The sequence below is a fragment of the Pezoporus occidentalis genome, unplaced genomic scaffold, assembly GCF_034315485.1.
Source record: "Pezoporus occidentalis ecotype Australia unplaced genomic scaffold, CSIRO_AGI_Poc_V1 ctg24, whole genome shotgun sequence".
In the NCBI taxonomy this organism is placed as follows: domain Eukaryota; kingdom Metazoa; phylum Chordata; class Aves; order Psittaciformes; family Psittacidae; genus Pezoporus; species Pezoporus occidentalis.
Genome location: NW_026914285.1, coordinates 6,124,839 through 6,268,260, shown reverse-complemented (window position 1 = coordinate 6,268,260; position 143,422 = coordinate 6,124,839). Strand labels below are relative to the sequence as shown.

Below are 143,422 nucleotides of genomic sequence, written 5' to 3'. Positions count from 1 at the left end.
ATGGAATATGTCGATGCTTTCCTGGAAGCAACGGCCATAGTGTTGTAAGCAGTACATTACATTCATGCATGTGCAGCAATTCCATTATTTCCCTGGAGCTGCAGATTTTCCTTGTGTATATAGAACAGCTGTGTTGTACATCTGCAAGACATGTGTAAAGGTCCCAGCTGGGACTAGACTGGTCTCTCTGGAACAATCAATTTTGCTCATGGTCTGCTTTTGGTGTACTTCTGTACACCACGAGCTGCATCAGGAGTCACCTGGTGGAACCTGCCACCCTGGCTTCAGGGGGGGCAGAGGCTGAAGACCCTGTTGTATGCACATCCATGTCCAATATTACTTCTGTAGGCATCATACAGAAGGCTTGTCCATTTATACTCCTGTAAATGAAAACCTAACCACTCCCTCCTGTGAACTTGCAAACACTAAAGCTGTTTTTTTAATCTACACTTAGATAACATTTTCTGACTGTAAATTGAGCTATCAAGGAGCTACTACGGTATGTATCTAAGTGACTGAAACCTTAGGGCTATGTCAATATTTACAAGCTGAAAAACCGACTCTTATTTCAAAATGGCTTTTGAAGTCTTTAGATACATTCTTTTAGAATTTATTTCCATATTGTCTTTTGCTGTATGTGTGTAGTACAGTTGTAAGTCTTAGGAACATATGTGCTTATTTTTAATGGTTTCTTCCTTACAGAAGTCTTTTGTTCATTCTGAGAAAGCATACTGCTAATCACAGGAAAAGATTTTTAAATTCCATGTTTATAAGAAAAGAGGGAAAATCTGCATTTCATCTAGAAGAACATCCTATTCTAGTAAAATGTCTTTTAAAATACAATTGTGAAAGTATCTTAAATCTAAAGCTAATTTGGTCCAAATTCTCATCAGAGCTTCCTAAACTGAAAATCAGCCTCTCAGTTAAAACTTTTTTTTTTTAAAAGCATTAACTTTAAATTGTATTATTTAAATGGGGAAAAAAATAGAATCTTTTTCCTGTAAAAGAATGAGGTTTTTTAGCAAGACAGCTAGAAGAGCCCCATCTGGGTACTTAGCTTGAAAGAGGAAAACGATTTATTCATGAATATTGGATTTGCTTTCCTGGAAACCTGGTGTAAAGCTGGCAAGGGCTGAAATCTTGTCAGATGTCAATGGCTGATCTGAGGGGTCTTGTTAAAAACAAGGAATGTTGAGGAGGCAAGGTGAAAATCCTGCAGCCAGACTGTCCGTACCTGGCATTATCACACAGTGACTCTTCTGAAGCCTGGGAAGACACCTTGGTGTATGTGGGAAAGCTAGTGTATGTCGTCTGGGGCTCAATGAGTATTTGCAGTCTCAAGTAATGCTGTGGGATTGCAGCTGTGCAGGTTTTAGATGAATTAGCTCCCTGCAGCAGAAAAGCACTAAGCCTGAAAACAGCAGAAGCTGAGTTTTCAGCCAGATGCATATCTTCACATAGATTCATGGAAGCACTGAGGTTTGGGGAAGATGTAGGGAGACCTGTTGAAACACCTCATGCTTGGGGGACTGAAGATGAAGCTAAATGCATGGCAGGCCCAACCATTTCCATGTGCCCTTACCCTGTGAAAGGGTCAGGCTGGGGAAGAGAGTCATCTCTTCAGAAAATAGCCTGTGTGGTACTAGGGAAAAAAGAGTCCATTTGCTTAATTTATAATAGAGCCTATTGACAGTCTCCTGAATTAGCAACTTAGAATGCCTCCCCCCCCCCTCACTCCTGCACACCCTTAGTTTAGGAGAAGTAAGGGCTGATAATGCATTATTCTCATGTGTGGCTGGTTTGGGACTCTTGTCTTGGTTTCACTCTAAACTGCTCTGAGGAGCCTGCTTGTTAGTTCTGCATGATCAGGGCTATCTGGAGAACTGGCTTGTTGCTCTTAGAGTAAAACGCAAACCCTCCCCACCCCAGATGAAAACTCAGGGAATGTTCATTTTATCATGGAAGAAGGTACCCTGAGTTTTCTTACATAACAAAAGTATTTGTGGGTGAGACCCTTGAAAGTAGTTAAGAAGTGGCTTCTCTCTCACATATGTGCTACTCCGTAAATCTCTGTAATACTTGAAACATTGAAACTTTGGACTGGTTCCCTGAGAACTGTAGTCATACCCTTGAGAGAAGAAGGATGTTGAGTCATAGCAAAGAAAGGAAAGAAAAGCTGAATGTTTTTTCTATTACAATTGTCCCAGAGGTCAGACGCAACCAAGACAGACAGATGAACAACAAAAACACTGGTTAAATGATTCAAAAGGCTAGGCTTTCTGGCATTAGACAAAAACATTTCAAGTGCTCTGAAAGAAATATGGAAATGAATTGTCATCCCAGTGTATCTCAGTATATTTGCCTTTTAAGTCTAATGCTTGAAGAAGGATTAATTTTAAAATGTTTTGATAGAAAGCTTTTGAAGGTCTTACACTTCAACTGCCTGAAGGCAATTGTAAATATACCAAGACCAGAATGGTGAACAATGAAATTGCTTTTTCCTTTGGAGATGTCTGGTAGTGGCATAAAGAAGAGATAAGTTATTCGGTTTAGGGATTTTTTTTGCAACATGGCATAACATAATTTTTTAAAGTACATGATTAACTAATCTTACGCTTAAGTAAGTTCTTCTTTATGATCACCCAACTTGCTCTTGCTACACAGGATGATTGCAAAAGTGTATTTGAAGACCTGGCTAAGACTGGAAAGCATACCAAAATTAAGAAAAAATGCCATACATTCAAACACTTGGCTAGGTTCTAATTTTACAGCATATCCTTACTGCAACCTACTACTTCTGTATTGATCACACAATGACTTGCCAGCAAGACAGTTTGACTGTTTGATGCATTAGCTCTACTGTTGAAGCTTTCTGGAAAAAGTGTTTATTTTCCTGAGGTTGTACATTTTCCCATTTGTCATAAGAGGAAAAATCGATTCAGTGCCTGCTTCTGTTTAGAGCTGCATGTTAAATACGCCACAACAGAAGCTGTTCAGTTTCTGGGACTCATTATCGAGTTGGAGTGTCTATTGAGAAACTGGAGTGATTACTAGTTTGTCACTGCGGTGATCCAGTAAGAGGAGGGAGCCAATCTTCACCCATCTGCCGCGTCTATCTGGATTTTCTCCTGTTCTCAAGCAGCTGGCCAGTCAGCTCATCGTGCACTTGGGTGTGACTGCAAGCCATGGTGAGTCACGCTTTAAGTGCACAACTCATACCGAAAGGAAAATGAGGCCAGTTTTAACCCTACTTTTGATTTCATATCTAGCTTTGTTCTGTGAAGGTCACAAAAAGCCCAAATTGCTACACACAGCGAAAGGTAGCCTAGTGCAAATAAGACGCAGGAGGAGGTGTCACCATTAAAAAAGAAAAAAGAGCAGTTCTCTGTACTGGGTCTTACTGTGGTACAGTGCCCTCTCAATAACACAGCATTAGACGATGCACAAACTAGTGCTCATCTCTTGTCAGAGGATGAAAGTTGCTGAAAACAGCAAGTTGACAATTGGAAAGTTTACTTGAAAATCTGGAACTTGTTATAGAAAAGTTGGAACTGATTACATAGTGTCATTTCCTGATAACTTGCTTCTTTGTAAATTTTTTGTCTTATGAGGTATTGCCTCGGACGCAACAGTCAGGCAGTTTCTGACTGTTGCTTCTTTTCCTCTCCCTTCTTTTCAGATGATGATCCACACCTGTGGAGACTGCTTCTGCCAGCACTGGAGGAGACTCACAAGATTTTTTAGAAGCCTTTCGGAGTTTGTTTTGTCACAGTGCAAGGTGGGAGCTTCTTGAAAGCCTTTCACAGATGTCTCAGGAACACAGTTTCTTTTCCCCTTTCACAGAATCACAGACTGGTTGAGGTTGGAAGGCAGCTCTGAAAGGCATCTGGTCCAACCCCCCTGTTCAAGCAGGCCCACCTAAAGCTGGTTGCCCACAGCCATGTTGAGACGGCTCTCGAGTACCTCCAGGGATGGAGACTCCACAACCTCTGTGGGCAACCTGTGCCAGTGCTCAGTCACCCTCACAGAGAAAAGGCATTTCCAGGTGTCCAGATGGACCCTCCTGTGTTTCAGTCTGTGTTTGTTGCCTGTCACTGGATACCACTGAAAAGAGGCTATCTCCCTCAGCTTTATACACTCCCTTCAGATATTTGTACCCATGGATGAGATTCGCCCCTCAGCCTTCCTTTGACAGGGATGAAGTATTAAAGGGGGCTGAAACAGGCCAATATGCCTCATCAGGGACTAAGCTAGTGTATCAATTCAGCAAAAACCTCTGGTGCTGTTCTTGCTACAGTGAAATTATTGTCAAAACACATTTTGAGACTTGCTTTTTCTCAGTCAAAGGTGTAAGTGTTGTACTTAGTGCAGGTCTTGGAACCTGGATGCTGTTCCACCCAGAGCTTACCTGGCCTGGAAACTTTTCAAAACACTCTGCAGAAAACACGTGAAAAAGTCAGTTAAGACATATTTAAACATCTGGACCACGCAGCAGCCTGCTGTTACCTTATGCATTGTGACAGATGTAATATCCAAATTGGACAGAAGTATCTTAGACTTGAGCATAGGTGTGAAAAGCAGCCTGTGAGTAGTTGATTCTAGCTGCTGTTAGATATTTTGTATCTGTACTGAAATGAGACCCTTTCTCTTGTTTACAGACCTCACACAGGGTCTTCAGTCCCCAGAAGAGATCAGATGGGTTACATGTTGGCTGCTTTATATCTCAACAAGCATTTGGAGGGGTAATGAAGAGAAGGGAAGGCAGAGGGAGTGAAGGGCTGCTGTTCTGCCAGAAGAGAGGGAGAGAATCAGATTCTTGTGGGTACTTCTTTTCACACAGACTTATTTCCTGATAAGGAGAATCACAAACATGACCTTGAATTCCCTGTAAGATGTTTTACAACAGTTGTTTAGGTCAGGAGATTAATTTTCTCATATTATTTCATGTGTCACTATGATCCCTTTTTTTTTTTCCTGTATAAAACATTCCACTTTTTACCTACCTAGCAAATTCTGGCTGTATTGACTCAGAGATTATCCCAGTACATAGATGACTGTGCTGGGACTTTATGCAAGACTATTGCCTGTGGTTGCATGTAGTCCATAGGAGTTCAAGACCCTTACAGAAGTTCTAAGGGATGTGACCATTTTTAGGATCTCCAGAGCAGTGTCTTCTCTACCTGCTGTTGCCAAGCACACTGCTACTATTGGTGCTTCAAGAGGAAGCACTCAGCAGAGTGATCTCCTGTTGACAAACCTCTCAAAACACGCACAGTCAGTTTAGTGTTTGTGAGTAGCTCATGGGAGCAATGTTCTCCGGAATGTGTTGTACCTGTATATATGACCTACTTCTCTTCATGTCCCTCCACCTCAGAATGACTTGTAAAATTTGAGATTCTGGGGTTGAGGTGGAGTTTTGCAAGTCACGGTCAACCAGTTTACTTATCTATGTGCAGCCACGGCTGAGCACAGGCGCGTCTAGTCCTGATAAGATACAGGCCTTCAGCTCTGAGTGCTTGTTTGCATGCCTTCTCACCACGTGAAAGCGAGTTGCTGCCTAAGAAAATGCAAATGCTTTGTACTTTCTAACAAATGCTGTAAATCAGAAATTGTGGTAATTATCTCACATGAAGTCTCTGTAATAAAGAATTAAATACCGGTGTTCTAGTTAAATACTCATGAATCACTTCCGAGTAAAAAGTGACACCACCTGTCATGTTTCCCATACAGAAAATGGGGTGAATGAGCTGAACTGAGGCAGCTAGTGACTGTGCTGTACAGTGGTTACGGCATGACGCAAGGAGGTGTATTATACTGCACATTCCTTTCAGGCAGAGAAACTTAGCAGAAGCTGCACAGCTGACAGTGCTAGGAGCAGAAATCTTAGAATGACAGTTTAATTAACAAAGGTATGCAATATTTTTGCATGCAGAGAGCAAAACAAGAATTAGGTACTTTTCTCTATGAACTTACTAAATACATGCAGATATTGCATGTAGATGCACAATTGTGACTGTTGCCTTATTAATAGAGTGTAAGGTGTAGGAAAGGAGGAGCAATTCAAGGGCATGTTTTAACAATGTTTCTAGAACAAAGCACTAGATGAAACAGAAACATTCAGGAACGCAGATGAGCTGCCACTGCAGCTGGGAACATAGGCTTTGGGATTGGCATTTATAGCCTATATAAGTAATGCTTGTACAAAGTCACACAACTCTAGTGTTGTAAGCTAAATGCTTCAGAGAGAATAAAGTAAAATATCATATATTTTGAGTCCCTTGTCTGCTAGGACATTTAGCAGAGTACATGTCAATAAGCAGAGGAGTAGTTCCACTAAGATCTGAATGAGCAACTCTTTAAACATATATTCAAAACATATCCTGTTCTGTTCCACTTTGGGATATATTAGAGACCTTTTTTTCTCCGTCATTTTGATTTGTGTTATTTTACTAGCACTTGGCAGTTTCGTAGTGGCACAATGTGATTTAGAAGACTGAAATAATGTAGCAGAATGGGAAGGAAACACCCAAACATCATTCTTAAAAAACAAGGAATAACAGGTAGTTTGTATACAAACAGTTTTGAGAAAATGCTCCTGTATAATAATCAATTACTGTCTTTGGAAAACTACCTTTTTTCCCAAGTGGTCCCTACTGAGGCTTCTAAACCTCCATGTCAAAGTTCATTCAAATCAGCTAAAACTGTAAACTGATATATAAACAAAACACAGTTTGAGGTTATACCAGTTCTGTCTCTCATTGTGCAAAGAGAGGTCATGTGTCAGTTCAGTTATGTTTATTTGGATTAGTGGCTGTTCTTCTACCAACAAGAAAGTTGTAACTGCTTTCATGTTGTTTGCAGTTGTATTTGTAAAGGCATGATGACTAAGTTATATACGTTTCTATTAATACAAAGATGTTTTTCGCTGATATCAATACTTGCTGTTGCATAAAGCACGAAATACCTTACATACCTCTTAGAAAATAGTAGAAACTTCTCAAATGCACATTGCAATATAAATTTGGTTTTAAGAGTTCTCGGTTGTACAGTGCCAAGGAAGCCTTGTTTCTGTCAGGACATGAACAGTTTGTTTTTTTGTTATGTGCCAACTGCAGTGGAAATGATGCAGCACAAAAAACTGCTGGCTGAAGAGTCAGTTGTATTTTTTAGGTATTTTCTGGTTTTGAAAGAACACTGTTGATTAGCTCAAGTCCTGCAGTTGTTTAAATTCAACTTCTGCCAAGTTATTACACTGCTAATGCTGGTAAGAATAGAGAAACCTACCGTAGAAGCTACTTCTTAAGTCATATCTTATTATTTTCAATATTAAATATAAAATGGTATTAAATGTCTCATCTTATTTGTCATGACATTCCTTAAATGACATTGTACCCTAACAATTATGTAAAGAATAATATTGCATATTGTAGAGCAGCCATCTGCTGCTGCAGATAGGTGTGATTTACTAGAACAGGGGAACAGCCAGAAGGATGTGAAGTATCGTGCACTGGTGCAAGGAGACACAACGCCATGGGTACTATAAATCAGTATACCCCAATGAACGATAATAAAGATGCCCCAATGAACGATAATGAAGATGCATCAATCAAGAAAGACAGCATTTTCACCAGATGAGGCATGTGATGGGGCCTTCTGACAGGTAAAGCATGATCTTACAGGCCTTCAGCCCTAATCTGAAAGCAAGTGCCCCTGTGGAGAGCTGAGCAGACTCACAGACAGAAACTTTCCAGTGGTTTGCACAGCCCAGATTTGAGGCGATCTGCTGGGTTCAGTGTCTGTTCTTGGAAGGCTCACTGCAATATCTGAGGTCTATGCACCCATCTGCACTTCTGCCCCAAGTTTAAGTGGGACATCTAGATTATACGTAAATTATTAGCAAAAACGTTAACAAAAACTTGCGCTGAAAATTTAAAGAACAACATTTTATTTGCAATCACTGCTGTTCAGTCGTTCTTCTGGGGAGCTAGAAGATGTGAAATATTAACTAGGGCAGGGAGGCAGCTTCACAAATCACACTAGTGTGTTTTAAACAACTGCACGGGATCCAGCAGTTAAAACAGCAGTTGTGAGCTCGTGATAGAGTAGCACAACTGCAAACACTGGACTGTGGGAGGAGTTTGGAAATATACCTAGGTATATCTAGGGATACAAATATACCAATATCTAAACCTGAGGTCCAGCTGTGGCTTGAGAGAGCTGGTGCCTCATCCCTGCTTAAATGCTCTGCTTGAGTTTTGGGGTGCAGGAGTGCTGAGTGGCATTTCCAGTGTCCCCAGTCTGTGATCACAGTGCATCTGACATCTGATGGGCACAGGCAAAGCCCAGCTTCCCACAAAATGGAAGAAAATGCAGCAGTTTTCTTTTTGGTGGGGCCACCTACCTAGAAACAGAAAGTACTCAGCCCCTCACCTCAGGGTTATGAATTGTATCAGTAAATATAAGCATAAAATTTGGGTGGGGAGCCCCAGTACCCAAAAGTTAGGGCCCTGTTTCTTTTTTGCTCTCCCCCCATTCACAAATGTTACAAAATTTGCTGCACAAGGACTCATCTGCAATGTGAGAGGATAAGCATTCATCCTCCACATGTGCACTTCGACCTGTTTCACCTGTTTTCTAGCGATGGGGACACTGTCCTCAAAGCTGACAAGGCTTTCCATTTCTTTTCTCTGAGCATTTTTGAACTATTTTGGTAGAAATTACTAGAAAGTCACGGATAACAAAAAAGTCATCACCAGTTTTCATTCGTGCTTCTCATCTCCTTCTGTTCATTAGCTCTTCAGACATAAGCCTTTTTCTGTTGATCAGATGAAACAGCTACTCTCCTGAATACATCACAAGGATTTTATTTTAATCCATGTGTATTATTTTAAGCATGTAATTGATGGGTTATAAATATAGGCAGCAGGCCATTAAACGTGTGAAAAGTAGCTTGACATAAACTGAGTTTGTTCAGATGCTGTCAAGGTTTCCCACAGCAAAATACAACATATTGCCAGACAGATTCAAGATGTGCTTGATTCATTGGTTAGATGGCCACCATAGTTTAAGCAAGAATTATGTGATACATATATTAAAAATTAAGCTGCATCCAAAGGGAACAAAAAAAAAGAAGTGGTATTTAGGCTGATAATATCCCAGAAAATCCTTACTGTGAAATCATGAAATTTAACCACTGATGGAATGGAGTAGAATTAGTGAACCGAAGTGCTGAGAAAAGCTGTACTGTTGTCTGTTTGATATAAACTCACCCTTCTGATAGAAACTGTTGAAGTAAAAACTATGTTTGCATTAGCAGATAAAGGCAGGAAACAAACTTCTAGGAAAATGGGTTCCAGGCAGGAAAGGTGCCTCTAGACTATCAGTACCAAAACAGACATAGTGAAGTCCTCTCCCCGCCTACAGGTGGTGAAAGAGCAATAATCATAGAATCATAGAATCATAGAAGCGTTAGGGTTGGAAAGGACCTTAAGATCATCTAGTTCCAACCCCCCTGCCATGGGCAGGGACACCTCACACTAAACCATGTCACCCAAGGCCTCATCCAACCTGACCTTGAACACTGCCAGGGATGGAGCATTCACAACTTCCCTGGGCAACCCATTCCAGTGCCTCACCACCCTCACAGGAAAGAATTTCCTCCTTATATCCAATCTAAACTTCCCCTGTTTAAGTTTCAACCCGTTACCCCTTGTCCTGTCACTACAGTCCCTAACGAATAGTCCCTCCCCAGCATCCCTATAGGCCCCCTTCAGATACTGGAAGGCTGCTATGAGGTCTCCACGCAGCCTTCTCTTCTCCAGGCTGAACAGCCCCAACAACTTCCTCAGCCTGTCTTCATACGGGAGGTGCTCCAGTCCCCTGATCATCCTCGTGGCCCTCCTCTGGACTTGTTCCAACAGTTCCATGTCCTTTTTATGTTGAGGACACCAGAACTGCACACAGTAATCCAAGTGAGGTCTCACAAGAGCAGAGTAGAGGGGCAGGATCACCTCCTTTGACCTGCTGGTCATGCTCCTTTTGATGCAGCCCAGGATACGGTTGGCTTTCTGGGCTGCAAGCGCACACTGAAGCCGGCTCATGTTCATTTTCTCATCGACCAACACCCCAAAGTCCTTCTCTGCAGGGCTGCTCTGAATCTCTTCTCTGCCCAACCTGTAGCTGTGCCTGGGATTGCTCCCACCCAGGTATAGGACCTTGCACTTGGCATGGTTAAACTTCATGAGGTTGGCATCAGCCCACCTCACAAGCATGTCAAGGTCCCTCTGGATGGCATTCCTTCCCTCCAGCGTGTCAACTGAACCACACAGCTTGGTGTCATCAGCAAACTTGCTGAGGGCGCACTCAATCCCACTGTCCATGTCAGCGACAAAGATGTTGAACAAGAGCGGTCCCAACACCGATCCCTGAGGGACACCACTTGTTACTGGTCTCCAACCAGACACTGAGCCATTGACGACAACTCTTTGTGTGTGGCCATCCAGCCAGTTCTTTATCCACCGAGTGGTCCATCCATCAAACTGATGTTGCTCCAATTTAGAGACAAGGATGTCGTGTGGGACAGTGTCGAATGCTTTGCACAAGTCCAGGTAGATGACATCAACTGCTCTACCCCTGTCCATCAGTTCTGTAGCCCCATCATAGAAGGCCACCAAATTGGTCAGGCAGGATTTCCCCTTAGTGAAGCCATGCTGGCTGTCACCAAGCACCTTGTTGATTTTCATGTGCCTTAGCATGCCTTCCAGGAGAATCTGCTCCAAGATTTTGTCAGGCACAGAGGTGAGACAGACTGGTCTGTAATTCCCCGGGTCATCCATTTTCCCCTTCTTGAAAATGGGGGTTATATTTCCCTTTTTCCAGTCATCAGCAGCTTCACCTGACTGCCATGATTTCTCAAATATGATGGCCAGCGGCTTCGCAACTTCATTTGCCAGCTCCTTCAGGACCCGAGGATGGATCTCATCAGGACCCATAAGCTTAAACTGGGGAGAAAAGTTCTTGCTGTTGGTTAAAAACAAGCCCAAAAAAGAAGGATCTCAAAAGAGCACTGAGGAAAAATAAATCAACTGATCAGTACAAGACTGGAAAGCAGAATAATTATAAACCAAGTAGTTTATTGCCAGAGACTCTTGAAATCAGGGGAAAACCCATGCAGAAAGTTAATTGACTGTTAGTAAATTAAGACAGTTATTATGTTGATACCAATAAATTCCATTTTTTTTAAATAAAATTTTGGTGTGTGTATTATATTAATTTTTCTATAGAAGCAGCCATCTGACAGCAGGTTGGAGCAGTTGTAGTGAAAAACGAAATGAAATGGTTCAACTCCCAAAAGGAAATGTTATAGCAGAACAAGAAAGTTCAGTCCTAAAACTACTCATAAACAGGATTAAAAAGCAAACATTTCTACTTTATGAGAATGGACTGTTGGTCCATACCAATGATGCATGGATAAACTGCACCTAGATTTTCCAGAAATAATTAGGCAGAAGGAAGGATGAAATTGGAGCTGACTTCACAGAGTGCATAGCCCAGCTTTAAAGAAAATTAGTAACAAGATCCAGGAAGGAATCACCTGGAATAGTAACTGAAAAAAATAGCAATCCAGATCAGCTTGTCAGCTGTTCAGAGTGAATGTGCAAAGTGGGCTGCAGATACGGCAAAGGCTGCTGGGGAGCCAAGGCTCTGGCCTCCTTTCCTCTCCAGTGTGCTTGGAGTCCCCAGGAGCTCCTGCAGCAGTGGGGTTGAGTCAGCAGATTTGTCCTGGGTTTTTAGGTCCCACAGACTGACTCTGGGGAGGAGGGTGGTAAGAAATCACCACATGCTTTTCTCCCCGTCCTCTGCACATGAAGGGAACGGTCCAAAACAGTTTTCCAAGGAAGCCTCAAAAGACCCACGTACACTGTCATAAGGCTTACAGTGCCTATCTATCTTCTGTCCAGATCTTTATTACTCTGCTAAGATAGAATGAAAAGTCTATTCTTAAGCTGAGACATCATCAAAACCCTCTGAAGGTCAGAGTGCAGATGAGCAAATATGTTTATTTCCCCTATTTCTTAGCTCAAATCGCCAAGTAATTTCTTCTTTTAATATATGAAAACACAGTGTCCTACCACTAATCAGCTGTTGGATGCCAGGATTTTCATTTATCAGCCTTCAGAAAAGAAGCAGTACAAAGATGACAGTTCTTTGGTTTGGGTTTCTTTAATGTTTTTCTTTCACAGACTACGTAAGTACCAAATGATTTTGTGCCATTTTGAAGAAGCTTCAGGCTAAACCCTGAAAAAGACCAAGTTCTTCTTGAATGTCGATGTCTATATAGAACAGACAACTATTTGTATCTCATACATCTTCATTGCAGCACCACAGTAATATTTGATAACTTCTAAAACTGTATTTGAACACGGCTGTTTCCATTGTATTTTCACCTCATTTTGTTTTGTATCTATCTCCTCTTGCTGTCAGGTGCTCTAGAGCCTCTATGGAGTTGCGGGAGCATTTGCTCTGCAGGTTTGAAGTCTTCTTGGCTTCTTCTTTGCCACCTGATGGTGCCTCTGGGGCCCTGGTGACAAATGGCAACATTTCTGTCCTCTGAAGACCTCTCTGCCTTTTGCCAGTCACATGGAGAGAAAGAGGCAGAATCAGCAGGGCAAGGTGTGGAGCAGTCACTTTTGCTCCACTTCACCTGGAAAAGTTGGAGGTGGCTCCACCAGGAGGGAAGTCACATGCATATGCTGCACTGTGCGTGGCACACAGGTAGGCTTTTTGCCAGACCCTTAAATTCAAGAGAGCAATGACTGTAGCTGAACAGACATACCATAAGAATTTCGAGTTCCCTTTCATGTGTGCTCAGTTTGTACTCGTGCCATACCCACCTTTGTGCGGTTGGCAGAATAGTTTGTTAATGTGCATTTGGCTTCTGAGAGGGGCTTTTCAAGTGAAGACAGAACAGCTTGTTGCTGATACTACTCAGAATCGGAATTTTAGGTGCTTTTTGTGTCCACATAGCATGAGTCAAAGTACCAGGAGTCTCAGTCTTAACAGCATTCCCAGAAGGCTAATACTTAAGTGCAAAGAACCAAGTTTTAAGTGAATGAATGGCTCCTTTATACAGATGCAAGATTCAGTAAGGAAGAGGCCCATGGTGACTGGACTTCAAGTTCCATATACAGTCAGGGAAAAGTAAAAGACTTCTACAGGAGGCATGCGCAGTCTGAATAAATGCTTACTCCCTGCTATGGACTCTGTTCCCAGAATAGAATCAGCCCCAGATAACACACAATCTGAATTGCTTACATCTTTTTTGCACTGGGGGACTGTCTGTGTTGTCCAAGTCCCCGTGAGGTGTCTGAGGAGATCTTCATGTAGTCCAAATTTTCAAAGGTAAAATCTGGCTTGCTGTGATGTGTCAGGTTTGATTTCAAAACCAAGATACTCAGAAAGCCTTATCACCAGTCCCTGAGAATGAAGCCCTGAAAGACATGCTGCTTCCCCAAACACTGCTTTGCTTTGAAAACTTGATTTAAATTATACGGTGGGCAGTGTAAGCCCACTGTGGACTACTCCTCTTCTTCTAACCTTATCCTTTAACTGGCATTGACTTTTACAACTAAAACAGTATTTAGAAATGTATTTAATAAATATTTATTTATTTAACAAATACTTATTTGACAAATGAAGCTGGAAGTTCTTGTTTATTTATTTATTTTGAAATAAAAGTCCTCAATAATGCTTCAGTAAGGCTGAGACTAGCTGAAGATGATGTGTTTCATAAATCCTCTGCTTGCTTCAGACAGATATTAAGTAACTCCTACTCTTGAAATAGGAAAGTGTGTAATCAGACAAAAAGCTCCAAATGCTTAAGTTCATACTGAAATAGTCATCTTGTTTGTTCAGCTGTACATATCATGATAGGTCTGAGCTCACTGACTATCTATCTTATAAAAACACTCTAAGTTCCTTATCTTTTTTAAGTCTGTTTTAATACTCCTGATTAGTTAAAAAAAAAAAAAAAGACAAAAGAAAGGGAAAAGGGAAAGAAAAGAAAAGGAGATGGAAAGGCAGAGAAAAAGAAAGACAAAGAAGGGAAAGCTTTGGCTTTGATTAATAGTGATTAGTGATAATAAAGCAAATCAGAAAAGTAGCAATGGATCCTAGCCAAATTTAAAGGCACAATATTCTTCCTTCCTGGGGCCAGGTGTTTGATCATTTTGTATTTGAACATGAAATCTTCCTCCTCACAGTTTACAATGACCAAAGGAAGGGTATTGACTACATGGGAGAATCAAATTGCAAGATGACATCACAAGCAAAATTGTCTGTGGTCATGTATGCCTGTCTGAAGAATGCATTTGAAAGGGTGAGCAATCTGTGTGCTGAACTGTCTCCAATGTATTGAAGCTCTTGGGTTACGGAGTAGGTTCAGCTAGGAAATACTTTAGCTGTAAGTCTCTTCTTACCACATACAAACTGAAAATTTCAAATGCTTACCACACGTCTAAATTTGAGCAGGCATTTACATGGATGGTAGAGAACACACTTTTAACCCAAGCACTCCTCTGCTGCCAGTTCCTACCTCAAAAGCAGAGGGAAGTTTACCCAGGAAAATGGTGCCGCAACTACAACTCTGAGAAATATTTTATTTCTCTATCTCATCTTTGAAGCAGCTGAGATCTCCTCTTACTAGAAGAACAGGGAGGGGTATATGAAGGGAGAGGAAAGGAGGAATGGGACCTATCTGACAGACGCACTCACTGCAGTTTTATTCTAGTCCAGTATTTCTGTTGAATTTTTCCAAATAAAAGGAGTATTTCTAAAATTCTTTAACAGCATTATGCTGTTACTTTTCTAGTTAAGAGCCATTTCTAGATGTATTTTACAGTGCTTTGTAAATATTTGACATTTCTTCCATGTTTGCCTGCTTTTTTTTTTGACTCGTATAGCTCCATATAATGACCTTACAGAGCCACTTCATGAGGGTTGACATCGCTGCAGTTGGGTGGGTGGGAATAAATGTGCTTACCATCAATGACAAAAGAGAATGTTTTCTTCATTACTTCTGACATCTTATGCCGGCATCTGGCTTATTTGGCAGCTGCAACTGGACTTAGACTTAGCCCAAGGCACTGGAGCAAGATGCCCGAGTTCTGTGTGTACCTCATGGCACGAAGGTCCTCCCTGCTACTAGATGCTGTGAGGCCCTGTTTAGCTCATTGACAGACAGCTCAATGGAAAGGTCCCAATGTAGCGCAGTGTTTAAACACTCCAAGCACATAATTAAATTCCAACGAACTTTTAACAGTCAAGTTTCAAGCTGAGGTGCTTGTCTCTCTGGCCTTAATCCAGCAAAACACTCCAGTGCATGAATAAAACTTTACTGCTGTGAACAGTCCTATTGGCAGTCAGTGGGAACTACTCATCGCTTACACTTAGGTATGTGTTCAAGAGATTTGTTTGATGTGGCCACAGTGCCCCGCGGTAAGTGCTGTTTTGAACCAGGGCCTAAATCCAGTTTACTGTGTGGTGCCTTTTTGGTGTTGCTGATTACCTGTGAGAGAGCCTTGTTTGCTTACATGTGGACACCCTAATTTCAGAATCAAAGTTAAGCAATTTTAAATGCCACTTTCTCAAGACAAAAATTCAGTGATGATTCCCTTTTGGACAGTAATACGGTGGCAGATTTACATCAGAGCACTCTGGCAGCCAAACTGTGAATTAGAAGTGTCTCGAATAGAAATTACAGGATTAGGAGAGTACAATAAACATCTGAAAACCCTGCACATACAGTCATACTCAGGACATACACAGCTATCAAAAACTGCAAGTAAAAATGTTGTCTACTGCATTTGGTAAAATCCTCCTGTTTATTTTCATCCTCACCTCTAAGTGCAGTGCAACTAGAATTTCATCTCTTGCCAGGTTTTAGCCAAGTGACAAAACATAAACCTCTCAAAGGGGAATTCTGAACCAGCTAAAATAGAAAAGCAAACTTATCAGCATGCTTTTCTTCTGCTCTTTTTCCTCCCCAAACATTCTAGGAACCCAAATTTTCTGAAAGCATGGTTGTTCAAATAAACTGCGGGGTGTGCAAGAGCTACCGTTTTCATTGCTGGTTAAACAATCCTAATATTCCAGCACAACCGCTTTGGGTTGTTGAAACTTGAACTATGGCTGGAACATTGCCCATCCATTAGGACACTCTTCTGAAGACTAACACTTCCTGTGTTCAGATAACTTAAATGCAGGGAGAAAAATAGGCAGATAGCACTTGTATTTTCTTTTAGAAAAGTATAACTCATGAACGCCAGGCTATATGAGATTTAAGGCATATTAAAATTTGCCAGCAAAAAAATAGGTGCATTATTCAGTTGTTCTATACTGTGTTATTTAAAGAATATTTGATTCTTATTTTTTTGTATCATTAAATAAGTGCTTTATACATAAAATGCCTGCAATCAGTTAGTACTGTCTAATACTTTGAAAAACTAAAGCCCCATAGGCCAGACTGCCAGACACATAAATTCATCTGACCTCAACAGAAGCACTTTAGACAAATAAAGGTATTACTATATAATTTCTAAGTATTATGGACTATTTCAACTTCTCTAGGGTGCCAGAACTCATTTGACTTGGGTGCTCATGTTAGCTGTTTTCCAATGTGTTGCTGAAAACTACACCTCTGTGAAAACTGCACCTTTTGTACAGTGCATCTGTACTTTCTTAAAATTATTGGGTATCACTCTTTTGGTAGTTTCAGATGTGGTCAGATGCTGAGCAATTAGTATACTGTCCTATATCTAGGTATATAAACAAGCTATATAGTGTAGTAGCTATAAACACTGAAATAAACATAAACCACTTAGACAAACATCATTGTTTACCCAAAACTTTTTCTGAGAGATCTCTATTTGCTTAGTAATGATAGTGGTAGGTGTCACATTGCCCACCAGAGGGAGCTCATACAGTCAAATGTAAGGGTATCTTTTATAGGCGTAAGCTAACGGGAACTATTGAAAGGGTTGTAAATAGGTTTAAGCACATTTTTAGCTGTTAGTGCATAGCTGGAAGTAATTTATATTAGCTTGTAACGGTCATGTTTTTGTTTTGATTTGGTTTCCCTTGAAAGAACACTCATTTTTTGAAATCATGCAAAAAATAAGTGTTCACATTCTCATCAGCGCATGTAACTTCAGAAGGAGGTAGTATTTCATATGTCAGTAGTGGGCTTTTTTCTGATTAGACACAAAACCAGGGAGTGAGGTCCATGAATAAGCCTAATATTTAGAACAGTATTTATAGCAGTATGCTTGAATGTGCCTCTGTCTTCCATAAATATTAACACTTGCCTTGTATTTTTTTTATGTGCAGACATCTAATCAGCAAGCGTATATACTGACATACTTGCAGAACATGAATACAAAAGGGTCTGACTGCAAGACAGTTAAGATTTTTGGCAGGCAATGTTTTTAAATGATGCATTTACTTCTAACTACTCTTAAAAATACAGAACGGTTGGTTTATTTCAGCTATCCAAGCACAGCAGAGGGATCTGACAGGCGAGAGTCAAAGGAACAAGCTTGGGGAGAGTACTGCAATGAAATGGCTGTGGAGAAAGTCTGTAGATGTGGATGTTTTTTTCATCACAGAATATCACATTACCATCCTCTCATGTGGGTAACTGGGGATCTAGTTAATAAAAGCACCAAAGTCTAATTGTGCAGTGAAAGCAGCAAAAGCCCATTAGTGGGGATGCATTTATTTCAGTACTAACATGTCCAACCTTCAGTATAGTTTTTACTATACATAGGCTATTTATCAAGGCTGTAATTTGTTTATCTCTAATTCAAATACAGCACTTGTCATAGTATTGGGCTCAATGACCCTTATGGGTCCCTTCCAACTAGGGATATTCTATGTTTCTATGATTAGCAAAATAGAGTCGTATACTGATACTGGTTATTCCTCTTTCTATAGAAGAACCATTTGCAATTCTGTGAGCACCTTTATCACAGTAAAGCTCTGTTTATACGAGACATTAGACAAAAACATAAACTTAATGAAGTAAATATTCCAGTATAAAATATTTGTGGAGGCTAGGCTTGGAAAAGCCTTGGGAAACATTCAAACAAAAGCTGCTTAATGTTAAGGACAACATCCTATACATCCCACTGGTGCAAGCCATAAAATGCAAGAAAGCAAGGAGTTAAGGTACACAGTTCACTCACCAGTTCCTCTTCCCAGCTGTAACTACTTCCTTTCCATCATTTACATTTCTCATATCACTTTACTCATTCTGAGCACCCAAGGCACAGTCTGGCATCTGGCTGCACATTTGTTACATCAGCATGCAGATCCTCATTTCATTTCCCTAATTTCTGTATTAGGATTTAATACAGAATTCAGACAACTACATCCACAGACTACCCGCTCTCATGTTTTCCTAACAAGTTCAAAGAAAGCAAGCATATCTGATAGACATCACCTGCAGGCTGACAGAGTACCTTGCTGCTATATACAGAGAACCAGAACGCATTGTGCGACTGTAACATTTGGAAACCATCTCAAGCACATGGTGGTCATCAGACCACATCATGAGATCACAAGTCAACAGGGTCTGATCACTAGACTGATGCTGGTAACTCAATAGGGGGTACAGATCCATGGCTTGTGGTTGGGGTTGATTAAAGGAACTGAGGTTTTGAAGGGGGAACTGATGATTGGTGTGTGGAAAAGCTGAGTGACTCGTACTCTAAATCTTGTGCTTTCTACAGTGTAAACCACCAAACTGCAGTCTAGAAAGCCTGGGTCTAGGTTAACAGTAATTTGTGGATGATGGTCATCTTTCATTCAGACAGGTATGAGTAACACATTACATTCCTTGTCAAGAAGAACTGAAGAACATAGAAATGACTGGCACTGTCCCAAGCAAGGTAGATTTTTTTTTCATTCTTATTATAAACCCCCAACTTCTTTGAATTTAAAGTGTCAGCTGCATAGTTCTGGTGCACATCTGAAGGACCATCTCAGTAACTCCCAGTTTAACACTGCAAAACCAAGGGATGCAGAGGAGGAAAAGGTAAGATCGAGGCTGCCCGTCCAAGTCTGCCTTGCTACATTTGCTCCCTCCTTACTGTGCACTGTAGTACAGTAATGCAGTCACAATATCTGGTCTTGTCCCAGCAAAGCCCAGATGGATGGACAAGAGGGGACAGCTTTTTGGTACTTGTTCCATAATAGCCCTAGGCCTTCACTGCTGTACACCTTCCAGGCCTGTCATGAAGAAAGTTAGTAGTTTCATCCCCAGCTTTCCAAGGATGTTCATCACCATGTTATCCATGCCTATACATGCCAGGACACTCCTACAGGAGGGAAAAGACCCTCAGTGCTGTGGCTGTGCATATATGTCTGTGGAATTACGTGCATAGGAGAGAAAGGTCACGCCAGACCTCTGGTTTTGTCAACTCTCCTTGTAATCCTGCTGGCCAGAGCCAGCACCATTTCTGCTACATCCCTGCCTGGACCAAACTTATTAAATTCCTTTCCCTGCAACTGTCTACTTTGATTCTTGCACATCGTGCGCCCTCCACAAGAAGAGAGGCAAGACTCCTCCAGACACCAGTCTCCTTTAGACACTTCCATCTTGTGCGTTGAACAAGGAAAGGATTTTACGTAGGAAAAAACAGTGACCCCATGACTAAGGCTGCAACTTGCTCATTTCTGCAAGGTGGTTTATGACTGGAGTTGGAGCAGCATGTGCCAGAGCTCCCAAGCACATAGCCCAGAGGAAGGCGGAGAACACCTTTGTCTTACCCTTGCATATTCATACCCGCTATGAACAATGTGTAATGCTCACTAAGCCTAGATGGCAATAAAACCCCTGGGGGGAGGTGGCACACTTTGAAAGATCATTAACTCACAAAACCAGCCAGTGTAAAGTTAATCCTGGAAAGGAAAACATTAAAAAAAAGCTGCCGAACCCAAACCTCCTGGTCCTTATCTTCCAGGCTTTTCAAGTGTAAAATTGCACTGGCCTCTGGCTGTTTCAAGACTGCATGAGTCATATCCGTCCTAACTGGAATACTTAAATTGAGCTTGTTCAGCATTTGTTACGATGGAAGGAAGTTAGTAATAATAGGAAATGGAAAGCACAGGTCTTGTTTTTTCAAACCCGTGTACTTCACTGTTTTCTTAAGGGGTCCGAAGCAAACACATTTGTCATCATAGTGGTATGCTTACTTTTGCTAGCCTGAATAACCTGGATAATAGCAAGAAATACACTTTATCTGTGTATCAGACGGTATCTGTGTAGCTGTATGGATTTCGCAACTTCTTTTGTCATCTGAGCCTTTCACATGTCTTTCCTTCCCTTCTGACCACTGGTGAATTGCCAGCAAGAGCCTCAGACTGCACTGCTGTTTTCCTGAATACAGCCGCAGTTGTCACAGGCTGGAGTCATAAGTTATAAAATTGAACCTTTCATTGGCTGAACTCAAAAGCTGAAACTACCTTCTAAGCCCATGGGTGAAATATGGTGTAAAAACACCTTTGAAATAGTTGTATAGAACTCTTTTTTATAGTGCTACGCTTACAATGGACCTATTTGCAGACCAGTTTAAGATCTCTCCTTAAGTACTGGAAGGATAGAAATCATATTGTCTATTTGAAAATTACAGCATAAATTTGATGTTTTCTTAAAAAACTTAATTTCAGCTATCGAGTCAGCAGAGCTACACAGTTTGAGAAGTTCAGCATGTCAAAATTGGAAATTTATTGAATATGAAATGTTTATCATTATTACACTCTTGATAAAAAAAATCAAGAGGTGGATGATAGATACAGCAGTTACCTCTCAGAAGGCTGTTACAGCCATTTTTACTCTTTGCAACACTTGAATCACTGTCTGGGTTATCTTGAGTTTTCTGCATTTTTATTTCACTTGCCTATGAATATTTTTGGAAAATTCCGTTTGTCAGCACTCCTGTCTTTGAATCCCATTTCCCCTGATGTTTTTTTTTTAATTGTTTTCATGAGACACTTTCTCTTCCTTGGTAGTTCTGTATCAGTCGTACTCATTTGGACTGTGATGCAATTTGTGTGAGTCACTATTCTCAGGCACATGAGCTGGCAGGCAAATATATTGATAAAAAGCAGGTGGTTTTTTTTTCACCAGAACTAAAAGTAGGGGGGAAAACTGACTGCAAATAGTCACAGTCCAGATTAAATACAAATCTATGACTTTGGGATGTTTTAAGAGTTCCCTATTTGTCCAGTCTGGTAGCTGGACAACACCATGAATTCAGTGTCTGTACACCTGTAAAAATGTTTCCTGAAGACTTCCATACTGGTCAGTATCTACCAGTTAGGAAGACCGTATTCCCTGGCTACTCTTTAATTGCTCTGTGTCACAAACAAGGCCCAGCTTTCCTTCTCCACACGACTGTGAAGAAGCAAAACCCTTAGGTTTTTCTCTGAGATTCGATCTGTTATTATTCTGACATGTAAAGCATAATGGCTGCACTTAAATAGAAAATTTTAAGGTGAACACAGTTGTTTGTAAGTAAGTAACATTCTGCTGTCTGATCCACGTCCATCCAAAGCCAGTCTGTTAATGAAACAATTTTATGTATTTTGTACAGTTTTCAAGTAATTCACTGAAATCATCAGATCGCCTGACATTTTCAATGCTAGATGGAAAAAACTCTGACTAAAATGACAAATTAGTTTTTAAAATCAGAATCCTCTTGTTCAAAACACATAAACACAGACAAAACTAACACATCCTGGATTCTGCAGTGACCTGTGCACAAAGCAAAGCTCTGAAGTCTGTACATGGTGTTTCCCATCAGTGCAAAACTCAGAAAAGGCTTTTCCAGCATTCCCAGGCTTGACATCCCAAGTGCATTTTATTCATTATGTAGTTTTTCTCTTCAACTTTCACAAGCTATAGTGAAAACTGGACCAATGGAAGAGGAATAAATACAGTGGTACACTGCCTGCAAAGCATCCCAGCAGAAAGCACGTGCCTCAGATTGGGGATTTCCCTTTGTGTCTCTGCAGTGGCCACGGTAAGGTAGTAAGCAGTGCAGGGCATCTACACAGCCCCTGTGCCAGTGGCTCAGGAGGAGAAGTGAAGACAAGGCCATCCTCTCCTGCTGCCTCCTTATACTCTCCTACTGCAATGTCAGGTGCTGGTAGCAACGCGGAGCCTGTTCTCATGCCTGTGCTGCAGGGAAAACTGTAGGTAGTTACCACAGAGTTAAAAAGGGCAGCTTATATTTCTTATTGTCCCCTTTGCTGCCAGAATTACTGGGGAACATTGTGGCGCCAAAAGACTTCCCCAGAAATTGTTCTGATTAACATAAAATGCCACTTTTATAATAGTTTAGTGCTAATAATCAAAGCTAAAGTTCTGGCAGAAATCTTAAGTTCATAGTTTTCAATTACTAAGGCACATTTCAGGATTAACAACACATCAAGTTCAATTCCAACCTCATGAAGATGTAACAAATGCCACTGCCAAGCAGAGTTAAAAATACAGGGTGATTTAATAATATTCAGAACATAAAATGGCTTTTCCATATCCACTTTTAATGAAAAAAATACTGTATGAATAGAAATGGAAGTATAACAAAGAAATTTCAGTTGATCTAAGAAAATACAGGGATAAACAGAGCAAATAAGATTAACATTTTACTTCCAGGTTATTTGTATATGATAGAACTCCTGTCCCTACTTACAGCCATTTATGTTTCAAAACAGGCCATAAAATAAGAACAAAACATCCTCACAGTATTTTTGCAGACATATTCTCACTTGAAACTATGATGGTAGTATTCTTATGTTAATTTCTTGCATGCCCAAAAGTACAATAAAAAGACTCTCGGCTACCTTTATGCTCAAGGAAAGAATTTCTGACCTCATTAGTTTCCTTCTAATTTCATTACTTGCAAATTATTACTGTCAGTACATGCATTTGATAAAAATAATTATGTTACTTCAATTCTTAACGTGCAATTCCTGAGATTTTACACAGCAATGTAAAGCTGACATGGGATAATGAAGTATAGTTTTTACCAGTGAGGAGACCTGTTTTAATATAACTTCCAAACATTTCAGGCATGAGGAAAATAATTAAAAAAATCTTCACCAAACTAAAATTAACATACATGTATTTCATATATTAACATTGTCCTTGTTGTATGCCTTAGTATGGTCCAAATTTCCAACACAGAGACTATTTATATCATTTTCTAGTGTGTCCATATCTTCTTAAATTGGAAGAAATATGTTTAGAAAAGAAACTTGATCTACTAGAACATATAATGGGGATAGATTAACTTCAATTATGTTACTTGAAATAAAATATCCATTATATAATGGATGAAATATCCATTATATTAAGCTACTGGATGGCAAGCATTAAATCAAATATAGACTTCTACATACTCTGTATCTGTAGTAAAGTATTATAACATATTAAACAGACCTTTATTTTAAAATCTCTTTCCAGCACAGGACCAATCCTGTATTAACTGCCTCACATAAACTAATTGAGAGTTATGAGGACCCCTGTCTCTTTTGGTACTGTATTCTGAGCTTTTCCAGTTGCTCTACACACTGTGTCTGGGCCAGCTTCAGTGTTCGGTTCTCCTCTGTCAGTTCTGCATACTCCTTGGCCAGCTGAGCAGCATCCATGCTTTCTTTTTCCACTTGTTCCAGCCTGGCAATCAGCTCCTTTCTGAGGATTACAAAAAAAAAACAAAACCCCAGAGATTAAAAATGGCAGTACGCAAGTATTTGGCATCATGTGTTAGGTTAAAGCTGGGCTATAGGTTGTTAACATGCTATTTCTTGAGTTCCTGTGAAATAAAGACCTAGAAAATTAATTTATTAAAAGCCTACCTTTCTCTTTAAAAAAACGAGCTGCCAAAATCTCTGACAGGTTTGCTGTTCAGTGACCAAACCTGCAAGATGCTAAGATACCTTCAAGTACCTCTAACTTCAGTAATAGCTGAACATGCAGTTCATGGGGGGAGAATCAAGTTCCTGGAAACCTCATGCTAACATTTAGCCTGAAGAATAACAGGTAATTTTTTTCTCAATACCAAACAATGTGTTTGTTTTCTGTTGTTTTTTTTTGTTGTTTTTTTTTTTTTTTTTTGTTTGGTTTTTGTTTTGTTAGTTATATTTGTCAGTAAATTCTCTGACGTACGCCTGGTTTCCTACTCTCTGCTACAAGAAAAAATAGTAAATAGTAGGCACATGAGCCTGAACTACATACATTGTTTCCATAATGTGCTTATGCTCAGACCTGTTTATGCTGAAGAAGAGGGATACTGCTGCAAACCTGACCCCTCCTGGTCTTTCTAAGAGCAGACGCAGGATTCAAGCTGTTACTTCTTTCTGGAGGGAGTCACACAGTGCCCTGTATTCCCAGAGCTGGGCAGGAGCTGCAGTCTCCTGTATAGTATCAACTGAAATTACCTCAGCACAAATTAAGATAAAAGAGGTCTTAAAACACACTGAAGGCATGAGTAACTCACAGGGTATCTAATCGCTCTCCACTTAGTTACCCAGCAGGCTGGCCTGGCCTCTGCTTTCTTTCCCCTGAAAGTCAAATCATTTATTCACCCTTGCTACAGGAAATCTCTTCTAAAAGGTTCTCAGTTCTTTTGATCATTCTATCTCAGAGATTAGTTAATCTTTAACTGTTCATAGCCCTCTGACTTTATGGCTCAGTCATGTCAAAACAATACTTATAGATCATCAGTGGGAAGATGTAATGCCTTCAAAGTGGATAGCTTTTGTCACAGTCTTTAAAGGAGCCTTCTTGTCAGGCTAGACCAGTGATTTAAGACGGGAAATTCCTATGGCTTAGCAATTCTATCACTACATGTCAGAGTATTCATGAAATGATAACATTTCAGTATTTGCTGATCACTTACATTACTTAGAGCTGCAAAACTACCAAACTACCAGTTACAGCAGCAAAACTATAAGCACGCAGGTTTTCAAAAACATTTCTATTTGGTCTTCTTTTAGAATCCGTTTGATCTTCCTCAGTTTGATGTTCCTCTGTCTTTACTATAGCTGTAAGTGACTGCACAGTTTTCCCCTAGTTTACCTGACTGTTCACAAAGCTCGTGCAGTTCAAGGAGTCAAGTTAGCAGAGAGCCCTGGCACACTCATTTCTCCTGCATTTCCCATTAACAAAAAAAAAAAAAAAAAAAAATTAGCAGCCATTATAGCAATTTTAAATCATCCAAAAGTTGCAGTGTATAGAACTCCCCCCCCCAGGTAACTAAATACGTTGGCTTTGTTTTATACCACTGGTGTACTGTATAGGAGCTATGCTGCAGCAAAGCTCTTCTGTTTCCTTTCATCAGGCTCTTGAGAGAAAACATCAAGAGCATATTTTTGTTCAGCAGAATTCTATTAGCATTTGGTCCATTAGCTATAAAAATTTTAAAAGCAGCATTTCATTCCTCTTCATTGGGCCATACAAGATCAACCAATTTTTCAAATTGGCTAAGATGAACTTATCTTGCTAGACAGCTCATATTAATGGGACTATAGGCCACAAAGGACTACTTGCATGTATGCTTTAGAGAGTGAGAAATGTATTTAATGACAATAAGACTTTACAAGTGTGGCATCTTTAATCACTTCAGTCTCTTAGGGCTTCCTCTAGAAGATTTCTGTCTCTTGGGAGCAAAAGAGAGCTTAGCAGTATTTCTTTGGTATTACTCTACTGGTGCAATGCTGGACTGAAGGATTAAATTAAACTCTTCCAAATTACAGACTGTTGACTCAGAAGTGTCCAAACAAATTAATTCAGAATCATTCTTCATTTTCTTACCCTTTAGGAGGTTCTTAAAGGGAGATGCAGTAAAAATATTAAGAAGCAATCAGCATCTTAAAAGCAGGTAAACCTTTTCCACAGGGACTTTTAGTAAAGAATTAAAAGAAAGGTATTAACTACTACATTTGGACTTGAGCCAGGAGTGGCACAGACAGACAACATGCAAACTCAGACAGCTCTATTAATGAGTGTCAGTCCTCATTTGATAAAATTAAGCTATATGCAGGCATGGCTTTTGTGCTGCTCTCTAGTAATACCCAAGCAGCACAGATAACATTTTTTTTCCCTTGGATTTAGCTTTTGTATTAAACAAAATATAAATGCATTAAAACCAAAATATACCCATTTCTGTAGTCCACAGTCTAGGACTTCCCTCGTAGAAAAGTTTCCTTGCACTGAGGTAGTAAAATTGCCCGCTTCTGAGTCAGCAGAACCTACTTATTCCCTTCCCATCAGGATCAACACCTGTTTATAGGGTAGGGTGATGTTTCAGGCGAATACTGTCAGCCTGCCACAGAGATCTAAAATTAGAGTACCAGGGAATTGCTAAATGTTATGAATGGTATGGTTTACGAAGCTCACAAAAGGATGAAGACAGTAACTAACATTTGCTTCTGATCTAATGCAGGATTTGAACTTAGCTTCCAGAGGTTAAAGAACACCATACTAAGCTCTTGCACCATCTAGCCTTTGTTATGGATGCTTAATAAATAAATCTAGTACTGTGGAATCTGTGTTTCCTGTTAATGGTTACCCTGAGTTTAAATACTAACAGCATTCATAAGGTATTTTCTAAAATGGTGCTGAGGTACTTGAAGCTTCAGGACAATCTCTAATATACAGTTTAAATGTTCTTTCTCAGGGAGGGGTTTAGGTGGGAAGAACACAAGTGTGATTTGCATCATAAAGCAATAAATCACGAGCCACATTAGAGCAGAAGAAAAACCCAGCATGGTCTTTGGGAAATAATTTCTCTTGTCCTGGCCTTAATGACTGACCATGCAGAGAACAGAGTTCCCTTACAGAAATATTCACAATGAATATATATCAAGAAAAATGACAGACAAAGCAGATAAACCTGTCTGAAGACAAGTGTATTTGGACATCAAGAAAAACTGCTTCAACAGTGCAAAGAGGCACACTTGTCTTTCCTCCATTGTGAACAACATATTCAGAATCATGCATCTCTGGTACTACACATTTCTTCCCAGCTAACAAGTGTCTGTGTGTTCTGGTGGGCATAAGATCATTTATTCTTCCCACATCTGACATGGCTTTCAAATTAGGAGGAATCGTGAAACCATGTAACATAACTGCTGTCTAAGAAGACTGTTTTTGTGTTCAAAGTCTATAATTAATTTTTAAAACAAGCAGACAGCCTGTTTTAATGTAAATTAAGGCCCTTGTTCTCATGGGTGACTTCAACCACCCTGACATCTGTTGGAAGGACGGTATGGCCCGGCACAAGCAATCCAGGAGGTTCCTCGATTATGTAGAAGACAACTTCCTTCTGCAAGTAATAGAGGAGACAACAAGGAGAGGTGCCATGCTTGACCTCATGCTCACCAACAGGGAAGGGCTTGTTGGAAATGTGACTCTCCAGGGCAGCCTTGGATGCAGCGATCACAAGATGCTCGAATTTGAGATCCTCAGGACAGTGAGAAGAGCGTGCAGCAAGCTCACTGCCCTGGACTTCAAAAGAGCAGACTTTGGCCTCTTCAGGAACCTGCTTCGGAAGGTTCCATGGGATACAGCCCTGGAGGGCAGAGGGGCCCAAGACTCTTGGTTGATATTCAAGGATCACCTGCTACAAGCTCAGGAGTGTTGCATCCCAACTAGAAGGCAGTGCAGCAGGAGGGCCAGGAGACCTCCTTGGATGGATAAGGAGCTCCTGAGGAAAATTCAATTGAAAAAAGAGGCTTATAATAAGTGGAAGCAAGGACAGGTGGCATGGGAAGAGTACAGGGATGTTGCCCGGGAAGCTAGGGACCAGGTTGGGAAAGCTAAGGCTCAGTTAGAATTAAACTTAGCTAGAGGTATTAAAGATAACAGGAAGGGATTCTACAGGTACATAGCAAATAAAAAACAGACTAGGGAGAACGTAGGCCCCCTCAGGAAGCCCTCAGGAGAACTGGCTACACAGGATTTGGAGAAGGCTGAGGTTCTGAATGGCTTCTTTGCCTCGGTCTTCACTGGCAAAGGCTCTGACCAAACCACCCAAGTCTTGGAAGGCAGATGCAGGGACTGTGAGAATGAAGACCTTGGGCCCACTGTAGGAGAGGAACTGGTTCGAGACCATCTTAAAAATCTGAACGTGCACAAGTCCATGGGTCCTGATGAAATCCATCTGCGGGTCCTGAAGGAGCTGGCGAATGAAGTTGCGAAGCCGCTGGCCATCATATTTAAGAAATCCTGGCAGTCAGGTGAAGTTCCCGATGACTGGAAAAAGGGAAATATAACCCCCATTTTCAAGAAGGGGAAAATGGATGACCCGGGGAGTTACAGACCAGTCAGTCTCACCTCTGTGCCTGGCAAAATCTTGGAGCAGATTCTCCTGGAAGGCATGCTAAGGCACATGAAAATCAACAAGGTGCTTGGTGACAGCCAGCATGGCTTCACTAAGGGGAAATCCTGCCTGACCAATTTGGTGGCCTTCTATGATGGGGCTACAGAACTGATGGACAGGGGTAGAGCAGCTGATGTCATCTACCTGGACTTGTGCAAAAAGTGTTAGACACTGTCCCACACGACATCCTTGTCTCTAAATTGGAGAGACACAGTTTGATGGATGGACCACTTGGTGGATAAAGATCTGGCTGGATGGCCACACACAAAGAGTTGTGGTGAATGGCTCAGTGTCTGGCTGGAGACCAGTAACGAGTGGTGTCCCTCAGGGATCGGTGTTGGGACCGGTCTTGTTTAACATCTTCGTCGCTGACATGGACAGTGGGATTGAGTGTGCCCTCAGCAAGTTTGCCGATGACACCAAGCTGTGTGGTTCAGTTGACACGCTGGAGGGAAGGAATGCCATCCAGAGGGACCTTGACACGCTTGTGAGGTGGGCTGATGCCAACATCATGAAGTTTAACCATGCCAAGTGCAAGGTCCTACACCTGGGTGGGAGCAATCCCAGGCACAGCTACAGGTTGGGCAGAGAAGAGATTCAGAGCAGCCCTGCAGAGAAGGACTTGGGGGTGTTGGTCGATGAGAAAATGAACATGGGCCGGCAGCGTGCGCTTGCAGCCCAGAAAGCCAACCGTATCCTGGGCTGCATCAAAAGGAGCGTGACCAGCAGGTCAAAGGAGGTGATCCTGCCCCTCTACTCTGCTCTTGTGAGACCTCACCTGGAGTATTGTGTGCAGTTCTGGTGTCCTCAACATAAAAAGGACATGGAACTGTTGGAACAAGTCCAGAGAAGGGCCACGAGGATGATCAGGGGACTGGAGCACCTCCTGTATGAAGACAGGCTGAGGAAGTTAGGGCTGTTCAGCCTGGGGAAGAGAAGGCTGCTTGGAGACCTCATAGCAGCCTTCCAGTATCTGAAGGGGGCTATAGGGACGCTGGGGAGGGACTCTTCATTAGAGACTGTAGTGATAGGACAAGGGGTAACGGGTTAAAACTTAAACAGGGGAAGTTTAGATTGGATATAAGGAGGAAATTCTTTCCTGTTAGGGTGGTGAGGCACTGGAATGGGTTGCCCAGGGAGGTCGTGAATGCTCCATCCCTGGCAGTGTTCAAGGCAAGGCTGGACGAAGCCTTGCGTGAGATGGTTTAGTGTGAGGTGTCCCTGCCCACGGCAGGGGGGTTGGAACTAGATGATCTTAAGGTCCTTTCCAACCCTAATTATTCTATGATTCTATGATTCTATGCCAGCACATAAAAGTTCCTTAAGTATTCATCACTGCAATTGGGCAAGCTGAGGTTTCTCTTTCTATATATAAAATTGTAATTTCCACTGCTTGGCATGATGATGAAAAATCAGGTCTAGAATGGGAAAATTATTAAGATAAAAAAATTGCCTTTATGTTTCATACCGATCTTTCTCTGCAGTACCTGGAAGTCTGAAGACTACTTGTCCCAAGAGCGTTCCAAAAGACACTCCAGAAATAGTGTACCTGGAGAAACCATCTGGACTTGAGACCTTAGAATCAGTCCTATGGTCATGAGAGCGTGCTAAAGCATATGGAAGGATGCCACAAAATTAAGCAGACATCTCCACTGCATGTCTGCTGTAATGTATGTAAAAGAAGGAAACAAATCATATCCATGGCAAAGAAAAGGAATGATCCTAAACCAGGTGGTGATCGAATGATATTTTCTGGAGAGTTATATTAGAATTGTCTGGGGGAGGAAAAAGAGAAAACCAGCCAGTGCTAAGAATATAAGCTATAGCTAGCAACCATGACAACTCTAATATTTAACTACATAATCCAGGGTCATTATCTAGTAATAGCAATATAACAAGTGCTCAAAATAACCAGCCATCCCATCCCTTTCACCCAAACTTAGATACCCAAAAGCATCTGTTATGGAAATACATGTGTGTTTCTGGAACATAAATTAAATTACATTCTATGACCTAAATGTGGTGTGCTCTCTCTTCCACACCCTCTTCTTTCTTTTTGATCGTGTCTTCCATTCCAGAGTGATTTTGTCCATTGTGCTACATATTGCTGGCATAAATGGGAAGAGTTCGAGTGAAGGCAGCAAAGCTATGATTATTTGTATTAGCAAAAGTATGTACCCAGTGTTTTAAATTCTTTCAATTCTTGCTTCCTTTGTCTTTTTCCTGAGTAACTTCTTTCCCCTTATTATTTGCTTTGTCCTTTGATTTTCCTTTTGTTTTTTGAACCTGCAACCACCCTTTCTCTTTCACATTTCACATTTTCCTGTGAAATAGTTATTGTCTTCTCTCCCACTCCCAGCCTAATACATTCTCTGGCCATCTATATTGCATTCAAGACAAAGGGACAAATAAGTTCTGGTTTTGCTTGTCATTTCACACCACTGCCTTTCTATACTTCAGCTAATACTCGTTCTTCACACTACAGTGAAAGACAAGTCAAGCTAAGCATAACTGAAAGCCTTTGAAAAGCTGCAAAAGAGGAAACGTTTTTTAGTATTATAAACAATGTTATTCAACTTTCTATTTCTTAAAGATGCCTCCTCTAGAAATATACCTGCATGTATTATTTCCTGCGTAAAAGGTTACACTGGACTTTGGAGGTTGAAACAAAAATGATTTTAAATGGAATGAATAGTATTCCTTTTCTTTTTTTTTCACTAGAAAGCTCCAGTTCCTGTATGGAGATTTATGTCAGGTTGACTTAATATTATTTCTGCCCCCTAGGCAAAAATATTTGCTCAATCCATTTTCTGCTCTTCTCCTGATAATTATTGTATTGTGTGCACAGTGTATTATCAGTAGACATCACAGGTGCAGTTACTGCCTGGTGGGACTTGACATTTGAATTCCACAGGTGAGTAGATCTGTGGAGAGGAAGTTCAGAGCACTGGCAGGGGTACCATCCAACAGCGCTTCTGGTTGCCCTTGGTAAAAATGTATGCTGAAAAACACTGCTCAAAGCGTTTGTTCCCACTGCAAGGGCTGAACCGCTGTCTTTGTCCATTTTATCAAAATAATATTTAAAATAAATAGACAATAGATAGCAGGTGTATTACGCATTATGAACTTTTACTTCCGTACATTCAAATTCAAATGTAGAAGATACAGACACCTGCAACAGGAGCAAATTTCAGAAGCTGCAAACTCAGACTTTTCAGAGAGAGCACAAAAGCGTCCTTTGATTATGAGAATGGAATATTCAACACACAGGACACACATGACATCCATTCTTCTCCACTTCATTCAGTATATGATACCCCATAAACTTCCTTTCACTTTCAAACTGTAACTGTTTAGAACATTTTTAGATATAAATCAGTGATCACTAGACCAAAACCCTCCTTTACTTTTTGCTTATTCCTTCACCTCTGCACTTATACTCCCTTTCTATCTAGTTTTATATAAAAATCAGGGCCAATGTGTTCAGATTGTGTATCCCTACATACCCACATGTGCCCTAATAACTTCTTAATCCACCTTCCCATTTTAGCTAAACTTCATGTGGTGAAGAGGTCCCAGTTAGTTTCTGGAAGGTTTTATAAAAACAGACTGCTACAGAAAGAAAAGGCATCCCAAAGGGGAAATGCAATGTCATGAGACCTTCATGATACCTCCTTCAAAATACTACAAATGGAGAATCTGCTTGGAGGGAGGAGTCATAAATAGTTTACATCTGGAGGAAAAAAGCTTCCCAATGCCTGAAGGACCACTTCTTCAGATTAAGAGATTTGGAAGGTGGTAAAAGGTGCTGCACTGGTATTAGTTTTGTTTAGGCATTTCACAGCTGCACAGCATGTGAGTATCTAGGCCATAGATACATAATTAGAAGGCACATAAAAATCACAATAATATAATTCTATTTGCTGCCTTATTCAGCCAACCTTGTTTAACATATGTTTACCAGGGCATGAAATCCTCTATCCACAGAACAGGTTCTGCAAAGGAAGCAGTGGTGGAAGCTTCCTCACATTATTTGACTGTTGATATCCATTGGTGGAATTAGGGAAAATGCCAGCCTGAAGCCCCTAAATTCATGATAACCACTGCTGAGAGGCTGACTTCTGGGCTCAGAGGTTGATTAGGGTAGTTTTGAGGTCAGGTAAACAGTTTTGTGCATGTATCTGCCGTTCCCAAGGAGTAAAATACTTCTAATTCAGCAAGTAACACAGACTCCATAGATTAAAAAAAATGCATTCACATAGTATTTTTTTTCATTCTTTTAGATGCAAAAATATATATGTGAGTCTAGTTTTCAAGGGCTCCAAGCTTCATAAATGTGACAACTGGTTCAGGGATGTGTCAGTAATAATAATGCATTTATGTTTAGTAGACTCTAAAAACCAAATGATCTAAGGTCACCTTTTGAGTTTATACATCAAAAGTTAAGCACTTTAATGCCAGTTAGTATTTTATAGTCCATTTGGATTTTCAGAGAAGACAAACATACATGGTTTCCACTGAATTAATGTGGTTGCTAAATACACACGTACGCAGCTGATATTAGACAATCAAATTTGACAAATCATTGTAAAACTATTTTAATTAATTATCTTCTCTACAGGTTTTTAAAAACACCAATTACTTTTGATTGGTCAAGTTCAATTAATGATGAATCAAATGCAAACATTGGGACAATGTTTTTTTCTAACTTTCATGCCAGTTTGTCAGCAACTGAGCATCATAAAGGTCCTACAGTGGAAGGGGATTTGTAGAGGGAAACCTTAACTAGTTCCAACACTTTAGGCAACTAACTATATTGTGCCTGTAGCCATCAACCCTGATAAAGACAAGCTTCACTTTCTTACCCTGCATAGTTTGGATTCAAGGTCATCTTTGGCTGTCTTACTTCTATGAGTACAGGATTTCATCAGTTTCCCTCCCATCAGCTTGCTTCTGCAGCTCAATACTCCCACAGATGCAAATTTGGATGTACTTCATGGTCAGCTGGTACAAAGATTGCTATGAAACAGATACAGTGGTCCAAAAGCCCACTCTGTAACACAGCTCTTTTGACCCCTGTTGCTGTATTACAAATGTTTCTGTTCAAGTAGCATTTGAAAGAATGATGATGTGGTCTTCATTTTCACAAGAAGTCTGAGATCTAGACTGAGGTAACTCCCTGAGGAAGGCAAAACTGCTAGAGTCACCTTCAGTGTGAATGTGAAAATTAAAAAGAATTTGAAAGAGAAAGTTTACTTAGCAGTAACTGTTATTACTTGGGGTTTGTTGCCTGTTAAAAACTTCCACTACTCACCATCTTTCCTCTCTATATGTTAATTTTTCAGGTTTCTTGTGCAAAGGGACTGAAAATCACAGAGCACACTTTGCCATTTAACAGTCATGCAAAGATGACAGGGATATAAGTATAGGTCACAGACAAGACAATGTCTCCAGCTTCTGCACTTTGGATATGAACACCTAAAATTTTAATGTACACAGAGACAATGCACCTATTAGTAAACAGAAAAATGTTCACTAATATTGTCAAATACTCTAAACTTAATAGTTCATTAAAATGTGTAAAGCTAAATTGAAGGAAATTTCCCTAAAACTAAAAAGAGGGCTCACACCAGCTGAACTAGATTGGTGTGACTTGTAGGCTGCCAATCGAGGTTTCAAGGGACATCTGTATAACTGAGGGCCCAGTGACTCTCAGGCAGAGGTGTAAGGTCAGAAAATATCACATGAAACCCCCATGTTTAAAACAGGATTTTACAAAGAGAATATACAACAGTAAATACTTTTGGAAAATGACTCACTTTCTTTCTTCCAGCAGCGCAATTTCTTTCTTGACCTCATGGTACTCTTCTGCTATTTTGCAGTGCTGTTTGTACACCTGCATAGATTCTTTAGAGTCATGACAAGGAGGCAGTGGCTTTAAGAACAGAAGAAGAAGAAGAAAATAGTGCTTTTAAATGAAATTTTTGGAAAAAACATCCACTTTGAAAGATCCAATAATTATCTTAATTCCTGTGAGAATACTTACAGAAATTTCCCCTCACCTCACAACTGCAGGATACAGACAAATATTCCTAGTGATTGCCTTTCATGGAGGGGAAAAAACACTTCCCCACATAAAAATATGCATAAACCTTCAAACCTTGTAAGGATTTTCAGGACTTCCCTTGTCAACTTTGCAAAGTATCCCAAAAGATTGTTCAAAGAAAGATTTCTCCCTTAGTTTTTCAGCTACAGTGATATAAGATTGCTAAAGTTGATGCACTGATCAGACCCATGAAAAAATATGTATGTGTTTTCACTGCAGAAACTGCAGCACTGAGTAGAAGGGTAATTTGAGTGCAAACTAGCTCTTATTCTCCAATTCTGCAAGATGGCAAGAAAAGACTTGGAAAGCTATTGACTAAACACTCTTTTTTTCATAGATGCAATGCTTATTCCACTTTATTACTAAACAGGACAGGACCGTGAACTGGGACACTGGGGCTGATTCTGCTTGACTCAACAGGAGTTACACTGCTGACTCCAGTGGAGCCAGGATTTCATGATGGGTTCTACCCCAGTAATGCCTCAAGCCGCAAGTAGTTTGCTCAAGAACATACTGAGTTTCTCTGCATCTTTAATTCCTGTAGAAGAAGGGGATATATTTAGTTAGCAGAAATGTCATGAGAGCTGTATCAGTAATATTTGCAAAGTGTTTTGAATTTCCATAAGAAGTGCAGGTGAGATTGAGTGCAGAAAGATGCATCAACTAAAAAAAAAACAACCAAAAAAACCCCAAAACCAAACAGATAAAAAAAGATACAGCAAAGGCAAAAGCTCCACACCTCCTAACCTAAATACCAACATTACTGAAGCAAGATTTTAATTTTTTTTTATAATTCACGCTGGAAGTAATAAATATAGCAAATAAACCCTCTCTGTCCTGGGATTTTCATCCAAGATCTTAAAAATATGGTTTGGTTAAATGTCAGTGCTTTTTGATCCTTAAAAAGGAACCTAATTCAGGTTTCAGGCTTGACTGTCACATTTGGGCTGTAACACTTTCAGGAAGTGTAGTATTTTTAAGTTATTAGCCATGAATCAATTGACTGTAAATGAACTTCAAATAGCATGCTTGAGCCACCTGTCTGAAGCAAAAGGAAGCACTTAAAATAGTTTCTTTACTGTCCAGTTAAATAACATCCAATTGCCTTTTGCAATATAAGTAGATTATGTTTTATTTCTTCTTGTCCTTCTTTGACTCTTCTCTGTAGTGTAATATTCCTTCAATGACATTGTTAGGGAAAGCGCAAGTCTCCAGACTTTTCGTATGTATGATCTTGTAAACATTTGTTTAACTAAACCGGAAATTGAAATTTTACTAAACATATTCAGAGACAAAGATTAAAACTATTTTTATCCAGGAGGCAGGGTAAGTTGGCTTCAGACATACCGTAATGCACAGATGTAACTAATGCATGGACCTTGCAAGTACTTGCAGATGGCATGTGGTTCCTCACCAAAACTTTAACACAAACACTCACTTTCATGTTTGAAATGTGAAATTGCTGTGGCAGAACTGTTTCACAGCGTATTGTTTCATTCTCTCTGAGCTTGGAGATTTTGGGAACCCAGGGAAAGGGCAGTCTGTTACTTGATGCATCTGGTCCTTAGGAAAGGGCTTTTAATTGCATTTCAATGTGGATGAGCAATAGCACCATTCACATAGCCACCCAAATAATAAGCATAAATTTAACAAGACAGAATATAGAAGTCTCAGTGCTCTAATCCAAGAATGCAAGGGTGAGCCAAAGTAGCATCTCTGGTATCTACCACAGATCAGCAAACAAACAAATGCATCACAATAAAACAATTCTGAACAGTAACCCTGGGGAAAGTCCCCAAATAGTGATATTTCAAAAGAAAAAAAAAAAAAAAAATCTTGCTTTTGCTTCCAACTCAGTTTCCGCATATCTAGCTGGTTTAAACCAGTTTAAAAATTCAAGCAGCATTCAATTTCTATATTCCAGCTTCCCACTCAAATGATATATATAGAGAGCTAAAAATTATCTAGCCATGCTGAGACTTAGTATCTAATTCCCACTTAGACCAGTTGCTGACTTTCAAACCCCTTCCTATCATTATTCCCTCTTCAGTGTCTTTTTTTCATACGTTGATATTTTATCACTCAAAATAAACTGACAAGAAAAGATACAATCAGTTTACTAATATTCTGTTCATAAAATTCTCTATATCAAGTTTTTTTTTTTTTAATTTGGGTGTATTTTTACATCAAAATGTAATTTTGATTATGTTTCTGTACGACTGGGCAATTTGGTTTGCTGCTTTTTAATTTTGAAATTTCTAAGAAAAGCTTTGAAGATAGTACCTACAGTTTGAGTAATTTCTGGCCAGCAGAACATGGAACAGGCTTATATATTCATTATTTAGCAAATACCTCCACTGCAATTGCAAGAAAAAGAGATGGAAATCTGGTCGCTTCTTTGCTGCTCACCAGAAAATTCAAGCCAACACAAAAGCACAGATAAATTATTTTACCCATGTCTAATAGCCTATTTTTTTGACATAAACAAAAGTGCAAATAATTAATGATACATCTGTTCCCACTAAGAGAAGCATTTTCAGAAGACAGCAGGGCAAACTCCTGAAGAACAAATTCAGGAACAGAGGCAAAACTTATTTTTGTTTTTATTTTTTGCTTGTTGGAGGGGTAACTCCAACTGGCCAGCAGACATTTAGAGAATTAGCATATTTCCACAGAAAAGAAAATAGTAACAGAATAGTAACAATTACTGGACTAACCTATATCATCTAAATGGAAATGGGAGAAACCTGCAAAAACAGCAAGTCTGGTCCCCTGTTATCGGAAGCATATCTTGCCATTCACACACTTGCCCGGTTCTTAGAAAAACTGAAGTCCCCTGCCCAGTTGTAAGACTGGCCCAGAGCCTCACCAAGAATTACAAGCATTTTCATCATTTCCAGTTTGGGTTTCCTGAAATAGGTTTGTATTATACCAGCACTAAATTTCATTCAAATGGTGCCAGCACTATATTTCATTCAAGTGTTTTTATTGTGCCAACACTGTATTTCATTCAAACGGTGGGTCTTTGTCCTATGTGTTTTACCACTGAGATGTACATACAGAGAGTTCTCATATACTTTCCAAGACCTGTGTCTTGGCAAAGCTGCATTCCTCTAAGCATCCTAGATGAAATTTCTATTCTCCTTAGCTTATCCAAACAGTCTTTCTCTGATCCCCATTCATAGAATCATAGAATTATAGAATCAACTAGGTTGGCAAAGATCTTTAAGGTTATCAAGTCCAACCATGACTGACAAGTCCACCACTAAACCATGTCACTAACAGCTTCATCTACATGGTTTTTAAACACTTCCAGGGACAATGATTCCACCACTTCCCTGGGCACCCTGTGTCAATGCCTGATCACTCTTTTCTGTGAAGAAATTTTTCCTAATATCCAATCTAAACCTCCCTGGCACAGCTTGAAGCTGTTTCCTATTGTCTGTTGTTTGTTTCTTGGGAGAAGAGACCGAAACCCGCTTCACTACAACTTCCTTTCAGGTGGATGTATAGAGCAATAAGGTCCCCCTAAGCCTTCTCTTCTTCAGACTAAACAATCCCAGTTCCCTCAGTTGTTCCTCATCACGCTTGTGCTCCAGACCCTTCACCAGATCAGTTGACCTTTTCTGGACCTGCCCCAGCAACTTCCGTTCTACCTGGAATGATTTTTTTGAATGCCTGTGGCCAGGCCATGGGAAGTGTTGCAGATGCTACCCTGATGGCATTCCTGTGGCAGATAACTGGAATTCCCAGCAGAAAGCATTTTTCATCTATGAAGTCTGTAATTTAATTTTTTTTTTTTGAGTTCACTAGTTTATCGAGGTGACTAATTACAAAAGTCCTTAATAAAGTTCAATTTGCAGTATATATTTTTTTCACTCAGGAGCTAACAGTCTTGCTTACATTTCTCCTTAGGACAGCCCAAGCTTGTTACTTCATGAAGTATCTTGCCCATCCATAAATTAATATATATAAAAGCATACCTGCTACATAAGCAAAAAACACCCCTGCCAAAGAAAGTTATATTTAATGGTAACAGTTGCTACTTCTAATCCTGCTTATTTCAGGCTTCACTGTCATCCACCCTCATTTTCCTGTGCTGACAAAATATGCACACACAGCATCTCTGATTTTGTTCACCAAGTTAGTAAAAAAGCTACAGTTTTCACTCACACTGGTGTTCTATACTACTATTCCCAATTTTCAACAACGCCTGATTTCTCCTTGTATTTTGTTGAATAATTCCCTATGACATTGACAAACATTCTACAGAATCCAGCAAGTAGACACTAAGAGATCCTGTTATAGGCTATTCATAACTGCACATATCTATGTACGTCTTTACAAGACATATGCGTGGTTTATTTAGATTTTTGTTTGGAATCCAGGTATGAAAGATGTGGGAAGATGATGCAAAGGCAGTTCATGAAGAACTAGAAAGAGCCTGAGCAGTTCTGCCTGTTTCTTAAGAAAGGATGAAGGAGCTGTTCTAATTAAATTTTTGTTGGGGGATACAAAATGAGAGTTTTCACCAATTTTTTTGCTTCACCACTCCCATGACAAAGTGTGTTTTGCCTTGCCACATGAATATCAGCATTACATGTCCACAGAAGTTGCATAGTTGATGGTGTCACCCAAGTGTTTAAAAACTCTGATATGGTTTATGTTTTTAATTCACCTTCACCTGTTTGCATTTACATTTTGGTTGTACTGTGGGGAAAGAAAAAAACTTTCTCCTGAAAAGGTTAAAGTTCAAAGAAAAAGTTGCATCATGCAGTTTTTACAGCTGAGCATGTGGACTCATTTCAAAGACCGCCTTCAGCACTGGACTCACTTTTTGTAAGTTTGGTGATTTTCAGTTAGACTAGTCTGGAAAACCAGAAAGTTCAGTGCCAATATTTTGCATGTGGCTATGTGCATTACATGGCCTCATATACTCTTCCATGATGAAAAAAACCACATTATTCCAAGCCAAAGTTATAGCTGTATATTGCAGCTACTTTTTGTTGTGCAACAGGAATTCTTCAACTAGTTTTAGGTATCTAGTCTAGGATATATTTAGTCTAGTCTAGTTTTACCATGAAAGTAAGCAGTTCTCTTTCCTCAATGAAAGTCAACTGGATGTGAGAAACTAACGGTTTTGCTCTACTTTTTTGAGAGATTTTCCATTCTTTTCTAACCTTAGTGTGATGCTTTTACTTTGTAAATATTCATGTCTTACATAATCTAATTTAAGATCACAGTTATCACAGCAGCATTACAGGAGACTTATCAAGTTCATAGGAAATCAAATCTAATTATAGAGCACCACAGTACTCTGGGAATTCTCTTGTAATTTAATACATATTTAAAAAATACAGTATACTCTTTAAAAACAGAATATACTTTCAAACTTTCTAAGCTAATTTGTATGCATATAGCAAGAATCCTGGCATTCAGTAGAAGCAACAGTTCCATTATTAAAGTTTCAGAGTAAACAAGGTTTCTGCTAAATGCTTGTATCACACACAATAAATTGTCCTTTTCATAACCTTTTCCTTGCTTCTTTTGTGTAGCTATTTCCCACTAAAGCATCAAAAACTACCCCTTAACAAACTGATATTATAAATGGTTGGAGCCTTTTCTCTGTTGCAGCAATTTTACAGCCACCTAACCCCACTGACCTCAACAGAATCGTAATACAAAATATGACAGAAAGGCCTCTCTCAATCTCATGATTCCATGAGAAGAGATGACAAAGAACTACAGACCACCCTGTGCATCCATATGTGACTTGTGCTCTTCCCTCTTCAGGATCAAACTCCCAGCTGGAATAAAGACTTTGGTGGAGATGAACTGAGCAAGTCATAGGAAATGCTGGAACAGCACGGCATACAGGGCATAGTAATATGGGTGTTTTAACACTAGGTACCTTCCTCTATATTCAGTGACATAAACAGTGAGCTTTAGATGCTGATGTAGGTGTCTAAATATAGTAGATAACCCGTAGTAGAGTGTCTGTTACAGGGGCCACCACTGACTATGCAGCTAATCAAGGAAGCACTTTCCAATGCCCAGTCTTACTTTTGCACAAGGCAAAGGTTAAGGTTTCCCAATAACAAACTGACAAATGTAGCAAGCCTACCCGCCCTGCACCACCCACCACACTGCTCAAACAAGGATGGGGAGAAATGACACTGAAGCCCAAATATGCAAGTGTTTTAATCTCATTCAAAGTATTTCTTGTCAGTGGGAAGAGAATAATTTCCAATACTGCAAACAAAAGCAAGAAGTTTATTAATATGAGCATTGCTTCACTGGTAGCATGTAATGAACAACTTCATGGAGTTTTTTTAATAATAAAGCTGCAAAAGAGACCAGGCTTTTCCCTCATATAGCTTAAACTGTCTGGTTGACCACGCATTAATTTTTAAGTAAAAATAAAATAGAATAAAACAAAACAAACAAACAAACAAAAACAACCCAGCAAACAAACCAAAAGCAAATTTTTGGAGTTAGCGAATTGATATTACTTTCTTACAAATTGCTTATTGGAATTTCTTCCTCTCAGAGTAGGAGAAAAATGTTAACATTCGAAAAGGTAGCTGGAGAAGACAACATTTTGGTCTGAACCTAGCTAGTAGATCAGAACACTAGACTGATCATTTTTATGCTTCAGCAAGAAGCTGTAACTTCCAACCAGGATTGTCCTCCAGTAAGAGACCTTATAAAAGAATTAGCTATTTGTAGCTAGCCTCCTAGAAATACCTTTTCTCTGGCCAGTCCTACCTTTGCCTCTATAAAGTTGGCACTGGCGCTTGGACAGCAGGCTTTACTACCCTGTCAGGGGGAGGCTTCACTGAACTTTGCCCTGCCATCGGATACCAGTGCCCAGGGAGTAGGTATGGTAGGAACGTGGTAGGAAAAGTGGGAACACTAGGTAATTCTGCTCAAACAGCCAAGTTGTCTGCCAGAGCCAAACATAGGAGGACAAGGGCTTGAAACCTAAAACAGAGGTGCAAATTGCTTGGTACTCAGGCTGTGGTCTGCTGCCTGCATACATAAAATTCTAAGGCTCTGATTTTCCAAGTCCCTCAGTGAATGCACATAGCTTTCAAGCTGCTTTCAAAACCCAACCTAAAGGCAGGCTTTTTAGTTTGCTTGTTTTGTTTTAAATCATGTTTCAAAAATTTCCTTTGTATGTTTGAAACCTGGAATTTATATTTTTTTCTTTTTATGTCTATTATTATATAGCTACCTACCCCGCACTTACAGTTTGTTACTTTAAATAAAATACAAATGCTTTTGACTACATTTATGGTACAGTGATGAAAATCTTGTGATTCTAGATGTCATATTTCTATTACGAAAATATGTACCATCATTCTTACAAATTCAAGCATTTCAGGCTGCTATGCCACAATTGATTAAAGGGCTCATTTAGATGGCACTTCATGTATGCTACTTTATACTGGCTAACTTTGGGACAGAGAAAGACATGGGAAGAATGACAAGGGAAGCCCATGTTGTAGTTTGCTTCTGTAATACAAGAGGTACCTGTTTCAAAGCTGGTGTGGCTACGTTAACATAAATTGAAACTATATGCTATACTGGGCTGACACAAAGTTAGCAGTTTGGATTAAAAAAAAATAATTAAATAATAAATTTAATAAATAAATTAAAAAAATAAGAAAATGTAACTAGGCAAATCCTAATTTTGTTTACAGTTATTGCTTGTTCAAAATTTTAAAATATAATGTAATTACATTAAATTGTTACAAATTTAAGCTGTGACCCAGATTGACAAAACTTAAAAAAATTCAAGTTTTCATTGCTAAAGCTACCTCTGCACCAGCTCAGAACCCTACATTGACTTAACTGTCTCTGGTTGAACATAAAGGCATCTAAACCTAAATACGCAAATAAGCTTGAAAGCTAAAAAATGAAGCACTACCACTAATTTTATACTTTTGAGTGGTTGAGTCAGCCAGATAGTTAAGTTATCCTTTCAACTACCTCAGTATTACCAAATAAGTTTCTGAAGGATAATATAAAGAACATTATCTGAATCAAAGCCTTTGACTGTTTGTTTGAATTTGGAATCATACTGATATGAGAATAAAGGAAGGTTCTCTTGAAAAAAAAGTCAGGCACTTAACAGACAAGAGTGTACTTTGTGGAACTGCCGTAATGCATACTTCAAAAACTGTGAAAGAATGGCTATTATTTATCCAGCAGACCTGAATGATTCCAGAGGATCAATTTCAGTCTATCATGAAATTGCACATTTAGAGTACATTATATGTTGAAGAGATGGGTCGTAAAAGTCCTCATAAAAAAAATCATCACTTGGCCTGTAAAGTATCTACATCTAACACTACTAATCTTGTTTTTATATACCAATAGCAGTAATGAAATCATACTTTTCTCTTTTAGAGCACTCTTCACCCACTGAACTCAATGCTCTTTAACAAAAAAGATAAAAAGTATTAACTTCATCTCAGAGATGAGGAGAGGCATGAAGCAACTCCTCTAGGATCACACAGTGTGTCGCTGACAGAATTGGAAACAGAATGCAGGTTCTTTCAGTTCAGTGCTTCAGCCACAAAACAATATTGCTTCTCTCAAATTTAATGCTTCTGAGGGAAAAAGAGTATCAATCTGCATTGCTGCACTGAAAGATTAGTGGAATTAAAAGAACAACATACCACCTTGTTCCTTTCAGGCCAGATCTTAGGTTGCTATTTATTCCTTTAATCTTTCCTAGTTACACCTAAGGAACTTGCCCCTATTCTCAGTATTAGAGGGATAGAGCAAGAAGACTCTATGTCAGCCTCCATTTCTTCCTCAGTCATCCTTCTGATGAGAGCCACAGGAGAGATGTCAGTCCTTTAAATCAGCAGCCCTCCAGTGTTGTCTCATGAGTTGATGAGGACAGGAAGGATGACATTATTGGACAACACCGTCTGCTAATGCCTTTCTCAGTTTACACTCAGGAAACAACTGTGTTCATATTGAAATATTAGAGGAAGTCTAAATGCTCCTGGGAAACAGATGATTTGAAGTAGTTTACAAAAGCCAACAAGCACTCCAGAACCGCCACAGAGGAAAGGGAAATAATCCCTGGATACAGAACTGGCTCTGTGCCTAGTGAACCATAGAGTTGCCATCAACTGCCATCTGATTGTCCTGTATACCCACGCTCTATTGTCCTGCAGTGACAAATCGGACTGTTCACAAAGAGATTCACCACTTTTATCCAGTGCTGTCTGCAGACACTTGCTAGAGCAACAGTTAGGGTTGCTGGCTATGCAGCATGAACTAAAGTAACTTTGAGAAGACTCTTACCGATCCTGATGACTGGCTTTAGTCACCCAAGACTAGAGATAAGCACTACAAAAGGCACCTTTGCACTCTCTTGGAGTGCTTCAGAGAAAGCTAGTCACACCAGTCTTAGCCCAGTCTGTAGGCATGAGAAGTAGGCTCATTCCTTCTCCCATCAAAACCACAAGAACTTTCACTGCATTACAGCAGTACCTGCTGTGTTTTATACAGGAATTGTACAAAAAAATTAAAAGGCAGGTGAGAATGTTAAAATAGTCATCTCCCTACAACTGGATTATAAATGTCATATAAATTGTTCTGCAGATCTTGAAAGGACAATGTTTTTTTCTGTGGAAATGTACAGTCTTATTAAATATTAACAGGTTAGAGAAGCACCACTTTCACTCTACTGTAGCAACCGGAGGTTTTTTATCATAACAAATATAGTGAATGTGAAGAACTGTAGTGAAAAGGTTTACCTGCAGCTGCTGATCTAGTTCTGGAAATGTCAGAGGGAAGTTTTCAGAGGAAGCATCATCTAAAAGGTAAACATGATGTTAAAAGTCAATGTCTGCTGAAAAGGGCATTTCACATGACCTGTCTAATGCTGTTCTACATTGCATGTATTCACAATAATACTGTGATCCTGCAAACACCTCAGCATCTGCTTATCTTTCTACACTACAGATACCCCAATAGGCTCCTTGAAAGTACTAATGCGTCGGCAATAAGTAAATGTTTAGGTGATGGAAAGACAAAAGCCTACTTTGTATTGCTGTCATTAAAACCTAAACAAAGCCAGTTAACACAGTAGAACGTGATAACTTAATAAGAAAAATGAATCTAAACAAACAGTCTTTCTTCCTGAGCTTTCTATTACATCGCAAAGTAAAGAATCTTCTAGGGACATCATCCTTATTACCAAAGTGCTCATTCACTTGAATGAAGGGAAAGATATCTTCCCCATTACAATACAATGACTTACCAGGGCTAACCCAACAGTAACAGAAAACTTTTCTCTTACTACACAAAGGCAACCCCAAGAACACACAAACCAGCCTGGCAACCCTGGAACTAGAAGACTGCTACCTATACAGATGTGATCAGAATGGGGGAGGTACCACAAACTTCTCTGTACTGCAAAGGAATGCCTTTAACCTGTAGATAACAATCCTTATGAGCTAGAGTTAGTTGATTCATGACAACAGACCAATCTGTGTTTTTATTTATTTCTTTATTTTTAGTACAGGCTTCCAGCAAAGGTGGGACAGACTGTGCCAGTTACATCAGTGTTGTGAAGTGGACACCTGCCCACTAGTAGCTGGACTGAGATCAGAAATATGAATCATACTCGGTGGCGTCACAGCTAGCCACTGCAATATTTCTTTCTCAGTGACTTTCACACTATCGGTTTTGCACTGGGTTGTGATGACTGTTTATGCATCTTACTACAGGTTACGGGAGGCCAAGAGAAGGTTACTATTAGCAAGCCTACTACAGTTATTTGTAATGTGTCAGAATTAAATAAGGATGGCTCTCATAGGAGAAAATTGCTAACATAGGTCAGATCCTGCAACCTGCTCTGTGCTGGCAGATTTACACACACCAATAAACCCCGAACAAGATTAAGATTACCATGTATCAAAGCAGGATTCTGCATATTCTTAGAGAATACAGACTAGGATTTAAATTATCTGTCAAATACTTGTTTTCTGTTTTTCCTACCCTCAGTGGTCATACAGCAAAGCAGGTTAGGACAAAAAGTAAAATAATTCACCTTACCCTATGAAGAATAAACTGGGGAGAGGCCTAGAGAAGAAAAAAAACCCTACAGTGATACAGAGGAAGAAAACAAAAGCTCTTGAATTTCCCCAGGAAACAAAGTGAAATTCTATATTTTCACGGGATAGAGGTTTTGCTAGTATTATCAAGAAGTCATACCCACTTCCACACACTTCATTTTTTATGCCATGTCACAAACATGTCCATTCTGGAAAATACTTTAATTGTTTTAATTGTATAGAATTGTAACACACTGATATGTGTTTACCTTTAATTTGCTGTTGCTTTCTTCACAAAATTCAAAAATAGACTAATATTCTAAAAGAAGAAAGATGAATCATACGGCAAGGTTAAAAGGAAGGATGGAATAGGGCTCAGTCTGACTAAGGGTACAGCTGCTCTACAAATATTTGGCTGAATAGCTGTTAAATATTCTGACAGAGATATTGGACCAGAGTTGTGTCCACAGCAGCTAAGCTGCTATTTGTTTTGACAATTCCAGAAGTACAGTCTTCGGTACAGTAGCTTTAAGGAGGGACCTCAAACATTTTTAACATAAGAAAAACAAAGCAAAATCAACTTCAAAAATTGTAGCGAAATATCAGCCAAAAATTAGCTTTTCACTGCACTGGATATTAACAAGAAATCAAAATTAATACAGTGTCAGAATATTAAAAATATATTGGATTATCTTAGGAAGAGAACCAGTAAGAGAAATGTTTGGAAATACTTTTAAAAGGATGGGATGGAAACAGAAATTACTATAGAGGAAATCCTTTCAATAAACAGATGTTCCCTTCTTATTTTTTGAGCTCCAAGTGACTGAGTCAATGGTACTAAAAATAGAACATATTGGTATCCTAACCATTATGACATACCATAGTACATTTTATAATGGGCCTGCCCTAGCATCCATTGAACAGCTGCTAGAGGTTTTTTTTTTTAGTTATGCTAGTTTAAGACTTGTTTAAATCATCGTCTGATGTGTAGAACATCATCAAGAAAATTCAAGGACTTCAGTGGTTTGAAATTTTTTTGAGTTCCTAATTCTCTTAGGCTACTCTGAAATTTTCAGCTGAAATATTTAGCTTACAAAAACTAACAAATTCTCAAAACTAACTGCAATCTTTCTTTCCCCAAAAAGAAAAACTTTCAGTGAAAATAAATTACTGCATCAGGTCAGTCTGGATTTCACTGTAGTCAAAGTAACAACCACAACAATAACAGCAAAAATCACTTGGTAAAACATAAACATGTTTATATATCACACAAGGGGAAAGCAAATTACAGCTGTCATTCACCTCCTAAAACTTTATTGAGGATATTTTCAGAAAGTCAAGAGGAAAGATACAAAGTCTTGCATTTTCCCCTAAAAGTCATTATTGCCCTTACAAGCTTGAACACTGGATGTTATGCAGGGGATTGGACGAAACCACACTGGCTTCCAGCCTTAAAAAACTATGACTCTGAAAATCAGAAACACTAAAAATGCCTGAAATATCAAAGAAGATCTTCTAAAGATCAAAACACTCTCATAATTATCTCTTCATCTTTCTATATTTGTTCTTTTCTATTCTACATCTCCTTAGACAACAGAATTTATAAATAGCTCTTTTTCTCCTTCTTCAATTTATTAGCAGTATTTAATGAGTTGATTGTTATAAGGAATCACTGACATAATCAAAGACTCCCTTCATAATAAAGTTAGTGGCTTTTCTGTTTCACAATACTCCGAAAATAACTAGGCTGATTCTTCACCTGATACAAAAAGCATGAAGCTCCTGCTGTCACTATTTTACTGCTCCCTTCTCTGTCACTCATAAAGAAAAATGATTCAAGATAATTGTTGAAAACATATTTTGTTTAAAAATAAAAATATAAAAAATTCAGAGACTACAATTTGCTGCAACTGAATCAAGGTTCTGGTCACCAGAAAAAAAGAAAGGAGGAAGAACATGCACGTGAATGTTATGGCCATCCAAGCAAAGAGCACTAACATATGATGTGAAAGAGATCAGGGATGTCATTACAACCACCTAAGTCAAAGTTATCTGTTGCATAATTTCCGAGTAGCACTTCCTGATTTCCCATAGATCCTGAAACTAATTTTGAAATATAGAAGTATATTAAAGTACCTGTACCCCAATTACAAGACGAACTCTGTATATACAGTTTTTTAACTAAAGGCTTGGTTCATGTGTATGGGATACGGTTTGGGTTTTATGTTTGTTTCATCAGGTTCATTCATCTATTTTGCTTGTTCCTGAAGTCTGTCATTATAACAGAGAGCATCTGAGGGAGGGTCTCCAGGGAAATTACTTCCTCCTTTTGCCTTCCATCAGCTGGGCGCAGACAAAGTATCCTCCTGTGTCAGAGCCAGCTCTCTGACCATTCCTACATCAAAACTAACACCACAACAAAATAACAAGCTCCCTAAGCATGCTGCCCAGTCAACTCTCCTTCATGCTTAAATGGTGTGATGGGCACCTTTGTGTAAGGGCAGCAATGTTAGGCTGCTCAATTTTCACTGTCATAGAATCATAGAATTATTTAGGTTGAAAAAAGACCTTTAAAATCATCAAGTCCAACCGTTAACCCAGCACTGCCAAATCCACCACTAAACCATGTCTAAGCTCCTCAAGTCTTTTAAATAGCTCTGGGAATGGTGACTCAACCACTTCCCTGGGCAGCCTGTTCCAACACTTGACAACCTTTTTGGTGAACACATTTTTCTTAATATCCAATCTAAACCTGCCCTGGCACAGCTTGAGGTCATTTGCTCTTGACCTATCACTTGTTACTTTGGAGAAGAGACTGACACCACCCTCACTACAACCTCCTTTCAGGTAACTGTAGAGAGCGATAAGGCCTTCCCTGAGCCTCCTCCCTGAAAATGAATGTTACCCACCTTTGCAACCAATACCAGCCCATTCATTTCCTACCATAACATCTTAACAAGACTCTTCTGCCCATCCAAGTGACTCCTTTTTGTCTCTTTTCATTGCCTCCTCTCTATCTGGGGATGGAGCTGTGTGGATCACTGGGTGTGCTCTTTGAGGAGCAATCTACTGCCCAGGTAAGTTCTCTCTGCTGACAGTATCTATTAATACAAAAGAGAGGTGGGTTTCTAATGTATAGTACAGAGATCCACACAAGCCATCTGATTTAGAGGACTGTACTGTATTAATACTGACTGTCTTCATTGAAAAGGCTTACTACTTTTCAGTGATGCCCTGATGCATTCAATCCCCTGATATATGCTAATGTACATTTGAGAATGAATCACACTTTCTGGAAAGCTTCACTTATTCAATCATGTTCTGGCCTCTGGAGATTCCAATAGCCCAGACCTCCACCACATAGACAAACGAGTAAAATCCCTCACACTTTGCTGACTAACACAATGTCTGGTACAATTAAGTGTAACACCCCAGTCTCTTCCTATATGGCTGCTCTATTTAGCTGAGCTGTGGGATACAGGCAATAGTTAATAAATACTTTAAGAACAACAGCTGATTTACTTGCAGTATAAACCTGCGAATTACATTTTCTCAAGGATCTTCACAAAGACAGAAATAGAACATAAAAATTTAAATGTGTTGAAAGCATATTAAGGTTGCTAAATCAAGCACTCAAAATTTAGGAAATGCCAATGACAGCTCTGCTTCCTTGAGTAACTGAGTTATGATCCAGTCTTTAATTATACAATCAGGTACTATTTTTTTCTCCTACATGCGTGGGTAAGTGTATTCAGATCTCTTCCTCCTAAATTAAAGAATTAAATTAGTAACATAAGTAGGCTGTTATCCTGTAAGTGGATCAGCTATTACACAGGGCAAGTGCCCAAACTCAACTGCAAGTACTGCAAATCACAGTGGAACAACACTATCAAACTGTGTACTGGGGTCCATTCTTGGCCTTAGGAGGACAGTGAGATCCAGAAGCTCCAGTCTAGTTACTGACAGACAAGCATAGACTCATTGAATTCATCCTGGAAGGCTGTGTGGCTAAGTGACTGCGACTTGGCACTGCTGAGTGAAGCTCCCAGGCTTCTATTCACAGCCCTGCCTAACACGACCTTACACAACCTCACAGTTACCTCACTCGTAAAATAGTGGGGAATGGTCACTGCTTGACTAGGAACAGGCTATGAAGGCTTGCTCAGTAATAAGAGTTGTGGACCTTCTCAAAATAGAAATGCCCATAACAGAAGATACAAGAGCAAAACCCTGCTACTACATATACCTTTACCTAAGCCTAAAGCATCGTCTGATGAATGCGCAGCCACTTCCCCTTTGAGGGTATCTCACTTAAGTTCCTGTCTAATTTCCCAAAGATCAAGCCCCTTACTTGTAGGCTGGGTGTAGTTTTAGGAAACTAGCTTTTCACATTTTAGCCACATATTTTAGCAATCCCCACTGGTTGTCAGCCAGTATCTTATCTACTGGAAAGCCTCTGTTGCCATTACAACCAAAACGAGGATGGAAGAGGGATTTGAAGGTTGCTATTGAAGAAGCAACTATTGCAAAAGAGTCTTGCATGATCAACTGTAAAAGCAAAAAATTCTTCATGGTCACTAGGATAACAAAGGCATAAAGAGGAGTAAAGTAAGTAATTTGCTATGCTTGCAAAAATATTTCATTATTCCACTGTCTGCAGTTTCATTAGATGTATGCTTTGCCTTTGTTATCAGTGATTTTTCTGGAGAGTGCTATCAGAGGTAGATTAATTTCAAACAAAAGATATTACTTATCACCACATGTCATTAGCAGAACCTTTCATCTAGAGTCAAGCTTTTATTCTAGGAGGGAAAGTGAAGAGATGTTTGCCTATAAACCTTCCTTTAGAACTATTACACAAAAAAAATCCACTTCTCTAAAATTAATAAAGTTCCTGTTATAATCATTGCATCTTAATATGTTCAGTAAATAAGTCAGTGATATAAATTAGGACACACTGAATTTGTTGAATTAAATTGATTTTGATAAATGGCAATGAATTTTCTATTTGGGAAAACATTCAAATTTCAGAACACCAAGTTCAGTTTAACTTGCATTAGTTTTCCACTGATATAAGGTAGGCTGAAATAATAGTATTGAAATTCATTAAATTAGAATGGTACCTTAAGTCAAACTGGTGCAATACAGTGTGCAGACACACCCTGAGAAACCTATGTTTGATGCCAGTTTAGTGAACCTGAGTAAAAGAGCCAAACATAAATAGCTATATATACTTGAATAAGAGATACACAATAAAACTGTCTTCTTATATAGCACCCTCTCATGGGCTGCTCCTGAGACTTTTAAGGAACTGGTTACCCTACTTCCACATTAAAAATCCTGCTCAAAGTTGGCCAGGATTTCAGTCATCAGATATTGACTGGCAAATAATATAACACAATTAAATTATTTCTTTTATACTCAGGATAAGCCAGCTTCAGTCTTGTAGGTCAGTTAACACAAACTAATCTCTTCTCATGAGTCGAGAGCAGTTTCTCCTTTTGCTGCTCCTCACACCCAGTGCTTGGTTACAATCCTAGCCAGTGAGATAATCAGCACCCAGAAGAAACATTCCATTTCCCCTTTTTATATCCAGTTATGCTGCCAGTTCCTCCTCGTAAGCAGTTGTACAGCCCCCGGAAGGAGAATGCAAGCCTTTCTTGGTGAATCTGTTACTGTGCCTTTCAAGTGAGGTAGAATTTAAGGAAAAGCTTAAGTCAGATAGATTGCCTCACCACTTAGCCCTGGTGAAGAACATTTTGTATATAAAGCAGTACACAAGCCTTAACTGATGATTTACCATCACACTTGCAGCAGGTAACTCCTGTTTGAACTGAAAACAAGTTGTCAAGGAGAAATAAAAGATTAAATATAAAAAAATAAGGAGAAAAAAACAAGAAGAACAACAAAAAAATACAAGCCAAATATTGAATACTTAAAGGTCTATCTGTAAAATGGTTTTGTAGCTCATCTTGAAAAATAAAGTGTTAAATACTTATTTATACTTTCTTGATTCAACGAAGGTTTGCTGGAAATTTTCAAAGCTGGTAAAAGTTTTTTTCCTTTGCCTTCTTTAGATATATCAAATGTAATAACCAAGTTCAGGCTTACTGTTAAGAGCAAGAACAGAATTTTTCTGACATGGTAAAACAGTATGCTGTTTTAGACCTCCTGACAGAACCCAAGGGGATGTGATACAGAGGAGCTGGCCCTCACCTTACTGGCTGCTGTTTAGTTTCCTCAGTACTCACACAGATTCTGGATTGCATACTGCAGGAACACTTGTATATATACAATAAAGGACTCAAAATTATGGAAAGTTTAACCAAACTGTAGCAGAAAAAGATTAGCTTTCTGTATTTTAGTTTATTTCTCTAAATGTTTAAAGAAAGGCTGTAATTATTAGCAGGATAGAAAAGTAAAAAATAAAATATGATGCAATGTTAAGGAAGCTAGGCTTCCTGCCTTTCATGTCGTCTTCTTCCAAGCTATTCACAACCTTGTCATTTCCTACCGCCATCTCTTGTCACAAATCACCCTGCCCTCTTTGATTTTCCCATGGTCTCAGCTTTCCCTGACTTGTTTTCAGTATCTTACATAAGCATTCTTTTTCCATAATTTGTAACAGCACTCCCCTTTCTTTTACATCTTTCTTCAAGACCTATTTTTGTCACAATTCCTGTGAGAAATTTGCCATGTTACTATGTCTTGAAATACAAGAATGATTCCTTATTACTTTCTATAATAAAATGTAATTACAAAATTATTTTAATTTACAAAAAATGGGCACACAGCCACAAGTACGCCTGAGCTGAAACTGATGTGCAGCAATATATAAAGATATTTGGGTTTAGATTGTCTTGCTTAGGGAATAAGATCCTGTTTCAGGCTTCTAGCTGCAAATTAATATTACATAACAACTATCTAGGAAAGATAATGCATATTCTAAAATACTTGCAAAATGAGAGAACTGTATTCAAACTGAGACTATACATACAAAGCTCAGGAAGCAGCCTCACAATTATCCTGCAATGCATACCCTCCCATAAAGCACTCATCAGCAATAAGTTTCAGTTGGGGTTATCAAAGATCCTTATATGTCATGCTATAAACACATCCCAACCCTGGGTCCACGCACCCACCTTTAGCAACAGCACAGGCAACATTTTTTGGGATGCTTCACAGCTTCCAATTTACTTTATTTCATTCTAACTTTTACTGTTTGGCAACAGCTTCTCTAGACTTCAATAATATTTAAGGTGAAAACTAATAATATCCATCTATTCCAGAGATGAAAGGATCCATGTATGTACAGGGTATGTTTGGGGAAATTAATACTCCATCAGCACTAGCTGACAGGATAAGCATCAATGAAATCTCTCATGCTTTCTCAGGGCACATGCCATGTGGGGCATCTGTTTCCTGAAACCTTTCATCAAGCTGGGCACATGCAGCACTTTCCAACCTCCCTGCTGAAGGGAAAGTCTCTTTGTGCTCTTAGCATCATCCTCAGCAGAACATGCCATTTTTCTTTTTTTTGTTTTAAAATTCCTTAAAATCAGACATACCGCATATGTAGTTAAATTCGATAGTTAATTACAATCCAAATTATATTACTCAAACTACTGAAAGAAAGCTAAGATCTAAACCATCAGGCTCGTGGGTTTAGTATAATGAAATTGTTAATGGAAACATTAAAAGTTATCAGACAGGAAAACTGATCACATGCTATCACTTAGGAAAAAAATCTATGCGTAACACTGGACTTCATTTGATATTGTAAACACTGGTAAGAACGCGTAAAATTTTAAAGCAATCATTTCACTGTGCTTTACTGCATAAATTAAACTGTACCTGGGGATTCATTCAGGCTGAAGGCAATTCGTACTGGTTTATCAGCAGGTACCCTGGCGGTGGTGATCATGTGGGCACTTGAGTCAATGCTTTTACTTGTTTGTTCCAGCTGTAATAATACAAACAATATACTTATTACAGAACACGTTACACCATTCAACAAATGAGGTTTAATGCTTTTCATGCATTCATAGCTATCTTTCTCATTCTAGCTAAGCAATGTTTAGAATCAAAGTCAAGGGAGCGCCATTTCACTTTTCCATTTAAAAAGGATTTAAGTGAAATTCAGTGCTGAGACTGCCTCTCTTTTGCTATTTACAGATTAGAAAGAACGATGGCAAAGGAAGCTTGCCCTCTCCTCACCTGCTTGCTCCCCGCCATTGCCCCTTCAGCAAGCCTTGACTCGTGGCAATGCTGCCTGGTTCTGAAGGTGAAGAAGGAAGAAGGGGTGGGGAGTTGAGAGTAACATGACCCCAAGCCTGCCATGTGATTGGAAACGTGCACACCACTCCACATGGTGTCAATGAGGAGACACCCATCCTCCTACCTTCCACCCATACTCCCCCAGTCAAACTGTGCCTGATAGTCACACACTTAATGGTCAGAAAGTTACTGGGTCTCCAAACCTTGGTGGTGATTCTTCAGTGGAACTCTGTGCAGGTGTAGGGGTCTGTCTGCATGGGTTTGACTCCTGGATCAGGACCTTATTCAGTCCTCAGTCTTTCTTCTGAGACCACCAATCCCAAAAAGTAGTTTTACTGAGATGAAACCCTGTCCATTAAGAAAACTGCTAGTTCATTTCAAGCTGAGCAACAAAAAGAATTGCTGAGCAACAAAAAAATTAGCCACTACTGATCTGTAATGGTATAATTAAAACATCTCTGAACACTCAAACGTTGTACTCAGAGCTCAGTGTACATTTAACCTTTTGACTGGTTTTGGTTAAATTCTATTAAATAGCTAAACGCAAGCTTAATCTCCTTGTATATCTAGCACAAAGCTGCTAAAATTCACAGAGATTAATCTTCTGATTAGCTCCATGTGTGGAGAACAAGAAGTCAGTGGGACATCATGCATGAAAAAGATCTGCCCATAAAGAAATTATTTTAGGACTGAAGACTATGCTATCCAGAGTGCATTGCATCCATACCAACTATGTGGACAGTTATGAGAGTCACTTTCAAATTAAGATAAAAACTCCTCAGTCAATTATAAACCAAATTCTTCAGGAAAATACAATTAATTTACTAAAAGTTGTACCACGTCAATAGACAACGCAGCATTTAGCTAGTGAAAGCAAAAGCCAGTGTCCTAAGCCAACAGTCTTGCAGTTTTTCAGTAAAGTAGATATTGTATTGCACAGAAATCCAAACAACTCATTCTAATTTACACTTATTTATTTGGCAGTCTCAGAAAGTCAACAGGACAGAACAATATTTCAGGGTTATAGTCTTCCTTGGTGATGCACAAGTGAATCAAACAGTTCCCTGGCATCACTGCCTTGCAATCAGTGGAGGAGTATCAAATTTGCATTTGGCACATTAATTTCAGCATTTCTTTTGTGTTTCCTCTGTCTGTCTTAATATTTAGCTAGCAGAGTGATACGGTTACCCTGTAGCAATGCTACACAATAAATTGTTATTTGAAGTACATAATCCTTTCTTAAAATAACAGCAAATAATCTAAAATGATTACTTCAAATAAATCTTACTTGGAGCTGAGAGTGTCTCCTTCTACTAATACATGAAGGATATTAGGTATCGTTCTTTATTCCCCATTTCTAATAACCAAGACACAAAAATTGAACTCGTATCTATTGGGCAGAGACAAAGAAAAGTCAACTAAACTGCAACAGTGTATGTTTTTGGACTCAGGAAAAGATCCTTGGGTCAACTGAAATATTCCCTTTTGAAATGTATTGCATTAGACTCATAATTTTTACCTTCTGAGCATTATTGATCTCTATTTTCCCCCCCAGACCCTCACTTTATAAGAAACATCTGAGACATCTCATTGTTCTTCAAAAACAACAGAACTACTAATCAAAAATTCATTATATTTCCCTTCCATACCTGCCAGTACAAAGGAAAAAAAAAGAAAGAAAATAAGAGATTTAAAGTGATAAGCACATCCTTAAAACATGGCTGTTCATCATTCTGTGTTGTTGGTACACAGTCCCCTGTCATCTGCTTACTATCTCAAGTGGTATTCCACATAAGAGTATACTTAACATTTCATATCATAGCCTGAGAAATGAAAATGATGCATTCTACTCAGGTTTTAAATTTGCCATAAAATTATTGCCAGGAGCAAATCTGTTTGTTTTTTTTATCCCAGTCACACACTCTGTGGTCTGTGATGTCTTTAAATTACCTCTTTTAACCATCTAATATATGAGGGCAAAAATCAATACCCCTTAGATACGCAAAGGTGAATTCTATCATAACACAAAAAAGTGTTTTCATTTTATTTCAATCCAGAAAAAGAGATCTCATCTTTATATGCAGCAGTTATCCTCCTATCCATTTTTTTTTATATTGCATTTATCCCTTCACTCCTTTTTGTGCAGAGTCCTCAAGTTCTTCATCACAAAAAGCAGTCACAGAGAACAGAGAGGGATGGAAGCAGCCTGTGTGCAGACAAAGTGATACAGGAAACACACAGACCAACTGCCCCCAGCTCCCCACCTGCTTTCTCCATGTATGAAGAACAATAGCTCTGTAGACAGAGGGTGAGTGGGCAACCTGGAATTTAGTGAGATTTAATGAGCCGCTCTCTTCTTCACAATTGCCTATAGAACTGGCTGCTGCTTCTCCATGAAAAACCTGCTGCAGAACTCAGATTAGGTGCTGTTACAGCTCTATTAATTTAGTTCAGTTTTCACACCTGTTGCCTTACCTCACTTAGCGGAGTGTCTGCACTTGTATAATCCAGGGCCAGCCACTGCCTTGGCTTGTCGTTGCCTTTATGGAGTAAAGCTTCAATAAAAGAAAAGGCTGCACCTGCTGCATAGCAACAAACTGACAAGGTCTGAGAAGCTGAGACAGCTGTCAGGGCAACATGCTGCTACCTGCACTTCCCATAGACTTTGCTGTCCCAAAAGATCACCCTTTTCCGCTTTTCTCCACAATTCCACCTTTCCTTCCTCTCCTTGCCAGTGACGAGGGATTATGATGCTGTCACGCTTCAGTGAAGAAAAAATCCTTCTGTCACAGGCATTATTAAGCAGCAAACTGTGGCGAGCCCAAGATTTTTAATTCATTAGTCCTGGCAAACCTAAAATACAAACAGACTTGCTTCATAGGACAGGAATGTTTTCAGCATGACCCAATCAGTGTCTGTGTCTATTCCAGCAAACTGGCAAAGATAGCATGACTCCAGTCAGCAAAAATGTCTGCAGCTCCAATCAGCTTGGGCTGACACGGCCAACTTGGACAGGCTACAAGCGAACTATCAAATGATAGCAGCAACTATCAAAACTAACAACAAGGGATGGGCTTGGCCCGTTAGGCTGGGTTCATGTTGGCTTTGGTCAAGCCAGGCTTGTCTAATAGCAATGATAGCTCTGCACTTCTGAGGAGGCAACGGGCAAATTTCAGAATGTGTACGCTGTGAAAGCAGATGTATTTATAGATGCATTGGTGATGGCAGTGATAGCTGAAGCTGACTAAATCAGACATTTGACTGAACTCAGAGGATTTCCTAGTGTGATTTCAGATAGCTTTTGTGAATTTTTTTAAGCCACAGGCAAGCAATTAGTAGATAAATCTTGAAGTATCACAAGAGAGGTTAATTTCTTCAGCTTAAAATTTTAGCTGTGTCACACACATGTACTGCCTACATGACTTCTTTGACTGTTAGCACAGTCACTTGAACAAATGGAGAAAACTGGAGAGTTACAGAATGATTACACAGAGTATCTTTATTGTCGTGTGCTTGAAAAAGAGTTCTCTCCCTTTTCTATTTCAAAATGTGTTTTTAAGGTATATTTTATGTTTTTAAATTCCAAATAGAGGTGTCTCTAACCCAGATCTCCTGTATAGGCACATTGCTAGAGCCTCTTGGCTCAGCAAAGACACAGAGACTGCAGGACAAACAGAGACGTGAAGGTCTGAAGTCAAGTTTTCATCCTTCTTCACCCTTTCACCTTCTGGCCCTAGCCCAGGATTGATCTAATCAGTGCAAATCTCAGGAAACCAGCGGTTGCCCTTGTGGCCTCAAAAGACCTTTTCATACTTTGAAATGACTAAACTGCAAAGATATTCTACCCACAGTGCCTTTTCTCCAGCAGTGACCTGGGCAGCTACACCATTAGTTAGGTATCTGGTGAGGCCGTCTTTCTAACTGCAGTGTAATTTCAGGGCAGACTATGGGCTCTCACCCAAAGAGTTTGTGAAAAGCAGGACTGCAATTCTGACTACACTGACCATTTTCTCTTCTCTTGATGTGTTCCTGAAAAGACTGAGGGTTCCTCCCTGTATATCTCCTTTGGAATGACAGGGAAGAGAGATTTGTCTCTGATCACAACCATGGCAAATAATGTTCTACAGCTCAATAGCATCACCAGTACTGCTCGATAACATCAGCAGTTGATACTGATCTCCAGGTCCAGATCCAATTACTGCAAAAGTATTTGTTTGAAGATACAGAAAATCCTGGCTCCAGTAAAGTCACTACAAATATTCTGCTTCAGTTTCCATGGAGTCAGGGTGTCCCTGAGATCGTAAGACCCTCTTCTGCTTTGTATGGACAGATGGTATTTAGGTAGCATGAGTGCCTTCATTACATGCCATTACAGCAAAGCCTAAAAAAGGCTCTCTACATAAAATCTTAAGACATGCAAGATCTTCAATAGCCATGACAGCAAGGGTCTTGGACAGAAATGATGTCTGAATAGCCCAGGGGTGTGTTTTCCAGATGGCTCTGACACTCCACATTTCCAGACTGACACTTCAGTTGTACTCAGTTTAAATAGTATATGCATTTGCAAATTGAATTCAAACCATTTTATATTTTGTATTCATTGCACGCATATTTTTAAAATGTCAATGTTTCTAGTTAAATCTACATTATTATATACATTTTACAAAAGAAAATGGAATCACCTTTGCTTAATATGCACATTCCTAAGGGGTGTGCTGTGAATCATGCTAAAATACCAAAAATGCACAAACCTAAAGGCCCCTGATTTGCATTTAAATATCAGTTCTGTGCTTTACACAATGATTAGTCACCTGAAACTACTACTTTATGGAAGGTACCATATTTTTAGGATGTGAGAATATTACAGCATTCTGTATACAGAACATTAAATTTGAAACATCAGGTTGAATAATTTTACTGAAACCATTTTACCATCTATTTATTATTTGGTCTATGGTGCTAAAACTCCCAACAACATGGGTTTAAACAGCACATCTTAAAATGTTCTGTAAATTACAGCAATAAACTAGGGATGATCTCAGTTTTAAACAGTGGGAAAATTGGCATCCAGGATGTTTCACTTTGGAGACTTGCTCAAATTAACAGTCAAAAGCATTTTAAATTTTGGGTAGAGGCAAATCACACTGCTCTTATTCACTAAGTAGGTGACTAAGATCTGTGTATCTAAGAAAATTACTCTCCCATTTACTGCAACACAAAAAATACTTCTTTATAACAGGCTGCACATGCACCTTACAGTCATCTCTGTAATTACAGAATGCAGGTTTTTTGTGCAGGAGTAAAACCTGCCTTGTTCCCTTTTCCAGCATACTCTTAGTCATCAAATGCCTGGTACTCAAGCAAAATTCTTTCAATCCTGTACCACGAAACTGGTGATATGCTAGAAGAGCGTATCATGTTTTATTCATCAAAAACACCTTAAAGGAACATGCACTAAATTAGTAACAGTGCGACTTACTGATATTCAGTAGTAGAAACACGCAAATTTATAACAATTTTTAGGATGAAGTATCAGTTATTCTACACATGTAAAAAAAGCTGATATCTGCTGTCTAATAAAACACCTGTTGCCCTCCCTTTTTTAGCTGTGCTACTTTCAATTTATCTCAGTTTCCTAGTATAAGGAGTATTTTAGTAGCATATGATTTCATTCATGCTAAAATGGTGTTTCACAGATTGCCAGCCACTATTTAAAAATGCACTTTAAATATTCTATCATATTGAAGATGTTCCAAGAAGAAATTAAAAAAATAAACTGTTTTGCATAAAATGAGACACAGAGCAAAAGCATCATCTTATAGGTTCCTCTGAGTACAAACAGAATCCCATTTTTGATGATTTCTGATGAACTTATCTGCACCAAATTTTGTTAAAAATCACACTGTGGGAGGGATTCGGTCCCCTTTACTGCCATTAGGGCTGATCAGGGTGAAGCTGTTCCATGCTGTAGAGAACTGATTTTGAAACCATAAACATGGGTGAGTCACATCCTTTAACTCCACATTACCTGTAGAATTTCCAATACCACTTGGACTACATAGCTGAGAATTTGCCAGCTATTAAACGCTAGATGGTATATTCCATTTGTCTGCTATGGCAATTGAATAAGTGCCTCCACACCAGCCTTAAAAATAGAATTTCTTTGTGATCTCTTCTTGCAGTCCATAAGGATAACCATCTCAAGTCTGCATGGAACTGGGTAGAGAAGCGTTTTTTACTAAAGCAGCAGTTATCCTAGGTGAGATCCGAACATCCGATATGAAGTAATAAAATCACAATTTTCCCAGCCAGAAATCCAGAAACAAATAAGAATACTTCTTTCTTGTCTTTTGGATAATGGAAAGGTATAGATCAAATATAAATTATTTAGTCTTGTTGCATCTCACTCACAATCTGACCTCCCAAGTCCTGACAACCAGAGCAGCCAACAGAGCACTTCATTATTCTTCTTAGATGCTTCCTCCAGTCTCCTTGCCTATGCAGTATTTTAACACAGGTAAAATAATGTATTTTCCCCAAAGCTCTATAATAATAAATGGCCAAACCCAATCAGATTAAATACAGTCATTAAAACCAGCATGAAACATACATTAAGCACTGACTTAAAAAATAGGATGAGAAACTTTATAATTAATGGCAAATTGACATGCAATAGCTGAATTCACTTATATAGGAACATAGGAATCTAATAAAGGAGGCCATTGCAGAGAAATTAAAAAATAAGCTCAATCACGATAATGTTGATTTACAGGAGTTGACTCAGCAATTTTTACACCTGCCTTAAGACCATCTGGAAATAACCACATCTTCAATCACTTGAAAACCCGACAGGTGAAAAACTCCATCACTTCCAAAGGAAACCCTAGACAGAAATTGTGGGAAGCTAATTCTGCTGAGAGAAAGAAAACTGAAGCCTTTGAGATATGATGCTGCCAACGATCCTTGCATGTCTCTTGCAGAGATGAAAGCTGAAGTTAGAAACATTACTGGAAAAGACTCACTATTGTCAGAAATCAACAGGTGCAAACTTACATGCTTCACTCACATCAGCACAGAGATGGAAATAACCTTTAGAAACTAATTACAGGAAGAATGATAATGGGTCATCTCAACAGGGAATACTGAAGGTCAATATGGATAGACAGTGTACAGCAATTCACTGGGAGATCAGCAGCCTAACATTCAAAGCTAACACTAACTAAAAACACCATCCCTTTCTTGCAAGTACTTAAATACAAATGCTTCAATTTTGCTTACCAGTTGTGCCACTAAAACACATCTGTCCTAGAACAGAAAGATAATTCCCTCATAAAAGCAATCGCTTTATTTCAACTAGACTTGCCATTCCTTAAGAGAATGCTTAGCTTACCTTAAGAATGTACCTGAAAAAGATACTATAATATATTACAGCCTCACTTGTTGATGATGGCTGAGAACATCATGCTCTTATGGATACATGCACAAGACTTTCAAGTGAACACACACTTGCATGAAGCTTTGATGCTGTAAGGAAGAAATCAACATCCAGAAGAATGGGGTGAAATCCTCAAAAGCGGCTGGTATTCTGCTCATACTTGAAACCTCACTGCTGATTCAGCACCAAAACTGCCTTAGTTAATAGTGCGAGCTGCAAAGAGAAGACATTTAGAAACAATTAATGCTAGAGTGTTTATTAGCAAAAAATTTTCATTAGTAAATGCAGCCTATAATAGTCCAGGAAGCTCTCACACCTCCTGTATATATTTATCTTCTCTCCCTCCCTGAAGAGAAAATCTATGATTGATATTAGCACTAGCAAGAGCACAGCAGACAGTTCTGCACTGTGATAGATGTATTAGGCACATGACAATCACACAGTGACAGATGTGTGTACATGAATTTATCTTGTTTTGTAGAATGACTATGTTAAAAAGGAAATTGTTATGGTTACAAAGTCAAAAACTGCCGTTATGACCGGCCTCCCTATTTACAGCTGGTTTGGATCCCTTGTGCATCTCTGATATAGTCTTTAATGATGGGTGCTCAAGCCACTTTCCCCCATGAGCCCAAATTCAACCAAATTGCTTGTTCTAATGAAAGATACTGTATTTTTATAAACCCAAACATATTATCTTTTTATAAAGGCACATAAGGAAAAAAAAAAAAAGCACTTTGCTCTGGAAGACAAATTGTACAAGAAAGTTCTGAAGGCTATCTTACCCAGGCAAAGCTCCTGCCCAGAAAACAAGACTACAAATTTTCTATTGGTTCACTGATGAAATGAAGCAGGGTAAGGAAAATAAACTGCTTATGTTTCAGAGGGGGAAAAGAGCACTTGAACTTCATTCTTCCTAGATGACTACCCATCATCCTGAGGCTGACTGCAAGTGAAGGACCAAGCATTACCGTTTTGACATTAATGCCACAATCTTCCTCTTATCACAGGACTTTAATAAGGAAGAAGCAGATATTCTTGTGATCTAATGTTCAGGACTAAGCCAGTGATATTAATACTCCAGAATATTCCTATATCAAGTCACCCACACTATACTGTTTAGTGCAATACTGACAGGAAAGACTTGACATTATCTAATTAGCATTAGTCAAGACAACATACTGCATCTAGAAATGACACAATATTGATATTTCTCACAAGAAAGAAATGCAAATAGGCTCTGCCATCAGTTTCACACTAAAAAATTTACAACAGAAACCACTACAATCACCACCAAAAAAAAACAAAAACAAAAACAAAAACAAAATGCTCACCTTTTTTTTGCATGATTTCGAGTACTCGAAAGGGGAGAATCCCAATGGTTTTACCACTTAAACTGAAATATGTCTGCTACAGGATTTTTTACAGATTGGCAGCAATGTCTCTCAATAATATTGGTTACCTTTGAAAACCTGTAATTCCAAACAACAGAGAACAGGCACTAATCTGACAGTCACTTAACAACTTCTTCGCATTATGAATAAGACGCAGCAGTTTAGCGAGACCTGCTCTTCAATGCTGCCCCTTAGAGGACACATTCGAGAAATTCACCGATCTCGTGTCAAAGAGCCTTTGAAGACAACACAAAAAGAGCTGGATTAGGACAGTATAATGTTGCGCCATTCTAAAACCATACACTATTCCTCATACCACGTTCCTGCAAGCCTATAATGACATGATGGTTTTGATTTTATGATATTCTTCATGTGGTAATCACAATAAGAACAAAATGAAATTTCCAAACTAAATCTGTACCAAATATTTTTAAATTTCCCCCCCCCCCTTTTTTTTTTCTTAGCTCTCTTTATTAGTCTCATCAGAACACAGCATTTTCTTCTGTAGTTCTCCTGAATGTGCCAGCAGTAACAGAAATTAAAAAAGAAATTACTGGTTAGATTGTATCACAGAGGAATGGAGGCATGAAGGCACAATGAAGTACTCCACTAGGTGTGAGAGTTCAACATTCAGGGATTTTGAAGGCCTGAAAAGCAGGTACCAAGCTGCTGATGAGAGAAAAGGGAGTTACACTTGTGTTTTCAAAATCATTAATAGAATCACACACTGCTGAATGACTGCTTTGGGACTCTTGTCTTGCCCAAAGATATCTTTGTGAGCCCCACTCCATTGTATTTTTCTGAGTTTATGCACAAAGCAAGTCTAATTATCAAATGTCTGCTTAGCAAACTAAGTTCAAGTGAAGCCAAACTATACCAGTACGATTTGGAATCTGTTCACTCTGCTTTCCACCACTCCTTTCTGCTTAACGTGGTGTCTTCTTGGCCAAACTATCCAAAGCCTTTGTAAGTAATGAAACAAGACAACTTCTCTCAGAGTGTCTGCAGGTGTTGGGAACATAAATGACTCCCTCCTAAAACTGCAACTTGCTGATGTTTAAAGTAAAAGAGTGGAGGTATGGCTTGCCATTCAAAGCACTGGTTTGATGTCTTCTGCAGGCTCTTCCCAGCTGGCTGATGACATCTGTTAGTGGATCAAAATAACGGATGTGATGCTGTAGTAAATGTTTTGGACCATTTGCATACAAGGCAATGATTAACAGACAATCTGCTGTGAATCTCACAGTTGCCTTACTGATGTCCATATTTTACTCAAGAGAACCTGGACCATAAAGATGCGTAACTGCATAAGAAACGCTTAGACATTCACTTCACTGTACTATGTTTAAAAAAAAAGAAAAAAACACCAAAAAAAAACCATCTCAAATGCATCATAGGTAAAATCTATTCTTTACTGAGCAATGAATACCCAGCCTGCAGAGTTGGTAAGACAAACAATACTGACAATGAAAATCAGGTGGGACAATTGTCCCTCAAAAGCATAAAAAACAGAGATTTATGTACTGTTCGATTACTGTTTCAAGTCTCTTAACCCCAATTCTGAACTCCATGGCTCAGAATTAAACCTGGCTGAGACCCAAGAAGGAAAACTACTGATACTGCTGAGTCAGGGATGTGGTGCTGGAACTTTGGTATCAGTCTGGTGTCATCCTTTTGCTTAGTTCCCTCATTGTCATTTCACCCATTCATTGTGTAGTATGCAAAGCATCTGGAGATCAAATACTTAGCAAATACATGTAAGTCAGAGTGAACAAAGTAATGCAGTATTTCAGGAGCTTTACGTATCTTCATAGCACAGTACAAAGAATAGTTCCTTCTGATTGGATGCACATGAGGGTGGTTTTCTTATTAAATAAACCTCCAGGACATTAACTTTTTTTTCTGTTGTACATATTACAACAATGGTATATTAATAATTAGCTATTTTGTTGTTTATTAGAAAACGTTCTCTGCTTATTCTTTATATGTAAACTGTGTTGCAGTGCTTAAATGATACCTTAGTAACTGTCCATAATTATTCATATATATATGTTACTTTATTTTTCTCTATTATGGAACTTAAATAGCAAGGGAATAGACTTCAACTATTGTTTTTTTCAGGCAGTAGGTGGTGTATCTACTGCTCGAACATGAGATCGCACTTTGAGGATGTAGCATGTAAATACTGGGAATAAGTCGTGTGTGATACTCCCAACTGTTGGCATGAATCTATTCCATGGCCTTTAGCCCTTACTACACTATGGTTTGATTCCCTTACTTATACAACATGGTATAGTATCTCCTGCTCTGAAGAAGTTCACAGCATTGATTTATTAACATATCTTTTAAACACTTCAGGAATCATGTAAGAAAGATTACGCATTACTGCGTGAGCTATGATTCATAGTTACAGCTGAGAAGGTTGTACAGTGCAGAAATGAGGGATGCAAAGGTGTCTTTGGAATTCTTTTGATTCACAACCAAGCACAGATACAGGCTAGTTTCTGAGCTTCTGATAGATAAATGGGGCTGACAGAGTAGCCAGGAAATAATGGGGAGTTTCCCACGTCGTACTGGTGGCTCACACTCTATGCTGGTAAAAAGAAGAAGAGTGCTCTGCAGACCCTGGGCCCGATTCAGAAACAGGTGGGCCAGGAGACTCCCACTGACATGAGCTGTGGAGAATTAATGGATTTCTCAACAAGTATATTCAGATGACACAGGATTAAGAACCTTAAAATTAATCCCCGAATAAGAATGGGGATGATAAGAGAAACAAGATTTGTAGTTACTTGGACAAGATCTTCAATACTATATGGTTAGAGAAAAAAAAAAGTATTAAAAATTGGAAAAACCTCTGTCCCTCTGTCTTTGTCCTGAATCTCTAGTACTATTTTAGAGCATCCTTAGAACAGATTGGGCATCTAAGTCAATGCATGACACAGTGAAGAAGACCACAGGTTTCAGTGGCCCAGATGCCAAGCAATGTAAGTTGTGGTCTTGATCTCAGAATTCTACCTTTTATCTACAGGTTTTTTTTCTGTGTGCCTGCAGAGATGAAAGAAATGCAAATGAGGTGTGCTAGTAGCTTGCTTCCAGGAGCCTGCAGACAGTTGGTATTCATCTTACTCTTTGTGAATTCACTTAGGTGCTATTTCTGCAGAAATCTATTCAATGCTGAGCCAACCACCCTCTTCCACTATTTCCTATCTTTTCTACATTACAGCCTAAAATTCCTATTTCCATCACTTCCCAGTTTGATGTTCTCCAAGCTCCCACATCCACATAGGTACTGATAAATTCTTCCTACCCCAACAACAACAGTGGAACTCTCAATAGCAGTTGGATCCTGTGCATTCCACTGGAAAAAAAAACCAAAACTATATGACCACTTTGAAAAATTAAGAGAAATGTTTCTCTAGCCCTCACCTGATTACAGATTTGACCTCCTCATGCAAAACAGAACTCACCATCTAGAAGACATCAGTTTTGCCCAATTAGGCTTTCTTTTTTATGACATCAAAACAAAAAAGACTTCAACACTTTTGCTTTCTCTCATGAAGCAGAGGCTCTTGAATTTTATTTTCGTGTGTCACAACATGAGTTTATACCTTGATTGTACTTGCAATACAAAATCAATACAAACAGCATCAGTTCCTTTCTGAGACTATTATCCTTTCCAATCTTGCTTGTTTAGTAGAACCTTTGAATTGTTGCCATTCGTGCAGGTAGAATCAAACATACTGGATACTTAACTCAGCTAGGGACTGTCATCACTATTTAGTTAACATTTTCAGACATTTTACTGATCCTATGCAAAGGCAATACTGCTTTAAAATCCCCAGAAGTGCTTTCCAGTGACTCAAACTGTCTTAGCTACAGCAGAAATCACATACAACTGAGGTAAGAATACACAAATGGCAAAGTAATCTTGCTTTCCTGTCTAGCTTGCAATCTTCTCCACCAGCAAGTGAGATAAGCCCAGGATGAGGGTCGCATTTAACCCAGAAGCTGTGGACCAATGACCTAAGAAATACTTAGTTGATTAGAAGTGCTCCAGTTGATTAGTGTGCTCCTTCTCATCATAAGTGAGATAAACATAATCTGGGAAAAGCTGATGTAACTGCTGCTGCTGTTATGGGAGAATTATGTTAACCCTTCATGTTCAGCCCTACAGGCTGTCTCAGGTATAAGCACAATTCTCTGCAAACTAGGTATGGCCCTCAGGCTTCCCTCAAGATGACACTCACATTTTTTCATCGGCCAGCTGTCAGTGTTGTTGGACAAACACAGTCAGATGTCACACCCACAACTTCAGCAGACATTTTTCTATCATTGTTTTCCAATTGCTCCGGTTCCCACTGCTGGAAAACCAAACAGAAATCAACATTCTGCCCTTTTTATGAACTTCCCAAGATCTTATTAAAATTTTACCATCCTAAAAGTTGACAAATATGTGCCTACAGATAAGCTGGGGATTTCCACTTGTACAGTAATAGATTTTGGCTGGTGAAAGGGCAGCCAACTGCCAATAGCCAACCCTCTGACCTTTGGATGGTCTTTTAGCATGGCAATATCTGTGCAAAATATAAATGGTGTAGACAAGAGCTAAAAAAAGATCAAGGCCAAGTCAAAGTCGGGATTAGACAGCGAGTCCCAAATAACTTCTAATAGAAAGAGATGTTTTAGCAATAGTTTAATACAGATAAATATATTTGTATATAATATATATTCATAATCACAAATATACATACACATTTTAGCTTTACTGGTATTCTCGGTTTAAAAGATGTAGTTAACATAAGGTTCAATAAAAGCACTGTAATAACAGGACAGTTCAAGAAGTACTTGAAGATGCATAAGGCAGCACTGCCACAGAATAGACTGCCCTGTCTCCCTTCCTCTCTCCTTGTGCCACTCCCAAGATTTTGTACATCCATGTAGTAAGCATGAAAGCTGAAAGCTGGCTAGACTTCTTTTGGATTAGTCTCAACGCAGACCAGTTCCCTAATCTGACTCATTGCATGGGTGCGCAAATGCTTTTCAAGAGAATATTTAAGAGAAGGGGAAGGACAATGTAGTTGTGAAACAAGCAGGCAGATATGGGACGGCTTTGTGCTTAAGCCTCTTGCTTAAAATACTAGACCTGTTTCTTTAGCATCCCGCATACTATTGCCTTAATTCTTTTGTTATTTGGATTGACGAAAATCAGAGAAGGAGAATAATACAAATGCATACTAATGAACTCAGAAACATATTTTAATACAAATGGTATATGAATTTAAGCCCAGGTTGGCAATTTACCCAGGCAAATGATAGGATCCTACAGGAAAAGAACCATGGACTTTTCCCAGACCGCAAAATTTCCAGGAAGCCATTTCATCATTTCACCATTCTACTTCCTAGCTGGGAAAAACGGTATTCATGTTAAGTCCTGCAACAATGAGGTAGCTATATCCAGATGACGGCATTGAGAATGTAAAATAGATGGTAAAAATTACAAAACTAGTAAGTGTTGATGATTCACTGGAAATTTGCCTGAGGTCATGCAGATTATTAGTCACAGACAGCTGAAACACATCCTGCCATTGCTGATGAGCACTTGAGACATCTTTCCTCTCTGCCCTAAAATAACTGTTTCTTACTAGAATGCATTCAAACTATTGATATAATGCCCATGACTATGAAAAGTCTTCTACATTGATTTAGGATTAAGTACCTCTCCTCTGATCTTTGTGGCCAACAACAGATTACAGAAGCTGCTTTAAAAAAGTTTCCAGTACCTTGGCTGTAGAACAGGACAGACAGCTCTTCCCTTCCTAGCTGAACTGTGGTGCAGATACATTGGAAAAGCGAAAAAAGAGATAAATGGGGTTATACCCCCTGTTCCAAACCCCAGCTCCTTCTTTAGAAAATGCCCACACTCCTTGGTCATGACAGGCAGGGCTGAGTAGGTTCCCTCTTCTACTTCAAGCGGCATCTGCCTCCGAGTATTTCTAGCAAAACTGCATACAGATTTTTTGAAGTTCATTCACAGGGTGCTTTATTTAGTTGTGCTTTCTATCATCACTCTTTTTTTTTACAATGCCAAGATGTGTTACAGGTTAAAACTGACTGAATTTTAAGACTTACAGGACAGTACACCTAAACCAAGTACATCCTCTCGAGGCTGCTTAAGCAACACATATCAAGAAATTTGATTAACCTTGTAGGCAGCCTATCTGTGGTGCAGAGATGGAGCAACTCTGCCTCTGTTGGTACATATTGCTCAGATACTGCGCAGCCCAAATGCAGCAGTATTATTTCTAAGGCCTTGAAACAGTATGCTTAATTTTGTGTAGCACAGAAACAAAGTCAATAAAACTTATCAAACACAAAGCAGCTTCACTGTCTCCTGGCTGGACCTCAGCTATTTTACAGAGATGTCATGGTGAGCCTCCTAAGTACTCTTCACTGTGTCCTGTAGCACACATACTACTTGGGATTACCCTGGACAATGAGGACTTGACTGTAATTTTCCTATCATAGAATCATAGAATGGTTTAGGTTGGAAGGGACATTAAAGCTCATCTAGTTCCAAGCCTCCTGCCATAGGCAGGGACACCTTCCACTAGACCAGCTTTGAGCACCCAGTAGGTTGCTTAAAGCCCTGTCCAACCTGGCCTTGAACACTGCCAGGGCATCCATGGGGCAACCTGTTCCCATGCCACACCACCACCATAGTGAAGAATTCATTCCTTACACGCAATCTAATCTGTATCTACCCTCCTTCAGTTTAAACCCATTCCTCCTTGTCCTGTCATTACCTGGCCTTGTAATAACTCCCCCTCCAGCTTTCTTGTAGGCCCATTTAGGTACTGGAAGGCTGCTCAAAGGTCTCCCGAAAGCCTTCTCTTCTCCAGACTGAAAAAGCCCAACTCTCTCAGCCTGTCTTCGTAGGAGAGGTGTTTCAACCCTCTGAGTATCTTCATGGCCTACTCTGACATTGCTCAAGCAGGTCACTGTTCCTCTTATGCTGGGGGCCCCATTGCTGAATGCAGTAATGCAGTGGGATCTCACGAGAGCATAGAAGAGGGGGAGAATCACACTCCTGACCACACTCCTTTTGACACAGACCAGGATATGGTTTGCTTTCTGGGCTCCAAGCACATGGTGCCAGCTGATACTGAGCTTCTCATTGACCAACAACACCCCCAGGTCCTTCTCCTCAGGGCTGCTATTCAGACTATCAGTGCTATCAGCATATTTTGTTTCCATTTGAACAAGTCGGGTCTGTACCAAGCAAAACACTCGACTGGAGTCTGCGAAGTTTCATGACCAGCTTTTGCCACCAGTGGCAATGAATACTATTAACTGTTTCTGGGACATGTATCACTTCATGTACTCAGAGAAACATCTGGGAAACACCCTGCCCTTGACAGTGAAAGAAAGAAGCCAACATCAGCCATGGTCACCATATCACCTTACTATATCCCTGATGATTTCTAGGAAAGACCACCACCACATAGCACCTCTGACAAAAGGAGGCAGTGAGTTGGACATAGTACAATAAATCTGGCAATGCTCTCCTGTTTCAGAAAAACAAGAACAGGGGTCTTTTCCTTTTAAAAAAGTTACATAAATTTATGTATCATAAATGTTACATAAGTACAGCACCACTGAAATGACCATTTACTCTCTTTGGTTATATTCACCTAAAGCAAAACGCCCAGCCACAGGACAAGCCAACTGTCTCTCAGGTTAGCAACCTCTAAACACTCCCCATTCTATCAATCTCTATTCTCCTTTAGAAACCCAGCAGCCTTCACCCAGCGGCCAGGCTGCAGACTAGGCGGCCTTCTGACGAACTCAGCCAGGCCTGCGAGCACAGAAACACACCAGCCGAGACGGTGCAGTAGAAAACACAGCTTTGAGGAAACCCCCCCAGTTGCGGAGCACGGGCCCCGCAGGCGCAGATAAACCGCAGCCTGCGCGCCACCTACCGCCCATTCCGAGCGGGAGACAAGCAAACAGCCCGGCTCCTCTCCCCGCGGCCCCCTTCCCTTCCCCTTCCCTTCCCCTTCCCTTCCCCTTCCCTTCCCGGGGCGGGGCACTGCGCGGCGCGGCGCGGCACAGCCCACCCTGCCCGCGAGCTCCCGGCTGCCCCGGCGCGCCTGCGCGTTTCCTGCTCTCGTCTCTCCCGTCGTCCTCAGCGCCCCACGGTGCCAGGCCCGAGCGGAGCGGAGATGGCGTTTCACGTCCCTAAGGCCCCGGGCTTCGCCCAGATGCTCAAGGAAGGGGCGAAGGTGGGAGCGGCACTGGGCAGGGACTGCTTCCTCCGAGGGGGTGTGGGATGGGAGGAGGTGGCAGGGAGTCTCAGCGTAGCGGCGCGGAGAAGGTTCTGGAGGGCCGGTAGGTCCCGGTGCTCCATGGGTCCCGCGGGATAGGGGCCCGGGAAGCTTTGTGCTCCCTGATCCCCCAGCCTGGGACCTCTCGGAGGCCGTTGTGGGGCGGGGACCGGCCCCGGTCTCTGCCGGGCCGCGCCGCTGGCGGCGAGAGGGCGGCGCCTGGAGCACGCGGTCTTCGAGAAGGCTCTGCTGCGGCCGCATCATCTTTCTCGTTCGCTGTGCCCGGAGGTGCTGCCTTTACTTCCCGCCACCCCGGTCCCCCACGGTCCCTCCCGAAGGGTGCGCCTGGAAGCTATGTCAGAAGGCGTGTGTCTGGAGAGCTTGTATAGGTGGTGATCAGCAAAAGTCAACCCGGCCCTCTAGATTTAGCTTCGCAGAAGTGTCCCGATTGTTGTGTGCATCCCTTGACGCGCATACTGTGCCCGTAAGAAAAGTACCTCTGCCAGCGTTGTAGAGTAACACACAATTTTCCTTATATTTCCTTTCCATAAATCCGTTCTCATTGTGTGTATTGCTAACATAGTGTAGATTCTGGCCGAGTCATTCTTTCAGAAAGTGGGCAGAAAGCAGGCATGTCTGGTGGGTTTTTCTTTAATTGCAGAGAAAAATAAAAGTTCTGGTTGCTGCTACTGAATAGAAAGGAAAGTGAAGCTGGCAACTCAGAAGGCTGTTTTTCTTTTCAGAATCTTTCTTGGAGACAATGGCATATATCGAGTTCAGGGGGAGAGCAAGGAAACAAAGTGGCCTAGATGCTCTAATAGAGATTCCAAGGCCAGAACAGCAAGAACTGCCTTTTACAAAAGAAGGAGGCAGCTGGCATTCTGACATTTTTTTCTTTTGTATTTAGAGAACAAATACTATTAGAGAGTAGCTTTCTTCCCTCTCCTATGGCCCATACAGTATGTTTTACCCTGCTCTTTCTTCAGGCCCTTTCTGTGGATCCCTCCTTTTCTTAAGGCTTCCAAACTGAAGCCAGGCTGATTGACCTCTCAAACACAGATATCTTATAGATCATTATGAATTTTCACACTGTACACGTTTGAACCTAGAACTGAATTAAATTATTTTTGTGGAATAGAGAGCTGTGAGCAAAGAAGCATGTGCAAAACTGTGCGCACAAAACTCTGTGCTTACAGAACCCTTGCCCCTCTCTAATCTGGTATTGGTTATTTTCTGTTTCCCTTTGGCATGCCACTAACTTTTTTGGAAGACTTGGGACATGCAGACTGTATTGAAAACTGAGTCACTGTTCAGGTTTTCTGTTCAGAGCTTACTGTGCCTGCTGAACTGCCTAGTTGAGGAGTACACAGTAGTTCTTTTCTTGCTGTCTTTGGGTAAGGTTTCATTTCCCTTTTAATTTTCTAAGTAAAATGCAAAATCTAAGTTGATGAAACCATTGACTCAGTAGATTATTGCTGTTTTGATGAGAAATGACTAGTTAATCCCTTTCTTTTTTTGTTAGCCTGATTCTAAATAACTTCCTTTTTAGCATTTTTCAGGACTAGAAGAAGCTGTCTATAGGAACATCCAGGCATGCAAAGAACTTGCGCAAACCACTCGTACAACTTACGGACCAAATGGTAAATAAATCCTAAAATCAGTGTAGTGGTTTTGTGCAAATGTGTTTGAGGAAGCACGCTGGACTTGCTCTGGAATGCTAAAAAGTCTTTGTGGCTGCATCGCTAAGACTTTGTTTTGTTAGCTCTTGATTTATGCTATACAATGTACCTGACTTTGCCAGTTTTTTGTGAGTTTTTGTCCTTTTTGCTGTCTTGCTGTATGGAAGACCTACAAAAATGAGAGGAAAGACTAACTTGGTAGCTAGTTATAATGAATATACCCATATTATGTCTGGACAGATATACCAACACAAAAGGTGTTCTGCAGTATTTGTTAATTAAACGGTGTACTAACATTCTTTTGAAGAGAAAACTGCTTATTCAGAAATTATTGATTTCTTCTCATTGTAGCACATTCTCAAGGGTTACTTCACAAAAAATAGTTTCTTGAATTATAAATAGGGTTAACATTTTAACGTATAAGATATACTTGAAGTTTATGGAATAGTATCTGTACAAAATAACTGCTTTCCTAATGAACGCTTTTTATATTATTTTCTTTTCCCTTCCACGAGGAATGAACAAAATGATTATCAATCATTTGGAGAAGCTCTTTGTTACAAATGATGCTGCTACTATCTTGAGAGAGCTGGATGTAAGTTTTCTTGCTTCAGAAGATGTCAGTTGTGAACTAGTCTTTCCATTCATGGGTTGCGATGTTTCTGAATGTTTAATACATGCCATGCTGACAGATGATTTACATGTCATTTTGTGAGTCGTTGACATCTTTTACTGGATTTGCCTAGTCAGTGGGCTATGTCCACAGCAAGGAACAGACCTCTTCTGTGAAGCAGCATTAAGTAGTTGCAGGAAACACTTAATAATTGCCTACTTTTTGTCCCCCAGACCAGTGTAGATTTAGAAGAGTGCATGTCTGGACAATTCAGTGTTTGGAAAACTCTGCATGAAATCGCTGTTATGTTTATCTTCCAGTGTTGGTGGTTGCTGTACTCTCCTGTCTGCTTAGAATAGGTTAATTGCATTTAAAGAAGCTGAGGTTATAGCAGCATCCTCCTGTGCATACAGTAAAAGTCTGTGAAGACTGATCTGTCATAACTTTTTCTCTTACTATCAACTTAATATTTGTGTTTTGATACAAATAATACTTTACTGAATTCTGTACTTACTGGTAGAAATTGTGTAAGTATTAAGTATTTCCTTAATGCAGTTTGTTAATGTGGACTATTTACTGAATCTAATGAATCTTGCATATTATTTTCTGGGATAAAATGACAGTGGTTTTATTGCCTTGGGATAAAAGGGAAAGCAGTGCAGTGTGTAAGCAGAAAAAACACTAAATGGTATTTCAACATTTACTTGGCATGTTATGCATCCAAATTCGGCTTGAAGATCTAAACTTCCTGTTACTGAGATTGATTGTGAAACTATTGCATTCTATAAAAATAGTACAGAACCAGTATCAGGGATGTGTGATTTATGCTGTAGGGGAAATGTTCAGATCTCTGTTTTCTTCATACATGCCATTTGCTTACTAGGGAAGGTAGCCAGTTAAGATAATGTGTCCTCTTTTCTTTTTCCAATTTTGTGCTTTCTTAGTATACTTAGGTACTATTTAAAATAAGAGAGATTATACTGGATGCACAGAAAAACCTGAAGCTGTAGTCTAGGTGGATTTTTAGTAACTAAGATATGTAACTTCTTTTAAAGGTCCAGCATCCTGCTGCAAAAATGCTTGTGATGGCTTCCCACATGCAAGAGCAAGAAGTTGGAGATGGAACAAACTTTGTCCTTGTTTTTGCTGGTTTTCTTCTGGAGTTAGCAGAAGACCTTCTGAGGATGGGATTATCCGTCTCGGAGGCAAGTCATATTGTCGTTACAACTCGCAGAGCTTGAATTCACACTATAATTCTTGGATCATGGTATTGTGAATTGTCTGCTTCCTTCCTTCTGAAGTAATTTTTTAGATAGACACATATGAAGAACAGCAGTAGAACAGAAGTTTTGCTGCTTGTGATTTCTTGCTACACTTGTAAGCTTTTGCTTTTGTTAATGTTTAATGGTCCTTTGAAAAGAAGATACAAGCAGTATGAAGTCGTGTAGCGAGTATTTCTTGTTTGCTTCACAGGTGATTGAAGGATATGAAAAAGGTTGCAAGAAAGCCCTAGAAATCCTTCCAGACTTGGTGTGCTATTCTGCAAAGAACCTTCGAGATGTTGAAGAAGTGGCATCTTTGTTGCACACACCAGTGATGAGCAAACAATATGGCAATGAGCAATTTTTATCAAAGCTTATTGCTCAGGCCTGCGGTAAGTGGACAAGAACAGATGTGTGCATGCATCTAAAAAACTGAATGGTTTTGCTTATGATTGTTAGTAATGTCTTCATGTGAGATGAGTATAACCTTTATTGTGTTGAACTCTTCATTGGTATTGTGGCTCAGAAAAGGTCTGTTTCTTGCAAAAAATTTATAGACACATTTCTATTCTTTTAAAATCAGAAACCATCTTTTTTCCTCTTACCATTTGGAAAATATGTTACACTTCATATAAGCTGTTGCTAGTCTCAGCCACAGAACAATGGAAGCAGGACTGTAGTTGTGTTGCGCTCTTGTTTTCTCCCTTTAGATTTCCAGGGAAAAAGCTTTCATGTTTGGTTTTAAGTGTTTTCTGAAAATATTCTCTGTCAGACTTCACTCTTGAATATATGTGTGTAAATGGATATTTGAATTTAATTAACTGAGCAGCCTGAAATAGGTGTTGCTTTCTCATTACTACATTGAAAAAACAAAATTTGTTTCTCTTCATGCAGGTTATTAGCAGATTAAAATTGCCTTAAATTTAGGCAGGCATCTCAAACCATTGAATTTTAGTACTTCAGAAAAACTCCATTATTTATGGTCATTGTTCTACTTTATTCATTAACCAGCACAAATTAATTTTAGTTTTTTTTATTTCTTTCCTCCAAACAGTTTCTATTCTTTCGGATTCTGGTCATTTCAATGTTGATAATATCAGAGTGTGCAAAATTGTGGTAAGTTGGAAGTAGCTAGCTTTACTGTATTATCAAGGTAAACAGTTTAATGAAAGTTAACTTTCAGACTTTAAATTTCAGAAGTGCCTTTTATATTCTTGTTTCTGTTGTGTTGTGGCATGCATAGTAAGTTTTGGAACTTGGTCTTTATATTCCGTATTTAGTGCTCACTAGCAACTTTCAGAAACAAAAATTATTAAAATCATGAAAGTATACACTTAAGTCAGATACATTAACTTTATTGTACACAGGGATGTTGATTGATTGCATCTTTGTAGATGCAGTCACAAGATTAGGCTAAAATGCAGGCTGGCAGAAATGTAGCTGTCTAATCTTGCATTCTTTTTGTCAGGCCTCAGTTCAGTGGGTAGGAATAAGTTTATATCTAGTATGAATTTCCCCTGCTAATAAATACATAACAGATTGAGCACAGAAAATGTATGTCATAGGCTTTAGGTGGACCACCAAATAGTCTTAAAATGGAAACCTGTAAGACAATGTTTGGTGTTGTTAAACCAGCTTCAGTCTCATTTCTTTATGCTGCAATAAAAACTTAGGTTGCTGCATTCAAATGAATGTAAGGACTGCCTTTCCTAAAGGGTGTAGTGCAGCTTTCTGGCAATAAATGATTGATACAGCTTTCCCCCATTCCATTTCTTTCCTTTCAGGGTGCTGGTATCTCTGCTTCCTCAGTACTGCATGGCATGGTTTTTAAAAAAGAAACTGAAGGAGATGTCACTTCTGTCAAAGATGCAAAAATAGCTGTGTATTCCTGCCCTTTTGATGCTATGATAACTGAAACTAAGGTATGTTAAAGCTCAGAATAAGTTGTGTATCTATTTATGCTCATGTGCTCTTATTTTTAGTCTTAACTATAAATATCATTGACACTTGATGATTCAGATATTTTTGTTAATATTGAGTTCATTAGTTTAAAAAAAGCTGATAGAAAACATCTGAACCCAATTTTACTTCTGAGGGTTTTTGGGGTTTGTGAGGTGGTTTTGGTTTTGTTGGGTTATTTGAGGTGTATGCTAGAATGTCTGAACCTCAAGGTTGTCTATAAACACTAAAGTGCCCTTTTTTTGACTTCTTTTACCCTGTTGCCTGGGAAGGGTGGCAGTATTATGAAATAGGATAACTTGGGGTTTATGGATAAGGTTGGAAGACAAAATGATTTGTCAGAAACTTCTAAGCATGTAGTTAACATTGAATTGATAACTATGTGTTTTGTTTTTTACTAGGGCACTGTACTTATAAAGAATGCTGAAGAGCTGATGAATTTCAGTAAGGGAGAAGAAAATCTAATGGATTTACAAGTGAAAGCTATTGCTGATAGTGGTGCAAATGTAGTAGTAACGGGTGGCAAAGTGGCAGACATGGCACTTCACTATGCCAACAAATACAATCTTATGTTAGTCAGGTAAGTGCTAGAAGAATGTGAAAACTTTTCATCTGCAAGATTTATGAAATATACTTGCCATATTGGCACTTGCCTCTCAAACAAATTGGAAAGAAACTATTTCAGACTGTTTTTTTCTACTGATCAAAACCTGACCTGCAGTTTGGTTGTTTCATAGCATATGTTTCTTGTTAGTATTTCACCTCTGTATGACAGCTAATCAGGGAGTAACTTGTGTATATGGTACTGTTATTCTGTCTTTAAGTGTCATTATAGCACAGCTGAAATTAAGAATATAAAAATTTGTGGATCTAGTAAAGAGGGATGTGGCCTCAGAGGCACTTAAGACTATACCACAGTGGTTCTGCCTGGTCACAGTCTTCATGTGATGGTTTAGCAATAATGAGATGCCTCCGTGCATCGCTGATGTATTGATGGGTGGAAGAACTAATTCTTAATACTTTATTTTTGTGGGCCTTAAATCATCTTCTCTAAATAAATCATTTATGCGTCCTTGAACTCTATTCTGCACAATGTAAGTCAGATTTACTAGCGGTAGCTCTCATCTCACACAAATAAGTGGACCTTTGTTGAAAGCTGTAAATTTATTGGTGGTATCCAAAAAGTTTGAACTTCTGAAAATGGAGCATGGTAGTGTAATCTTTTTCATAACAAAGATCGTTATAGAAGTGCTGTAAAGATGCATTCAAGTCTTAATGCACTAGATTATTGATAATTTTCATCAATTCGAACTACTTACTTGTTTTTAAATTCTTAGTTTTTGCATAGCATTCCTGAAAATTGTAACTGAAAGAGATGAATGGATTTTATAACTTGGTGCAGTAAATCTTGATAGATGTCATTAGTTTACAGAATGCTGCCAAGTGAAGAGAATATGTGTTAACATTTGTTCTGCAAATGTGTTTTTAAAGGTTGAACTCAAAGTGGGATCTGAGAAGACTCTGCAAAACTGTTGGTGCAACAGCCCTGCCCAGACTGGTATGGACTTTTCAAATGAGTAGGAGGGAGAGAACTTATGAGGAGGTTCACCTCTTAACTCTTGTTTTTCTTTACAGACTCCCCCTACTCTAGAAGAAATGGGTCACTGTGACAGTGTGTATTTATCAGAGATTGGGGATACACAGGTTGTTGTTTTTAAGCATGGTATGTTTGTTCCTTACAGCTCCTAATGTTACTGTCCTAGAAGTACAATGTTCTTGTGTTTTGCATCTAACAAAATTCAGTAATGCACATGTCTTAACAGAAAAAGAGGATGGTGCCATTTCTACTATCCTCATTCGTGGGTCTACAGACAATCTGATGGATGACATAGAGCGAGCAGTGGATGATGGTGTAAATACTTTCAAAGTACTCACAAGGGTAAGTAACCAGTTATCAAAACTGAGCTATATAGATGAGTTTGAAGCAAAACTCATGCTTGCTTTGCCCTCATTTGCTACAAAGGCTGTAGCTCATCAGCTTAGGAACCTTCTTGAGGTGTAGAGAAGACTCTGTAGATGTCTGCCAACATTGTTGTGAATGCAGTGTACATGAAAGATGGTGCTTGGCTCTGAATGTACTGCTCTTAATTTTCCAGTAATGAATGAGTTCTTGAAGATATATTAGTTTTACCACACTGTAATAGCAGTCAGCTATTGCTTGACTATTTCCCTAAATGTTTTATAATGCTCCTTGGAAGCCAGGGACAGAGAAAAGCTAGATAGCTTTGTCACTGGGTATCGGAAGGAACCGGCTGGTCGGATACTGAATTTCTAGTTCATCAGTGACAAGATAGATGCGCTTCTTCCACATACTACAGATAGGTTTTAGAGATGGAAGAATTCAGTTCTTCAGAGTTTCTTCTGAGCAGCTTTTGTGGACTTGAATGCTTGAATGTTCATTTTTCATTTTTTTTTTTTTTTTATACAAAAGGAAATGATTGTGAATTTACTCAGAAGATGGCATGCAAAAAATGCTAAACTTCTGTTTGATGCTTAATGTCCTATGCATACTGGGACATGCACACAGAGTTAAAGTGCAGAAGCAGCCATAGTCTCTGTATTTATTTTTGTCTCCAGGAGTTGGCCTGACTTACGATTTATGATGATTACTTTTCTGTTAGAAAGACTGGGAGTTCTTCAGTGAATCCTGGTGTTTGCTAAACGATAAACAAAATGCTTAATTTAAAAGAAAACAAAAACTCCAAGCACTTTGTGATACCTTAAACTTAGTGTACGGTAGATTGGTTTCCTGCATGGTATTTCCCAACAATGGAATGTTGGGAAAGTTAATGGAAAGGGTGAGAAAGTCTAGGAATTCTTCTATTAGTTAGGCAAGAGTTTAAATTACTTTATAAAAACCCCAAACCAACCCTCCACCCAAAAACTCAAAATCAAAACCAAAAAAACACCAAAACCCACAGCCAACCAACCAAACAGATCCCACTACATTATTATTTTGCTTTTACATGAGAAGCTATTCTTGTCAAAGACATTGGAACGAATGCGTTAATTCTGGTAAATTCTATTATAATTCATGTCTGTTCCAAAGCATATTCTTAATAAGTCTGCGTGGGATAAAGTTCTGTTGCTTTCTTCATAGAATATATAAATTTTAAAAGTGAAAATCAATGCCGCGCTTTAACCAAAACTTTGTGTTTTGGGATGGTATGTTCACAGGATAAACGTCTTGTTCCTGGAGGTGGTGCAACAGAGATTGAGTTAGCCAAGCAGATCACATCCTATGGAGAGGTACAGCAAATGGGCACTTTATTTCTTTTTTTATACAACTTAGACACACATATATACTTATTTAAATATATATGTGACTTATACAAATATATACATATTATTTTATACCTAAATTTTTTAAATGCTGACATGGTTTTCGACTTTACTTCAGACTTGTCCTGGGCTTGACCAGTATGCCATCAAGAAGTTTGCTGAGGCGTTTGAAGCCATTCCTCGAGCACTGGCAGAAAACTCTGGAGTAAAGGCTAATGAGGTCATCTCCAAACTTTATGCTATGCATCAGGAAGGGAACAAAAATGTTGGATTTGATATTGAGGTAAATAGTCTTTTGCATTACTTGGTGCTTTGCCATACAGGGTTATATTTAATATATACATAATTCATACTGATAGAAGTACTTTAAATCACTGAATTTGTGTTGTATGGTCTAGAAGAATAACTTCTTAGAGTTGTAATAATCAGCCAGCAAGCAGTTAAATTCAGTGTAGTATAGTAGCCTTCTGTTGAAGGTAAAGTGAGATACTGAACTGATGTGATAGAGAATAAGTCTTTAGTAATTACTTAGTCTTCCTGCTAATGGATTAGAAACAAAGGTTTTCCGAAGAGAGATTAGAAAAGTGATAACTTGTTTTAAACCTGTAACGTTCAAAACCCAGTAACTTGCTATGTAGAAGCCTGAGGAGGTTCTGAACAATGTTTTCACCCTGTCTGATAGGCTGAAGCTGCTGCTGTGAAGGATATGTTGGAAGCTGGTGTACTAGACACATACCTTGGAAAATTCTGGGGTATAAAGCTGGCTACGAATGCAGCAGTAACTGTCCTAAGAGTAGATCAGGTAAGATTACAAGTAATTTGGGCACTGAATTGAAATCTTGAATTAAATGTGCAGAACATGTGAATCTTCTTGGAATGCAAGATAGAAAAATAGAATACTTGAAAATGTGGTTTGTTTATTGCTGAAAGCCTGGAAGTTGCTCTCTAAAGAGCTCATAATTTGGAATGTTGTAATGTTGCCACTTCCATAAGATCACTTTTAATGTTTTTTTTTTTTTTTTTTTTAAGATTTGACATTTTGATACTCGTAGTCCAGAAAGCTGTCCTAACTTTTGTAGAAGCAAGATTTTTAACAGAAGAAACCTTCTGTCATATATTGTTTTCACAGGAAAATCCAACTTTTAGGGAAAAGAGATGTTATAATCTTAATGATAAAAATGTTAAGTTTCTATATTTTGTGCAACTTTAGCAAAAAGATATTTGCATGTAAAATTTCTGTAGATTATTATGGCAAAACCAGCAGGTGGTCCAAAAGTCCCTAAGCAACAAGGACATTGGGATAAGGATGACTGGAAAGACGAGCCTGAAAAATAGTGTGCAGTAAGCTGTCTCTAGCAGAGAGGTATCTGTGTGTGTGGGCACATGCATGAGTATATATTGACAAGCACATGGCAGATGATAACTTTCTTGAGGACATGTGACACTGCTGTCTTAGGTGTGCTGATTGCTACATTTTGTATTTATGCCTTTGCAAAGGAATTCTAAACCCAAGCTTCGATTAAGTGATGACATGTGCAGTTTTAGCTTTGCTTGTTGCTATCAAAAGTACAGAAAAAGAGTCTTTCACATTGCAGGACGGGTGGACTTTAGGCATTTAAAGTGTTAGTGAAGTTTAGACTACAATTCAGACTAATAATTCTGATAATTCTGCTTTCTGTGGTGTGCATTCTGGAAAACCATCACTCCTATTTTTGCACTCTCTTTCTGTAGACTAACCATAATTTGCATGCAAAAATGAGGTAAAAGCCCTTTTCTTGTGTATCAGGGCTCAGCTTCTGCTATTTACAAAAAAAAAACCAACCCAAACTAATGTGCGAGTATCTCAATTTGATGGATAAAAATAAGATTGAGGCTTAGGTTCAGACTAGGGAAGTTGCATTACTTTTAGTGAATGTTGACAGAATCATAGGGCTGTAAGAGTCTGATTCTAACCTTTACCTTTTTCTGTTCCCTGTTATCTTTTAAGATCATTATGGCAAAACCCAGTGGTGGCCCAAAACCTCCATCAGGAAAGAAGGATTGGGATGAAGACCAAAATGCTTAAACGATTTAAATATACTTCTTAAGTGACATATTGAGTTTTTTGATATTCCAGCCAGAGCCTGTCATGATGTTTTGCTCTGTTGCCTTTAAGTTATGAATTGTGTCTGATGGAGTGCAGAACTTCAGACACACCAATAAATATACTTGCTGTTAAAACATTAACTGTCACATTATTTGGACTTAGCATGATGTGGTTATTCCCAGGCATTTGTGTGTGGGTTGACCTTCCTCACCAGGATAGGGGCAGAAAGGTGAAAAAGCTCATGGGCTGAGGTGGAGACAGGGAGATCCCTAATTACTGCAACAGGCATGTGCAGAAAATTATTACCAATTAAAAAGGAACGGGAGGGTGAGAAGGAATTAAATCCAAACTATGTTCCTGTCCACCTCTCCTTCTTCCCAGGCTAAGATGTATTCTTTATTCCAACTCCTCTACCTCTTCCCTGCACTTGAGCGCTGAAAGGGGATGGAGAATGGGGGTTGTGGTCAGGCTATAACAGCACCTCTTCACTGCTCCTTCCTATGCACACTTTTCCCCTCCTCCCCTACCATGGTATAGTCCTTGTTGAGCTGCTTCAGCATGGGGGTCCGCTGTAGGTTGTAGTTGACCAGGAGCAACTGGCTTCTGCAGCAACACTTGCCCCAGTGTGGGTTCCTCATTGCAGACTGCAGCTTTCTTCAAGGCACACATTCCTCTGACTGTCCTGGGAGCCTCCTTGGCTGCAGTGTGGAGGCCAGTATGGTCCTCTCTGAGCTGCAGGTGGACAACTTGCTTCAGCATGGTCTCTCCAGGGGCTGTGAGGGGTGCCTGGAGCTGCTCCTCTCCGGTGCTTGCAGGGCTGCTTCTCGCACTTTCCCCTTCAAGCCCTGACACCGTTTTGCTTTCTCCAAGGTGCCACCCCCTTGGCTGAAGGGCTCAGCTGTGCCCTGGTGTGGGTCTATTAGAAGTGGCTGTGTTTAGCAGCAGCCATGCCCAGCCTCTCCTCAGAGGCCACAGCTGCACCCAGTATAGTGGATGAGGGGAGACTGAGCCTACTGCAGGAACTTCTGGAAAGCATAATCTAATTGTTGGAGCTCTTCACTGTACTCCTTGCCCAATATTTGAGTGTAAAAAGTCAAATATTGTAAGAAAGAACCAAGTATGGCAAAGGGTTAGTTTATTTTTGTTTTATATATCAGCTTCATTGTCACCCTTTACAGAGTCTCCATGCTCTCAAAATGGCAGCGTGACTGCCGTGAACTGCATCTCATTCTAATGGCCTTAAAAATAAAGGCTGGGCAGCACTAGCTAGCATGATGCAGAATACCAGAATCTTTCAAGCGAAGCCCTCTGTTAAGATTCTTCTTGGAAAGTAAACGGCTTGTGTGTCTTGGAGTAAGTTGAAAGGAGAACTGCACTTGAAATTCAAGTCACTTCAATAATTAATGCTTTTATTACTCTTGCCAGTGCTACTGTTTCACAGCCAGAAGGGAGTGGAAGGCTAAATCAAGTCTACAACTATCTTATGCCTAAATAAGGCTGCCACACAGCAGCTACACTAATGCTTGCTTTATAGTCCATTGCTGGTGTGGCCAAAAAATAAACTCAGCAAGTTTTCAGGATTGGCATACTGATAACAGTCAGCTGCACAAGTGCTGCTGCTGCTGACTCTAAGGGTAACAAGAACACGTTAAGACTGCCCATTTCGTTAGTGAGGTTGTGAAAAATGCACTGAATGTAAGCAGCTGCTGCTCTAGCATGGACAAGCCAAGATTTTATTTATGTGAAACCCAGTGTGAAGCCTAGCCTGTGGAGAAGAGAACTTTATAGTTACAAGTCACTGCAGGACTAGTTTTCTTACCCCTCCCCAGTGCAGAAGGAATGCCTGTAGCAAAAGGGAGAGAGACCCAAGCTCTCAGCCTTGCCAAAATACCAGCAACATTCCCATGTAGAAGAATTCCCAGAGAGTTTGCACACCAGGAATGACACTATTGGGCATAAACCAACAGTGGAAAAGGAGGTGATGCTGAATTGGTCTCAGCTTCTACTTGGAACCCAGTTCTAAAATACACTTAGATGATAGCCAAGAGAACTAGTTTAAAATTGAAGTGTAAGCTGACTGAAATGTATAGCACGTGCAGGAAACTAAAAGTAGTGGTTCCTTGTCTGTGCCAATGCACTCAACACAAACTTAACATTGTAATTTTGTAAAAGGCCTTTATTTAAAAGCAGTGAAAACACTGGGAAAAGTATAAGTTAACCACTTGTCAGCATGTCTAAGAAGCATAAAGTATATTCCTTCAGTTGTATACAGTAGCTACAACATGTTAAGACCATGATTTGCAAGTCTTGCTTCTTTCAGACCACCTGAAGATAACCACCTCTCAACACCTATAAGAAGGTTTCTCAGATGAGTTAAAGGAGTCGCTCATAAAAGAGAAGATAGGCTTGAGAGCTCAGCACTTTTGACACAGACACAGCTTGTACGTGGGTGTCACTGATGTGGAACCACTGCCCTTTTACTGGTTCAGTTTCTAAAGCTGTGAAAGGAAGAATTTAGGAGTAAAAGTTATGAAGAATTGAAGCAATCAATCCTGTACTGTTGTGTGGTAAGAATTTGTAAAATATTTCAAATTATTTACCTTGAGGAGATTGCCCTCGAAGGACAAGATCAGAGAGATGGTTGTTCATACTTCGCATTTTAGCATATGCAGTATAGTGCCCAGACCTCATTGTTCCACTGTGCTCAACAACTCCATAGAGAGAGTACAATACTTTTGTATTCCCTTCGGCCACATTCTATAAAAGCAGAAGTTTAGACATGCCAGTCAGGTACTGGGTTTTAAGCAAGGCTAGAACGCAAACTCTTCACTTTGCTCTGATCTGCTTGCTAATGAAAGTGAAGCTGGTCATTGCAGATTCATGCAAGCACTACAGCTATGGCCAATGGACAATACTCTGACTCAAGTATAAGCTGCACTTGTAAGTTACCCTGTATTATCACACAAAATAACTGAAGCTTGACAAGCATTCTACAAAGATCCTGCTAAACAGCTTAATCATGAAAGCTTGTTAGAACATGGGAAAGGAGAATCTGATTGTTTTCCCACTTACTTTACATTTAGCTGTACAGAAAGGAGCCAAGTCTATCACTTCTGGAAACTTGATATGCCTGTTAACCTTCCGGAGATTAAATCCAGCCTTAAACAAAGTAAAATCCCATAAAGTTAAAATGTAGGTATTAAAACCACGCTTAGTTACTAAATGTTTTGGGTTGAAGTTTCAACAATAAAAAAATCAGGTTTACATTACACAAAACTAGGGAAAAAGCAACACTTCTTTTTCTCTCCAATGCCCAAGGTTTACCAGCAGTACCTCCTGGCCCCCACATGCTGCGCTGGAACACAAGTTAACATGGCTCTTCAACTCACTCTTATGGTAACTTAAAGGTAGCAAAAGTAGAGAAAGAATCAGCTCTAATACACTTATGTAACTATGAGGACATCTCTTGCTTCTCAGATACTGTGATATGCTTGAGGATCTAATTTTATATTGTCAGAACTGATGTAAATTCTACTCCTGCCCTATGTAAATAATCTTCCAGTATCAAACTAGAAAAACAAAAGGAGATGACAAATGTTATTTTCTTAATTATGTTACAGTCTCTTGGAATAAGCTACATATTTCCATTTTCTCTATGAAATTGTTTTTCATTTACTTAAAGTTACCTCCCTTATTTTTCAAGCTTTTTGACCAAAGCACTGAACAGCTTTAAATTCGGAAGAGGCAATACTGTGTCCGATCCCCATCCCATTCCTCTTTTCTTTCTTGAAAACCTAAAGCCCTAAAAGTTTTCCTACAACTTGGAAAAAAACATAAACCACTTTACTTCAGTGTCTATAAATAAGACTCAAGTTGCATTGCTCTCCATTCTCCATGCTTCACCACCATCACCTCGTAAGGCTCAGAATCTTTTCCAATTTTATGGACCTATTTGTTACACTCACTTAGTAAGGGATCTTATTCTATCTGTATTGAACTGCTGTAGTAGAAGGAAACAATTAATACCAAGATGCTGCTTAATCCAGTAAGCAGTAACAACAGTGAGGGAATGTATTGCAAATAAGCTCATAAAACAGTGTTTTCCAGGTAACTAATGGAATATTCTTTCGGGAAGATACACCCCAGCTCCTCAAAGGCCACAAAAAACAATGCTGCACACCAATGCCTTCTGAACATTGGAAAAAAAAACTTAAACCAAAACAGTCTCTCATGAAAATATGCTAACATTAGATTTAAGTTAAGCTAGTATTATGTGCATATATACATATTAAACTGATACTGTGTACATACGCATTTTTGTGGTTATCAGCCTGCTACTTACCTGTTGAAACCTTTTTAAGTGAAGAGTTAAAACTGGAGGAGCAAGAGAGATTAGCATCTGCTTTTTGGCATTAGTATAAATATATTTTTCACCTGCAGAAAAGAAAAACCACCAATGATTAATGTCTAAACAAACGTTACACCAAGAATTTATTTTCATTATTTAGGCTGCTGTAATGTAATCTATTACAACTGAGAAATGGAATATTCCCCCTTAAGCTGATTAACTGTACAACAACTGCCATCTTGCAGATTCCATATAAGAAAAGTAACCCCTCATGTTACTAAGCAATGTCTGCACAAGCAGGATGAATTCTCCCCCTTCTCCACAAGTCTCATCATCAGAAATTGCATGCAGCTCTTACCGTCCTTTTGTGCAAACACCAACAGGATTTCCCTATTACTGTCTCAGCAGAATTTTGGTATTTAAGGAGTAAACAGGAAAAAAAGTCACCTGCTAAATCTCTACTCCCTACATTTACTCACAAAATTTATGTTTAGACTGCAGTGCCCTTTTCCTCCAACCAAATCCAAACCCACTCCTCTTTTTCAGTCCTGCAGTATTCTGTACCTGAGCTTGTGAGCCTATTATTCTGCTCATTTAAGAACTTACTTGTATTAATCTGTATGAAAAAAGGTTCTTACAACCTACCCACTGAATACTAGTTCCACGTATCCAAGTTAAAGTTACACCAATGCCACTTTAGGGATATTGCTCTCCACTCCCTCACCCACCCAAGCAGCAGATAGGGACGTATTTAGAATATTTGTTTTCTTAAAGATAATTTGTCATACTTTTTATGTTCTTCTTTGGTCCATGTCTTTGTGTACATACATCACACAGTAGTTTATTGGTCTCAGTAAGTTTTTCATTACGGGTAAACTGATACAAACAGTGATGGATTGAACCTTCTTCCAGGTTCAGATCTTCCCTATTTGCAAGAGTACAAAATGCTGTTTCTGGATCTTCAGTCAATACTTCACATGTCTTGATGGGAACAGACTGTAGGTCATCTAAGGTACTCATATCAGATTCAGTATTGGCACCCAAATGTAGTTTTGTAAAGTCAGAAGCAAGTTCTTCCTCATTATTTTCATCATCTTCATCTTTCAAAGATATATTGTCAAGTCCATTGACTAACTCTCCAGGACAATCTAAGCCTTCCATAGGGAGGTCCCTGAGAGACTCCTTTTCTTCACACTCCTGTTCTGGCTTTCCTGTATTTTCATGCATGCTCTGAACTTCTACACTATTTCCCTGAATACTCAAGTCTTTTTGAGTTAAGCAGCAATCTTTGCAATCATTTGATGACTTGTCTTCTTGCTTCGTATCAGGCATTTCAGAGTCAATTTCTGCCTCTGATTCTTGGTTGTATTCAACATCTTTTTCTGGCTGTTCAGTTGCACAGATACCTGTCAAGTGAAGCACCTTTCCTTGAAGTTTTTGTTGACGGCGTTGGCTCTGCAAATTGGAATACGTAACATAGAAGAACACAAAAACCAGAGCAAGTTTAAAATATATTTAGCATTTATTACCATTTATCAAAATTTTTGTAGCATGCCATAGATGCATAGGGTGGGAAAGTATGATTTAATAACCAGAGGTGACTAATATACTGAATTTATTCCCACTGAGACAGGCTGAGAGAGCTTGTTCAGCCTGGAGATGAGAAAGGCTCTGGGAAGACCTTCTAACAGCCTTTAAGTACATAAACAGGGCTTACAAGAAAGCTGGAGAGGGACTATTTTACAAGGGACTGTAGTGACAAGACAAGGGGGAATGGCTTTAAACTGAAAGAGGGGAGATTTAGATTGGACTTAGAAAGAAATTCTTCACTGTGAGGGTGGTGAGGCACTGTCACAGGCTGCCCAGAGAAGCTGTGGCTGCTTCATCCCTGACAATGTTCAAGACCGGGTTGGATGCAGCTTTGAGCAACCTGGTCTAGTGGAAGGTGTCCCTGCCCGTGGCAGGGGGGTTGGAACTAGATAGGCTTTAAGGTCCCTTCCAACCCAAACCATTCTGTGATTCTATGCTATAGTTCCCAATGCTTCTTGTTACACAGTATCTTCAAAATACATTCAGGATTCTCCTTAGAACACAGACATAAGTGTCCTGGGTTCAGCAGTAGCAGTCATTTTTCCCCTCCTTGGTAGCTGGTGCAGTGCAGTGTTTTGACTTTCAGCCTGGGAACAGAGCTGATAACAAGGACGTTTTGGTTTGGCCAAGGACTTTGTGAGCCTCATGCTCTGCCAGGGAGGAGGGGAAGCCGAGAGGAAGCAGAGAGAGGACACCTGACCCAAACTGACCAAAGAGGTATTCCATACCACAGCACGTCATGCCCAGGAGGTAACTGAGAGTCAGCCAGAAGGGCTGGGAGACTGCAGGGTTGGAGGAGGTATCGGTCGGAGCTTGGTCGGGCTTGGGGGGCAAGTTATCGGTCGGCTGGTGCTGAGGTGTTGTATTCTCTTCCCTTGTTATTTCCTTTATTATCATTGGTGGTAGCAGTAGTGATTTGTGTTATACCTTAGTTACTAAACTGTTCTTATCTCAACTCGTGGGAGTTGCATTCTTTTTGACTCTCCTCTCCATCCCTCCAGGAGCAGGGGGAGGGAAAGAAGGGGGGGAGTGAGTGAACGAGTTACCTGACTGGGTTTAAACCACGACAATAAGAAACGATATAGTTTTGTGAGTATTCTTGCAATCAACGACTAGAGAACAGCTGTCTGAAACAAATTAATTACTTCATACAAGCATCAAAATTCCACATTCCTCTGGGTATTAGCTTATATATAGCACAGCAACTCTTAACAGAATATATAACTTCTTAATAGCAATGATGTAGATAAAATCAGTCTTATCAGTTGTGCATTTTACAGAGTAGAAGTTCTAAGCGGTCTCTACCTAATCTGAAGAAGCAAAAATAATTTGTTTTACTGAAAGTTGCAAGCACTTCATTAATAAAAGTGAAATACTGATCAAAACCAACCTTGGCTTGTTTTCTGGCCTGTTTCTTTACTTTTTTCTGAAGGTGCTTACTTGTACCAGGGGGCTCATCTCTCTGCTTAAGGTAACAGTCATCATTTTTGTTCTCTTCATCTTCAGATTCCTTTTCTTTGTTTTTCTTAATGTTTCTCTCATTTGTATTTTTTACTTTCTATGAAAAAAAATGCAAAAAGCCACAAAACCACCACAGAAGTAGAGATGTTACTGTCCCGAATAACAAAATAGTATTCAAAAGAAAACTATGAATGCGATGTTATGTGAGTTTTCAGCTCAAGAGAAAGCATTTTAGAGACTATAACATACAAGTAACTCATTTATCCTACCCTAATATTTACAAAAGAAGTGTCTCACTCCAGAGGGAGCCCACGTGAAACAATGAATTCCAGAATGAAACAGTATGAAAAACCAAGGGCCAAATTCTGAACCTGTAAAGGGGCAACATTACCTTTGGCTCTAACAGATATAAGTCTCATTAAATGCACTGAGGAGTAACATTTTACACAAACAGAGAGACATTTGTAGTTGAACTGCCTGCCACAGAATTTGTCTGCTTCTGCTATGATAAAATTTGTTTGTTGCAGAAGACATATATCCTGGGTTCAGCAGTAGCAGTCATTTTTCTCCTTCTTGGTAGCTGGTGCAGTGCAGTGTTTTGACTTTCGGCTCGGGAACAGAGCTGATCACAATGATGTTTTGGTTTGGCCAAGGACTTTGTGAGCCTCATGCTCTGCCAGGGAGGAGGGGAAGCCGGGAGGAAGCAGAGACAGGACACCTGACCCAAACTGACCAAAGAGGTATTCCATACCACAGCACGTCATGCCCAGGAGGTAACTAGGAGTTAGCTGGAAGGGCTGGGAGACTGGGGGGTTGGAAGAGGTATGGGTTGGTGCTTGGTCGGGCTTGGGGGGGGCGAGTTATTGGTCGGCTGGTGGTGAGATGTATTCTCTTCCCTTGTTATTTCCTTTATCATTATTATTATTGGTAATAGCAGTAGTGGTTTGTGTTATACCTTAGTTACTAAACTGTTCTTATCTCAACCCGTGGGAGTTGAATTCTTTTTGACTCTCCTGACCATCCCTCTGGGAGTAGGGGGAGGGCAAGAAGGGGGCGGGGGGGAAGTGAGTGAACGAGTTGTCTGGTTTGGTTTAAACCACGACAGTTCATTTTGGCGCCCAACGTGGGGCACGAAGGGTTGAGATAACAACAGATCTGACCGGATTAATAGTCACTCGTCACAATGCTGATTTATTGGCTCTCAGAGTTGTTCTTGTTGATCTCACAGTTTCAGAATGCAGTACACTACTTAGAGCCGGTATTTGCTGTGTTAGTGTTTATCAAGTGTGGGGCTTGGGCTAAGGTTCTTGTCTCACTGTGCTTTATGGCAATGACTTGTAATACGGGTGGGCTCCAGCAGCAGGGCAGGACGGACGTGGCGGTAGACTTGTACCTGGCCGTCCAGCTGCTCTTCACCATTTAGTTTTACAACAGTGAAGATGAGTTGGGAAGCCTTGTTTTTTGAAACAGCCTTCTACAATAGTGAGACAATATTGGTACATTCCAGATTACCACCTAAGCTGATCTCTACATTAGAAACGTTAATTGACAAAGCAGCAAGATTACCAACAGACTATTAGATTTTCTAGAGACCATTTATGAGCCACGAACTACAGGAATGACTCTCATAAAAATAAAAAAATCTTATTTTCTAGCCTTCTGGGCAAACTTATTTTAAGTTGCAGAAGAGACATTTAGAAATACGCATAGATTCATTCCCTACTGATTATATAATAAAGGTGTTTTCATGCAAGAGAACAAAAACTAATGCAAAAGGCAAGCACGTACGATTTCTTACCTGATCATCTAGTACAGGAAGTGACAAATCAAGAAAAGACTCATGGACCAAGGATACCTTTAAATGAATATTCAAAAGTCCAGTTTAATTTTGTTTGGAAGCGGCTGGCTTGCTGTCAAGGCTGTACGTAGCCTTGTTTGCATTTAAGTCATGTTTTCACAAGTGCACACAAACGTAACACAGCTAATCTACCTTGACAAACAGCTATCCATGACTAAAATATAGCTTTATAACATAAGGGAAGAAAGATTCCAGCCAAACCATGCTCCTCTTTGAAATGCATGTAGCTAGCTGACTCCTAGAAGTGAATTAAATGAAAAAAAAAAACCAACACCAAAAAACACTTCACTAGTTTCACTTATATCTACATATAGCTATTTTGGTATTCTCCTACATTACATAAATTACATAGATTACATAAAATCATACTCTAGGCTATTAAAAGCAGGCAATTTACTTACGGTTCTGCATTCCTCACACATAATTGTACTGGTTAATTCTCCACCAAAAATCCGATCCACAAAACTCTGTATTCCCTTTTTCTTTTCATAATCTGAGAATTGACAAAGTATATAGTAAAGTTAGTAATATTACACTGAATATACTGACAACTAATTTAGTTATGGCATACCACCTTTAAAAAAAAGTGAATACATATACAAGATGTATGGTGGAATGCGTTGGTCTGTTCTAGTTTCCTTCAGAACTACAGCAAGATTCTTAAGATTCTTTCATATACCAAAGAAATGGAAGCAAAAACAGATTTGCAGAAGACAGCTTGACTGAACCAACACCTTTACCACTTTCTCAACCCAAACACATTTCCTCATTTTCTCAGAAGTACTGCATCTCAGTAAGAGTTCCCATTTTCTCACAGGACTTAACTCAAAAAGCTGCCTGAACCTAAAAACCAAGCACCAACTTTGGTCTGTATAAGTGCCCTAAACAAAAAGCAATTTCCTCAAGCTGTATTTTCAGTGTAGCACACAATTTAAACTTAAACTTGCTCTTTGTCTTCTAACCTAAGTGATGTTGAAAAGTTTAAAAATTCTTCTGTTCAGTGTTTGTTTCCCTTTTATACCACTGTTAAGTGCCAATGGATTATTAGCTTAATATTATTAAATGAATAATTACATTCATGTGATAATATTTGAATAATTAAACACTACCCAAACATATTTTAATGTATAATGTCTATAGAATCAACTCTCTCTTAGACTGTTAAGGTTCGGTAAGACATTTAAATAGACTTAACACTATTGAGCCCTATACTCTAGAAATACACATACTCAAGAGATCCCATAAAGTTGTACAATTAAACATAAATTTTTTAGTTGATACTATTAGAGTTACTTTGGGTACTTCAATGAAACAAAGTTTTAAATTATCAGAATATCAGGAACATATATTTTACCTTTAATTTTCTTTTTCATTTCTTCTTCATTTTGTTTTTTAGAGTCAGTCAGTGCTTTCAGTATTCCAACACTTATTTGCTGAAATTTTCAAAACAAACACATACTGTAAAATTTCCTAAACTAATTCTGTTTACTAGTTAATTTCACAAAATGTTTCAGATGGAGGAAAAAAATTTCATCACCAGTAATTAAGAGAATCAATACAAACCACCACAAATGCCAGAGAAGAAGAACAACTGAGAAACAAGCTTGCAAACAAGCTTGCAACTCTAATGTTGCAATTAGGATGCAAGAAAGTAAGCCTAAGGGTAAAATACTTTTCCAAATTAAGTGAGCTTTCAGGCATTTCAGAAATTAAGAAAAAAGAACATTACGTTAGGGAGAGTACACATACGCCATGCTTTTCTGTAGAAATTTTGGACAAATCAATCTATTTCTGAAGGACAATAGACATTTATGTTAGTAGTGTTGAAGTAACCAAAGACCTTTAAAGCAAGCAAAACCGAACCTTTCTACTTGGCTTGAGCATAGAGAATAATCAGTTCACTGCCTTGTAAAATGGCAGAAAATATCATTGCCTTAGAAACCTAAACAGCACATGCAATATATGTAGGAGATACTACTTTCATTTAACAAAAGTATTCAAAGAGGGAAGTTTGTGGCCTGTAATACCCATGGTTGTTCCTTCACAACCACGCTGCTTAGAAGCTGCCCAGTTCTACAGCTTTGTAGCTCATCTGCTTGAAGTGTGTGTTATGAGCAGCACAAACCACTCTTAGAGTTCAACTTAGAAAGAATGTTCCTTCTCCTCTCAGCAGAGGGGAAAGTCTTGATCTACAGCATGAAGAAGACAGGTTTTGCAAAACTATGAAATTAGCACTCACTTGCATTTCTTCTGATCTCATTCCATCAAGTAAGTAACGAAGCAACTCATGACTGTCTTGCTGCTGATAACCTTTAAATCGTATTGCTCTGTTAAGTGAAATGATGGTTGTAAAGTATAACTGAACTTGGACAAAGTAAAAACAATTCACATCAGACATAAAAGGACAGAGTCTTAAGCATGTATGTATATAAAAGCAACAAATGTCTATATACGGTGTTTTCTAAAAATATGAAGCTAGCTAATCAGAATATGTCACTGTTAATCTTTCATTTTACTTCTGTTCATTTATATTTTGCTTTTTATCCTCTTCTTTCAAAACTTGTTACATATTATACAAATTTTACAGGCTATGATGCGAGCTCAAGAAAAAAAGGGACAAAACTCTCTGTCTTTTTTAATAGCAAGCTTTTTTCATACTTGCTATGACATGCAATTGTAAAGATACTCACTTTTTACAAACCTGAGCAAAAAGTTCCTTAGGAGTGACGACCCCTCTTTTTGTTTCTTGCATTTCTGTCAGGAACTGATACATGGCTAATGTCAAAGGACCTGGCTGATCGAGTTTTATCAGCTGAGGTTCCTGTTTTAAAGAAAAGCAACAAAGTTGTTTTGCCTTAATTTGGTGACAGATCCTTCTGGGGTAGATTCTCCTTACTTAAACACTTCAGCAATTGAAAACATTATTATAAACAAATCCTCTAAAATGGCAGTAAGTTAACCTAACAATCAACAGGTGGATTCTGTTGAGGTGAAACCAAAACACTGGGCTAAGAATCATTAAATATTTACTGCTTAGTTGCAACTCTGGATTTCTTGCTTTTATTAGGAATAAAAAAAACCCAACAATTTCTTAAAATGCACAACCCTTCTTTCCCTTCCAAATCCCTAACTGTAATGAGAGGTGTGTTATTCAATTGCCACCACAAACATCCTCTAGTTTCCTATTTTGTATTTAGACGAGCGACACTGTAGGAAAAGTTACATATTTTCACCCTTTAAATAATCATAATGTAAGTACTAACAACTGACAACTAATAGCTAATGAATCACTGCTCTTTCACTTTGAATGAAAGAACTCTGTGGACTTCAGAAGCAGCTTTATGGAAGTTCCCACTGATTTTACATCTTAATCTTATTATTTAGCTGAAACAGATTTAAAATCCAGAGATGAGTGCTTCTTGATTCTTTAACAGGCTTGGAAGGTGGAAAGAAACAGTATGGAAGTCGAAGGATATATACCATGGATAACTCAGGTGACTCAATTTTAACTGTTGTGCCAGACATTTTAGCTTCTTTAAGGAGCTCCCTCAGGACTGGAGTTTGTGATAAATTCTGCAGAACATGAAAGAAAAAGGTTGGTAACTGGGAACAAGAGGAAGAGCAGTTGAGTTCCACTGGTCATGGAACTGGCAGCAACCAGATTAGTATCAATTTATTTTTCCCAAATACAGAACTAGAGTGGAAACCATCACTCCAGAAATTCTAATGGTGTCTAACAGTTAAAGGTACATTCCATACAGCTAATGGGACTGTCAGGTGTTCTCTCTGTATTATTTTAGATTGCAGAAACCCTAAATTCTTCTACAGACTGATCTTCTATTTCCTAGTGTCTGTTTTCTAAAAATCAAAAGGTAAAATGGAGTGTGTATATTTGCTTGGTTTAAAACATGTTTAAAAAATAAAACAAACTGTTTACTAAAACCTGTGAGGAGGAATTTTGAGTGAAGCTTCAGTATCAAAAGCCAAAGAGCACAAGATTCATTTGTATTACAACTTGCATGTAAAGAGCAAGCTTATTATATCCAAACACTGCTTAGATGAGCAAGACACACAAGATAGCAATGCAATATGCTCATCCTGTTAATATTTACTTTTGTTTGATTTCCTGTTGCCGAGAGAAACATTTGTGTTTCAGTAAACACACATGGTGTTTGGGTATTAATGTCCTATATTCTAAGAGGTCAGCAAGGGCGATGTGCCAGACTATTTTTTTATAAAAGCAAGAATTTGGCATGCTCAGTCTACATCAGCAAAAGATGCTGTCCCTCAAAGATAAGGCAGTTTGTTATATTTTCCCTTCAGCAAGTCTGAACCTGCAGCTCCATTTCTTTGTATTTCTCTGGGCCAACACACTACTTTTAAAAAGAACGCTTCATTCTTGGCAGATATTAAAAATAAAACAAAACAAAAATCCCAAACATTTTAATTGTGTCATTGTAAAGTACTGGTGGCAGCAGAGTTGTGGGCTGACTGACTTTGGCTTTTTTGTTTTTTTGTTTTTGTTTTTTTTATTCAAAGGCTTGGGTTGTTTGTTGTTGGTTGGTTGGTTTGTTTGTTTTTAAGGTTTCTTTTTTAAGCAGTAACTACCATACCTGCATCACTGCATTAAAGAAACATGTATTCCCCAAGTTACTAAGTCCCTTCACAGTCACTTCCGAGTTAGTACTTGAGTTAGAATTCTCTTCTTTAAGTGAGACTTCTTTTTCTTGCTCATTTTTGCTGTCCTTTTCTACTTTTTTATTTTCAAATTCTTTGTTCTCTTGTTGCTTTTCTACTGAAATAATAAAGAAAAAACATACCACATATTACCCAGTAACAGGGAATGTGCTAAGAAAAGAAAAATAGGCATCAGCAATTTATGATGTTTAAAACTTAAACATATAATTAATTCTGCAATTGTGTAATGCTACTGAGGTAGGTTCTTAAACTGTCTAGGTAACAGGAGTTGAAAAATAAACCAAACAAAAACATCAACAAACCCCTGAAATGTCATTTCAGATCAGCATGCAATTTAAACACGCCACTTGGCCCACTAGCCATGCATACCATCAATCTCTGAAACTCTGCATGTGTTATCTGAAGTTTAATTCCTGTAGCAAACCATATATGTTAGGGCTTTATACAACATCCAACATGATGGCATCTGAGATACCTGTTTTGACTGAAATGAAATGCACAGGCCTCCCACTGTGAACGCATTCACATGTTCATTTCATGAACCTAGGCAGATGAAACTGGAAGGTTTATATTCTTTAAGACATTAAGATATCTTCCCTAAAATTACTTCGGTGCGTAGTTCAAAATTTCAATGACCATAATAAAACCATAAAGGAATTCTGGTTAATTTTCAGAGTAACACCCACACTGGTTCTGACAGTTTGGCAGTCTACTATTGATTCAGTTTCTGACAAATAGAGCTGTGAGCCAAGATTAACTTTAAAATAAAGTAAAACCAGCTCAGAGAAAGAAAGGGCAACAGACAGTACAATCTTTGCAGATGGACAAGAAACGGATGGACAACAACAGATAGAACACCTGAAGCAACAACTGCAACCAGGTATTCATTTGTTTTTCAGTTCAAACCTGAAAAGGAGAATTTTGGGAACCAATATGAAGGTCAAGGATATTAGATGCACAAAAACTATGCATCTGGAAAAGACTGACCAAAACCACTCAAAGATTCTGGTCTGTGCGGGAAAACTTCAGCTGCTTCCTGAACAAATATTTGGAGACAGTCACTTGGCATTGCTGGATGGTTGTGATCTGTTTCCCAACAGGGCTACAATTTCATCCAAATGTGTAATTTTTGATAGCTATGAGTTACAGCATTTATTTTGATATGCAAATTCTTCCAGGTTTTCTAGTGGAAATACCTTGTACAAAGCCAGTTTTGCCACTGTGGAAAGTGGGTGGTTTTGCTGGGTTTATCTCCTTTTAAACAACCACGTTTTACAGACTGTGGGCTGAACATGCTGTTTTAGGGGAGTTCTGAAGGCACTGCAGCTACCTAAACTAAATGTACAGACCCAGCAGACAAATCCTCTTGTATACGCCTTCATGTGCAACAACAGCTGGAGACAGTAATTCCAGCTGATACATTCACAAGTACCCACAAAAATACTTTTAAACATTCAAAGTATCCTTCGAATCTCAAGACAGACTAAGCAATTCTGATGAATAAACACAGCACTTCTAAGTACCAAAAGTCAATGCCTTACAGAACAACTGAGCAACGCATTAAAAAAAAATAAAAAAAATTGAAAAATGTCACAGTAAAATTGTATTTTTTTTCCCCTCCTATTCCTGTATTTCTGGTCTGTAAAAGTTTAGGAAACACTGAGCAAAATCCTGGTCCAATTAGGGGCACAGGTTAAAACAGTACTTATGCTATCAGAACTCTGACACAGGAGGGAAAAATGAAATCAGCTTTTTACTTTAACTACAAAATGCTCCAAAAGTTAAATCTAATTTAGTGTACATTCTGGATTTACAGTAGTGTCTCCTACATTTAAGGGACTTTGTGATTTACTGCATGCATACTACAATTATTTACCTGTATGTGATGAGCCAGTGCAAACTTGTTTTCTAATATAATCCACAGTCTGGCCCAATCGGCTTGAAGTACTATATGGAACTTCATTATCACATATGTAGCACCTGTCTCCGCCACCCCAAAAAAGAAAGAGAATTAATCCTATTTTTTTTCTATTGTTTAAAATTCCTAAACTATTTGCTTGTTTGATGCAGTTCATTACACAAAATTACAAGATTTATTTTAAGGTTTAGAAGTCTTGGAGAAGAGTTCAATCTATTTCTAATCAAGAAATTTCTAATACTAAATTATTTCAATGACTGGAGGCTGTGATTTACAAGTATAAATTAGACTCTGAAAAGCTGTGCTTAGAAACCTTGTTGCAAGTAAAATAAATGCAGGGAAAATTTTGCCAAAATCAACAAAAATATCAGGCCCTAAAGGCAATTACTTACATTGTTATGGCATGGAAAAATACTACGAGTATTCTAGCCAAGCAAGTATTTAATTTTATTTAAACTGGATAAGAAATAAATTGTTGCCCTCCACTAGTCCTGCACATTTTTATTTGCTCTTCCATTGCTGATACAAACATATTTGTGTCTTTATGAGCGAGGAAGTGCACGGTTAGGCCACTAGTCTGTTTAAAACAAAATTGTGCAAGAAGCTGCAGTGATAACGGCTTGAGTAAAATTCTGCCAGAACACATACAGCTGAAGGAGAGTTGCATGTATAGATTTTTGCAATTCTGCCAAATCAGCTCTCTGAATAGGTGGCAAAAAGTATTGAAGAAATTGCAAATACTTCACATCTTGAAACACACCAATTACAGTTCTCAGGCACAAATGCATTTAGCAGATTTCAGGATTACCATAAATCAGACTATTTTCTGATATTAAAAGCAGTAAAAGTCTGCAGCAAAGTGCTTCCCTAAATCTCCAGCATCCCTGAAATTAGCTGCAATTTTTCACATTTCTTCATGTCATAGTAAGAAAATTTGCTCAACTTTTGTACCCCTGATTATGTACCTATTGTCCGTCTGGTTAATTATAAAAATAGGCATTCTTACTCCTGAATAAATGATAGTTATTTTTCCAAGGTAATGTTTAAATCATAAACTTTTATCTGTCAAAAATTTGGAGGTAACCTTGAAGGAATCAAGGCATTGGAAGAAGCTGGCTTTTTTTTCCCATTGATGGCTGTTTGACTGGTAGAGGGAAAAAACATAAGTAGGTCCAACTGCTATGTCATGCCAGTAGTGAACATGCATACAACAGCACTTGTCGTAAGCCCAAAATAGCAGAACTTAATGAATTACTAGAACTCTCCTCTTTCTCTCCAAGTTCAAAACATTTGTTTTAACTGTTTACAGGTACTATTTAAATGCCAATTTCAACCACAAATGCATACACACCATAAAAAGATTTATTCACACATTCATAGCATTAATAAATTCTGACCAAAACTGGTTTTGCTTTTGTATACCAGGCCCACTGTGAAATACGGTTCTTGACTATAGGTTTGATTTATAACAATTTATACCAATCACTGACTAATTTCTTGTGCAAGTTTGTACAACCAAGAAATTCGAGAAGCAAAGTAAGCAAAACAACTTGCTTAAACAACTTCCTCTCAGCTGCAAGCACTTAGATTTAAAAACTAAGTTTTAGAAAAGAGAAAATAAAGCACTTCTAAACAGTATTTTTAACACTAATTTAAATTAAAAAAGTTCACTAATTCATTAGTAATACATGCAATTAATATTTATTTTCATTCTAGAGTTCAATGAAAATATTGATCATTACACATAAAAGTGTTTAACATAATCAAGTAAGATCTTGTTATATAAAAAAAGATTCTATAAAAATGAACAGTGACAGATAATGAGTTCTAAAAAAAAGGGGTACTAAGCAAAATGAAAATTCTATGTCAGGCACAGTATTTGTGTATAGCACAGTTTAGAAAATTAAGGTTTCCCCTTATGTAGTGCACTCTTCCTTTTAAGAGAAAGATATGCTACCAGGGAGATGCAATTTGTATTAACTGATCCAGTAGCATCTTGTAATTCTACAGTTGTGCTTCTTAAACTTTACATATGCTATTAAGAAGTCACACTTATTGAGAAAATAAGTTTGTCATGAAGCGCACACGAAAGGAGCTTCTCCCAAAGCTGAAAGTTAAGATTTAGAGCTACATATCAACATTGGTTGCCACGTGTTAGTATTCTGACCAGGCAAAAGCACCATTTACTTGTTGGTCGATTTCAACTTCAATTACAAAAATTTTCTAGTTATGAATTTTACAAGAAAGTAGTATTTATTTAGCAAACCTCAGCAAAGACTGCTGAAAACTTTGTGTGTGGAAATGCTTTATACCCGTCTAGAGGTAAATCCTAGAATTCACAAATAAAAGAAAACAAATTATATCCCAGCCTCTGATGCCCTCTAGCTATGGCTTGTAACTGTTGCCTGACAAACTCACCACACACTCCAGTTGTCCAAACTGAGAACCAAACAATGGGGATCTGATCTTGGCGTTTCATAATGCTTTAAAGCATGCTGTTCTTGAGAATTTCTGCCACAGCCCTATAATGTTGATAACCAGAAGCGTCACAAAATCCAGTTGACTATCAATGAAACAAAGTCAAAATATAAACAAAGAATTAAAATGAAAACTGTTTAATCATGTTAAACTATTTAGGATGGTCAGGTCTCTATTTTAAGACCCTTATTTCTGCAGAGAGAAATGGTGTAGAATAACTATAAAGTTGCTCAGGGACAGAACATTTAATTTACAAATTCCAATTTGAACAGCTTGAAGAATGGAACAAGACAAAAAGCTCTTCAGCATGCAGAGGTCTAAGTTTACTAAACTAATGTGAGCATAAGATCTCACTGTAAGAATCACAAATCAGGAGCATTAACAGAAATTTTTATTTTCTTAGGAAAATAATTTGGACTTTCTAAGAAAACAAGTCCTCAAGATGGTGTTCTAGCCTTAAGCCTGCTAAATGCCTTTGTGCCAAGCTTCTAAGTACTTCATTTCCAATTCAGAGCAGATATTCTTGAATCACACTACAATAGATGAAATGATTTATGCACCACCACTTTTAAAATTATAAAAAGAATATAAGAGTTGACATAGAAACTCTCTTGTTTCACTATATTATGAGGCACTGAAAGATATTAAGAGAAATTAAAAACAAAACAAGAGATACCATATGGCCACATTTTAGACATAACCATATTGAAGGGCTTTCACTGGTCTCCTCTTCAGACTTCTCTTGTGTCTTATTATCTGCCTTGCAGTCCTGACAAACATGCCATTCCACATTCAGCAGTGCCTTTTTCAGATGACCTTGTTCTAATCCTTTACGAATATGCTTGCACACAGGTTCTACAAAATAAAAAGCACAAGAAGGTTGTAGGTATCATAACAAATGGAAATGTTGAAGACACAGACAGCAATCCACAAGCTAGGACAGCCTTTCCAGAGTCAAAGAAACACTGACAATCTAGCGGATATAGCAGAAAGAAACCCTTCATTACCTCCATTTACATACAGGGATATTGTTACTGCATCCTAAGCTACAAAAAACAAAACAAACCACCAAAAACCCCCCAAACAAACAAACAAAACCAAACCAAAAAAATTATCACTCAAACCCACATTTAGTCAGAGTTGTTGACAAAACTTCTGCATAAAAACCTACCTACTGTGTCAGGCTGTGGGCTTCTGTTATTGTGGCCTTGTGACTCCCACACCACCCAGGATGCAGACACAACCCACTGCCATGATTTCCAGCCACCAAGGCAGCACCTGGCTGGCCTATAAAGTGGAGGTTATGGAGGTTGTACTTCTAGCTGAGCTGCATCAGTGAAATTATACAGCAGACTATGGTAGAAGCAAATAGTAGAGTTCTCCTGCCTATACCATTATCACTCCACACTACAATACTACACCCTTCTCGGAGCTGCACCTTCTGGGCATGGTGTGAACTCCATCTATTTAACCACATTCTGTTAAGAACGGCTGCACTGAGACCAGGCATATGTTGCTAACAGCTACTATCAGGAGTTTAATTACCTTATTTCTTCTTTGTTTAATTTTTAAGATTGCTGGTTACACTACACTTGCGTGAAGAAAAGCTGTAAGCTTGAGTCATGAACAGAGAAACTGCAATTGACAAACAACGCATATGCAAACTGTTTCAAGATCTTCCAAATAAAATGAAAAAATAAAAATTATAAGAGGAACACATTTTAATCCCTCCCCTTTTTTCTCCTGTGCATGTTTCTAAGACATTTAGCCTACATCAGCCTACAATTCTTCACTATTTGCAGTTACAAGTGTCTAAATTTGCAAATACAGGGTCAAATATCTGACAGTGCAGTTACCTCAAAAGTAAAAAAAAAAACCACCCCGTGATAAAAGAAAATGCTGTATGAACTTAGTATGTTAAAAATAAAATCACATTTTTATGAAACTTATTAAGAATTATATAGCTGTTTACATAATTAAACTGTCTTAAGTCCTTTGCTACAGAAGAAATTTTATTGCTCAGATGGTGTAAAAACCTCAATCTATCTTTGTTGGGGATCATATCCAAGATTACAGCTTCGAGACAGGAAACTTCTCTTGGTATGAGCTGAAACTGGTGAAAGGTTTTGTATCTACAGTTCTATTTCTGTCCAAGATTACAGGATTTTACCAGACTACAAGTGCAAGCCAATAAGAGCCAAATACAGGCATTTAGATACACTCTTCAAGCCTAAAAAAAAACAAAAAACCAACAACAAAAAAACCACAAAAACAAAACACACCCCCCCCCCCCAACCAATCAAACAAAAAACCCCAGCAAACAACCCATAAGCTTCATCTACAACTTCAAAACTGTCTTTTTAAACAAAACTTTTGTTTATTGCCACTACTACTATAGTGGAATTATTTACAATGATCAGTCTTAGTTTACATTTGTGGCTTTAAAGGACTTTGTCAGGGTAAACCAGCCTACTTTTAGCCAAAGAAGTGAGATGTCATCAGCAAATGCAACATAACTGATTTCTTTGCTGGAACACTCACAGCAGACATTGACCTTGATTTCAGGAAGAAAAGACAAAAGAAGCTAAAAAGATAGACGGCAACACAAGACCAAGACAACCAGGAGACCAAAGTAAAGTAGATTTAAATTTAAAATAGGCAGGCCATCACACCAAGCCTCCTAGCTAAAACTCTAAGTGCCCTCTAATTAACATGGCCCAACTCATTTGCCCAATCAGGACCAACAAAAACGATGGGTAAGACACAATCTGTGACCTGGTCAGAAAAGGTGGTAGAACAGAATACTACACAGCACAAGCAAAATTAAGAGCTAGATCAACCAGGGTAAACAAGCTCATGAAATTTCAAAACAGGGGTGAGCTCCAGTAGAGCTAGAAGGGTACCATGAATTTAGGATTAGGAGCAGAAGGCAGGGATCAGAAGGAGGTTTTAGCCAAGAAGCACCATGACTAGAGAGCTAAGATGTCCAGGGACAGTACTAAGCTAGGTGCTAGTGTAAAGACAAATGGTTTCACAGAAACGTTTTAATCACAATCTTTTTTGCTGAAGCAAGAACCTTCTGCAACAAAATCTTCATTAGGAAAATACTACTTAAACCTTTCACAACCAGTTTGGTAGCTGACTCTGCAAACCCTTTATATTCTGAGGAATTTCATACAGTGTATGACTAAAGAATTGTGTGTCAGAGTTTTCTGAAAACCAGAAAATAATCCTAATTTTCAAGACAGGATTATTATTATTATTATTTTCTAGCATACTTAACCTAAGTAGCAACCCAGTTTCCTGGCAGTCCAGTTTCAATTATACAAACCTATACTTTGTAAATGAGACTTCAAAGCCAGTGACTAATGTATAGGCCTTCTAATATTAATGAGTTTTCAAGCCCTCTTTGAGGTTAAAACAAACATTAGGACCACAAACTTCTCAGAGGAAACACACCCAGCGTATCTGGAGACTCATCAGACTGTGCAGGTTTGCCTTTGATGCGTTTCTTTCCCATATTTGTAGTCTGTAATTTTTCTTACATGGAACAGTGACCTAGCAAAGAAAAATAATAAATTATAAAACAGGCTTTGGTTTTACTTGCTCAGTGCTAAACAATACATTATTTCTATGGCCAAGATGTTCCTTGAGGTGAATTAACTTGTTTTAATTTGACTTTTCAAAAGAAAATAAATTAATTATACTTTAACATGAAACAAATGCAACTGCTGTATAAGCAAGATGACAGCATGAACTATAAAAGTGAAATGATTTAAAACCTTAAATCAAAAATATTATACAAAAGATGGGAAACTTAAGCATCAAAAATCCCATAAACCTTTAGGACTTGTACTTTAACTAATAACAGGAAAAAGAATTTCGTTTGTCCCAATTAAATCTTGAAGTTATTACAATCTTTCAGTTTTCTTTACTGCAAATACCTTGTATCTTTGAAGAAGTCTCACACACACCAATATGCTAACATACTTGAAAATATACATACAGTGGGAGCTGAAACTTGTCAGTTTTTTCACTGGGGGAGATTTATCATCGCCTTCCCAACCTATCAACCAACTAATTCAGAAGGGGTCTGTTATTTATACGCCTGTAGACCCTTCCAAACAAGAGTAATCTACTACTACAGAGTTCCAAGTCAAGTACTTGCCTTCAAATATATTTAGCTTCTAGTCTGTAGCCCCATGAGGTCTGTGCCTTAACTCACAAAAGAACATTCATAAACATCAGGTAAACTTAAAACCCAACATATGCTATACAATGAAAGCACACAACCTAAGCTGGTTCAAAACCAGGTTTCTGCAGCCTTACACAGTCTTTGCAGGATGGCCTAAGCCAGCTGTCCACCCTTAGCATAAACATGTTAGCACAGCACTAAATCTGACTTGTATAACACTCATCCTTTCAAAACCATTTCTTAGCTTGGACTCACCAGCACACCAGCCACAGAGAACAGCTGCCTGTGTGGGGCTGTCACAAACAACAACTAAAGCCAGCCTAACAGAACTGGAGAGAAGTTCTGTTTAAGCATGATAGCTGTTAGGGGTGAATTCTCTGCTGGAGCATTCACAAACCAGTCAAGTTGACAGACAGGGCAGAGAGAACTTTTTAACGAAAAACCTTTTTGAAGCATGCTTTTAGGACAAATTACCCCGTTGCTGAATGACAGGCAGACAGCCACATCATCAATAGCAGAAGTATCAGTTTTTGCAAATTAGCATTCAAAGTTTGTTCAGGAAAACAAATGACAGTTCACCCGATGAACTACACCACCCACCCCCAGCACGTTTTTCTGTCAAAATCGACAACATTTGATCCTACACGAACAACTCTAAACCGTCAAAATCCCTTCCAAATCCTTTGCTCCTGCGGGGAGGTCAGGGCAGTATGAACACATGTAGCTGTTAGTTTAACCCACACTGTCTCTGGATAAACTTGTCTAGCATACTCCTCACTAGCCTTTTTCACGGAACAGCCCACGCAAAAGTGCTGCAAAGCCAGCAGCCAAAGCAATAAAACGACCATTTGGGTGTTTGGGGGATGCTCTGGTAAGAGAGCGGTGTGCCAACGCCCAGGAAAACGCCGGGGCGCGGAAAGCGCCTGCCCCAAGCACCAGGCCGGCCCGGGCCGCCGGACAACAGCTGGGAGCCAACACTGCCTGTCCCTGAGGCAGCCGGGACCCGCCGCGGCGGGAAGCAGGTGCGCCCCGAGACTCGGCACGGCTGGTCCCGTCCCCCCACCGCCGGGCAGGTCCCCGGGCGGGCAGCCACCCCCAACCCCCCCCCACAGCCCGCACTCACCGCGCACCGGGCCGCACCACCCACGTGCGCCCCTGCCCAGCCCCGCCGCCGCGCACCCCACCGCGCTGCACCGCCCCGCCTGCTTCCGATTGGCCTGCGCCCGCCTCCCGGGCCAGCGCTGACACGCACCGCAGCCAACAGGAGAGCCGAGTGTCTCGGCCCGGAGCGGACACTGCAGAAAGCTGGAGGAGTGAGTCCAGGGCCGGGGGAAAGTCGGGCAGCCGAGGGGATAGGAGCGTGACAGCGGTACCGAAAGGCTTCCGTGCTTTACCTGACGGTGCCGCGGGATGAACGGCTTGGTGGTGCATGGCTCCTTCTCGGGGTAGCCCAACAGCTTCACCTCATCTTGCAGCCGGTTGTCAACGGTCACCAGCTGCCGTACGCGTTTCCGGCGCGTTGCATTGTGGGGCCGTGAGGATACGGCGGTATGGGAAAGCAGTGGAGGGAACCGGGATGCGGACGTGTCTGCGCATGCGCATCATGCCTTTAGCCCCTCAGCCCCGTCAGGGTGAGTTATCGGTGGTGGCGGATGTTGGCTGAGGCTCGGGCGGTAACGTCTAGCTCTCTACGGCTGTCACAGCAGCAGAGGCGGCCCCGCTCCAGGTGTGCGGCCTTGTGAAAGGGAAATGTATCTGTTGGCACAGCACATCCTGCCCCCTCTCAGCTCTGGAAACCTCGTGGGCTGTCACAGAGTGCGTTCGTGCTCCTGAACTGCTCGCATGTGTGAGCTAGTTTCGAAAGGCTTGGTTATAAAGATTTCTTAAGGGTAGTTCATGAACTTTGTCCCGTATTCAAGCCCTTATTTTCTTCCCTCATTTCCTCTTTGCCTAGGAATCAACAGAAATGACTAACCGAGAAGAAGCTGAGATACAAATTTCAGAATTGGATTTACTCTCTAGCATGTTTCCTTATGAGGAAGAGTTCCTTGTGACTGACCAGCTGGCTGTAGCAGAGCTAAAACACTATGTTGAAAATGAAGCTGCAGAGATGCCATCTTCGAAAGTTCAGTTCATACTGAATGTAAAGCCAGAGGTCTCTAATGCTTCTATGGTATGGTAAACACTTATTTTTGATTTTGTGAGGTTTTAGGGTTTACTTGACCTGAGCACTTGCTTATTTGTTTTTTTTTAGGCGGAATTCTCTATGGCCTGTGCTTTACCGTTTAAATATCCAGCTGTTCCACCAGAAATTACTGTGAGGTATGGCATTAAAAGTACAGGTAACAAAAATATTAAGAAGCTATGGTGTACTACATAGATAGAGTTATGAAAGGAAAAGACAGGCCCTTTTTGATAGTTTATTGTCAAATTAAGCCAGAAGGACAACAGTGTTGAAGAGAAATCTACAAGGTTATGATTTCTCTGTTGTCCTCATCAAGTAAGAAAAATAGGAAAACCGTGGAGGAGCGCCATCTTCTGTACAGAGGGGTTACACACAGGTACCATTCATACGTTGATGTTAAAGAGAGACTTGTCCATTTTGGCAAGGATTAACACTAGCCAAAAGAGTAAAAAGTTACTTGGTGGTCTTATTCTTCCCTTGTCAAAATGCTGTCACTTGCAGGCTTCTGGTTTGTTTTGTGGGTTTTTTTTTTTGGTTGGTTGGTTGGTTTGGTTTTTTTAATTATTTTTATTGCAACATACCTGTTTAAAGAAGTAGCCCTGCATATTGCAGGAAGTCAGTTTAGCCAGGATGCCTACTTTTCAAGTACATTTTCCTTGATTTTAATTTACAGATTGGTCGTATTATATGTGAACTGAAAGAGTTAGTACACCCATTAAGTACTGATTAACACATTTTCATAGCTAATAATGACTTAAATAATAGCAAGTGTATACCATCTAAATGCGGCCTGGGTTTTCTTGGCAGCTTGAAGTAAAACTGAAAAAAAAATTTAAAAACATCTAAATTGTAAGTGTATTACAACTGCTTTTATATTTTTCTCTAGGTCATCGTTATTGAGCCGCTCTCAGCAGCTTCACCTGAACTCGGATCTAAAAACATATTTGATGCAAAACTGCAGTGGTGATCCCTGCATGTTGAGTGCAAGGGAATGGGTTAAAGACCATGCAGCTGCTTACATTGACAAGGAGCTTTCATCTTCCTCAGTGACAGCATCGAATGCCACTCAGTCAGAAGTCATCATGTTTACTCGACTGTGGATCTATAGTCATCACATTTACAATAAGCAAAAAAGAAAGAATATTATAGACTGGGCCAAGGAGCTCTCTCTGTCAGGGTTTTGCATGCCGGGGAAACCAGGTGTTGTTTGTGTAGAAGGTCTTCAAAGTAGTTGTGAAGAGTTCTGGTCAAGGTTAGTTTTTCTTTGTTCTTAAATGTCATTAGTAGTTAGACTGTTACATTTTTCATGTTGTATATGTGGCCAGAAGGTGGGAAATCCAACCACCTTCCAGCCTGTGAAGGTCTGCAAAGTACGTGTGCTTATCATAATGTATTTCCAACTGTGAATATCAACTGTAGTTCTGGTTGCAGAAATCAAAGCTGCTAGTACCACACAATGTCTATTAATTTCTGTTTTATCTTCCTCTATATTTCACTTGTATAGCAGTGGACTTCAGTACCCTAGTGGCATTAGATAAGTATGTTGTTATATTCCTCTGCATTTGTGTTTTATTCTGCTCCCATCATTTATACTTCTGGGTGGTGCAGACTAAATGAACATTGTTATTTGATTGCAACAGCTAAGAGAGTACAAGAATATGAGAGTTCTTAGCACAGGCAAGGCAGAAATAAGCACTGAAGTTGAAACCACATCTTCATCAATTATTTTGTGAGCAATAACATTAAGGTTCTTGAATCCTGAGGCAATACAAAGAAACAAGCTCCTGCTTTTGGAAGTGTTTGCATGTGAGTGGTGTTTCTGTGACCAGCCAGGGAACCATTATCTCTGCCAAAGGTACAGGTGCAAGGAGTTTGTTGACTTCTGTGATAATAGCTATTCCATAGTATTTTCTAAAACAGTATTTTATAGGCAGATTCATATTTCTCCAATTTCTTTCAGAGTGAGAAGATTAACATGGAAAAGAATTCTCATTCGCCACAGAGAAGATGTTTCTTTGGAAGGTGGAGGACATGCTGAGATTCAGAAACAAAGAAAGTTCTCCACTTTGGAAGAAAAATGTTTTGATGCACATGGTACCAGGGGAAATCATATGGATTTGGGGCAGCTATATCATTTTTTAGAAGAAAAAGGATGTGCTGACATCTTTCAAATGTACTTTGGGGTTGAAGGGCATTGAAGGGGTTGACAATCACCACTCGTCCAAGCGTCTACGTTTGTAAGTTAATCTTCGTAACAGATTCCTTAGCTGTTCTGCAGGAGTTTATCAGAGAGGGAATTAATCATTTGTGATTTTATACGATGAATCCAGTTTTCAATGAAAACAAATATCCAGTGAGATGCTGAATAATGAAAATTAAAATAACTGCTTTATTACACTTTCTGGATGTTTAGGGTACATACCTAATTATTGGGAAAGAAAATATGTTTGATGAACTATCAGGCCATTACAGAATTATAGGTGAATGAATAGATGTAATTGTGGTGAATGCATATATGAGTAAGAAGAGACAAAATTCAAGTATGGGTATCTCAGGAGAGATACCAGAACGTTTGTATTATTTATTGCTGTTTACATACACTACATGAAAGCTTTTTTGTAACAAGCTTTTATTCTGCTTTCTATCTGGAAGTATATTGAGCTGTGATATTGACATTTTATTAAAACAAACAAACAAAACCCAAAACAAAACAAAACCGAGCTAGTCAAAACAAAGGAAAAAAACCACAAAAGGAATGAGCAAGTTCACAAAAGTCTTGCTTAGGCAAACAGGATGAGCTAGGATGCCTACTTTAAGGCATAAGAATTTTCCATAGGTAGACTTGTGTGTGCAGAGAGATGCTGTGGTATCTTTCTAATGCACCTGTAGCTGAGAAACCCAGTCTCTACTCATGTTAAAGCAGAACGTTACCCAGGGATGGGCTGCCTTATGGGAAGCACACTCCAGAGCAGGGAAGCAATCCTCACTGGTCTGAGCTTGTGGAGTTGCAGCCAAGGAACAAAGGGAGTTACACTGCAGGTGCTCTTGAATACAGTTTCAACAAAGTTGTATCAGAATGATATTTTGATTTGTTTATGGATTGTGTATCTAAATCACGTCATAAATCATAGAATGGGCTGGGTTGGAAGGGACCTTAAAGCTCGTCTAGTTCCAACCCAAGGTACACCTTGCACTAGACCAGCCTGGTCGTAAACACTGCCAGGGACAGGGCAACCACAACTTTTCTGGGCAACCTGTTCCAGTGAGTCACCACCCTTATAGTAAAGAATTGTTTCCTAACATCTAATCTAAATCTACTTTCTGCTAGTTTAAAGCTATTTTCCCTTGTCCTGTCACTGCATGCGCTTGTAAAAAGTCCTTCCTGTAGGTCCCATTAGGTACCGGAAGGCTGCTACAAGGTCTCCCCAGAACCTTCTCTTCTCTAGGCTGAACACCCCCAGGGGTTGCTTGCTGTTGATGATCTGTTAAAATTCCCAACATTCATATCTCTGGTGTGCACTCGGACACCTTCCGTACCAATACTCCTCGGTGATTTCTTTCGGCAAGCGCCGATTTGCCTCCGGTCCTTTGACAGAGGCCAGGTCTTTGTAAACGTACAGAAACGCCGCCGCTACCGAGGGGCCTGACTCGGCTGTACTGACGAGACAGCCAGGGGCGTGGCCTCGCCCCCCCGGAAGTGCCGCCTCTCGCGCCCCGGCCGCGCTCCTGCTTTCTCCCGGCTCTTCCCCAGTGTCGTTGCCGTTGCTATCACTATCGCTATGGGGGGAAAGAACAAGCAACGAACCAAGGGCAACCTGCGGGTGAGCGCGCCCTGCCCTTGGGGCCCGGGTCCCGTGCTGCCGGAGCCGCTGGCGGGCGGTCTGGACGGGGAGGGTGGCGGGGCTCGGGCCTTGGCGCTGGGGCTTCGGGCACTGTCGGGTGGGTTGTGGCCGTACTTCACCTTCCGGTGTCCTCGGGACTGGGTTGTAGGCCGCCGGAGGCGGCCCAGTCTTAGGGCTCGGCTGTCGTAGCCGGGGCCACCGCCGGGCTTTGCAGGCGACTCTTGGCCTGGGTCCGCGCTTCAGGGCAGTGTGCTTGCCGCTTCTGTGGCTTTCGTGCGGGCTTTCCAGGGAGGGGTAAGGGCAGGGGGTGTAACCGGCAAGTCAGTGCTGGTGTGAGTTCAGCGAGGTACTGGTGAGTAGTGCGTTCCTCTGTGGAGTGGTTTGGAGCACACCTGTTGTGTCTGCGTGAATCTCTTGTGCTGACACCGGGCCTGAGGTGGTGGCTAGACGGCGCTGGATTGGTATGGGAGAACTGTGCGTGAAGAGTTGTGTTCAGGTGATGTAATACCTGCATGTGTTTAGAGAAGAATAGGGAACACAAGCAGTCCTTATATTTCAGATTTCACATGCAGAATGTAGATACAGTACTCAGGCTTGTAGATACAATAGTCAGGTAAAATGTGGCTTATGTACCTCAAAAAAAATCAGAAAAGTACAGTGGACTTCAAATTGTCATTACTTTAAAAACAAACAAGCAAACTCAAACTCACAAACTGTAAGGATCATTATGAAATAAAAGATATTTGGATTATAAGGTATCACGGAGAACATTAAAGCATCAGTTGGTTTGGGAACAGTCTTTTGAGAAGAGTGTGGTTGAAATAAACATGACCTACTGATACAATGAACAAGGTGTGGACTTAACTGGGGCAAACTAGAAGAGATGCTGAACTCTGAAATGCTCACTGTAGAACTAATGGGATAGTATCACCCTCTGTAACATATGCATCCTTTCACTTTGTTCCTCTAAATCCTTCTTGGCCTCTTTGCTGCTGGTATCATCTTTTGTTTCATGTGTATTCTTATTTTGCCCAGTGATATGAAGAGCATTCCTTGGAGGCTGTGTCAGTCCATATGCAATAACATGAGAAGAACTAAGAAAACCAGAAGTAGTGAAGGAGAATGAATGGTTTCTTAATAAATCCTTCACTTACAGAAGAGCTTGTCTGTTATGCTTTTTTGTCTGTGTATAAAACCAACTTTTTTTTTTCGTAAGTATTCATGGATTATTAGAAAAGGGAACGCTGATTCTGAAGTGAAGAATAATTTTCTAGGTCAAACTTCTATGTGTAAAGCATATGTGGTGGCTCTTTTTTTTTTTGTGAGATTTTGTTTTAAATAGAAGCTTAATTCTACAATTTAAATAGGAGCATTCTTTCAAATGCAGACTAAAATAAAATTACTGAAGTAGATAACTGACTTATGTCCCTGTTTTTTGTCAGCCTTCTAGCAGCGGCCGAGCTGCAGAGCTCCTCGCCAAAGAACGTGGAACAGTGCCTGGGTTTATTGGATTTGGAACATCTCAGAATGATCTAGGATATGTTCCTGCAGTTCAAGGAGCAGAGGAGATAGACAGCCTTGTGGATGCTGATTTTCGAATGGTGTTGCGAAAACTTTCTAAAAGAGATATCACAACAAAATTAAAAGTAGGTATATCCTTTGTCCTCTCCCACAGAGATATTTAATACTATCTATGTCGAGATAGCTAATACTAATTTCATATTGACAAATTTGCTAAAACTGCAATCCAGAAAGTATCTTGGAGGACTTATGCAAAGGTCCACGCAGTGCTGATGGAGTAGTCATAAAAGTAATTAGATTCTGTAGAAGCATCTAATTAATTATCTAATCTGTAGATGCTTAATGGCAGGAAATTAATTGATTTTTGAAAAAGAGATTTCTACTGTATGGTGGAAGCTGATAAATTGCAGGACATCTCTTTGAATTCTTAAATCATGCTTTTGATATTTTTTAGGCTATGCAAGAATTTGGAACAATGTGCAAGGAAAGGGAAGCAGAAGTTGTTAAAGGTGTTCTTCCTTACTGGCCAAGAATTTATTGTAAAATCTCACTGGTAAATATTAAAAGTATCTAAATTAAAAAGCTCTGTGGATACTTCCTGTGGAAATATCTGAGGTGGTCTGTATTGATATATCTGTGTTGGAATTACTGACTTGTTATAGGAACAAACATGAAGTTGAAGGAAAGTAATGTTCTTTATTGTGGAGATATGTCAGTATTGGCAGTGAGTGGAATCTTGAACTGTTGAAATCTGGGCTCTACTTACTGGATAGAGATGTTTGTTAGACCTTTATGTTTAAAAGATGACAAGACATTTCATGAAAAGTTCTTTTATGTCCCTTCCAGAATGGCTAAAGAGAATGTACTCTTATAAATATTTTGATCTAGGACTAATACCTGACTAGACTTAATATTTAAAAAAAAACAAACCAACCCAAACAAATATTGGACAAAGTTAATCACAATGCTGATTTGTAAGAGCAATTTCTAGTCTTTCAGGAGCCAAGAGCATAGAAATGCATGATGATATAAATTCACACACAAAAATTGGATAATGATGCACAGTTTGTGTAGGCTTATAGTTGTTTTAGTCAAGAAAGTGTCTTCAAGTCTTCCCGTTTCTCTTGCCTCTTGTCTTTTTGTTAAATGTTTGTTTAAGGTGAAGGTAGAAACTGTCATTAGGATATTGAGAAAAGGCTACAATTTTGAATTTACAACACATTGGGAATACGATGCTGCTAAGTTGGGACTATCCCCGTACCTAGGGTTATCAAGACTTTTGTCATTGTGTATTTTCAAATCTGTGTAGCCCAGTTCGTTGCAGAAATGGCTAAATTGAGACACAGCTTTTTTTCTTCATCATTACTTCTGCTTTGAAGTACCCTGCACTAAAGGTATAATTCTTAAAACAATAAACTTTTTTTTTTTTTTTTAACAGGATCATGATCGCCGTGTTCGAGAAGCAACTCAGCAGTCTTTTGAGCAACTGATTCTTAAAGTAAAGAAGCACTTAGCTCCCTACTTAAAAAGTATCATGGGATACTGGTTGATTGCTCAATGTGACACTTACTCCCCTGCTGCTTCTGCTGCAAAAGTAGCTTTTGAAAAAGCTTTTCCTTCAAGCAAGCAACCTGAAGCCTTAGTATTTTGTAAAGATGAAATTCTTAACGTGAGTTTATACTTTTCTATTTCTTTAAGGCTCTGTTTTGAGTTTATGTCATTTTTATCATGAGTTTAAAACTCATCCTCTCCCACCTGTTCTTCATGGTTAAATTTCTTCCTTGCCTGAAATTTAGCTCCTCTTAGTATGAAGACTGAGGCAAAAACACATCCTCTGTTTCTGTAACTTGCAGTTAGAATGACTGGAATCAGAGAAAAGAGTATGAAGTGAATTTTCTTGTGTGCATTTCTATGTAATGATGCTCAGTCATCATGTAATGCTGACAGATGGAATAATGATGACAGGGTTTATCCTCAGTGGTAAAGGATTGAATGTTGAGCTGTGTTTCAAAGAGCCTCTGCAAACTGAGTTCTGACCAGGGTTAACACTGTTTTGCCAGTCGTATTTGAAACTGAACTGACTGAATTTAAAAAGGTCAAAGTGTGCATTGCTGGCCCATCATATACAAACCTAACCATTTTTGCTTTGTCTCAGTTCGGCTTCTTTTTACCAGAAGCGTGTTGGCATACAACTGCAGGTTATGAAGTGTTGTGAAGTCTTGGTTCAAACAGTACCACAGCTAATGTGTTCAGCAGGAGTCAATTAAATTATTTTTTTGTTTACTAGCATGTCTAAAATATGTTTGAAAGACTTGACTTGGAGGTTGTGAAGTTTTAGAGCTGTTTCTGAAAAATATAAAGACTTTCATCATGTGAAGACTGTCTTCATCTTGGACTGTTGCGATAGGACGAAGGGTAATGGGTTTAAACTTTGTCCTGGGTTCAGCAGTAGCAGTCATTTTTCTTCTTCTTGGTAGCTGGTGCAGTGCTGTGTTTTGACTTTCGGCTTGGGAATGGAGCTGATAATAATGATGTTTTGGTTTGGCCAAGGACTTTGTGAGCCTCATGCTCTGCCAGGGAGGAGGGGAAGCCAGGAGGAAGCAGAGACAGGACACCTGACCTAAACTGACCGAAGAGGTATTCCATACCACAGCACGTCATGCCCAGGATGTAACTGGGAGTTACCCAGAGGAGCTGGTGGACTGCAGGGTTGGAGGAGGCATCGGTCAGAGCTTGGTCGGGGTGGGGGGGACGAGTTATCGGTCAGCTGGTGATGGGGTGTTGTATTCTCTTCCCTTGTTATTTCCTTTATCATTATTATTATTGGTGGTAGCAGTAGTGGTTTGTGTTATACCTTAGTTACTAAACTGTTCTTATCTCAACCCGTGGGAGTTGCATTCATTTTGATTCTCCTCTCTGTCCCTCTGGGAGTAGGGGGAGAGCAAGAAGGGGGGGGAGTGAGTGGACAAGCTGTCTGCCTGGTTTTAAACCACGACAGTTCATTTTGGCACCCAACGTGGGGCACAAAGGGTTGAGATAACAACAGATCTGACCGGATTAATAGTCACTCGTCACAATGCTGATTTATTGGCTCTCAGAGTTGTTCCCCTTGATCTCAGTTTCAGAATGTTGTAAGTTATGTAGAGCCGGTATTTGCTGTGTTAGTGTTTATCAAGTGTGGGGCTTGGGCTAAGGTTCTTGTCTCACTGTGCTTTATGGCAATGACTTGTAATACGGGTGGGCTCCAGCAGCAGGGCGGGACGGACGTGGCCGTGGACTTGTACCTGGCCGTCCGGCTGCTCTTCACCGTCCTGGCTCTCGCCCTCGCCTCCATTTTCGTGAGGCCGCGGGGAGCCGAGGGGGAGCGGCCCCGGGAGCCGGCGGCTGCTGAAGCGGCCCGGGAGAGCGGCCCCGCGCACCAAAAGGCGGCGGGAGCGGGGTCGGAGGCCGCGAGGGGACGGCTGCCGGTGGAGGAGGCCGGGGCGGTCGAGGAGCGGAAGGAGGCGGCTGCCGAGCAGGGGGAGAAGGCGGCGGAGGAGCCGAGCCCCGTGACGGCCAAGAGCGTTTCCCAGCAGCCGCCCGCCGAGCCCCAGGAGGATGCAGGAGACCACGCAGCATTTCCCAGCAAGGCAGAGGAGGAAGAGCTGGACTCAGGAAAAGAGAAGCTGGCTATGGGAGAGCCGGCAAGCACAGCAGCTACACCAGCCCCAGTGACAAGCACAGCAGCTACACCAGCCCCAGTGACAAGTACAGCAGCATCAACTGAGAGTTCTGAAGGTTTTGAATGGCCTTTGGGTATCCTTGGGACCTGCCTGCTGATTGTGATGGGGATCAGCATGTTGGCACACATACAGACTGTGTTTTACCCCCAACCATTTTGTCTGATCTCAGAAGTTAAGCAGAGTCAGGTTTGGGTCTTGGCTGGGGTTAGACGACGATATAGGGGGACCAAGAGGTTTTCTCCAAGGCTGGACAGTCATGAGTGGCAGGTTGTGTGGGACAGTATGGGCAAGTATCTAGTCCACTGGGTCCCTCCAGTGCTTTGGAAGCATCGGAGATGGAAGGCAGCTGTATGGAGTCCCCAGCAACAAGCTGCAGAAACTGCTGAAGGGGACAGTGAATTATTTTGAGCCTGGTGGGCCCATGGCACTTCAGGCCGTCAGAGCAGAGATGCAGCACAGAGATGGACTCATGATCGAGGGGTGGACTCAGCAATGGACACTATTGCCCAGGTTATTCACGAGTGTGAACACTGCACACAGTCTCTCCTGCTCTGGAAGACTGTTACAAGAGATGGAGCCTGACATCATGGACCAGATGGACTCAGCAGCTTTATAGGGACTGGTCCATGCACTAAGAGTGATGGTATACTGAAAATGGGGGATCTGAGCATGACGTGAATGGTATGGAATAAGGGGTGGATAATGTCCTGGGTTCAGCAGTAGCAGTCATTTTTCTCCTTCTTGGTAGCTGGTGCAGTGCAGTGTTTTGACTTTCGGCTTGGGAACAGAGCTGATAACAATAATGTTTTGGTTTGGCCAAGGACTTTGTGAGCCTCATGCTCTGCCAGGGAGGAGGGGAAGCCGGGAGGAAGCAGTGACAGGACACCTGACCCAAGCTAGCCAAAGAGGTATTCCATACCACAGCACGTCATGTCCAGGATGTAACTGGGAGTTAGCCAGAAGGGCTGGTGGACTGCAGGGTTGGAGGAGGCATCGGTCAGAGCTTGGTCGGGGTGGGGGGACGAGTTATCAGTCAGCTGGTGATGAGGTGTTGTGTTCTCTTCCCTTGTTGTTTCCTTTATCATTGTTATTATTGGTGGTAGCAGTAGTGGTTTGTGTTATACCTTAGTTACTAAACTGTTCTTATCTCAGCCCGTGGGAGTTGCCTTCATTTCGATTCTCCTCTCCGCCCTTCTGGGAGTAGGGGGAGAGCAAGAAGGGGGGGGGGGGAGTGAGTGAATGAGCCCTCTGCCTGGTTTTAAACCACAACAAACTTAAACAAGGGAAGTTCAGGTTAGATATAAGGAAGAAGCTCTTTACTGTGAAGGAGGTGGAATGGGTTGCCCAAAGAAGTGGTAAATGTGCCATCCTTGGCTGTGTTCAAGGCCAGGTTGGACAGAGCGTTGGGTGACGTGGTCTAGTGTGAGGTGTCGCTGCCCATGGCAGGAGAGTTGGAATTAAATGATCTTAAGGTCCTTTCCAACCCTAATTATTCTGTGGTTCTATATTATTAACATGTAAACATCAGATTCTCATGTGTAATATGTGTTTTTTTTTTTTTTCCCATAGGTACTTCAAGATCACCTTCTGAAAGAAACAGCCGATACAATCAGTGACCCCCAGTACGTTAGCCTGCTCTAATGTATATGGTTTAAGTCTTAGTCTGTATTTGGTTCTGTGTTCCTGGAGGTAGTGGATTTAGTTTTGTTTTAGGAGACAGAATAGTTATTTGAGCCCCAGCAACTTTCTCTGAGACTTAACATTTTCAAAAGCATTTATACTTATCAGTGTAACTCTTGTTTCAGCTCTTTGAGGAATAGCATTTTTGAATATCTGGAAGACAGATGACTTGAAACTCTCTTTTACTATGTAATGTGATTTGGTAGTATCAGAACCTATGGAAACTTTATGTATGTACGTTGCTGGTCTCTGAAATCAAAAGAATGTAGAACAGCTCAAGACAGTTTAGTTTACTCAGTTTAGAAGAGCTTGAGAAGCCTTCTGATTTATTTATGGTTCACTTAAATTTGTTTTGCTTTGCTTTCTGAGAACTGTACCAGAGGAAGAAAGGGAAGCTAAATTTTTCCGGATTCTGACCTGTTCGTTGTTAGCTTTAAAGAAGTTGCTGAGCATGTTGCCAAAGGCAGAGGTACACTCTCTGGAGGAAAAGTTAATGTCACTTCTGTCCCAAAACAAGTTTTGGAAATACAGCAAACATAACATGCCACAGGTGACTTTTTAATTTATTCCTTCTTTTGGTTGGTTTTAGTTAAAGATAATATACTGAGCCTAAGCAAGTGTTAATTACTTGTATCCTACAAGAATGAACTTTGTACTTTGCTGAATTATGTTTCAAACAGCCTTTGGATTTCTAGGCCTTAAATAGATAATATAATTTTAAACTTTGCCCAGTAGGCTAATCTGTTATTTACGTGTCACCGCCATCTACTTCTTGGTAATCTACTGTCATTTCAAATTAATGTAAAAGATACAGACTGTGTCATCTTACTGCATGTATTCTTAGTGCTTTTTGGAGGTGTTCTTTTTGGTTTTTTTTTAAACTGTTTTATTGGTCTTTGGTCTGCTAAGACCAATGGTGCATAAAGTAACTAATTGATTATGGTAGTATTTTGTTAAAAAGTTTTAAGGTGCGTTTTGGAAACATGCCTTTTGAGAAGTATATTAAAACAAATTTTTTAAGGAGCATTTTATAGCTAAAAAATTACTTTTAAATATTAAACAGGTTTATCAATTTTTCTTTATTTTTAATATTTAAATGTTTGCTGATGTGATAAAATATGGGGATCATGAGTTGTAAGTTATGATGACTGTGAAAGGAACATGGAAAAACTACAACAAAGTCTTGTAATTTGACTTAAATTTTGTGTTTGCTTTTTTTTTTTTTTTCTGTGGCCTGTATCAGGTCCGCTCAGCTTTCTTTGAGCTGGCTTCTGCTTTTTGCCAGTATTTGCCTGAGCTGATGAAAGCTGAAGCGCCAAGAGCTTGTACTGCTGTTCTTCTCAGCATTGATGACAGTGATGCAGTGGTGTGTCCTGCTCTTTGGGAAGCTGTACTTTATGCTGTCACTACTATTGAGGTAATGTGGGAAATCTAAGGGGCAGATATTTTACTTTAATTTAACTTTTCACCAAATGCCATTGTTCTCTGTGTAGAATTAGGAAGAATAGCTTGACTGGGTTTTCTGTATGATTAATAACATGAACTTATCAATGCTACATGCTCCTTTTTTTCTCCCCCCTGAGGGTTTCACTTTCAAATATATTGTATTCAGCATGTCTTAAAATCAGATGTTTTATGAGTTTACTCAAATTAACCTGAATCCCTTTGAGTAAATATAATTATTAATAAATAAAATGATACCTAAAACCTTTTTCTTGGTTGAAGACAGTTATAGAAATGACCTGATATGCATTTTTGGTTTGTTTCTTTTCCCCTTCTAATTTAACGTTTGGTTCTATAACTTTGGTAGTTGTTTTTTTTTTTATCTTTTTAAGTGAAACACCAGCTTTGAATTTATTAGCAGGATGAGTGGTGTTGCCATAGACTGGGATGTTTTGAGGGCTTAATGCTGCTGATCTCTTTTGTAACTGCTGGTATAAACTATAACCACTTATGGGGGATTTATTGTTCAGCTTTGTTGTTCAGCTTGCTATAAATATAGGTATCTGAACTATGATAAATCAAATGAGATGACAAAAAACTTTGGAGTATGGGGATAAGTGCCAAGGTATTTTGTAACCATCAGAAAAATTCTGAGGGGAATTTTGAAGTTAGTGATGCTTCTAAAGTTAGGATTTTGAAATCATTGCTTATTCTTAGTAAGAAGAACTCAGAATTAAATACAGGACCAATGATTTACAATGATTTTTACGAAGCATCCTCAAAGTAATTATTAAAGAGAAGCCTTTAAGTGCATTTTGCTAACAAGGAAGGTCAACTGGTGTTAAACAATGTAGGAACAGTTTTATTATGTTAATTTAAATTTGCAAGCTGAGATAGGGAGAAATTGATTCTTAAAAATACTGGTAAGTGAATTTAAATTGTACAATAACTTGTTTCAGCTATAACACGGAGTTATAATGAATATCTAGCTTGGGAGTTCTTTCAAGACAACATATTCTCATTTAATTTACAACAAGTGTATTTTTTTCTGTAGGACTGTTGGGCTCATGTAAATGCCAAAAAGGGAGTTCTGCCAAAGCTATGGGCAGTACTTCGAGAAGGTGGACGAGGACTAGCTACCGTTATATACCCAAATCTCTTGCCGTTCATTAGCAAGGTACCTCCTGGCATTGCAGAACCAAAGCTGGAATATTTCAGGACTTTTTTCAGCTCTATAATTCAAGGGTATGAACTACAAAATTATTTATTTATTCTGAAATCAGTTTCCTTTACATTTGGAAATAGAAGTGGTAATTTTTAAGTATTTAAAGATGAGTAGCAACTCACAGTTGTTCAGTCTCAAACTGGCTATGGTGAAACTTGTCTTTTTGTTTCATAGTTTTTTTGGGTTTTGGTTTTTGGTGTTTTTTTTTTTCTTGTTATGTAGTGACAGAAAGTGATACTTTCTAAGCCTCTGAGGTGTGTGTAGAAGATTGCAAAGGAGTTTTGACAAACAGCTGAAAGAGTAGACAGTATGCTTGACCAGATATGTTTCCTTTATTAATGTAGTGTTGGTTTTTTTTTAATGCTAAAACTGCATGCAAAAGTTATTTTAATGTAAGTTACATTAAATACCTGGATGTATTGCTTTAAATATGTCCTATTGAATTTGTTTTGATTTGACATCCTGTCAATGATTCTGTGATTCTATATTCTTTTATTGATGGTGTCTGGATAAGAACAGCATCACCAAGTTTACATTCTTGACACATGTACTGGGTTTCTCAGAAGCTTGTATGACTGAGTATTCCCTCCGTCCAATGTTGCCTTTGAATAGGTTGTCAAGTGAGCGAGCAATAGCCAGCCCTTCAGAAAGTTCAGCAATTATAACTGCTTTTATGGAGTGTCTGCGCTTTGCCATACTACAGAAAATAGATGAAGAAGATGACCAAAGGCAAATTCATCAAATGCTTGTATATGACCAGGTATTTATTAGAAATATGCGATATTGAGTGTACAGTCAATAATTCAAAGTTGAAGAAAAATGTACATTTCTGTGGGATTTACTTCTGTGTTGAAACTTTCACTAGATTTTATGAAAAAAAAAAATAGTTCTACTGAATTTCGTAGTTTTTTTCCTTCCTATAAAATCATCCCTTTTACTGCGCAGTTTAAATTACATTAAAAAAAAAAAAAAGGCATCCTGCCCTGTATATTTTTATTAAGTGTTCAAGCTTGAGTAATTCTGATGTTTTCAGAATTACTTCTGAAATGTTTTTCCAGATTATTTCCTGGTATCATAAAGAGTAAAATGATAATTTAGTTGGACCACTGTTCTTTAATAACTTTTTTATCTTCATAGCTAATTCCTCTCACCAATGCTGTACTTAAGGAGCCCAGGTTACAAAATGGACCATTATTTTATCAAATGGCAGAAACACTGAGCTCCTGGGAAGCTAAAGCAGAACTCCCCAGTGATGATGGCACAGATGAAGTTTTCCAGAAACTGTTGTCAAATTTTTGGGACCATCTTTTAAAAATGTGTGTGCTTCATGTTGATACATTGGACGCTGATGAGAAATCATTGTTTGCCATATCTGGTATGCTAGAAATTCTTCAGAATCCAAAGAGTGCTACAAAACCAAACAACAGAAAATCTCTAAAAATCAGGTTTACAGATGAGGATGAATCTGAAAGAAACACAGAGAATGGAAAGCTTATGGAAGTGAGAAATAATGACTCTGAAATAGAGGCTGACTTGCAGCATAGTTCACTTCTAAGGAAAGAACCTTTAGAGAATTTAGTCTGCAGCCTTGCTGAACTGAGTATTGTGTATGTGAATGAACAGAAGTCAGAACGGCATTTGAAATTTCTCTCTGCCCTGCTTAACTCTTTTTCATCAAATAGAGTTTTTCAAGTACTTTTAGAGCAGGGCAATGATGCAAGCTCTACTCAAGCTGGATCCCAAAATAAAATGAAAGTTCATTATGAAAGTCCATCCATGAGATTTTTGTATATGAATTTAATAACTTGGCTGAAAGAAGACTGGAGGAAAGACACCCATTTTCTGGTTGACATTTTGTACAGTGTGCTTAACTGTTGCAACAGTAATGATGAAAGGAAAATCATTCTTGACAATTTAACAAAGGTATGACTTTTAATTTTGTTAGTTTTTATCAAAGTGACTAGTCTTTTTGTGGGCTGTGGCTAGTTAATAATTTTACTTTGGAAGATAATTGCATGAACTTGATAAGTTCAACGTAAGAAAGGTAAATTTAGGGAAGGTTGACGTAGCAGTGTTGGGATAAAAGGTTGACACATGTCCCTATCTGAATGGTATAATCAATAACAAAAAAAAGGTAGCATCAGAATTTCTCTGGTCTTGCTGCTTTATACAGTGTGCTTTTATAATTGGTAACCTTTCTTACAAATATAGACCCTTTTTTAAAATTCATATAAGTAAATATGCACAGTAGAAAAAGACTTGGAAGCCAAAAATAACATAATCACTAACTTTGTTACTGAAATGTAGCAACTTCTATCCCTTACAGAAACGTTGTAAACAGAGTTTAAAAGGTATGAAATACTTCCTGTTCAGCAAAGAATTTGTTAAATATTATGGAATTTTGTTTTATTTTTCAGATGGATTTGAAATGGATTATTTTTCTGCAGATAATTCAAAAGGTACCTCTTAAGACTTTTTTAGTCTTGTTTTGAATATTTCCCTGACATTACCTTTTGAGAGTTACATGTGTTTGAAAATTTTATTATTATTTTTTTTAAAGTTGTGAGAATTTCAGTAGTTTGAAAATCTTGTACTAATAGTTTGAGTGTTCATTTTAGCAACAAATGGTAAAACTGCATTTAGTGCAGTTAATGTTAACTGCATTTAAATCTGTGGACAGTTTTAAAAATGAAACTATGGTACCAAAACAAAATCATCTTTGTCCCTTCTATTTTTGGTCAGCTGGCTCTTTGAACCAGAGGGATTTCTGATTTCCTTCTGGTTATTCCTTCTAAGATAGAAAGAATGGAGTTGGGTAGTAGACCAATAATTAAAATGATTATTTGTGTAATCACTCTCACATCAAGCTTAAAAGGGAAAGATAGTATTCCATTTTTCACGCGGGGTACTGAGACACTGACATTTGTATGATTGCCTGGGATGAAATATGAAGCATATTACAAGTTTTTGGACAAGAACTCATAGCATGTGGTTTGCAGTCCAGTGCATTTACCACAGTATCTTTCCTTACAGATAATGTGTATTTTGGGTATTCTCTTTTTTTTTTTTGTGATATTGTACCTTTTAATGGCTTATCACCAAAATAATTTTCTGGTTTGCGTCCTATTTATTCTTAGAGAAATTCAGATACTGTAAATAGATTTTGTGTTGCAAATGGATGACTAGGTTGGCTGAAATAAAATATAAGTTATCTTTATAATGCCAATGTACGCATTTCCTGGGCTCTATAGTTGGAGAAAAGGGAAAAGAAGGCTCTCAGAAGGTGACTTGTTTCACTGTAAAGTAGAGGTCTAACCTAGCCATAAGTTGCTGTCTCTGACAAAAAAGAAAGTTGGGGGAATTGTTGCAGATGTAAACAGCTAGAGGCTTATTGTTTATGACAGATAATATGATTCTCACTATGTATGTGCAGGTTTGACATATTGGTCTTGTGCTTAGTAATAAAAGTTAATACCCCAAAAGATTATTATTTTCTTGTGATTCAGGCATGCTCAAGCACAACAAAACTTTCCTTGGTCTCTGACTGGCTGAAAGGAGATACACTTGGAGAAAGACTTGTAATGCTGACAGATGATCTGTGTCACCTATGTTTAAAACCTGTAGCCACCTCATCAGAATCATCCTCTTCTGAAAGGTGGACCCTCCTGAGCTTAGTGTTGTCGCAACACATTAGAAATGGTGAGCATATTTATTCCTTGGAATTTGTGAAGTGTAAAGGGGGGATGTGTTTGTGTTTGGTTTTTTATCTGAGCCAATTAACTATGTGCAGTTTAATTTTGTAAACACTAGATTGCAGCAGTGACATTGTAATTTTTTTTTTTTGTCTTTATTGCTAAACAAAAGGTCAGTGTTTAAAGAGCAGATTCAGATTTGCAAGTCTGGAAAACCTGAGGAAAATTTAAGAAAGTTTGCGTTATTAGCTGATATGCTGTAAAATAATACTACTTTTTAAACCAGAACATCTGAAATTTACCTTCAGAGCTAGAATATCAAAGATCGTGGTTATGGACCCATGCATGTGGTGCTAATGCCTTCTTACAGGACCTATAAATTGCTTTGAGCCACTTTCAGTTAGATTCATGTATTTTAAAAACTGTGTGTGTGTGGATTTATGCTATATATGCAATCTGTTTTCTATTAATAACCTCCTGTTTCACGTCTTCATTGAGTTTTGTGGTATCTGTCATATAGACATCTAGTGGAGTTCGATTTCCTTGATGTTTTCCATGTAAACTTGTTATTTCTGTTTTGTTAAACTTGGCATTTGCTTTAATCCCTGAGGTAATATACTTTGGTTTATCTGAAAGCTGGGCACGCTTGTGGTGCTTTCAAAGATTGCACGCAACAAGTTGCCTGCAGTGGATATTCATAGGTAGTGCATCCTGAAGATGTAAGATTGTTACTTTGGCTACTGGAACTTTTTGATGTAGAGGAGCATCAGGAAAAGCTGTTCCCTCTCTCCAGAGAGTTTTCAACAAACTTACCGTGTGAGTCAGTGGTACCCTAGGGCTGATTTTCCAGTGACTTTGCTTTTGGCTCTAGAGCTGGAGGTATTGCTGAGCTCATTTTGGGCTGGGTGCTGTGTGACCTGGTTTTAATGCATTTTGGGTGAAGTCTAAACCTTTAGGAGCTATGGTGATTCTCGACTTAGATTTGGGCCAAAATAAAGTATATGGACTTTAAAACGGATTTTTTTTTTATTTTTTTATTTTGTGATCTCGTCTAAATTTTTGAAGGTAAGCTGTCATGGAGTAAGTGGAAGGGCCTTTCGTGGATCAGTAACCTATCAAATGATATGAATTAAAGGTGAAGAAAGTTAAATACTGGAATGATGATAATTGTTTCTGATAAATTATTTGGAGTGATCAAAACTGAAACTTCACAGAGCCATAGGAGTGTGTTATGTTATTGAATGAATAACTGATATAATTACAGATGAAATTCAATCCCAGTAAATATCAAAAGTATACATGGGAAGAACACAACTGTAACTGTCTGTTCAGTAATAGGCTCTGAGCTGTTAAAACTCAGAAAAGAGCTCTTCAGTCATTGTAAAGGTTCTCTGTAAATGGTATTGTAAAGGTTCTCTGTAAATAGTGCTTATCAATGAAAAAGGGAATACAGCTTATTAGGAGCTGCTGTACAACAAGGGACAAATGAAAATTATTATAGCATTGGTATGTTGATATTTTGAATATTGCCTGTAGTTTTGGTCCCTGCAATATTCTTGTCACCTATATGCTGTTGAAAAAAAGTGTGATGGAATTAACATGTTCCAAAAGAAAGATGGCAGGGGTTGTTAGGCAAATGCAGTGGCTTCTGCTTGTAGGGGCAGTAAAACAGACTAGAATTTTTCATCTTGCAATGAAAGTGATTGGGATGGGGTTGTGGTAAAGAGCCATAAAATCATAATATGTATGGAAAAAAACAAATAGGAAGAGGTTTTTCATTGTTTAGATAGGCTTAAGGAAAAAGGAAACTATAATTCTTCATACACTTCATAACTAAATAATAGAATTTGTTACCACAAGATGCTGTGGAGTTCAAGAATAAATGGGATTAGCCTACTTCTATCCCATGAGAAATGGAGTAAGTGTATTCATGGAAGATCTGTGTGATTGGGGTAATCAGGTGTAATCTCTGGCTCACAGCTGTTGTCCAGAAGCTAAGAAGGCATAAAAGGGGAAAGGGACGACTCTGCACTTGCTCTATTTTATATACCTTTTGTCTAAGGTGCTTCAGCTGGTTTAGAGAAAGGATACTCTGCAATGTGAAACTTTGTCTAGATGATCTTTTAACTGTGGAGTAAGAAAGAGAATTTAGCTATACATGAGACTGAAATGACTTTGCACTTTATTTTGCATTCAAAATTAGTAAATAAAAAAAAAAGGTGCATATTTGTATGATGTCTCTTAATGATCATGTTTATCGAGTAATCAAAGCATGTTGTCTTTTCCTCTCCCTAATAGAATCTTTGATTGGTGAAACTTTTGTTGAAAGGATTATTGATAAACTTCAAGCAGCTCTGTCTAAAGCTAAGGATCTTTCTGAAGCTGGAAATACTGAACCATTGGTATCTTTCATCTGTGACGTAGCCTCAAGCTTTTTCAGTTCAGTTAAAGGGTGTTTACTGATGCCGTCCTCAGAAGACTTGCTGCTTACCATCTTCCAGCTGTGTGCTCAGAGGCAGGATGCTACGCACTTAACAGGTAATTTGGAAAAACACTTCAACCAAGCTTTTTTGTGGTTGATGATTACTTCTGAACTCTTTCTCATCAAACATTATATAACAGAATATTGAGTTCGTAGACATGGAGCTTTCAGCTGTAACTCACATGAAAATTTGTGCTTTAGTTTACAATGTCAGTAGTTACTACTCAACATTGAGTTTTTATTTTCTTTTTCCCTACAATAGATTTACTTGTATGTAAATTAAAACACACTTGGATGTCTGGAGTAAATTCACTTGTGCATCAACTTCGGAGTATGCAGAAACAGAGTGCCTTCTTGCATAAATCTGCGCTATGGGTCAAGAATCAAATTCAGTCTTCTTCCTTGGATGTTAAAAGGTAATTGTGATGTACATGTCCATTTCATAATATAGTCACCAAAACAAAGTAAGATCAGTGCTATACTGTTCTTTATTTAATTAGAATTTTACTACTAAGAGATGTTTCAGCCTGTCAGAGGTGAGAGCTACAGGTGGAGCATCATTTAAAAAGCCGTTTCTGTAGTATGTATATAGCATTGATACAAAGTATATAGCATTGATACAATGTACATAGCATTGTATCAATGTAAAATAAAGCAGCTTGCTTTCGCTGGATAGCGTCAAACTTTCGTTTGCAGTGTTTTCTCCTTATCTCAGCCTTCAGGTTTTGATCTTTGCAGTCAATGATTTGTTGTCTAAGCTTATGGAAGCTGACCCGCAGTCTGGATATCTTGTGGGAGCTTATGTTGACCATGTCATGCCAAACAAGACTGAGTGGGAGAAATTGCACGAATCTCTGTCTACTGAGGTATGAAAATGATAATAGACTTGCATGCAGTAGTCAATCTTACTTCAAGTCTCTGTTCTTTAGGGTGGTAACCATTCTTTATTTTGACATGGTACTGCAGTTACAAATATGCATATGTCTAAGCAAAGGTTTTTTTCAGCCTCTGTCAATGATAGAGGACAAATTCTGTTTGTTTATGGTCCCATCCAGTATTACTGTGGAAAATAATAATCATTCTTTTCTGCATGGAACACCAGCAACTTGCTTTACAGTCCAGGAAATTTTATCTGACAGAATATGGATCATGAAGGTGCTCTTATCTTTCATTCTTCTATAAGATAAATTTTGTGAAAAGCACTGATATTTGCAGAGAAACATGATGTGCTGACTATAAACCAAATGCTGATATGCATAGTGTGGAAAGTGGGGAAGGACTAAATTTCCTGTCTAAGCAGTTACCTTCATTAACTATAGTATTTCTTGTAAAATTATTACAGTTCAAAAGATGCATATTTATTTCTGAAGCAGCAATGCAGTTTCAAGCTACTGTTGTGCATTTAGGTTTTAAAATATGACAGAGTGGGTCACCATCACCATTGTGCTTTCGATGTTCATTTGTGTCTTTCATGGTTATTTTTTTTTAACAATTCTGAATTTTCAAGGTTAAACAGATCAGAGCTCTTCTGTGCATCATTAAAATGTCAATTATTTGTTCATACTCTTCTTACGCATCTATTACAGTGGATGCACAAACCTCTTTTGGAAGGAAGGCTTAGTATGAATTGTGAACCGTTGGGATCATGTGTCCAGCTGTGTGGCACAACTAAACTTCCAGGCCATCTGTGTACTTCAGCCTTATTAAGTAAAATGGTGCTACTTGTATTGGAAAATGATACAGCCCATGAAAATTGTGATGTTGAAAGAAGCAAAATAGATAATATAAGTAAGTGGTAAAACTTAAAGGAATTTGATTTTATAGTAATTGGAAATTAATCTGAATTGATAATTAGAAATGTGTATTTAAAGTTTGGCACATAGATATGAGAAGTCATCCTTTTATCTCTTGAAAAGTATAAATAATGCACAAATGTAATGTAATCTATTTCTAGGGCCTGTTGTGATTATATACATGCTGTCTCAACAGGACTTTGAATTTGGAGGTTTCAATTTACAATGAACTTCACAGTTGTTCATTCCCAAAATATGTGGTGCATTGGAGTGAGTGGGCAATAGGAACTTTATCTGTGCCATCAGATAAACTCCCTGAGTGTTTAGCCATAACATAAAGATATTTTGAGGCAGCAGTTTTTCTTAATTCTACCAGATGGAATCTTGTTTCTTTATAGAATGCTCAAATTAGAAGCAGCATTATCAAATTAACATTTTTATCTCTGGAAGTGTCACCATGATGAGAAGCATAATTGTTCAATAAGCTAATAAAGAAAACACATGCTAAGTGTTAGCATAAAATTTATTTTCTTTCTGGACTTGAATCTTGAGTACCTTGTCTGCAAGAAATACATATATGTGTATATATCTATATATGTATATATAAAGAGAATAGAGACAAGCTACAGTTCTTGTCATGCTTGATTTACTTTAAAATATCCTGAACATATAGAATAAGTTATTGTAGCTTTTTCTTTTGTATTTTATGATGCAATGGCAAATATCCAGTTCATGCTCTGAAGCACCTGAAATTGCATGTAAATATCATCTTTTTTTTAATGCATTTAAAATATATTTAAAAAACAAAACCAAAACCTTGACCTGAACATTCTTGCTTACGCACTGAATATCTTCAGCAGTTGTTTGTAAGCAACAGCTTTTGTGGTTTGATTAGTTGCAGAACTGTTGTACTCATTACAATGGGTTGAAGAATTGGAAAATCCTCCTTATCCACTTCAAGAATATCTCCATATGTTAGAAGAAATACACATCACCTATGAGAAGTTCAGGATGCTTAGTGATACAACTGGCCTTCAGCAAACAATATTTGACAGGTATGTAAGAACAAGAAAACCAACTTCTCTGCATGTTTGCATTTTATAAAGTGTCACCATATTTCCTTATGTGTACTGACTCAAACTTCACATGCTTGTGTTGTGAACTGAACTGTGCATCTGTCAGTATTAACCAGGGTCTTTCTTCTTCTTTGAAGATCAGAGGAACATGGAAGACTCTGGTCCTTAACCATGGCTAAAGTGATTCGTGCAGAAAATGCTGTATCCTGTGAGATGAAACAACTTAAGACAACAGAAGGGTATTTTAGTCCTGACGCTTACAATTTTTTGTTTGTTGCAAATGTTGATAGTGTTAAATGATACTGATTCTGATGAATGACAGTTGAAGACTGAAAATTTGGTAATATGTGTATGATATGTAAAGGTGAGAGCTCAGTGCCTGGCATTAGGTATGTCATAGGATCTTTGATCATTGTGAACCAATTGACATTTTGTTTACTAGTTGAATTTTTGGGTTTCATTCTGTGATGTTTTGCTTGTATAAATAGGTTTCTGCCATTAACAGAGGGCAGATTACATACACTTCAGTGCTTGTCACCTTTTCTGCTTGAGGAAGAAAAGAACGAACTTGTTTTCCACTGTGTGGCCAAACTTATGACGTGCACACAGGCAGAGCTTTCCAGCACCAATGGTGAGTGTGTTCTTATCTCAGTCCACGAGAACTTAAGAATGTATTTGTAATACTGTTTGCATTTAGAGAAAATCTGTTAATATTGTTTTTCTTAGAAATATCTTCTCAGTTTGCATGTTTATATACTGTTCAGCATAGTAGTTTTCTGCTTTATTAAGGAAGTACAAGCGATACTGCCTGGTACAAAATTAGAACTAAAGTATTTAGGCTGATATTGTTAGAAGAATTTTGATACTGCTGTATTGTAATTGTCTGATTTAAACACATCTATAAATACTGGAGTTTTCAATCATTTAGGCTTTACACAACATGCAAAAATATTACTATTGTCAACTGGAAGTGTCATGATTGTATTTACATGCTGTAGCAAGAGCTCTTTCACAGCTTATATATGATTTTTTTTGAGTAGTTCTTTCAGTGCATACACTTTCAGCAGCTTTTGAAAAGTTACTTGGAGGTGATTGAGATTTTATACTCTAAGCAATATTATAACACTTTTAGTAGCACAAATATATTTAAATCATAACAAATTTGTGGTTGGTTTGAAGTTCTTGGTAGGATTTTTTTTCCTGAAATTTGGGTTAGATATAGTGGTTTTGATTTAATGATGCCATCTCTAGATTAAGTGTTCAAAGAAGAAAGTGTAGGCATTGTCCAAATTGTCTTACAGTATTGATGTTCAAATAAAAATAGTCAGTTGACATACATTATAACACTTGTTTTCTCTTGATAATAAAGGTCTATTGAGTATGGTATTTTCATTCTGTTACAGGAGCATTTGGGTGTCTTTCCATTCTGAACTCCTGCTTGAATGATACTAGTATTGATTGTGATCATCTATTACCTGGAATACTAAAAATCATAATATCTTGGAAAAACAACAGTGAAGACAGTTTTCTCTTTAGCTGGTAGGTGCAACTTTGAGATAATTTGACTTTTGATTTCTAAAATTAGATGTTGTGGTTTAACCCCAGCTGGCAACTAAGCCCCACATAGCCACTTGCTCATTCCCCCCTGATGGGATAGGGGAGAAAATCAGAAGGGTAAAAGTGAAAAAACTTGTGGGTTGAAATAAGGACAGTTTAATAGGTAAAGCAAAAGCTGCATGCACGAGCAGGGCAAATGAAGGAATTTGTTGACCACTTCCCGTTGGCAGGGAGGCGCTCAGTCATGTATGGGAAAGCAGGGCTCCACCACATGTTAACAGTGACTTGGGAAGACACCAACACTCAGAACTCCCTCCCCCCCCCTTCCTTCTTCCCCAGCTTTATATGCAGAGCATATGTCATACAGTATGGAATGTCCTTTTGGTCAGTTGGAGTCAGCTGTCCTGGCTGTGTACCCTTCCAACTCCTTGTGCATCCACAGCCTACTCCCTGGTGAGAAGCATAAAAGGCCATAGCTCTGTGTGAGCACTGCATTATCAACAGTCTTTTCAGCACAAATCCAAGACACAGCCCCATACTAGATACTATGAAAAACATTAATTCTGTCCTAGCCAAAAAAGCATGAGAGTTTAAAAGTACAGAGTGGTTATTAACTCAACAAAATCAATTTGAAAGTTACAACTGCCATCCGCTACTCTAACATTACATTTTTAAGCCATTCTAGAACTGCATCCCTTAGTTCGATATACCTGTCTTCATGTGTAACTCATGCTGAAGAAAATTACCTGGGTGGTTGAAGGTTGGGAAACTAGGAGCTTTCTTTAATGTACCTAGGTATCAAAGGTTTTCAAAAGCATTCAGAACTGACCAGTTTTTGTAGGTGTTGCTACAAATTCTGATTGCCTATTTAGGTACCAGAAAGAAAACTTGGATAGTAAACTTAGGTGGCTGTTGTTTAAAATTCTGTATCTGCAAATGTAGCTTGGAAATCTTCCAGCAAGGAGTGAAAATATACTGAGGTTCATTTGTCTTGAGTGTAGTGAGAGAAACCCAGGCCACAGAGTCTCGAAATAATATATGCTATTTGGGCACTTGAGTGCTTCTATCTTATTCTTAAAATTCTTAAAATCAGTAACTTAAATGATTATTGCATTGATATAATTGCTAAATTTCATAGTTCCATGTAAGTGTATTACTTGAGCAAATATGTAAATTGTACAATTTTAGAAATCTTTATAACATGCAGATGAGCAAGTAGCTCCTACAGTCTCTTTTGTACCTGTTGACTGGCTTATTTAAACTTGACAGCTAATATAGTACTCTAACTTTGAAAGACAGAGTATCAAAGCACATAGGGCAGAATCTACTGCAACACTTAATTTGTCCTAAGAGGAGTGAAGACAAGAATATAGATACTCATGTTTACAACATGAAGATTTGTAAGCTTTAGTTGTATTTTTATTACAGTAATCTGAAAGAGACAAGTGCTCAATTGCTTGGTTTCAACATAGAGGTGATCCGTTACCTTCCCTTATTGCTGAAGTATTCCATAGCTCCTTTGGACAACAGTGAATGGGACTTCATCATGTGCTCCATGCTGGCTTGGTTAGAGGTAATACGAAAGAGATTATTACTAACCGTTGCACTGCAGCTTTTAATAGTATCCTCATGACCTCCAAACGTGATGGATTGATGCAGGGGAGGGGGAAGGGGGGAACAACTGAAAAAATAGGCTACAAAATAACTCAATTTTTGTAATCTTATTGGGCTGTCTGATTGAAATTTCAACCTAAATCTTTTAAAAGTTTATGTTGAAAGTTCGCCTATCTATTTACAAAGTGGAAAGTTGGGTATGATACAATAAAATGCTATAGAAGCAATGCCACATAGCAATTTGAATAAAGATGCATGAGGATTACCAAGAGGAATGGAAGTCAGAGTGTTCGTAATGTTTCAGTCTTAACTTTTAGAACGTGGTGGGGCTTAACAGTTTTAGTTTCATCTGATGTGTGTTAACTTTATAGTATCTCAGAGTAATGATTAATATTAATAGCTGGGTACCCAGCATTTTGAGGATAACTTATTTTACATATCACCTCTATTAAGATACGGAACTAAGAAAATACCTACTGCTCGAGTGCTAATGTTGCATCTTCACTTTTGATGTACTTACTTTTTTAGATTATTCCCTGCATGTGGCAGGGACATAGTCATCTCATCTTAGCAAATATTTGTCTCATTGTTAAAAAGACTTGTACAAAATCCTTTTTTACTTAGCATTGACAAAAGTCATCTGTTGCTTAAAGGCACAAGCAATACTAAATCTCTGGTTTCTTTTTGTTTATGGAGATGAAATTACCTTACTCTTGAAGCAATACGATGGCACTGGTGGTTGGAAAATAATTTTGAAATATGTCTGCTGTAGGTCTTTATGTTGAAAAATAATATCCCTTTAAGATCAAATTCTAATATGACATATAAAAATTATCTGAATGTAAAGCAGTATCTGCATTGCAATATCAAACTGATCACCTGAAGCATCAAAATGTATTCCAACAGTGTTAGAAAACAAAGTGAACAGCTGACTACTTTATTTGTTAAATAAGGATGCAGAATCCCTCACCCTGTCACTACTAAGGGCAAGCTGGAAACTTCCATGTGGCCTTTCTTGGTCTTGGGATTAATCTCCTTACCTATGCTGTATATGCAGAAAATCACAACAAACAAAACAACAACAACAAAAAAAAACCAAATAAACAAAAACCCAACAAACTTGAATGAAAAACTTGTTGCATAGACAAGTGCTTGGGAATAGTTTTAATATTTAATGTTATTCCTTGGGGGAAAATAGTAAGAATATGAATTAGAAGAATAAACTCTCCTGGGGGAGAGGTAATGTTCTCCTGATAGCCACTTCAATAATTTCCAGTTTACAATAGTGTATTGTCAATTTCCTTCTGCAAGTTGGAAATACAAGTATGATATCCATATGGCTTTTGTGTTTGGGAGAGGAAAGTGAGAGCACTTTACATACCAGTTTTAGCTCACTTGGCTGCACAAGTGCCACAGAAAAGCTCAGCTGCATACATTTGTTTGAATCCACTTGGTGGCAGTTTCTGTCATTGAAAAGAAGGTCACATAAAGGAAGCAATCCAGGATTCTAAATGTTGATGAGACTTGGAAATTCATTTCAGTAAGTCTTGCTATGATACAGATTACATTTTTAAACTTTCCTGCAGTCATATTAAAATGGTCTTTGCAATTGAATTTTCTTGGAAATTACACTTTCTGGTGTACACAGGAAATGTGAAACATTTTAAAGCAAATTTGTGGTTAAGGCATTGTCCTCTTATTTTTTCCTTCTAGACAACAAGTGAAAACCATTCACTTTATCATGTCCCGCTTGTGCAGATTTTTGCTTGTGTCAGTTGTGACTTGGCATCTGCCTTTAGCACTTACTTTGAAGCTGCAACTCTCAAAACTACTGAAAACCTTCCTGTGAACTTGATCAGCGAATGGAAAGAATTCTTTTCTGAGGGAATTCACAATTTGCTATTACCTTTGTTGGTGAAAGTCACAGGCAAGTATATGGCAAGGAGGGTCATAGTGGTACCCATCAGGCTATTCTGAAATATAACCCAATGGGCCATATTTTTTAATTTATAGTAATAATATGTCAACACAGTTTATAAAAACTTGCTTTTTTTAACACTTACATGCTAATTAGTAAAGTAACTGCACTTAACATTGTTATTCTTAAGTTTAGGTGGATTCTGATAAGTGCAGTCTGAGTTCATAGTAATGCTTGTTTATGATATCATCCATACACTGTATCACAGCTCATTTTTCTCTATTTTAAATAGGAGAAACCAAAAACGCATCTGAAGGCTCTTTTCAAAACTCTGTGTTAACGTCTTTGGGTGAAGCTCTAACGCACATCTCGAAGGACCAGTTGTTAAACCATAAATTGCCAGCAAAGTTTGTTGCAGGCCAAAAAACAAATCTTCCAGATAAGCTCCAGACTCTACTAAATACATTATCTCCACTGTTGCTTTTCCGGGCTAGACCTGTACAAACTTCTGTTTACCACATGTTGTATAAGTAAGAATCAAAAATTTCTCACTTCTGTCACCTTCCATCCCATGTTTTTTTTTTCTAATTAAAAAAAAACAAAACCACAACAAAACCAAGAAAAACCCAACAAAACCCAAACCGAACCAAACCAAAAAACCAAAACAAACCCAGAACCATGCTGTAGAACATGCACTTATAGATGTATGTTTAGCAAACTCATATTCCGTTATGGGAGAAAAAACTGGGCAGCTTGTGTTCTGTATTGGAGGACGTTATATAAAACTATGAATGCTAAATTTAATTGTAAAAATCGACTAAATATGTACTGAGAAATTTTACTGCAGTAACGAACATACAGTCATGCAGTTTTATTTTCTGTACCATACTTACATAAATAACAGCATTGTAACTATAAAGCTATTTATTTTTAGCCCCTATTCTAATACTTGTAGCGTCCTAAAATAAAAACTGAATTAGTCCAAGTTTGATCTGGGTCTGACTATTGTTAAATAGTATGGCCTTTTTATTTTCACTAATTCAGAATAGAAAGTAAGAAAGTGAAATGTGTAGTCTTGTGAACCTTCTGGATCTCTCTAATGCCAAAAGAGAGAATACAGAATTTGAAAAATACTGTGCACATTTGACTGCTCAAAATGCAGGTTGTGAAGCAGCTGGTTTAAGCATAAGAAGCTCCCGTTATCTTTCACTTACATTGAGGCATAAAGTTGCAATAGCTTTATTCCAATAGAAAAGTTAATTGAGAGTAGTGTGACTCAGGAAATATAAGAAGTCTGGAAAAGAACTGAGCAAGGCTACGTGCTCGTTGGCTGTCATTCAGGAACCATCTTTGCAATGGTGACATGACTCTTAAAGATTCTATGTTGTTAATAACAAATAATTGCCGTTATTTTATTGCTTATCATTAGCTTGACACTGATAAGCAAAGAACTGTGCATCATAGTAAAAATTAAATCTGATTTCCTTTCCATATTTCTGTAGATTAATGCCTGAATTGCCAAAATTTGATGACGAAGATCTGAAATCTTATGGTGACGAAGAGGAAGAATCAGCATTGTGAGTATTTTTATCTCATAGTTTTTTTGTGGCTCTTCTGTATTTTTAAAATGTGCTATAGCAGTTGAGATTAGCATCATAGTGGTCACCTCTCAGGAGATGTTAAGAAAAAAAGATATGACTATGACAGTAGGGTAATATTAAAATTATTAAAATTAAAAATATTCACTATAATTGGTTAAATCTGCCTTTGTGCTAAAACTGCAAGCAGTATTTGCAATTGTTTTCTAGGTACAGTTACTAGAGTAAGCACAACGTACATGCTTTGCATTGTGAAATCTTCACAGATTTTTACTGGACTGCTCTATTCAGACTGCGTCCAGCTGCACAGGTAGCTTCAGTTACTTGAACCTCCAAAACTCACCTGGGTGTTGTATACAGCTTGAATATGATAAGTCAACAGTTTCAAGAGGAAGCATGGTAACTGTTTAAAAAAAAAACAACAATAAAATCTTTTTTCTTCACATCACCCTAGGGATCAATGCCTACCTTTACTATAGAGCCGCAAAGGGCTTTTTAATCCAAACCCAACACATGCAGTGATTAGGAGAACCATTGTTCAGTTGCTCTTTTGTTGGTGTGACCTGCAGACAAAGTAAGCAAGCAAACCAGCTGTGCGTGGTGTAGGCTGAATCAGCTTAGACAGTGACCACTTCCAGGTTAAGCGGTCAGCATTCAGTTTGTTTGTCTTGCAAAAAAAAACCAACTGTCTTTTCAGGAAAAAGAAAATAAAAATGAAAAAATCTTACATTCACACATTTGTGCTAGATTTTAAAAGTATTTTTTCCTGTAATAAAAGGTCCCTTTTATGTTCTACATACATAGTTTTACTGACATGACTTTTCTAGGAAATCTGTGAATATAAATTCAGTTAATGCTCTGCTCAAGATCTGAATTTACTAAACCAGATAACACTTTTCCATAGATCACCTCCAGCAGCTCTTATGTCTGTCCTGGCCACTCAAGAGGTCTTGCTGGAAAACATCCTGGAATGCATTCCGGTTGGAGAATTTGCAGTTATTCAGCCCCTGAGTGATGAGTTCTGCCTTGTTCTGGGATACCTTCTCACTTGGAAGTTAACATTAGCTTTCTTCAAAGCAGCTTCTTCTCAGGTATATGTTGCGTCCTTTCCTCTTAACCGAATTTCTTAATATACTTACTTGGTTTGAATCTTGACGTTTCATCCAGCCTTTTATTCTTTTAATTATGCACCTATTGGTTTTGTGGAATTAGTGGAATTCTGAAAGCATCAATAGACTTTGATTTCTGCACTGCAGTAGTTAAGGCTGGTAGTATTAGAGTAATAAAGAATTAAGGTGCATTAATAGATGATTCTTTCATTTTCAAACAAGCTTGCTACTTTTACAATTTTCTAATCATTCAAAGTGATGCAGAGAACTAAGTCACTCTTCTAAACACTTGTTCTGAATCATAATCTTGCTTTTCTTTCCTATAGAAACAAATTTGTATTATTTACAGAGGAAGCTATATTTGTTAAGTCTCGTGTACATGTTATGGTTTTTGGTTTGACTTTTTTGTTTTACACTATCAGCTGCGAGTTCTCTACTCACAATACCTTAGAAGAACTAAAAGCTTGAATAAACTGCTGTATCACTTGTTCAGGCTTATGCCTGAAAGCCCCATCTTTTCTGGGCCAACTTCAGAAGTTCCAAATAAGGACACAAAAACCTTTTTTACTGAAGAGCTTCATTTAGATATCAAAGGTTAGTAAAAATTGTAATTATGCATATTTTAATACATACTTTTTGAAATGTTTGCGACATTAGATTATGTGTTTTCATCACGCTGTTCAGAAGACCCAGTTAATCAACTGTGATGTGAGAAGGTATGCTGGTTGTTTGGGGTTTTTGTTTTTTTTTTTTCTGAGAAACATGAAAAAGACAATTAGTTTTTAAAGTTACTTCACTGAAATTGTTATGTACTGTATAGATGAGAGCAAAGACACTGAGTTTCCATTTCTTGTTACTTTGCTTGAACACCACTGTATGTTGCAGAGCAATTTACCTGGATGACAGTAAAGAAATAATTACTAATGTGACATTCCAAGAGAATGATTTCCCTTATCTCTTTATAAACTTCTATAGGAACACTGCAAATCTCAAAAGTGTTCCAGATTTCTTATTGTTTGCTCCGAAGTGTGCATTTTGTAGTTTCTAGAATGCAAAAGTATTTTTGACTTCTGATAGTCCACCTAGAATTAATCTCTAAATTAGAAGATGAATTTCCATTTGTGAACTATTAGCCTAAGAAACAGAGACCAGACTGATGGAGAAAGACACAGTCAAACAAGCACTAAAGGTAGCAAGTATCTAAGGAGCATGTACATGACATTCTGGTTCCCACAGTTATGTTGGTGTCAATATTTTTGTACATGGTGTGGAGGAATTGACGTTTGTGATTAATGCATTTCAACATCTTTTCTTTCCCTCCCAGGGACAGGTGTCCTGTCATCTCAGATTCCGCACTTGGCCTGCTCTGTGTACCATATAACACTGAAAGACCTTCCGGCCATGGTCAGGCTTTGGTGGAATAGCTGTGAGAAACGCGTCTTCAATGTTGTAGATAAGTTTACAAGCAAATATGTCAGCAGCGTGCTTTCTGCACAGGAAATAGCTTCTGTTCAGACTAGCACACAGTTATTTAATGGCATGACGGTTAGTAAGACTTTTTGTCCTTTTTCTTCTAATTTACTTCAGTTTTTCACAAACATTAAGAAATTATAAGGCTGTATTACAGTGTGCTGTATGACTGAATTTTTGTTCTAAATGATGAAAACGTTTAGCTTGGTATCTGTATATTAAGTTGATGTTTGTTAATATTCTGTATGGAAAAAAATACAAAAGAATGGGTTTTATGAGGTTGGAGGAGGTAAGTGGAAGATATGGCTATCAATACACTTTCTTCGGTTTATTATAAAAGTAATGAATCAGTAGATTGAAAAATGCCTGGTAACTTTTTCTTTGGTTTACCAACATATGAATGGATTTTTATTTTCTGTGAGAAGAGTGTTTTCCTGGTCTAAGAAAATTATTTAATGTGTGTAGTAAAGTATTTATGTTTTGTATATATATATGTGTGTGTGTATATATATATATATATATATAAAGAAAAAAATTAGTGTATCTTTGTATCTCTATATTGTTTTTCTATTTTATTAATAGGTAAAGGCTCGGTCTGCAGCACGGGAAGTCATTGCTACCTATTCAGTTGATGATATATTTATTGAACTAATAATACAGCTTCCATCAAATTACCCACTGGGATCCATAACAGTTGAGAGTGGAAAGAGGGTTGGTGTGGCTGTACAGCAATGGCGCAATTGGATGCTACAGTTAAGCACCTACCTTACACATCAGGTAAGTGTAGAGGAAGCCCTTAGTTTTGAAAACTGAATTCAGTCATGAAAATAGAAAAACATTCCTAGTGATGCAGTATTACTTAGATCTGTATAATGGATCTCATCAGTAGATCTCAAAAGACTTCATGGGTTTGGTCACTTCTGTCTGCATCTCTCCAGATCCTGGAAGAGAGAAGTAAAATTATCGGCCTAGTAAGTTTTGTTAAATCCATAGCCAAAGTTGGAAATTTAGATCCTTTAAGACATGGGCCAGTGTCTGCTATATGTGGCAATTCCATTTCAACTATCATTTGAAGGAAGGAAAAAAAAACCCAACCCAAAACCCAGTACACGAAATTCTGTAAAAGATTGGTGATTGCTGAAGTTGCATCATCTATGGTTAGAACAAAACAGTGATTGAAAATTTTAAAATCCCCTTTTAAGTGCTTCTAAGTGCATTCCTTTCATTGCTTTTCTATAGACTAGACTTTCATCTGTATTTCATGCATTTGCTCTATAAATTATTCACCACACATATTGCATATAATTTCAGATAAAGCCTTCAGGCTTTGTTTCCTTCATCTGCTTATGAATAACAGTAAGAATACTGTGAAGGAATTCTGCAGTATTAATAGCTCTTTTTCCTCTGTTAGAATGGCAGTATTATGGAAGGATTGTCTTTGTGGAAAAATAACGTGGACAAACGTTTTGAGGGTGTTGAAGATTGCATGATCTGCTTTTCGGTCATTCATGGTTCCAACTATTCACTTCCCAAAAAAGCTTGCAGAACATGCAAGAAAAAGTTTCATTCAGCTTGCTTGGTAAGTACCTAGGCTAAATCTTTCAAATAGGCAAAATATCCATTTGTAGTTTGAACCAGGAAATTCTGTTGTAATACTATCAGTTCTCTGTTGTGTTATTGGAGTATCAGGGATTAACTAAACTCATGAGTTATTTGTATGGCTTTTGTAATAAGATGTAAGAGCATGTAATGAGAGAGGGGTTGCTACACTTCACAGACGATAATGATCCATTTCACATTCACTAAGACATAAGCCTTACATCTACATAGGGTGTAGCAACAGCATCTCGCTGTTATCCACACCAATATGGGAATGGAAAAGGTTAAATTTAATTTGTGCAGCATGCTCTTTAGTAAACAATACTGATGTGGACAATTAACATTTAACTATACCCAAGTCATTGTAGGCAGTAGCTGTACAGAGCATACTGGAACAGGTTAGCACCTGTATGGACATGAAATGGAGAGATCATTGCTGCTTTAAAAATGCTAGCTTTTTATTCTAATACGAGACTGGATGAAAATTCCTTTGTGTCAGGCTTTTTAGAGTAAGACTTTAGTATTATATGTGTGTGATGTCTATATATAAATACATGTGTATCTATATGTACACATGCATACATACAGAAGTGGAAAGGTCTTTTTACAGTTTGTTGTTGTTTATTTGGTCTTTTTAAAGTACAGTTAATGCTTTGATAATTATAAAAATTGGCGAATAATGGTGGTTATTGGTGCTAAACTGTCATTCCTGAGAGCTTGCATGTGTGTCTTAAACTACTGTATTTCTCTTTCAGTACAAATGGTTCACATCGAGCAACAAATCCACCTGTCCACTCTGTCGAGAGACATTTTTCTGAATTAAAACATTCTCCTTTCTGTGAGCTAAGTAATAAATGAAGAGATGGCAAAAAACTGTTGTAAGAAGCTAACTACTTGGAAATAATGTCAGTTACTTTAAATTTTTGACTAGTGGGATATATGACACGTATTTACCTCTGGACTGTTTTTGTAAGTTTGAAGATTCTTCTTTGATATAAAGAAATATATTAAGAATAATTTATTTTAATGTGTATATTTTTAAGATGAGATATATTAAAAGTTTGGAAATAATGCAGTTATGTTTCAAAAGTTGTGTTTAAGCCACAACATAGTTGATTAAAAACTCTTATTTTAGATGTATTCTAACACGGTGTCAGGCACTTAACCCAGCTCATGCCTTTTAATATAGCAGGTGAATTTAACATAGGTGGTATAAACCCTTGAGTTTTGGTTATAGTGTGTTCATAATAGTTCCTTTTACGGGGAAAAAAGAATGTTGTTGCTGTTAGACATGAAGGCATGGATCTAGGGTGATAGTCTTCAGTTAAAGCATAAAATTTAAACATAGGATGCTTTAAATTAACATGCTTGTATGCTGAGCTTTCACCTTTAACAGCCTCATTTTCCAAAAATCCCTTAACCATCCAGCACCCTAAAACCACAAAAACTCAGAAAGCCCAAGTAAGTAGAATACAATCATTCCTGCATGACAATGAAAAATGCTACTCATTTATTGCCAACTGGCTTTTAAAGAGAAGGCATATGCACCTATCAGTTCTTACTGTTTTAGTTGATGTCTTCGTTATCTGGCAAAGTAGCTATCACTGAATGGACACCGTACTTCCACTGTCCCAGAATTACAAGGACTCCAAGTGAATATGACAGATGTATCAAAACTTAATATTGTTGCCAACTATACATTTTCCATGCTGTTTATTTTTTAAACAGCAGTAGTATACTAATATATTCAAAGTTGAATGGTATTTGGGGTGGATATCTTTTGAAAAGTGAATAAAAGGGAGGGAATAAATAAATTTTAATCGACCTGTGTAGTGTCTGGATTGTTTTCTATTAGTTTGTGTGATAAAGTTTCAGAAATTAATAATATAGATTTTAAGATAACAAGTTGGTCCCTTCTGACGTGGAAGCTCTAGAAATGAGTTTTAGCTGTTAATAAGTCTGTATTTTTAACAGGTAGTGCTGACGTTCCAGAGGAGAAATTTCTTCAGAGTTTTTGAGAAAGACAGAATGGAAAGGCTTTAAAGCTGGTACTGAAAAGTTCTAACTGGAAACACAGATTAAGGAGCAAGCTGTAGTTTTTCATTTTTACTGACACTAAAACTCCAGAGTTGCAGCAGACAGCAGTAGAGAGGGGCCAGGAAAATTGAACTTACGATTTGTTGAACTGGATGCTTGTATTTCTTTGTCCAAATATCCAGCTGTTAGATAGCCCAGTGCAATCATGTTCTGGGGAAAGGATGTTTGTTACATTTTATTAGTTTCTGTTCTGATCTTCATTATTCTGTTCTTTATAATTTAAAACTGCACACACTGTTGAGCATTGCAGTATGTGCCAGATAATTGCCTGGTTTTATCTTTGATTACCTTTTAAAACCAATTCTTTAGTTATAACTAGACATTAATTAAACTCTTTGTTAAACCTGTAGTTTTAGTCCATTAAATGTTTTGACTCCCTCTTAAAAATCGTCTTTTGATGTTATGACTTTTGCTCAGCAACTTAACTTTGCTAGCCAAAGTGGTTAACATAAAACTTTGAGAGTGGTGTAAGGATGATAGTGTTTTGGTTCAAACAGCCCTGCAGCTATGATTGTTACTTTAAAAGCCATGATTTACATCAAAGTAAAATCACTAAGCATAAAACCTCTTCTCCTTACAGCTTTGTAAGGGAAAACTAAACCAAAAAAAAAGTGTTGCTTAGCAAAGGGTCTGCCATTAAGTCAGGTCCTAGAAGTAGGAAGCAGACTGAAATACAACTCTGGAGCGTTGTCTACTTGCTAAGCTGCAAGAACAGAACTTTGCTTAAAGTTTTCAGTGGAAAACTGTGGAAACATGTTACTTCAGATGGTCATAAAGTTCCTCCCCAGTTCCTCAACTTTGACAGTCCATAGACAAGTCTGGAGTGGAAGGTAGCTTCTCATGTTCTTTGCACTAAAAAATCTCAAGCTGCCTAGCTAGGTTTATAGTCATGTGTTTTTGCTAACAGCACTTAACACTTCTCATGTTTTATTCTTCCTGTTCAAAACTTTCTTTTTTCAGTGTCCTAGTTAAGGTTTTTGGTCAATTCAAAGCATGGAAGAACTTTTAATGTTTGTGCAAGCTGGGTAAGCACAAGAGTCGTAAGTTCACTTCTTTGGTCTGAAATGGAAGTCTCTTCAGTGCCTCAGCATTCTACAGGAAACCTCTTGTGACCCTGGTCCCTATAGAAGAGTTAGCTGATGGTTTATCAAACAGCACTTGACACAAATTGTTAAAGGTCAGTGTCTCTGAAAGCATTCTCCCAGGCAACGCTAGGGAATAGTTTTGAGAAGATATGGGGGGTG

At 38.8% G+C, this 143,422-nt stretch overlaps 5 protein-coding genes across 17 annotated transcripts; 3 read left to right on the top strand and 2 right to left on the bottom strand.

The window, feature by feature from the left end:
• Window positions 1-22,584: 22,584 nt before the first annotated feature.
• On the bottom strand, window positions 22,585-61,661 carry MAP3K7CL (MAP3K7 C-terminal like). Of its 6 annotated transcripts, none has more exons than XM_062622162.1 (7): window positions 56,388-57,297; window positions 54,116-54,260; window positions 53,853-53,913; window positions 53,490-53,598; window positions 44,334-44,392; window positions 34,265-34,380; window positions 22,585-23,755 (listed from the first exon to the last, which is right to left on the bottom strand). In XM_062622162.1, the coding sequence occupies exons 3-7, from the start codon at window positions 53,868-53,870 to the stop codon at window positions 23,575-23,577; spliced, it is 483 nt and encodes a 160-aa protein (XP_062478146.1). In that variant the 5' UTR covers window positions 53,871-53,913; window positions 54,116-54,260; window positions 56,388-57,297; the 3' UTR covers window positions 22,585-23,574. The 6 variants fall into 6 exon arrangements, with proteins under 6 accessions (XP_062478146.1, XP_062478147.1, XP_062478149.1 ...); XM_062622163.1 differs by lacking the exon at window positions 56,388-57,297 and adding an exon at window positions 55,201-56,324; XM_062622165.1 differs by lacking the exon at window positions 53,853-53,913.
• A 9,211-nt stretch (window positions 61,662-70,872) lies between these two features.
• On the top strand, window positions 70,873-82,143 carry CCT8 (chaperonin containing TCP1 subunit 8). Of its 3 annotated transcripts, XM_062622161.1 has the most exons (15): window positions 70,873-71,026; window positions 72,618-72,708; window positions 73,263-73,342; window positions 74,416-74,565; window positions 74,834-75,014; window positions 75,677-75,738; window positions 76,407-76,544; window positions 76,983-77,161; window positions 78,073-78,139; window positions 78,217-78,304; window positions 78,405-78,520; window positions 79,819-79,890; window positions 80,042-80,206; window positions 80,606-80,725; window positions 81,911-82,143. In XM_062622161.1, the coding sequence occupies exons 1-15, from the start codon at window positions 70,967-70,969 to the stop codon at window positions 81,986-81,988; spliced, it is 1,647 nt and encodes a 548-aa protein (XP_062478145.1). In that variant the 5' UTR covers window positions 70,873-70,966; the 3' UTR covers window positions 81,989-82,143. The 3 variants fall into 3 exon arrangements, with proteins under 3 accessions (XP_062478145.1, XP_062478144.1, XP_062478143.1); XM_062622160.1 differs by lacking the exons at window positions 70,873-71,026; window positions 72,618-72,708; window positions 73,263-73,342; window positions 74,416-74,565 and adding an exon at window positions 81,166-81,264 and having other exon boundaries at window positions 74,780-75,014; XM_062622159.1 differs by lacking the exons at window positions 70,873-71,026; window positions 72,618-72,708; window positions 73,263-73,342; window positions 74,416-74,565 and adding an exon at window positions 81,166-81,286 and having other exon boundaries at window positions 74,780-75,014.
• Window positions 82,144-84,164: 2,021 nt separating this feature from the next.
• USP16 (ubiquitin specific peptidase 16) lies at window positions 84,165-106,086 on the bottom strand. Of its 5 annotated transcripts, none has more exons than XM_062622151.1 (18): window positions 105,950-106,086; window positions 103,820-103,918; window positions 101,037-101,215; window positions 100,301-100,404; window positions 97,841-97,944; window positions 95,880-96,061; window positions 94,747-94,839; window positions 93,957-94,087; window positions 93,506-93,593; window positions 92,621-92,699; window positions 91,668-91,759; window positions 91,207-91,263; window positions 89,338-89,505; window positions 87,146-87,812; window positions 86,352-86,443; window positions 85,082-85,168; window positions 84,610-84,766; window positions 84,165-84,507 (listed from the first exon to the last, which is right to left on the bottom strand). In XM_062622151.1, the coding sequence occupies exons 2-18, from the start codon at window positions 103,878-103,880 to the stop codon at window positions 84,383-84,385; spliced, it is 2,466 nt and encodes an 821-aa protein (XP_062478135.1). In that variant the 5' UTR covers window positions 103,881-103,918; window positions 105,950-106,086; the 3' UTR covers window positions 84,165-84,382. The 5 variants fall into 5 exon arrangements, with proteins under 5 accessions (XP_062478135.1, XP_062478137.1, XP_062478136.1 ...); XM_062622153.1 differs by having other exon boundaries at window positions 95,880-96,058; XM_062622152.1 differs by lacking the exon at window positions 105,950-106,086 and adding an exon at window positions 105,679-105,756.
• A 12-nt stretch (window positions 106,087-106,098) lies between these two features.
• On the top strand, window positions 106,099-109,817 carry RWDD2B (RWD domain containing 2B). 2 transcript variants are annotated; one of them, XM_062622156.1, is made up of 5 exons: window positions 106,099-106,370; window positions 106,510-106,728; window positions 106,810-106,877; window positions 107,627-107,992; window positions 108,701-109,817. In XM_062622156.1, the coding sequence occupies exons 1-5, from the start codon at window positions 106,305-106,307 to the stop codon at window positions 108,936-108,938; spliced, it is 957 nt and encodes a 318-aa protein (XP_062478140.1). In that variant the 5' UTR covers window positions 106,099-106,304; the 3' UTR covers window positions 108,939-109,817. The 2 variants fall into 2 exon arrangements, with proteins under 2 accessions (XP_062478140.1, XP_062478141.1); XM_062622157.1 differs by having other exon boundaries at window positions 106,261-106,281.
• Window positions 109,818-110,410: 593 nt separating this feature from the next.
• LTN1 (listerin E3 ubiquitin protein ligase 1) lies at window positions 110,411-141,903 on the top strand. The gene is made up of 30 exons (XM_062622150.1): window positions 110,411-110,561; window positions 112,025-112,228; window positions 112,558-112,656; window positions 113,542-113,772; window positions 117,395-117,447; window positions 117,875-118,055; window positions 118,749-118,922; window positions 120,003-120,193; window positions 120,786-120,933; window positions 121,311-122,096; window positions 122,591-122,632; window positions 123,680-123,872; window positions 126,164-126,403; window positions 126,610-126,763; window positions 127,063-127,213; window positions 127,934-128,135; window positions 129,036-129,195; window positions 129,354-129,455; window positions 129,705-129,847; window positions 130,620-130,755; window positions 132,202-132,346; window positions 134,101-134,314; window positions 134,598-134,835; window positions 135,808-135,882; window positions 136,808-136,994; window positions 137,435-137,606; window positions 138,337-138,557; window positions 139,065-139,259; window positions 139,894-140,061; window positions 140,837-141,903. Exons 1-30 carry the CDS (start codon window positions 110,520-110,522, stop codon window positions 140,897-140,899), a joined length of 5,310 nt encoding a protein of 1,769 aa, XP_062478134.1. The 5' UTR covers window positions 110,411-110,519; the 3' UTR covers window positions 140,900-141,903.
• Window positions 141,904-143,422: the final 1,519 nt, after the last annotated feature.

Excerpts from the sequence above, each read along its gene's own strand:
- MAP3K7CL (XM_062622162.1), bottom strand. Across the intron at positions 44,393-53,489 it reads CAGCCTGAATGAATCCCCAG|ATGATGCTTCCTCTGAAAAC; the intron begins GTACAGTTTAAT and ends TTTACCTTTTAG. Across the intron at positions 23,756-34,264 it reads GCGCTGCTGGAAGAAAGAAA|AAAGGAGCTGATTGCCAGGC; the intron begins GTGAGTCATTTT and ends TGTAATCCTCAG.
- RWDD2B (XM_062622156.1), top strand. The coding sequence starts at position 106,305 with ATGTATCTGTTGGCACAGCACATCCTGCCCCCTCTCAGCTCTGGAAAC. Across the intron at positions 106,729-106,809 it reads AGGTCTCTAATGCTTCTATG|GCGGAATTCTCTATGGCCTG; the intron begins GTATGGTAAACA and ends GTTTTTTTTTAG. Across the intron at positions 106,878-107,626 it reads CCACCAGAAATTACTGTGAG|GTCATCGTTATTGAGCCGCT; the intron begins GTATGGCATTAA and ends ATTTTTCTCTAG.
- CCT8 (XM_062622161.1), top strand. The coding sequence starts at position 70,967 with ATGGCGTTTCACGTCCCTAAGGCCCCGGGCTTCGCCCAGATGCTCAAG. Across the intron at positions 73,343-74,415 it reads CTATCTTGAGAGAGCTGGAT|GTCCAGCATCCTGCTGCAAA; the intron begins GTAAGTTTTCTT and ends CTTCTTTTAAAG. Across the intron at positions 80,207-80,605 it reads ATGTTGGATTTGATATTGAG|GCTGAAGCTGCTGCTGTGAA; the intron begins GTAAATAGTCTT and ends CCTGTCTGATAG.
- USP16 (XM_062622151.1), bottom strand. The coding sequence starts at position 103,880 with ATGGGAAAGAAACGCATCAAAGGCAAACCTGCACAGTCTGATGAGTCT. Across the intron at positions 96,062-97,840 it reads CACTGGCTCATCACATACAG|TAGAAAAGCAACAAGAGAAC; the intron begins GTAAATAATTGT and ends TTATTATTTCAG. Across the intron at positions 84,508-84,609 it reads TCGAGGGCAATCTCCTCAAG|CTTTAGAAACTGAACCAGTA; the intron begins GTAAATAATTTG and ends TTCCTTTCACAG.
- LTN1 (XM_062622150.1), top strand. The coding sequence starts at position 110,520 with ATGGGGGGAAAGAACAAGCAACGAACCAAGGGCAACCTGCGG. Across the intron at positions 130,756-132,201 it reads GACAGTTTTCTCTTTAGCTG|TAATCTGAAAGAGACAAGTG; the intron begins GTAGGTGCAACT and ends TTTTTATTACAG. Across the intron at positions 134,315-134,597 it reads TTTGTTGGTGAAAGTCACAG|GAGAAACCAAAAACGCATCT; the intron begins GCAAGTATATGG and ends TATTTTAAATAG.